At 50.2% G+C, this 128,254-nt stretch overlaps 3 long non-coding RNA genes across 11 annotated transcripts; 1 reads left to right on the forward strand and 2 right to left on the reverse strand.

Moving 5' to 3' along the window:
- Positions 1-5,931: 5,931 nt before the first annotated feature.
- On the forward strand, positions 5,932-103,553 carry LOC309854715. Of its 4 annotated transcripts, none has more exons than XR_014306374.1 (14): positions 5,932-6,042; positions 7,866-7,921; positions 13,589-13,731; positions 14,868-15,127; positions 16,191-16,327; positions 28,457-28,556; positions 40,342-40,513; positions 49,884-50,055; positions 58,250-58,383; positions 82,987-83,165; positions 84,854-85,869; positions 98,888-98,978; positions 101,311-101,409; positions 103,465-103,553. It is a non-coding gene; the product is annotated as an uncharacterized lncRNA (long non-coding RNA). The 4 variants fall into 4 exon arrangements; XR_014306376.1 differs by having other exon boundaries at positions 49,889-50,055; XR_014306375.1 differs by lacking the exon at positions 84,854-85,869.
- LOC309854714 lies at positions 103,060-112,881 on the reverse strand. 5 transcript variants are annotated; one of them, XR_014306369.1, is made up of 5 exons: positions 107,317-112,881; positions 105,351-106,636; positions 105,066-105,259; positions 104,326-104,492; positions 103,060-104,053 (listed from the first exon to the last, which is right to left on the reverse strand). It is a non-coding gene; the product is annotated as an uncharacterized lncRNA (long non-coding RNA). The 5 variants fall into 5 exon arrangements; XR_014306371.1 differs by having other exon boundaries at positions 103,971-104,053; positions 105,351-110,079; positions 112,234-112,881; XR_014306372.1 differs by having other exon boundaries at positions 103,971-104,053; positions 105,351-110,169; positions 112,234-112,881.
- A 422-nt stretch (positions 112,882-113,303) lies between these two features.
- LOC309854185 lies at positions 113,304-117,822 on the reverse strand. Of its 2 annotated transcripts, none has more exons than XR_014306125.1 (5): positions 117,434-117,822; positions 115,296-115,435; positions 114,663-114,752; positions 113,667-113,846; positions 113,304-113,376 (listed from the first exon to the last, which is right to left on the reverse strand). It is a non-coding gene; the product is annotated as an uncharacterized lncRNA (long non-coding RNA). The 2 variants fall into 2 exon arrangements; XR_014306126.1 differs by lacking the exon at positions 117,434-117,822 and adding an exon at positions 116,473-116,497.
- Between the last annotated feature and the right edge of the window lie 10,432 nt (positions 117,823-128,254).

Below are 128,254 nucleotides of genomic sequence, written 5' to 3' on the forward strand. Positions count from 1 at the left end.
CCGAACAAAACAAGGACGCCGGCGAAAAACCCAAAGACCGCAGAAGTGACGGTCAGCAGAAAGTCAGCGTGAGGAGAAAGACGGATGGCTCAAACGTTGGTTGTAAATTTCACACCGAAAATAATTGATCCCATGAAAACAGTTTTATGACAAATACAGATTTTAATGGGAAAAAATGGAAACCGTTTAGTCCAGCTGTAGAGAAAATTAAATCCTGGATTAAAATGACTTAATGGAATGTGCTCCCTGAAACACGTTGTTGCAGAAAGTGTCGCTAGAACCGTCACATCGGTGTGTGCTTTTAACATTGTACGTAAGGTCAAACCAGTGGAGTAAAAACGGAAGGGGGCGGGGCGGGGTGTGATGTTCTTCCTCCGTGTCACATAATTTATCCGTAGACTCAGCCCTTGACCGCTGGGCAAGGTGCAGGAGCTCCTTGGAGCACACACAGCCTCAGACCGGAGCCCGGGGGTGGGGGGGTTGCTGGTGCAGACACTCAGAGCATCTCAGACCTTTTTGTGCATTCAAGTCACCCAGGGGCCTGGTTAAAATGCAGATTCTGATGCAGCGGGTCAGGGGCCCTCGGGAGAGGGTCTGTATTTCTAGCAAGCTCCCAGGTGAGGGAGATGCTGCCAGTGTTTGCATATTCGGCTACTTTGGGACCAGAGCACGCTCCTCCCCGCTCCCAGGGCTTGGATCAGCGGTCTGCATTGCGGGTTCCTTTCCAGAAGGCTCCTCACCCCTCCCGAGGCTCCAATCCATTATCTGCATTGCATCACCCCTTCCTGGAAAGTGCCCGCCGTTGTCTCACAGGCTTTGAAAGATCTGCAATGCAACAGGACCGACGCGCCGGCAAAGGCTAACTGAGCCTGCCCCTGGTGCGATTGCTGAGCCAGCCACTGGCCTCGGTATGGGGATCCTCGTTCCCTAATCGGTGACCTCAAAGGGCTTCACTCGTCAGTTCCTCTTCACAGTCCCCCAGGGAGAGAGCAAGGCTTAATCCAAAGTCGAGGGCAAGTGGAATAGGTCTAGACTCTGAAAGCTGAGGGTTCTAGGTCAGAGGCTGACCCCTGGCTCACTGGTCTCCCCTCTGGGCTTCTGTGTTCTTGTCTGTATAATGGGAACATTGTAGGCAGGAATGAGAAATTTCCTATAAAACCCCCAGTGCCTGGCCAGTTTGATGTCTTCTATACGTTCTGGTATATTCTGCCTCCAGGAAAGGTGGGATTCTAGTCCCCGCAGCGCGTAAGGGAACCACAGGGGAAGCGGGAGGTTTCCTGGTGCCTTTTAAATCACACTCCAAGGCAGATGCCAAGGACTGAATCCCAAGTCTAGCCAGGACGAGATTCGAATCCCAGAGGTCAGCACTGCAGAAGAACAGGACACGAAGAGGCTTTTAAAAGCGAAACTCCCTTGGTCTTTGCAACAGCAAAACAAAGCCGGCCTCCGTGGACGCCAGCAGCCCTGTCTGCAGCCGGGAAGTGGGAAGTGCCGGGCCCGGGGCCCTCGGGCTTGCTACCAGAATAACTTTGGAGTCTCTTTAAGAAAAGAAAAATAAAAGCGCAAGTCAAGCACATTTTCCCCTTTTTCAGCAGCCAATGAATCTCAAATGAGTTTCAAAGTACTTAGAATTCAGGAGGGTGGGAGCCTCACAACCCTTGGCTGTGGTCCTGAATCTGTAATTGTAGAACATCAAGTCCCAGGGAGCAGGTGCAGGCCACAGGTGTAAGACAACGGCAGCAATCACGTACAGCCATGGCAAGAGGGTCCTCAAGAGCCCAGGGAAGGCACATCATAGCACCCACTGGAACCCCCTGGACTCCCACTGGACATGGGAGTCCGAGCAGAACAGACTCAGAGCAATGCTTTCCGGAGTGAGGCTGACCCGGGCCAAAACCCAGTTTTGACACTTGCCGGCCGGGTGACCGTGGCCAGGTCATTTCCGTTCTGAGCCTCTGCTTCCACATCTGTGAAATGGAACACCTACTGCATCGGGGGTCATGGAGACTGAATAGGCTATTGCTAAAAACTAAATATTTGTGTCCTCCCCACCAAATTCGTATCCTGAAACCGAGTCCCCAGTGGGATAATATTTGGAGGTGGGGGGCGACTGGGTGGTGAGGGGACCTCAGGCACAGGATCTTTGCTCTTCTAAGAGACCCCATGGAGCGCCTCTGCCTCTCCCACCATGTGAGGATCCAGCTAGAAGAAGCCATCTCTGACCCATGAAGCGGGGCTCTCAGCAGATGTCATCGCGACTTCCTAGCCTTCCAGAACTGGGAAGACTCCATTTCTGTTATTTATAAATAGCCTGGCCCATGGAATTTTTTGTTACAGCCAACTGAACGGACTGTTGTTATGCGTAAAAGCTTTCTGTAGGACCTTGTGTGCGAAAAGAAGCTGCTTTGGCCAAGGGTTCCCAGGCCACCCCCCAAAGTCAACCCTGCGACACGAGCTTTCCGGTAGGTGGTTCTTTCGGGGAGTGACTGTGGGGGATAGGAATGGGGCGCAGAGAATAATGAGACAGGGTAAGAGAGAAGCCTATAAAGGGGGCGTCTTCGGGCTGGTCATCAGTTTGAGGAGGTGGGCTTCAGCGTCACTTGGCCAGCCCACCGTGCTGCCAGCAGTCAGCTAAACCCCCTGCCTGTGGACACAGAAGCCCAGTAATCCGTTATTACATGAGACCCTAAAGTTTCATTCATACTCTGGACCTCTCTGCTCACTCTGAGAATCTGTCCAACTTCCAACAAAGATGACAAAGAAGAAACAATGTATGTGCTGAGCACATGACAGTGTGCTAAGGGTTTCCTCTGTTTAGCAAAATAATATTCGCATGTAATAACAGGCACGCTACTAACGCCTCCCCCAATTCCTGCCGACCCCTCCGCCGCCCAGGATACTAGGGTTTTCTATGTTCCCTGCTTCTGGAAAAGGAGGTCACAGCCGAAAGCCAGGACGGGGAGAAGAATCAGTTCTCCACTTTCAAGTTCCAAGACAAGCTTTTAAATCTCGTGGCAGAAACGAGAACGGGAGAGAATCATTTTCTGAGTTTCAGATGATTTGAGCATTACAAGTCAGGACCCTGACAGACTCTGGGCATAGAAATGATGTCATTAATAATAGATTGGGGAGAATTCGTAATCAATCAGGGTGAGTTTTCCTGCCTTCAAGGAGTTGGATGGCGAGGAAGAGGGAGGATTAGATGCGGCTCTCTCTGTGAGAGAACCCTGAATCCCTCCCTGGCCCAGGTCCAGTCCCAGGGGTGAGACCCGAAGGAAGATGACGGGTCTGGGGAGCTGAGAGAGAATAAGAGTGCACCTGTACCTTTTTTCCCCAGGTGCAGATTGGGGGAAAGTGAGTCCTGAAACACCCTCCCCCCGCCATCTATTTTTGTGTCCCCGAGTTCGAGCCCTCGTGTAAGCCCCTCCCCCTTGAATCTGGCTAGAATTATTGACCCGCTTCTAATGAATAGGACTTGGCAGAAGCTAAGAGATGACACATCCAAGGTCGGGTCATTAAAAGACTGTGGCTTCTGTCTTCGGTTCTCTCCTCCCCACGCCCATGGAAGCCAGCTGCCATGTTAGAGCTGCCCTCTGCAGAGGTCCACGTGCAAAGAACTGCCTCTGGCCAACAGCCGGCAAGGGCTTGGGGCTGCGGGTGAGGTTGAGGTGTCTGCAGTGCCCCCCCCACCACCACCACCTGCAGCTTCTCTGAGACCCCGAGCCAGCTGCCAGCTCAGCTGCATGCAGATTTCTGACTCTCAGAAACCATGAGAAGATAATAATTCATGTTCAAGTCCTTTTTTTTTTTTTAAGCTGGTAAGTTTGGGGCAACATTTTCTGCAGTGATAGGTTAACTATTATGGCATGAAAGGTACCCAGCCAGAGGCTTGAGGCTGCCTCTGAGCCCCCATCTACCATAGCATGGCCCTGGAAATAGCCAGATGATTTCCTTTGAGATGAGGTTAGTACAGGCATGTCAGTCAGGGCTGGAAAAGCGGAGAAACTCTGCCATGATGAGGCATATGTCACGAAGATGAAACTGAGATCGAGAAAAGGGTACATATCTGCATGGTCAAAGCACAGCTGTGGATTTCCAACTGCCACAAAGTCATCACCGCCGGCAACAGCCACAGCAATCCAAGCACATCGGTTTTATCCTCTGAACACTTGGACGCCTGCAGAAACCGTGCTCAGAGAGTTGAAGCAGCTTCTGTAAAGTCACACAGCTGGGAAACAGGAGCCTGAGATCTGAGCATGAGTCATTTGACCGTGAACTCCAGCTCATACCTGCTACCATGTGCTGCCTTCTCTGCCCTCCCTGGTCCCTCCCTGGAGCATGAGGCTCTAGTCCATTTCCCTACTTCTGATGCTTAAGAGTCTGCAAGGACTCCCATTTGGGGGTACGAGCTTAGACCCAGGCCTAAGACCCCCATTAATTCTGGATCTTGTTTTCTGGAACCCTGATTCACTAACCAGGTGATTTATTCATTTGTTAACAAAATGGTCCGCCCCTCCTTGTTCATAAAGGAGAGATAAGGAATGCCACAGCCACTTAGAGATAAAGCCAATGCTTGGCTAGAATGGCCCTCGTCTATCAGCAGACTCGCAGGGGGCAGATCAAAACTCCCTGTTGGACTAGCACTAGCTCAGAGATCATGCCTGGTCCATCTCTCCCAAGCTATCAGAAGCTCCCCTCTGTCGGTTTGGCAGTTTGCCAACAGAGGGTGGTGGTAAGTCATGAAGGCATCTTCAGAGATGCTCTAGCTGTAGCATGAAGAGTACCCCCGGAGAGGCTCAGGGCTTTCAAGCCCATTAGTCAAGAACCAATAAACAGCTTCATCTATCAGTCAGTGTAGACCAGGTCTTGCTACAGTAACAAACAGCCCCAGATCTCAGTGGTCTGACACAGCAGAATTTGATTTCCCGTTGTGCAACACGTTCTGCTGGGTCGTTGGGGATCTCTGCTCCACACAGTCACTCGGGCCATCAGAGGTCCCACCAACGTGAAGCCGCACCCTCGAGACAGGAGGACTCCTCCCTCACTACAGCTGGGAGAGAGAAGCAGCCTGTATTTCCAAAGCTCTCCAGCCTAGAAGTTCCATACGCCCTTTCCAGCCTCAATGAGCAGCATGGTCCCACATAACTCCAAGGGGTCTAGAAAAGTGGCCTTCGCCGTGTCCAGGAAGGAAAAAAAAAGCCAGCATCGGGGAACACCAGCAGTGTCTCCCCCGGTGCCCCTGGGATCATCACCAAGGTTGGAACCCGTGCACCAGGAGGCATCGCTAAGCCTGAGGTCACCCCGCAGCACCACCTTTTTCTTTGTTTTTCGCCATCACAAACCGAAATGTCTCCTGTCCTCCTGGATTCACGAACGCATCCCCATTGACTCCAGCACACAACAGTGCCCCGTAAGCCGGCACTTTGTAAAGTCAGAGAATGTTGGGCCTTACAAGGGCCTCAGCATTATCACAAGTTTTATTTGGGGCAGTTGAGGACATAAAAATCCAGAAATGGATGGGACGGATCCAAAATTACACTTTTATTCATTCCTTTAACAAACATTTTTGAGTGCCTGCTACATCCCAGGAACCAAGTTTTAAAAATAGGGATACAGAAATAAATAAGAGACTAGCCTTGTCCTCAAAAAGCCCATGGAAGCCTCGTGGCGGAGACTGACATGTAAGCAAACAGATGCCACAGAGTATGAACGGCACCGTGTGTGTGTGAGAGAGAGAGAGACAGAGAGACAGAGACAGGGAGACAGGGAAAGAGAATGGATCCGAGTCTGTGGTGGGACACAGGAAAAGGAAGGAAGAAGAGGAATGTTCCCCGCGTCAGGGGAAATTTGTCAGGGAGGAAGTGATGTCAAGTGAGGTTTTACAAGTAAATAGAAGCTCCCTAGGCTGGACTGGAGCGAGCGCGCCAGCACAAGCAAAGTCCATTTTCAGACTCAGCGCCTGCCTCCCAAGTCTCGCCTGTCAGGCTGGAGAGTCCCTCCCGGGGAACCCTGGGGTTTAGCACAGTGCCTGGCATATCGTAGGTGAGTGTATACTCATAAGTCCGTGTATCTCGCTGTGTCTGCTGCCCCTGGTGGTGTAACCGCGGGATAAAGGAGCCTGGCATCTCCTAGCCTTTGCTCTGCTGAAAGATGCTTTTTCGGTGTTCTGGGCAGGTGGGACCCTGGGAAGAAGACGGGCGCAGAGGGCTGGTGTGGGCATTTCTCCAGGCCTGGAGGCCCCACCTCTGGCCATCTCCTCGTTCCCAGGGGCCCCATTTCTGAAACTCAGCACCAAGCACTAACGCATTTTCCTCCCGAGGTAAGGTGATTCATGTAGTCTCACCCCTGCCCGTGTGTGAAGGCTTTGGGTCTGTGTTTGCTGCCATTAAACACGGAACGTGCTGTTTAAACAGGACTGGGATTGGGGCACAATAAGAAAATCCCAAACTCAGCCACATGTAGTCTGGTTGGCCAGGAAAAAAAAAAAAAAATTGTGTTCGTTGCAGAACTTTAGAGAAAGGGGAACAGTTTTCATTACTGATTTTTAGAATTTCTTAAAATATCCTTATCAGGAATGGAACCCAGTTATATCCCTGGTGCGGGAGTAGACTAGAAAGCCAGCTTCACATTCCTTTGGACAGCAGAGAAAAGGCAACCCCCCGCCCCAACTTGATTCTTTTAAATAAAAATGGTTCCCCACCAGAGCCAAGGGGACCCAGTGGATACGTGTCTCGCTGAGCACCCAGGGAAGGACTAATTTCTGTTAAAGAATTTATCAATTTAGGGGCACCTGAGTGGCTCAGTGGGCTAAAGCCTCTGCCTTTGGCTCAGGTCATGATCCCATGGTCCTGGGATCGAGCCCCACATCGGGCTCTCTGCTCAGCAGGGAGCCTGCTTCCTGCTCTCTCTCTCTCTGCCTGCTTGTGATCTCTGCCTGTCAGATAAATAAAATCTTTAAAAAAAAAACACAAGAATTTATCAATTTATAGCAATAGTGGATGTCTGTGGTGAGGAAAGGGCTCCTTCTTGTTGTGGAGGAAAAGGAAGCCCTTGTCCTCACACCCTAATAAATGGGCAAGTGTCTCCCTCCTGTCCTTCTACTGCCTTTCTCCGTCCACCTCTACCTTTGTCATTTCTGGACTCTGTTTCTTACTCAGAATGTCTAGGACAGCTGAAGAGATGCTTTCGTTGGATGGGTGAATAGGAAGGAAGAGGAAGAGATGGAGGGGTGCAGGGAGGGGCGGGTGGAGGGGTGCAGGGAGGAAGGGGAGAGAGGAAGAAAAGAGAGAAGGAGGGGAACCTGACCATTTTTAAGGGCTTGGTGGAACCCAACACCACGTATCATAGTCCGCGGTAGAGAGGTGCCCCTTGGCCAGTCTCCAGATGGCCTGTCAGTTACTAGTTGGTGTCAAGGGAGTCAGTAGCAACAAGGACATGTTTAATGAGTCTCCATTTTCAGAAAGAGAAGTTTCCGCCTTACATTCTTTTTTTTTTTTTTTAAAGATTTTATTTATTTATTTGACAGGCAGAGATCACAAGTAGGCAGAGAGGCAGGCAGAGAGAGAGGAGGAAGCAGGCTCCCCGCTGAGCAGAGAGCCCGATGCGGGGGTCGATCCCAGGACCCTGGGATCATGACCTGAGCTGAAGGCAGAGGCTTTAACCCACTGAGCCACCCAGGCGCCCCTCCGCCTTACATTCTTGATAACCAATACCACGTTAGGTTGGTGACCATTTATAAAACAAGGTTAGGAGGTGCGGAGGCGCTGAGAGTACACTGAGAAAAAGAAGTGTGGCTGGATGGGGACACCCCAAATTCCACCCTACGTTGTCGTCACAGCAGCCCTCCCCCTACACCTGTTTTGCAGATGGGGAAACAGAGGCTCAGAGAAGTCCAGTCATTTGCCTTGTTGGGAAGCAGCCGGTAGATAGAGCAGTGGCTTTGATGCGTTCAACCCACCAGAGATTCTAGAAGCTTGGGGCTCTCTGTATATGACCTTACTTCACCCGCCCAGCGCTGAGAGGTCACCATCATTACCTTCATTTCATTTTGAAGAAACTGGGGCGCTGAGTGCCGATGTGATTTCCACCAAGTTACATGAGAAATGAGTATCAGACCCGTGGTCGATAGGACCCCAAAGCCTTCCCTTCTCCTTTGGCACGAGAACTCCCCCACCCCCTTGGGGATCGTGGTCTCCTGGAGGATTGAGTTAACACGACAGAGATAAAGCCCAAGCCAGCTCCTAGTATGTGGGGCATTTGTGGACCTTCCGAATCCCCCACTCAACAGAAAACACAGGAGTGTTTTATGAAAGTCCTTTCCTAAGTGCTAAAGATAGGTTTTAAGGGGCTACAAAATCTTTCACACTTTTCTCTTCAAGAGATCGGAGGTGTCTGCCCAGACTTTGAGTGGTTTCTGGGGCCATGTGACCAATACATTATGGCGGTGATAGGGTCCCAGTTTCTGGCCCTTGATTTGAAGAGACTGGCAACTTCCGCTTCCTTGGTGTTGGAATGACTGGTCTGGAGGGAGCCGGCTGCCACGTGACAAGTCCAGGTGTCCTGACCTCACCATGTCGGGAGGCTGTGGGGAGAGGGCAGTGGCGGCCAGGCTCTCTGCTGTTCCATCCAGCCTGGCCCAGGCTCCAGATGAGTGTCTGAAGACATCCTGTGGGCATTCTAGCCCTACTTGTATCCTGTCTCTCACATGTAGCCTCAGGCGTACATCCCTCCAGACAGACAGCTTCAAACAAGGCATCCCAGCCATCTGAGTCACACAACTAAACGAACCCCAGTCCTTCCTCCGTCATAGAAGACATCAAGTAAGTAAACACCATAGGCCCAGCTATGGCTGGGCCATGCCTATCTTGGGGAGCTGAATTTGGACAAAGCACACGTCAGTTTCTGAAAACCACTTCTCGCAGTCCCGGTTCAGTCTGCGCTCCATCGCCATAACAACCAACATCCCATGACAACCAGCAGGGGCATGATCAGAAGAGAGACCCTACCTTGGAAATACGACCTTTGTTTTCATCTCAGGGGTATGGGTACCTGGAAATCTCATCTAATGATTTATTTCTCCTTCTTATGAGCTCTTCGAACCCTCTGAGCTCCCATCATTCCTGGTGGACCCGGACGTTGCTTGAAATGTTGGTTCCAGCAGCGGTAATAGAACGCCCAAATTACATAAATCACACAAGTTGGCCGAAAGAAGACGTGGAGAAGGAGTTATAGAAAACGCAGGAGTACCAGTTGGCCATCTTTAATCGTGGTTATCTGTGTTCATCCTCTAAACTGAGAAAAGAAGAAAAGTTGAACCAGGAGCATGCACTCAGGCTCCCTGTGGCTTTACCAGGTGGTCCAGGCCAGGTCCAGATTTACCACTGGATCCCCTTTAAACCTGCCCCTGTGACTCTGTGCCATGGCCTCCTACAGGCATCATCTTGGAAGTTTCTAGACCCCAGCCCAGATCCATAAAATGAGAGTCTCTGGTGGTGGTGGTGACCAAAATAAATATTTTCAGATTCCCCAATGGGTTTTAATATGCATGGCCAACATGGGAGAACTCTGTACCCCAAGATTGGGGTAGGGATCCCTCTAGAGCAAATTTCAGGTGGATCCCCAGCAGCCCTCTAAGGTGGGCCAGCTAGCCGCACGTGGCCCTGCCCCCTGTCTGCAACTACCTCACCGGGGGTGGACATCCAGCTGTAGCTGGGCCACGTAGATTGTCTCCCCCAGGAGAATGGAATCTGGACTAGGGGACAGCCACTTGGAAGAGGCTGAGGGAGTGGGCACCTTCTGCCAGCCATGAGCCTGGAGAAAAAGAAAAGGCCGGACTGCTGAGAAAGGGAAGAGAGTGGTACCCAGGAAGAAGAAGCAGGACACAACCAGGTAGAGAGACCTGCTGGGTGCTCATGCCTTCAGTTCCTGATTCCAAGCCTTCGAGAAGCCTCACAGTGCTTGGGCCCAGGAAACTTCATGGGACTCTCCAGCATTCATGGCATTCTTTGGGTGGAAAGTGCTAGAACTCAAACCAACTTAAAATAAGGATGTTACTGATTTATATACCATTAAGTACAGAGAAGGAGGTGACCTCCGGCAGAACTGTGCCCGGAGAGGAAACAATGTCGCCTTCTCTATCACTGGCTTATCTCCCATGTCCCCAGGATTTGTGTGGGGGACTTCATTCTCTTTTCCTCCAGAATTTTCCTACATGGTAGGAAATAGGTTGCAAGCCGCAGCTCCCCCTCATTTTAGCTCCAGGACCCCAGAAGCAAACCCCTTTTCCAGCTCCACATCAGAAAGCCCCAAGGAACGTCTTTAGGCCAGAATCAAAGACGTGGTCGCCCACCACCAATCCCTGTGAGCCGAGACATGGTCTACTGTGATTGGCTGGGCTGGGGTCACCCAACTGGTCTCTGAACCAAGGTCTGTGACCGACAGCTGCACCAGAGTCACGTGATGGAAAAAGAAGAGACGGAACAGGAAATCCTGTGCAGACAACAGCAGGTATTAACTACGTCCAAGACATTTTTTTTTTTTAACTGAAACTCTCCCCAGTTGACTTCATTCTTTGCAGTCAAAATCCCTTCACTGGATATGGCCATAAAAGGAAAACAGGAGGAACCTCCGTGGTGATGGAGTTATTCTGTATCTGGACTCAATCAGTGCCAATATCCTGGTCGTGATATTGTCCTACTTTTGCAGGATGTTGCTATTGAGGGAATCTGGGTAGAAGATCCAAGGGATCGCTCTGTATTATTTCTTACAACTGAATGTGAATCTAAAATAACCTCCCCAACAATTTCTAATTTAAAAAAAAAAAAAGAGTAGAAAACAAAATCTTGACTGAAGATGACCCTGTCACCCAAATTCATTGTGGTCACTGGTTGGCGTTTGATGGAATCCAGTGAAAACCCATCATGGGCAACAGAATACCACCAATTAGTCATTGAGCCAACATCTTCAGAAAAGCCAGATCCGTCTTCCCCTAAATTCCTTAAAAAAAAAAAAAAAGACGAAAAATGAAGTCCTGACAGGATCCTTGGACAGTGGCATCATTCACAGTCACACAGTGATAATTGGAGGGAAAAGTTCAAGAATGTCCTGAAGGCTACAGTTCACAAACCATAAAACATGTCAGAATGTGATAATCAGCTCAGAATTAGCACAAATTCTTCATAGATTTCTGAGCACATCAAATATTAAAAATCCAATTAGGCACTGTGTAAGTGCCTAAAAGTTTTGGCATTAACTTTTCTTTTAACTGGGTCAAAGAACCAACAAATAGAAGGAAGTTAAATGTTAGTCATGAAGGATCGATTTGTCCTTCTTAAGTGTTGGGGGGTGCCTAGAGAGAGCAGGGGTAAGTGACAATTTAGTGGCATGGAAAGACTTTGAAACCAGAGCCCTCTGGGGCACCTGAGTGGCTCAATCGGTTAAGCGTCTGCCTTCAGCTCAGGTCATGATCCTGGGGTCCTGGGATCAGGACCCACGTCAGGCTTCCTGCTCAGAGGGGAGACCTCTTCTCCCTCTCCTTCTGCCACTCCTCCTGCTTGTGCGCAATCTTTCTCACTCTCTCTCTCTAGTAAACAAAATCTTTTTAAAAAAAAGAAAGAAAAAGAGAGAGAGAGAGAGAAAGACACCAGATGGATGCAAACCTCAACTCTCCCCTGAGCAAGAAATTCTGTGAATATCACCCCCAAAATAGACATAACAATAGTGACCTCTATTGTAGGCCTACTATGTGCGTATAAAGCAGCTAATACACGTAAAGCACCTGGTGCACAGTAGGTCTTCAGTGAATGTTAGTTTCCTTCCCACTAGAAAACAGTACAAAAAAGGCTTTTGGTGTGATGAATGTGTTTTATGAGAACATTAAAAACTGGATTGCACTCCCTTATTTAATTAGGAAAAGAAAGTAAAATGTTCTTGTGGCAGATATTCAAGTATATGACATAAAATATTATGATGGCGTCTTGGTCTTCTCCTCTTGAAAAGGAATAAAAGGGAATGTGCCAGTTAGAAAAATTAAGAGACTATAAATCCTTCCTTCCAAATCTGTGCACAGCCGTACAGTTGGCCAGTAGAAAGGTTCTTAAATTAACATCCTCTTAAGAAATTAAATGGTTGATGGATGACGCAGATGTCTTTTGTAACTGACGTATTTACAGGGGGGAGATAAGACTTCTGTATACTTTTCTTGTCCCCAAAATTTATTTGAAACAATGCAACTGAAGCCATAATGCTCCCATTTTATATAAACTGAATTACTGCCTCTCTACCCCAACTAGTAAAGGAAAAGAAAAAAAGGGAGGGGAGAGAAAATTTCAACTCCCTGTCACTTTATGCTATAAGAAATGTAATAAAGCAGCAGGAAAGAAATAGCCTGATACAATATCCATTCTCCCCTTCTTCCTTGCTAAGCAGAGCCCTCTGTTTGATCCCGTTGGCCTTCTGTCTGGTTTAAAACTACATTTCCCAGCCTCCCTTGAGGCTGGAATGACCATGTGACACAGGCCAACCAATAAGAAGCAGAAGTTAATGGGTGCATGTGTTAGTTATCTGTTGCTGCCTAACAAAGCACCCTCAAAACCTAGCAACTTGAAATAATAGATAGTTACTATCTCACGGTTTCTGTGGGGCAGGGATCTGGAAGCAACTTAGCAGGGTGGTTGAGGCTCAGAGTGTCTCATAAGGTTTCAGTTCAAGATGTCAGCCGGAGCTGTAACCATTTGAAGGCTCCACTGGGATGCCATGTGCTTCCCAGATGAGTCACGTGGCTGTTGGCAGGACTGGAGATCTTACCGGCTGGCTGGAGAGGTCATTTCCTCACCTCTGCAAGGGGGACTACCTGTTTGCTTTTCACAATATGGCAGCTGGTTTCCCCAGAGCAAGTGATGAGGAAGGTGAGGGGACACATCTGTCCTGGGGCGAGAGGTTATCCTACCCACTTTACAGATGAAGAAACCGAGGTCCAGAGTTATTAAGTGACTCACCTAACTAATAAATGGTAGAGTCTGGATTCTCACTCAGGCCCATCTGACAGCAGTGGTGGTGTCTTTCTACTACACCAAGCAATTGGTTTGAGATTGATAGAAGCATTTATCGGTAATCATAATAATCACCATTTATTGAGCCTCAGCTCTGCGTCCAACAGTTTAATGGCTCGTTGTTTGATTTAATCCTAACCAGGACCCTGTGAAGTAGACACACTGTTTTCCCAGTGGGTGGACAGAGGCTCAGACAGGTTAAGTGAATCACCCAAATTCTCACAGCTTGGCGGCAGCGGGGCTGGGACTGGATCCAGGCCCTCGGGTGCCTGTGCACCGTGGCTCACGTGATCCTTGTGCCAGTGTGTGGGAGGTGGCAGCCAAAGGGGGACCAGGAGAAGAAATGCAAGCTGCACTGGAACGGGCTCTGTCTTTGTGGCGATGACCTGTTTACTCAAGACCAGACATGAGAGGCCAAGGTGCCCAGCTCAGCCCCAGTGAGAAATCACGGAGACCAAATCTTTGGAGTTGATTTATATAAGGTAGGAAAAGAACTCGGCTATAAAGAGCTTTTTATTTTTTTCCTTTTCCTGATCTAGGGTGCTCTGGGACTTGCCCTGCTGTCGACTTCCCATTTTCTAAGCAGAAGACAGAAATAGACCACGGAAGGCACCAAGGAGACCCAGACGTGCCTACAGCCCCTGGGAAAAGCTCTGGGAAGTCAGCACCTTACCAGACACAGGTCTCTATCTTTTTTTCCATGCCCACCCATCTACCTGTGATTTACTGAGGGCGTCTTGGGAAGAAGTCGCCTTGATGTGTGAATTCCAGTCCGCTACACAATACTGGGGCAGGTGCAGATAACATCTGGCACAGCCAGGCTGTGTCCTTGAACCCCAGCCCAGTGATCACATTCTCACCCCTGAAGACAAAGGCCAGGCTTAGTGCCACCACCGGGCGTCTCTGAGTCTTCCCGGACTTAGAGCTTCCCTTTTCACTGTTCCTGTCATGCCTTGGATATTTCTCTGCCCGTTCAAAAAAGCGTGAGACCTGCTATCTCTTGTGTGTGTTTCTGTGTATGTGCTTGTGTGCGAGTTCTGCCAGTGTGTATATATATGTGTGTGTGTGTGCGTATATGTGTGGCTTTGTCTTTGTGCTGCCCAAATGTCCCGGTGACTGAAAGCCACAGTTCCCAGTGCAGAAGCATCAGGGCTGTGATGCACTTGCACTGGGTTACTAACCTTGCCAGATGTGGGGAGGGAATGTGCAGGGCCAAATGAGCCATCTGTCGGGTTGCTGATCTCCACGGTCCAAACCCTCCTCCGGTGGCCTTTTCAAGCCCCCTGACTTGGATATGTCCCCAAGCACCGATCGCATGCCTGGCCCTAAGCCAGAGGCAAAGCAGCACCCAGAAGACAAGAGGATGTGCTGCCCATTCCCCAGGAGCTCGGTCACGCAACCAGGGAAGGATCATTCACATCCTTATGGACGGCAGGGGGTGGGGCATCTAAGGGGGCGGAGCCTGAGCAGCAGCACGTCCAATGGCCAAGGTGTAAAGGCTCCCAGGCAGCGTCAGGAGCTGCCCATCCCCCCATGAGAGCATTGGGAAGACGCTTGTGGGTAGCGTGGTCAGCAGACCAGCAAGCAGGTGAAGAAATCACATTAGATTGAGTCATAACGCCGCGGGTTCTGGGAAGTTGCGAAGCGGGGGAGCTCCGACAGAGAGATAGGGACATCCCGTTTAAGCTCCTAGCTCTGCATAGCGCTCTGCTTTCCAAAGAGGCCATAATGGAATTTTTCCATCCAAATTAAGCCGTGTTATTGATCTCAGAGACTTATTGGTTCTGACACCTCTTTCTTTCGTCCTCATTGCTTTAGGGCCACCTAAAGGGCTGCCGGAGTCGTCCGAAGGATCTTTCCTGAGGAGAGCTGGTCATGTCTTCCCAGGAATTGCCGTCAAGGGCGGTGACATCGGGGCGCCCTCCCGCTTTGCCCCCTCCTCCTTCTCCGGGCTGCTGTCATCTTTCCCGCTGCCATGGGCCTCCCAGTGAGGGGAGATCAGTAGTGTCATTAATGAGGCTGACATTGAGCCCAAGAGGAGCCGAGGAGCTGGTTTTTCTTCCTTCCATGTTGAACAGGTATTCTGAAGCTCTCGGGTCCCAGAGAGATGTCTTCTCTGATTTAATTGTATTTATTCACGAGCATTAGGCAATGTCCCCGTAGGCCTTAGTCTGTTCAGATGAGCCCAAAACAAGACTCAGAGAAACAGTGGAAACATTGGGGTCCCTTTTCTTCCGCTTTGAGGGTCAGCGGTGAAAATGGTTCTTCCCACACATGCTGGCACCAGATGACCCGGGGTTCCATTCCCATCTTTCTCCAGGGAAAATCTTCGTGCCGTGGGGTGCTTTGTGTCTTCTCCCCAAAAATACATGAAAGCCCTAATCCCCTGTACCTAGGAAGGTTCCAGGCCTTGTTCGCTGCAGGAATGTAAATTAGCCTTTCCCATCTGCGTGCCTTCATTTTCCCTATCTGTAAAATGGGGTGAAAGTCACCTCACGGGTATTATCATGGGGATTAGATGAACATAGAGAAGCAGAGTTTTTAAAAGAACACTGGACGGACTTAGCATGATTACTGTCTCCCCCTTCCTGTGTTTGATTTCCTGAATGCCTACTACGTGCCAGGCCTGAGGCTAGGAGTTTTGCCGATACAGTCTCTCTTTCGAGATGTTCTGCGTTAATATTGATCTGTTAAAATACCGCGTTAAAATAGTACTTCCCGTGATTGCTGTGTTTGGGAGCATCCTCTTAAATTCTGCACCCCAGACAAGTGCCTCACGCACCTCACCCTCGACTCAGCCCCAGAGGGGCGCATTGAAGAGCAGGCGCGCTCCTGCCTCTCCCCCCCCTCCCTGCCTGCCGTCTCCTGTGCGGTTGGAACGTTACGAATCGGAATGAGTTCTGGGATGGAAAATAGAATCGATAGTGAAATTAGAGAAGATGGAAAACATTCGTCCTTGAGTCCCTGCTCCCAAATGGCTGCTAGTCACTTTAAGAAAAGGTGGCTTTGAAGAGAGAGCCCCTGCCTACTGGCTGTCCTTTGCACGGACAGCCCTGCCCGGGGCTGGAACAGGGCTGGCACACAGCCCTCCCCACATCTAGGTGTGTGTGCAAGAGATTCATGTCTCTTCCCCCCTCTCAGGTCTGGATGATATGGGACCCATGGTCATGGCCTGTTGGAATGTCAGACTTCTTAGAACCAAAAGACGCAGTGGAAGCCAACAGCGGCAGCTGATTCATTCCTTGGTTCCCCGTCTGCTCCTCCGTAACGAAGGCTCCGTAAGTAGACAGATTTGGTGTGTTCTGTTCACTCTGGTCTGTAGCCTCAGCCCCCATGTAGCTACCTAGCAGGTGGCCTAGAGCAAAACCTCGCCTCGTTCCTGGGCCAACGTTGAATGAGTCAGTTCAGCGATAAATAGAGAGTAACAGAATTAGACAAGGGTTAGATCATACAAGGCCACGTAGCTGGAGGGTTCGGACAAGCCCTCATCTTCCCCGCCACACACACCTCCCACCGGTCTCGTCATAGGATCTTCTTTGGGGAAGGGCACAGAACGGTGGGGGAGAACCCGAGAAATGACCGAATTTGGAAATGTACAGTCTTTGGAAAAGCCCCTATTTCTCTATGGTTTAGTCCAGAACCCAACTTTGAGTTTCCCGATTGGAGAGCTGTCATGTAATTACCAAAATCTCCTAAGACACTGACATTGAATCATCTGCCTTCAATTTTGAGACTCCCAAGATCTCGGGACCAGAGCCCAAGTGGCTGCAAACCCAGGTGGGTGTGACAGAGGATTTTGCCCACCTGTGAGGGGGATGGGGCTGAGCAAGGTTCCCCGTGTACATAAGGGCGCCACACACAGCCCCAGCCTGTAACCCCACACCCGCACCCGCACCTGTGATGGGACCTTGCTGGAAATAGGGTTGCCACAGAGGGGATCAGGTGAAGACACGATCATTAGGGAAAGCCTTGATCCCACAAGAAGAGGGGCATCTGGACACAGATGCAAACACATCAGGATAAATCAAGCCACTTGGGGACAGCAGGCAGAGATTGGAGTGAATGATGTGTCTGCAAGCCAAGGAACCCCCTGGATTTCCAGTAGCACCAGAAATTAAGCAAGAAACACGGAGCACAGTCTTCCCTCGAGGCTTCAAAGAAAGCAGGGCCCTCCCAGCCCCTTCTTTCAGGCTTCCAACCTGCACGGCTGTGACAGAAAAAATTTCTGTTGCTCTCAGCCATTCCTGGTCATTTGTCACGGCAGCCCCTGGAAACTCCTACGTGACGTTGCTGAGATGATCTCATTGTCAGGGCAGCGTGTGCGACACAGCGTAGCTGGTTCAAATGACCAACTCAAATACTAGGACACGAGTATTCACACCTCGGACCAACCCCCAACCGCCCCCGCCCCCCCACACACACTTGAGAAGTAAATCCCTGATGCCAAAGGCTCATTTTACCTTTTAACCCGCACAAAGCTATTTTTATCCCAACCTCCGGCCCCAGTTTTGTTGAGCTTCGATTAACAAGGTAGCTGAGCATCTCTGGAAGGTCTCAACAGCACTGCATAACTCGTCTCCTGTGTTTGCTGGGAGGCAGCGTTGCACAGAGACGGGACCCCCGCTCAGAACTGGCTCCGGTCCGTGGTTTCTCACCGTGGGGTCGGGGGACCACTTAGCTCAGCAGGCTCCGGGGCGCCGGCTCCACGCAGAGACCCCTGCATGAGTCCCCTGGGCCTGTGTCTGAGCGGGGCAGTTGGGGCCACTGCGTTTTTCAATGGATTTCCTGGGAGAGTCTGGTGCTTACACCATGAACCCCTGACGTGCTCTAGAGACTGGATAAACTGGGGACAGACCCTGATTGAAGAGAGTTTGGGCACCAGGGAACACGTGAGAGCCAGTGTGAGGCCCCGAGGAGAGAGAGAGAGAGAGAGCACTGGGTGTGTTTGGAGGCCAGTATGGCTGGCGGGGGGCGGGGGGGAGGAGCAGAAACAGCAGGTGGGCTCAGGAAGTGGACAGAGGCCAGAGAGCGTCCTGGACGAGGCTGGCTTGGCATTTGCCGAAAGGCGGCAGAATGGCCGGGCTCGGGATGGGTCTGGAGTTGACAGGATGACGGGGCTCCCAGATTGCGTGTAGGAGGATGGAGAAGAAAGAGGAAGCAATTATAGCTCCTAGACACTGACAGGATATTGGATGGTCTTAAAGAATTATTAATCCCTTAGCTGTGATCATGGTATTGTGGCTACGTTCTTAATTGTCCTTACCTTTTAGAGGTCCGTCCTGAAAGCTTTATAAATTAAAAGATTGAGTGCTGAGATGAAACTCCAAGATAACGTGGGAGAGGAAGGCTTTGTGGGGGGGAGGCGGAGAAGGAATGGGAGCGAAACAAGATTGGCCCTACAATGATCGCTGTCGGCGCTGGGCCATGTTCGCTCCGTCGTTGTGCGTGTTTGGAAGTTTCCACGATAGACGTTAGAAGAGGCACCATTCCCGGATGGGGAAGGCAGTGTCCCCGGGATGTCGAATCAAGAAGCGATTGTTTTCTTGTTAACCCCCTGATGACGTGTTGGTACCTTCATCTCCTTCCCACTCCCTGGAAAGACACCAGGCTCTCCATGGACAGGCAGGAGTAGGGGACGTACTGTCCACTCTGTGGACAACTTGAGACCCACCTGATTTTATAATGACCCGTGTAAAGTCAGAAACAGTTCCCCGTAGGCCGGTGCTTCTCAAAGGGGCTGGTTTCGGCCGCGTCTGAACACATGGAGATAGACGGACGCATTTCTGGTCGTCCGCGCAGAGCGGGGGAGGTGCTCCTGGCATCGACGGGGTGGCCCAGAGACACTGCTCACCCTCCTGCGGAGCTCAGGGTGGCCCCACCGCCGAGAACGATCCAGCCCCAGATGGCAATGATGCCGCCATTGAGAACCCCTGATTCGGAGGTCTGCTGGATCTTGGAAGGATGAACACAAGTCTTCAGAGTCGGGTAGACCTGACAGCAAGGGGAAACTCTCAAAAATTAGTACACTGGGTTTCCGAGAGTCAGAAACACTGACCTTAGGTCATGCCGGTCTCCCCTCCATGCTTTATTTTTCTCTGTGCGCATACTACATAAGCTCCTTGTTTATTTTATATCACACACACACACACACACACACACACGCATTCCCTCCACTAGAATTTAAGCCCTGTGAGTTCAAGGATTTTATCCATTTTGTTCACCGATAGGTCTCTAACACCTTGCACGATACCTAGCATGTAGAAGGAGCTCATGCATCTTTGTTGAATACTGACACCGCACTGACAGCCCAGATCCCCACGTGGCCCGTCAGCCGTACATGACAGAGCCCCCCACCCTCTCCCCTCACCTCATCCTCCAGCACTGCTCAGCCCTCCTTGTGCTCTACAGTCACAGATCCCTCGCCGCTTCTCAAACATGCCAAGAATACTCTGACCTCAGGACCTTTGCACTAGCTGCCTGAACATTCTCTTCCCCCACCATCGTCATGGCTTATTTGCTCCCTTCACTCAGGCTTCTAGTTAGTCAAAGTCACCTTGTCAGAGCAGCCTTCCCTGACCTCTCTAACTGCATAGTGCCCCCACGCCACCCCTACTCCCTCCTCCTCTCTGGTTTTGTGTTCCATAAATCTTTTTGTACCAGAGATACTGAAGTAATGAGCTTGCAGAAGTTTTCATAATATAGTGCAAGATGGGAAGCCTCCAAAACCTCCCAGATGGGGCCTCCCCCTTTGTTATCACTTCCATAAATGACTTCTGAAAACAGAGCATCTGAACCTTGCTGCACCAGGAGACTGGGTACAGTTTGACCCACGCCATTTGACAGAAGAGGTCAGCGTGGTCACATGCAAGTGTCCGGTGCCGTCTTGGCTGCTTCTGAAGGATCGCCCAAGAGCCTCTGGCAGCCACAGCTCAGCCCTAGTCACGTTAGAATCTGAGCACAAGTTGCCAGATGTTTGGGTGTTTTGTTTTTTTTTTTTTTTCCTTTTAAAGAAGTTGCAAGTCTGGATTTTTATGTGAAAGTTCCTAATTTTTAACACCAAGCCTACACCCTGCATGGCAACAATCAGCTGTAGCTAAGAGCTGCTGCCCATTTTTGAAAGGGGGATGAATTCTTCAGGTCACCACAGGCCTCACGCATAATGTTTTACTCATTTGTTTTACCTGCTTGGCCTCTGACAGTATTTGATTTTTCAGCTCCAGATTTAAGCAGTATAATGTGGCTGCCACATAAAAACGAAACATGAGACATTTGAAAGACTTAAGTGTATTTTGGGTTGCATCAATAGAGGTATGTTGTCCAGGAAAAAGGAGGTTATATTCCATGTCTGGTCCGCACTGTGAGGTCTTACACCTGAAGTCAAGGCCACCATTTCAAAAAAGATAAAGATGATTGGAATTTATTTGTAGAAGACCAGACAGAAAGGTTGAGGCATTGTCCTTATTCTTTTATACCCCTCACCCACAAAAAAAGACTTGTCAGGGATATAAGCACTGTCTTCATATGCCTGAGTGGCACTAAGGGAAGAGAAACAAGATTTATTTTGTGGCTCCACTGGGAAGTACGATTAGAGCCAGTAGGTGGGAGATACAGAGAGATAAATAACCCCTCAGCATCTAAAAGCTGAATGTTCTCGTTGTCAGAGCCAAACTGGAAGGGAATGAGAAGGAGTGACTTCCCTGTCACTGGCAGTAATCAAACTGAGACTGGATGCCATTGCACAGGCCTCAGAAATAAAGTTTGGAGGCGGGGAGAAAGCAAAGAACAGAAGAAGAGAAGGACAGACAGACGGACTTACTGTGTGCCCACTGTGCGCTGGGCCTCTGTCGATGGCCGCATTACCTTTCTGTCCCCTTCCGGATTTAGACACTGAATGAGACCATTTTCCATCTACTTGTAATTAAAGTACAGTCTCAGGTCAAAGTGTGTCCCACACATCCCATGTGGCCACAAATGCAAATTCACCACAAATTCCAAAGGGGTTGCAACGAGGTTCCTTTCTGAAAGGGCAACAGGAACCAGAGCAGGGAAGCAGATCCAAAAGGTCCCCTCTGCGCCCCCTCTACAGCAGGGAAATTGTCCATCACCTGAAAACAGAGACACCGCAGGAGCGGTTCATGACGGCCATGTGGGCTCCCCCTCTTGCTCCGATCCTAAGCCACGTTCACAGGGGGAAAAAATTGTCTTGTTTTGTAAGACAAGCTTGACAGCTGCCCGTTGTCAGTGAGGAGAGATGATGAGAAATACTCAGCAATTGAGTGTTAACTAAGAGAGTCTGCGGCAGAACGAGAGGTCCCTGAGATTCATGGGGAGAAAATTACATCCTGCTGAGAGCCTCCTGAGCATCTCACTCCATCCCCAGTGGGGACCTTGACCTTGGATCTGGAATTAGAAAAAGGAGAAGAGCCAGTGTGATTGGTCTCCTGCCGAGGCTTCACCGCCGCCAAGCCATTGTTGGAATAACCGCCAATGGGCTCCTTGAGGAAGGAGCATCCGACATCCCTCCCTGCTCCCACTCTCCTGAAAACACTCAGGATTAAAGCCAAGCTCATTAATCTGTCTGTGATGTGTCTCCTGCCAACTGCCCGAGCTTCCTCCTGAGCCCCTCTCCACCAGGCCACTGCTGGCTTCCGTGGCCTCACTCTGAGTTTGGGATTCCCTGAAAGCAGACCCTGGGACAAGGATTTGGACAGGAGTCATTTGTTCGGGAAGTGATCTCGGGAGACCCAGTGATGGAGAAGAAAGAGTCAGCATCAGATGCAGTGACGAGCAGGCTCCCCTCTGGGTCCTGCTGGAGACCATGACCGTGACTCCAGCCGGGCCTCAGAGTCCTCCCACCAGGGCACAAGGAGTCTGGGATATCCACCCACCGTTGTCATTTCCCAGGACTGCCCACAAAGTACCACTAACATGGTGGCTTAAAGCAACTTCTCTCTCAGCTCTGGAGGCTAGAAGTTAAGCTGTTGGCAGGGCCTTTCTCCCTCTGGAGGCTCCGGGGGTTGGGGGCAGGGTGGGGCTCGTCCTTGACCTCTTCAAGGGTCTGAAGGTTGCTGAAAATTCTGGGTGCTCCTGGGCATGCAGCCATACCGCACCCGTCTCTGTCTCTGTGACACATGGCATACCCCCCACTACCCCACCCCATGAGTCCCTCTCTGTCTTCCCACTGCCTCCTCCAAACACCAGACATCACAGCGAATGACATCACATCAAACACCAAGTGACTTTCTCTGAACTAATGGTATCTCCAAGACCTATTGCCAAATGACACTCTCTGGCTGCAGAGGACATGAATTTGCAGCGGTGGGTGGGGGGGGGGATACCATTCAACCCTGCATACCTCCACCAACCCCCTGGCCCCTTACCCAGGCAGCCTTGTAGAGTGCGCAAGGCCAACAGCTGTCCTGCTCCACCATCCACTCCCTCTAGCCACACTGGCCTCCTCAACTCCGTGACAGCCCCTCGCACGTGCTGTTCCCTCTGCCTGTGATATGCTTCCTCCTAATATCCACAAGGCTAGTCTCTGCCGCTTCAGATCTGTCGTAGGCTCCTTTCAGATACAAGGAACAGAAACCCAATTCACAGTAGTTTAGTCCCCCCCCCAAAGAGGAAACTCATTGGTTCTCGTAACTAAAAAGGCTCCAGGAAAGGCTGGATTTGGGGATTTGAAGCATGCCCTCGGTGTTCGGTTTTTCTCTGACTCTCAGACATGTGGGTCCAGGATTGTTGTCCGAAGCCCCAGGCCCATGGTTATGGTGGAACCACAGGGGAAAGGCAGCATCCTCCCCCATTGGCTCTGAAGGAAGAGCCTAGAATGGATTCCGACTTCTCTCAGACCATGTGTGTCTGCCTGGAGCATCACCATGGCCAGAGGATTATCGTGCTAGACCAGGTCTGCGTCACATTCCTACAGCTGAGAAGAGACAGCTTCACCTAGTCCACAGGGAAGGAAGGAGTCTCCCTAAAAGAACCTCTGTTATCAAAGAAAGGGAGAAGGTTCGAGCAAAAATTAGGTGTTAACCAAAAAGTCCAGTCCTATGGTATGTCTTCAGAGAGCCCTCCCCTGACCTCCGTTCTTATCACCGTTCAGCCCTGTGTTTGTCCCGCGAATCCACTTCTTTTCCCTCATAAGCACCTGTAACTTGTTTATTGTGCTCATATTTCTTTCTCTACCACCTGCCTTACCTACTGAACTATGAGCTCCCTGAAGACAGAGGGGATGCCTTCACCTCTGGAGCCCACCCGTGTCAGCACATGCTTAGACCACAGTAGCCACTCGATCGTTGCCTGGCTTTTTTTTTTTTTTTTAAGATTTTATTTATCCATTTGACAAACAGAGATCACAAGTAGGCAGAGAGGCAGGCAGAGACAGAGTGAGGAAAGCAGGCTCCCTGGTGAGCAGAGAGCCTGACGCGGGGCTCGATCCCAGGACCCTGAGATCATGACCTGAGCCCCCCTGGTGCCCCCGTTGCCTGGCTTTTATAAAGGAACTCGGGAGGTGCCTGGGTGGCTCAGAGGGTTAGGCCTCTGCCTTTGACTCTGGTCATGTTCTCAGGGTCTTGGGATTGAGCCCCGCATCGGGCTCTCTGCTCAGCAGGGAGCCTGTTTCTCCCTCCCTCTCTCTGCCTGCTTGTGATCTCTCTCTGTATCAAATGAATAAATAAAATCTTTAAAAAAAAAAAAAAAAGGAACTCGGGGATTATTCGTTCCAGGGATGTGCAGAGCTGGGTCTCCTGAGACCCAGCCCAGCCCAGTGCACAGGAGAAATAGCCATCCCGCTCACAGCTGTGGTCAGCAGGGCTAGAGTGATGCCACACCCCAGCGTGTCTCGCATGGCTCATGACCCACCTTCGGACTGTCCCCCATGAGCTTTGACCCCCGACATTTGCCTGTGCCTTCCTGTTACTCAGTCTGAATCAGTCCAGCCTTGCACAAACCCCGGAGTGTTGAGCCGCCACAAGAGCCAGGTTCAAATCACAATCCTCCTACTTAACATTTCCTGTGGTTGCAGGCGAGATTCTTAAATGCAATGAGAATCCATTTCCACACTGATTTTTTTTATAAAACTCTTTTCTCTACCTTTACCTTTCATGACGATGCAGTATTTTATGAATCCTTATAAAGTCTTCTAGAAGCCTTCCTGGAACGTGGTGTGGTATAAATAAAATGTATCTGCAGAACAGAGATAATATTTACCACGCGAGGCTGCTGGGGGAATTAGAGATAATGTAGGCAAAGCACCTGGCAGACGCAATGGCCGTTATTATTATTTTTGGTGAAGCTGAGTCTCAGCAAATACCTTCTCAGACATCGAGCAGGAAACCAATTTCCTTGAAAATAAATGTCACAGATATGAAAGGGCTGATCCAAAAATAAATACAAAATCTCAAATCAGGATGACACCCAGGAGAATGGTTAAGTCCCCAGAATGGGTCCTGGGCTGACCCAGAGGACCCTTCCAGGTGGTCAGGAAGGTGACGTTGAAGGTGAGACGTAGCAGACGGGCCATTTTCATGGCCCGTGACCGAGCCAGAGACACCGCTGGGCTGGAGGTGAATGAAGCGCACAGGAGGCACAGACATTGCCAGATGATTACACGGAGAGGTTGGGAACAAAACAGCTCGGCAGTGAGCACAGAACATGGTGGAGAACACGGCTGCAGAGCCAAAAAGTAGAAAAGCAACCAGAGTTTTTCATGGGAGAGTTTGAGATGTCAGAAGAAATCGGACCTGCACATTGATCCAGCTCTGGGTGTTCAAGTTTACAATCAATAAGAAAATCAAGATCATGACATCTATCCCTCCCCCCAAAAAAGTGGGGGGGTGCACGATGAAAGGAACTTTTTCAAAAATATCAATTTCAAGAAAAATCAACCGAGGAAACAGAAGATGAGTTCTCTGCGATCCCCACAAAATGATGGCGATAAGAGATACCTTAACATTAGAAGTAAGGAAAAGTTCCAAGAAAAGTCTGTGTAACCATGAAAGAGGAAAAACTGAAGGATAGGGAAGGCTCTGGGGGAAAGGAGAAACAAAATGTCACAGTGGTGAAAAGTCACTCTAGAAAAAACAGTGAAAACATAGGACGTAAAGGAGAGCTTTGATGGGACTCAGAGGAAACATGGCAACATTTTAATAACTATACATGGGCGGGTGTGGGGGTGAGGTCAGCAGGACCGGAAGCCAGCCTGCCACTCGCTGGGCATTGTCAAGGTGAAGAGTGAGGTTCCAGCTACTGGAGACCAAACTGTTCTCATGTCAGAAGTATAACCATAAAATGACAGCATTATAGCTAAGAAGCCAACAAAGGAAATAAAATCAAATCATAAAGGGTACCCCAAGTGAGGCAGAAAAATAGAAAATGAAATGAACAGTCCCTAGGTGAGCTGAATAGAAAATAAATAGAAGATAGAACAGACCTGGAATACCAATAATCACATTAATGTAAATAGTCTAAAAACCCTAGTTAAAGGGCAGAGATTATCAGATTGGGTTTAAAAAAAAAAAAAAAACCTTAACTACATGCTGCCTACAAGAATGAAACGATAAATATAAAGGTAAACGAACAGGAAAAGATCTTCCATCAAGAAAGTCAGAATATTGGGGCACCTGGGTGGCTCAGTGGATTAAAGCCTCTGCTTTCAGCTCAGGTCATGATCTCAGGGTCCTGGGATCGAGCCCTGCAGGGAGCCTGCTGCCCCTCTCTCTCTGCCTACTTGTGATCTCTGTCTGTCAAATAAGTAAATAAAATCTTTTTTAAAAAAATTTAAAAAAAAAAAAGGAGAGAGTCAGAATATCACACGATGTAGATTTCAGAGCAAAGCCCATTACCCAGGAGAAAAAAGTTCATTCCAGAAAGATGGAAGGGTCGCTTCGTCAAGAGGACATAACAGTACTAAGCTATCATTCCCAAAAATGGAGCTCAAAACATATGAACCAAAACTGATAGAATTATAAGAAAAACAGACAAATCTATAATTATACTCAGAGGTCTTCTCAGTAATTAATGTAACAAGTAGACAGGAAATTTCAAAGGTATTAGAGGATTTGAAGAATGCCATCAGCCAACTTCACTTTATGGATATTTATGGAAAAATTGGATAGCCCTATGCACGCAGTACCTTTTCTCTGAAGTCAGAATGAGCCATGTTCCAGCTGCAGCTGTACCTCTGAGTCACAGTCCTTAATCTCTTGGTCCCTCCATGTTCTTGTCTGTAAGACGGAGGTAACATAAACAGCTAACCCTTTAGGTAGAGGCAGAGTTAAACGGGATGGTACGTATCAGATACTAAGCATAGCACCCTAGGAGTGAACAGCTCATTGGCCAATGGAATCCTAGCTGGAAATGATCCCAAAATTCCATGAAGCTCACAGCCCACAGTGGGAGACATCATCAAATCCCACGGGAGCTCTAAGGCAGGACCTATGTATGGGCCCCATAGTGAGGGGAGAAAAGTCACAGGAGACCAATTACATCTGCAGAACTGCACGCCATCCTCCAGGGGGTGCCAGCAATGATGCTCCCTGGGTTCCTTGGGCTCTTGGTTCTTGGACCACCAGTAGAATTTCAGTTGTCCCCTGCACGCTTCAAGCCCGGGGTGTTATTGAAGAGGAACCTGACACGCTCCAAACATGGGTGACTGGAGGTATTTTTAGCAGCTGATCTCTGAACATAGCCAGATGTTAACTTGATGTTCGCAACAGGACGTCCCCTTGAGGAGTGCCCTGGTTCCCTCACCAGGTCTCCAGAACAGCTTGGAGAAGAAGTGACAATCAAAAGACACTGCTTCAGACAGTTTCGATAATGTTGACTTTGGAGCAACTGATTTCTATTCATCTCCGTGTAGGCTTGTTGTTGCCTTAGCAAAGAGATGTATTTTCGGAAAGTGATCTGTAAAGTAAATCCAGCTTCTCTGTTGACGTTCTTATGAAATTGTAGATAGGTTTTCCCTGCAGAAACAAAGCCCAAAAACAATTCAACATCAATTAAAAAAAAAAATTACCATGGGCGGCCAGGTTTCCGGCTCTTTTGTTGGTGGTGTTAATAGAACAGGTGATTTGGAGGATTTTTCCAGAGCGTTGCACTATCTTGCATGAATTCCAAAATCCCTTTTCTCTCTTGCCAGGAAAAGAATTATCTTATTCATGCAACAAAATTATCTCGCAGGCCACAAGTCTCCTGGCACTCCCATTTTCAAATTCTGGAGTTCGGCTCTCTCTCTCTCTCTCTGCTTACATAATTTGTTAGCACTGCCAGAAGTGGGCACTAATATCACACTTTGCCGGGAGGGACCACCTTGTAAAAATGTGTTCCAGTCCCCAAATTGCTTCAGTGTGTGTAAAAAAGAGTTCTAAGGCCTAGTTACCAATTCCACAGGCTCATCCTTCACAACGTGGTTTTCTTAAATGTGGTTTTCTTAAAATGAGGAGCGCGCGTGTCTGAAAATACCGGGAAGAAATTCAGCAGAAGCTTAGTCAAGCCGAGTACGGTAGTCAAGGGCACCCTAGGATTGGGCATGCCAAGAGAAGTGTGACAAGAGGCTCTCCAAGAAGATCAAGGAGCTCCATGGATCCCAAGTCCCCTTCCTGGTGCAGACGAGCCAGAAGGAGTCTGCAGGGCCCCTCGTGGTAGGTGCGCGGCGAACAGAAAGGAGAAAATGAACTCGTGGGGAATCACGTGCTGGGGAAGCCGGCGGATTCCCTTCCCAGCCCGCCCTCATCAAACGTCTTCCAGTTCTGCGGACTCCCCATGCCATGCGCACGAGCTAGCCTCGGCCCAGAATGTTCTCCCCACCCCACCCCACCCCCGCCGGGGGCCCCAGTTTGGCACTCCTTCCTTCACTCATCCTTCCTGACCACGCTGTCCCCCAGCAGGGATCAAAGGCGTGGACATGAGCTGAAGTGGTGGGAACAGATTTCATTCCGAAACCACTGCCAGTAGGGGAAGAGCCGGGTCTCCTCCCGGTTGTGCCGAGGTGGCCGGGAGATGGCAGGAGCTTGAGCAGAGACGGGGAAGTGAAGAGGGAAGGGAGGTCGTCGGTCCGTAGGAACCCGTGTGGGTTTGCTTCCTGAAGCTTCTGGAAGTTACTGGGCTACCCTCCCCCAGAGGCTGGGAGTCGGGCCGTGGTGGCCGGCTGTCACAGACAGTAAATCAATCAAGGATAGACACCCCGTAAATAGATGAGCCCCCGCGTTGCGCAGAAACCACCCTCCCCGTGGTCCCACGCCCAGCCAGCGGGACAGTTTCTCCTCCCGTCCCTCGGTCGCTCCCATTCAGGCCCTGCTCTCTGACAGCATTTCTATGTGGGCTGGTCCCTGCCTGGAAGAATCTAGGCCAACTCTCTGTTCAGGGAGATTTACACCTTTTTTTTTTTTTTTTTTTTTCATTTTTAGCTGAGATGTAAACATTACGGTCAAACTGTCGGATCAAATCCAGGAGCCCCACGCTCGAGGAGGAGGAGCGGGACATCGCACGGGCGACGCCGACGGGCAGGTAGGGACCACGTGTGTACGCCGGAAGAAGGGGGACTTGCTCCGGAGGATCGCAGCTCTCAGGAGCCGGGACTGAGAGGCTCCCAGGGCTGTCAGTCTTTGAGGAGTGAGGACGGCACAGGGTCTGTGGTGCCAAGACCAGGGTGCAGAGGCTCTTCTGCTGGTCATCGGAAAGGTGTCCCACCCTTAGCCTCCAAGCCCTCGGCTGCTAGAAGAAAGGGGGCTGTGAGCAGGGGTCAGGAAACTGCAGGGTTGGGACGTCAATGAGGAAAGCATAAAACACCCAGCGAGGGGCTCCGCGCCCCCTGCCCCCCTCCTCCTGCTCCATCTCTCGGCCGGTGTCCAGACCCCGCTCCCAGAGCTTCTGGGGGCTTCTCGTTTCCTATTAGGACAGGGCAAGCAGGAAAAAGAGGGAAGAACCAGGAGCAGGGAGTGGAACGGAAGAAGGCAACAGGGAGAAACGGAAGGGGGGATGGGCTGCTGTGTCTTTCCCAGTTTCAAAACAGGTGCTTATTTAAAAAAAAAAAATAGAATAAATTAAGTCACGTACAATCCTCCTTACACTTTTCTGTAGTTCCTTCTTACCTTCCTAGTCACAGGTAAGGGCTTTTAGGCGGGTGTTTATGTTGGGTGTAGCTCCTCGATTCATCTGAAATTAGATCTGTTTCCGGGTGTATCTGTTCAGCCTTGTGGCCTGGCAGCAAAGAGCAGAATTCTAAAGTCAGACGAGCCGGGGGTGGAAACCCAGCCCACGCTCGAGCTCCGTGGCCCTCGGGTGCGGCCTGTAAAGTCTCTGAGCTTCCGTTGCAACGTCTCTCACACGGCGCTGATAATAATGCTTCATCGGGTCACCCAGGAGTGAGCATGTTACACAATTCCTAGTGCATCTGAGAACTGTAATACTAATTCACTAATGTGATTATCCCTTTGCTCTGTTCTAACCATTCATTCATTCAAGACATGTTTGAATGCCTGCAACGTACCAGGAGAAACCAGGAAAATTGTTTCTTGGTTTTTTTTTTTTTAAGACTTTATTTATTTATTTGACAGAGAGAGATCACAAGTAGGCAGAGAGGCAGGCAGAGAGAGAGGGGGAAGCAGGCTCCCCGCTGAACAGAGAGCCCGATGCAGGGCTCGATCCCAGGACCCTGAAATCATGACCTGAGCTAAAGACAGCACCTTAACCCACTGAGCCACCCAGGCACCCCCAGGAAAGTGTTTCTTGACCACAGCTTGGTGTGTGTTATCTTTTTTTTTTTTTTTAAGATTTTATTTATTTATTTGACAGAGAGAAAGAGATCACAAGTAGGCAGAGAGGAAGGCAGAGAGAGAGGAAGGGAAGCAGGCCCCCTGCCGAGCAGAGCCCAATGTGGGACTCGATCCCAGGACCCTGAGATCATGATCTGAGCTGAAGGCAGCAGCTTAACCCACTGAGCCACCCAGACGCCCCGGGTGTGTGTTATCTTGATTTTATTTTGGAATTGCCACCAACACACACACACACATACATATTTACACACTCTGGTCCTTGGTAACTCTGCTTCCTCCTGGGTCACCATCACCCCACCCCTAACACACACAAAACACCAGCTCTCATGAAGTTCCCACTCCCTGGTACTTCGGCCAAAAGCAACAGGGCAAAACGGGCATAATTCTCAGAACCCTTGTCTCAAAGGAGTGCCAGCCTGGATGAAACCCTTCTCTCTGGGTTTCCCCAGAAAGATGACTGGGTGGCGTTTCACCCCAACAGGTACCCCCACATCCATGCAAAGAACTTGGGTTCTCTTCCTGCTTTGGGAGAAAAGACCCGAGTTCTGTCCCTTCACGTTGCTGCTCACCCACAAAATAGAAGCCCAGGATTAGTCGTCACCCCGTCTCTGTCATGAACTGATGCTTTGAGTCTGCACGTACACACTTCTCTGGAGCTCAGGGCCGGCCCCCATCCCTCCCCAGGAAGCTCTGTTGGTGCATTGAAATGACTGGAAACGCAGTGCGATTTTCCAGAAAGAAACCCCCATTGTTCTGATCTGTGTTCACCAAAAAGCCAAATGGAATGAAGCCGAAACCTGGTGTCAGAGGGGGTTACCCTAGAATGGTCACCCAGGCTGGTGAGCTCAAAGTCATGCGTTGACGCTGCCCCGGTCCAGCTCTGGTCAGGGCCCCCCCTCCGTTGACAGAGCCAAGACTTTGATCCCGTCGCAAATTTCTGCACCACCCTGCGCTTCTAAGAGAAATAAACACTCAGAAAGCACGAACTGGGTGCCTTCTGTTTTCCCGTTAGGGCTTTCCACATACGGCTCAGGTAAAGAATCAGAATCTTCATGCAAAGCCCGGCAGCTCTGCTGGCCAAGAGGATTGGCATCTGAGGCTGAGTGTGGCATGCTGGGGGGCATCCGGCTCGGGACTGAACACATCACAGAGGAACAGAGAGAGCGGGAGAGTGGGCTCCTCAGCCCCGCCTTCACATACCTCCAAGAAAGCATGACTGTCCTGGTTTCTCATTTATTCCTTTTAAGAACCTTACGGGGGCCTGACAAGTAGTAAGGATTGAGTAAACATCGAAGATGATGATGATGGTGATGATGGTGATGATGGTGGGGTGGTGATGGTGATGATGATGGTGGTGATGATGGTCATGATGGTCATGATGATGGTGGTGATGGTGATGGTGGTGATGGTGTTGATGATGATGGTGGTGATGTTCATGATGGTCATGATGATGGTGGTGATGGTGATTGATGGTGATGATGATGGTGGTGATGGTGATGATGGTGATGGTGATGATGGTGGTCTTGATGGTGGTGATGGTGATGATGATGGTGATGATGGAGATGGTGATAATGGTGATGGTGATGGTGGTGTTGATGATGGTGGTGATGTTCATGATGGTCATGATGATTGTGGTGATGGTGGTGGTGATGGTGATGGTGATGATGGTGGTGATGGTGGTGATGGTGGTGATAATGATGGTAGTGGTGATGATGGTGATGATGGTGATGATGGTGATGATGGTGATGAATGGGATCAAGATGGTGCCTGGCAAGGAGAAGGAGGAGGCATCATTAAGCTGCGTTCCCTGAGGACAGGAACAGTGTCTTACAAGCGTAGGACCTCATCAGTCTTGCCCTACCTTCCCAGGCACCTGGAACAGTCCCTCGCAAGAGAAGATGCCATAGAAATATTTGTTGAATCATTGGACAGATGAGTTGAAGAACTTCTCTGTCCCTCTCCATCACCCAGCCTCGAGCAGATGCTCAATCCGTATCCCTATCAATTGACATTCATAAGTGACCCACCTTGTGGGCGTGTTGGGCTCCCAGACACTCTTGAGGCCTCTATTCTCTTGTCTTGGTAGCTTCTGGCCAAGGAGGGTGCGGACCACTGTCGCCCAACAAGACATGGGAAAAGAACAGCCCGGATTGATGGGGGTTTCCAAAGACCCAGCCATGGAGTGCGCCCAGTCATCCTTGGGCCTGGCTGGAGTCCCTCTGGGAGGAGCCAAAGCTAATTTGGTGCCTTTTGGCCTTCCTCCTACACTTCCCATAGGAATAAAAGCAACTTTGGTTTCCCCTCAGACCTATAAATAATTCAGCCCCATTTGTGTGTCACTGAATCTCTTTCAGCAGGAAGCAGGCAAAGGTCGGGGCCAAGTAAGTATCTCTCCAATGTTTATGCATAATGTTAAGGAGTATTTTTAGGGAAAATGGTGTTCAGAGGAGAGATGAAGAGAAACAGTGAGGAAATTGTGTTCAAGCACGGATATTCCCGAATGGATTAGCGGGGGGTTCCCACCCCCACGCCCCAGCCGCCCCCACACACCCGGTCCCCAAAGGCAGTGGGCTCCAGCCTGCAGTGCTGACCTGGAGAGGGGTTCATTAGCATCACCCCCTTAAAATGGAACGGAGCTGCTTAAGCTTTTCCCAGCCCAGAAGGGAGCCCGAAGAGTTTATATCCTCATTCTGAAACCTCCAGATGCTAGAAGGACTTTACAAAATAAGAGAAGGAGAAAGGAAAGGTTCTTCCTGAGTAAGAATTAAATGCAGGAGTTGCCTGCCGGCAGAGGGCAGGAGACAAGATTATGGGGCTTTGAAGCTGCCTGGTTGTGTGATCTCAGGCAAAGGACTTATTACGAGGATTCCAATTCAGAAGCTTTGGTGCGATGGAAATGCTCCCTACTGTTAGATATTCTTTGAAATATATTCTAGGCCGTGATTTCCAATGGCTGGCCTTCCAGAAGTATGTGATGTGGTTTTGATCTGTCAGGAAGGCCTCAAGAATTCTGCTTTGTGGGTGTCGCGCTTGCTTGTTCCCTGGTCTGTTGTTCCGTGTACTCTCACTGCTTCTCCTGTCCCTCCCCGTCTCTTGTCCCTCTATGGGACTTCAGGGAAGAGGAGGAGAGGCTGGGTGTGCTCCTTCCTTATCTTGGTGCTATCCCCTGAAACCGATGAGCCAGGGAATAAGGCCCCCACGAGGGCAGCTCACTGTAGGATAAATAAATTCCACCCCTAAAAAGAACACCAGGAACAGAGAACGCCATCTTGGTCATGAAGACCTTGAGCCTTCAGAGAAAGGATGTGAACCCCTTGAGAAAATGCATCTAGAACAGGGTTCCTTCCCCTGGGATCCACAGAGCCTCTAGGTGTCCTGGCTCTAATTTTGGGAGTCCGTGGACTTGAATGGGAACAAATTAGGAAAAAATTTTCAGTGACCTCTACCTGGATGTTTCCATTTCCTTCAACTGAACAGAGACAACCAGGCATGGTAGGACTTACTTTATCATGACTTTGTTCCCAAGGGAAATCAAACACACCTTCCCGTCACGTTAAAATAGTTGTAGACATTGTAAAACATCATCTGTGCTCAGTACAGCTCTGAAGTCTTGGTATTTATTAGATCTGTCAATGGATCTAGTCGTTTAATGCACTAGCGAGGAAGTATGTATATTAATTCTGTCACAAATTGGTATTTTTAAATACTTCGGCAGCAGTAAAATTGGTTCCCTATGTGATTCTGATTCTTTTATTTTATGCATTTTTTAAAAAATGAACTTTTTTGAGAAGAGATCTGTCTTCACCCATCTTACCTTTGCCCCATGCTGCCAAAAAAAAGTTAACATTAGCAAAAGGCTACGCTGCCTTCTGAATGTGTCTGCCAGGAACTCTGAGCACGGGGCCCCTTCCTGGGGCCCCCTCAGTCTCCAAGCTCGTCCCGCCTTGTTCATGCTCCACTTACCGTCTCCTGCCCTTCCCCCGTGTTATCCAGGCCAAGTAAGAGGAGGAGGAGGAGGAGAAGGGGGGGGGAAGCAACAAGAACCCCAACAGTACGCCTTGCAGCTGACCTAGTTCTTCCCTAGGAGCTCACATCCACCCTGTCTGGCGGGTTTAGAGGACTAAAGAGGCCAAGGGTTTGGGCCCAAGCTACACAGCTAGCGACGAGTAGGTCCAGGGCTCCACGTTGCCCCGTGGCCCCCTGGCCTCTGACAGCCATCCTATCCTCACCAGCCCGCCTGGTCTCTCTGCTTAACAGCCACCCTCCCAAAGCGTCATGACACCCAAATTGGCTTATCTTTATCTTTATCCAAAGTAGTTTATTCTGTGCAGTTTTCATTACTCCAGAAGGAGACCGAAGTTTGATGGGGAAGTCTTAATATCTAGAGGACCATGTCCATGGCACTGGGGCAGGAGCCGTCTTGGCTGGCTAGAGCGTATCAGTTAGGACCCGTGAGGTATGCTGCAAAAACAAATGACCCCAAAAGCTCAAAGACTTGACAGCAAAAATATTTGTCTCTCGCTCATGTTCCGTGTCTCTCAGAGCCCACCGGGGCTGTGTTCTGTGGCTTCTCTCTAGGACCTACAAGCCCCCACAATCTGGGGCACAATCTCGGCCACAGTCTTTTGGCCGAGGAGAAAAAAGAACTTCACTCTTAAACCTTCCGCTCGGACGGGACTCGGGGCACTCCTACTCATGTTTCATTGGCCAAGGCAAGTCCAAAGTGTGGTATCTTTGGGGGAGGGCGAGGAAGCCAAGATGCTAGTAAGTGATGCAGCTAGTTTGGGGGAAAGCACAGAGAAAGGGGCTCCCTTCTGACTACAAGCTAGATGGCTGCAGGTTTGACCTCCGGCGATCAATCCCATATTTACAAGACCGACCCTGCTGCCTCTGATCTGCGTGCATCATAACCTTAACAACTGTGATGACGGCAAATTGCCTTTTAAAATTATTGCCGCTTTCAGGGGCGCCTGGGTGGCTCAGTGGGTTAAAGCCTCTGCCTTCAGCTCGGGTCATGATCTCAGGGTCCTGGGATCGAGCCCCTGCATTGGGCTCTCTGCTCGGCAAGGAGCCTGCTTCCCCCTCTCTTTCTCTCTGTGCCTCTCTGTCTACTTGTGATCTCTCTCTCTGTCAAATAAATAAAATCTTTAAAATTATTGCCACTTTCAGAGAGTGTGTTTAGAGCAGAAAGCTCCTCCCCTGTTCCCTTCCCCCCTCGGCTCCGACAGGCGGCACCTCTGAGACTCTGATATGAGACTCTTAATACTCCTTGTTCGTCGTCTCTGTTGTCCCAACCATGGCCCAGGACACACAGTGGCTGTGCAACACAGACACAGCCACTCGCCCCGAAAAGCTGCCCATTTGCTCACCTCTGAAGGCAGCATCCCCACCTGCCCAGCAGACACTCTTCCTGAACCCTGATCTCTAACGAAGGGACTGCTCTGAACTGAAATGCCCCATGGAGAGAGACTGCCAATGTGGCAAGCTGGGTTAGCAGAAGGCGCTAGGGAGCTGTGGCCAGAATGGTTTTCTTCTTTCCCACTGATGAATGAGAAGGTGGCCGGGCTCGCTTCCGTCTGAGGCAGGTCGTGGTGGAGAAGCGTTCGTGATGTGATCGGGGGATGGATTTTCTCGTTCCTTTGCTCACTGAACCGTGCCGGCTCTGTCAAGCCTTGTGCAAGGTGGATGGAAGGACAAAGAGCTTGGCTTCAGGGAAAGTCCGTGGGTGATGAACTTGCTGCGATGACGTAACGTCATGGGATGGTTGGGGACGTGTGACGGCGAAAAGTCAGAGAGGTTTAGGGGTGCGTACCAGCCCACAGGTAGTTTCATTCGTTTGGCTCATTTTCCCCACCAGGTTATTATGTCAAGTGCACAGCAATGTTGATTCATTAACATTCTCCTAATCGTGATCTGGTACTGATCTTTCCTTCGCTCCATGCATCTGTCCATCCCTGAGTCCCTCTAATTCTTCGTTCATTTCCAAGTAAGTTGCAGACATCAGGATCCTTCCTCCTAAACACGACGGCACGATCGTCGTTCAGTAGAGTTTAATATTTGTCTCTGCATTTTTTTGTGTGTAGAATTTACATCCGTTGAAATAGACACGTGTCAGGCATACATTCCCTCGGCTTTGACAAAACCATCTATCAACATAATCCAAACCCCTCTGAAGATACGGGAGATCTGAAAGGGTCCTCTCTCCCTTCCCGGTCAATCCTTGCCCTTGTCGCTGCTGAGTGTTGCTTGTTCTAGAATTTCAAAGAAGTGGATGTACTCCACATGTCCTTTTATGTGCCTGCCTTCTGCTCAGCACTTTGTTTCCGAGAGTCATTCGTTTTCTAAGTGTACCAGTAATTCGTTCCCTTCCGTTGCTGAGTCATGTTTGGTGGAATAAATGTTTGTTTAATGCACTTTCTACAAGGCAACTTTCAGAATTAAGCATTACATTTTAAAGAACATACATTGATTGTTTTTCTAATTCACTGACATCTAAAAATTGGGAGCTTTCACAAAAAAAATCTAGAGGGGGCCCTGGGTAGCTCAGTCGGTTGAGCGTCTGACTCTTGGTTTGGGCTCAGGTCATGATCTCATGGGTCATGGGATCAAACCCTGTGTCAGGTCCATGCTCGGCACGGAGCCTACTTCTCCCTCCTCATCTTCCTGTGGTCCTCAAAGCTCCCTACTCATCCTGTCTGGGCAACTTCATTCATTTATGTCCCCTGTCTGCCCCAAAGGTAGATGATTTTCTGACTCTTGTCAGTAGGGACCAAGTGCTCCAAAGTGATCATAAGGAGCGCCTGGGTGGCTCAGCCGGTTAAGCATCTGCCTTTGACGCAGGTCATGATCCCAGAGTCCTGGGCTTGAGCCCTACGTTTGGGCTCCCTGCTCAACAGGGTGTCTGTTTCTTCTTCTCCTCCCCATCTGTGCTCCCCCTCACTGTCCTTGTCTCTGTCTCTGTCTCTCTCAAATAAATAAAATCTTTAAAAAGGGGGGGGATAGATTTATGAAGGAGGGGACAAGTAAAGGAATGTGATCTCCTTGGCTGTGTTCCACCCGAGGTCCCACATTCCAGAAAGAGGAAGACCCTCGCTTTGGAATCAGTTACACCTGCATCCAGACCTCATCTCTATGTCGCATTGTCTTGGGCACCCGTCCCTTCACTTCTCTCTTCTTACATTTGGATCCGCATTCGTTTGGCTCATTTTCCCCACCAGGTTATTATGTCAAGTGCACAGCAATGTTGATTCATTAACATTCTCCTAATCGTGATCTGGTACTGATCTTTCCTTCGCTCTATGCGGATACAAAAACGTGAACTTGCGAGTTGCCCGAGGGATCGATGAAATAACATATTTAGCCTGCCGAGCACACCGGGATGGTAGTTTATAATCATTGACGTCATCATTATTATCATTAGCTGGTTCTCTACAAGAGAGGAGGTCAGCCCGTTTTTCATCCTGTCTTTCCAGTCCAGTGCAGCAGTTTGGAACCTCTGAATTCTGAGAGACTGTGGTTGCGCCTAATGGAGGGGATGCATTTCTCGATCCGTATGTCCTCCTTTCTCACCTGAGTTGGGTCCCAGAGAGAAGCCATCGCAAAGGCAGAATCCAGGCAAATAGGCAGGAACTTCCTTTCTCGTGTTTTAGAGGAGTCGGGACGAAAAGACGGGAGGTCTGTAGAGACCAAGGGTGGAGAATGTCAGAGGAGAAACGCCAGCAGCAGACCCCAGTACGTACAGGACATTAGCGTATACGGATCTCACACTCCCATCAGTGGGAGAGAGACTGATTACTCCATAAAGGTAACCACTGGGAAAGCATCTGGAGAGAGAGAAAGGGGGAATCCTCATTCCGCACCGTGCACTGAAATCCCCGATGGAGAGCCGAGACTTAAACATAACATAATGCGAACAGAAAACATAAAGGGTTTTCTTTTTTTCTTTTTTTTTTTTTAATAAAATCTTGTTGAAAAGAAAACATGAAGCACTACTACACGTTAGCATCCATTTATAAAAGAGAGATGCCTTTGAACAAATAGATAAGCAATGTCTGCCTTTAAAAGCCACCGAGTTTAAAAAGATTTACGACATAGTGGGGAAAATATTTATGCAAAGCGGAAGGAAAGGTCATTTGCTAAATGGAAAGAAATCCTGTACATCCGTTCAAAAAAGGCCAGCAGCTCAATGAAAAAATGGACCAGATGTCCTTCATTTAAAAATAAAATATCAGGGGACACCTGGGTGGCTCAGTTGGCTAAGCGACTGCCTTCGGCTCAGGTCATGATTCCAGAGTCCTGAGATCGAGTCCCATATCAAGCTCCCAGCTCCATGGGGAGTCTGCTTCTCCCTCTGACTTCCCCTCTCATACTCTCCCTCTCTGTCTCTCCCTCTCTCTCTCAAATAAATAAATAAAATCTTTTAAAAATAAATAAATAAAATAAAATAAAATATCAGGGTTAAGCCTCTGCCTTCAGCTCAGGTCATGATCTCGGGGTCCTGGGATCAAGCCCAGCATCGGGCGCTCTGCTCAGCAGGGAGCCTGCTTCCTCTTCTCTCTCTGCCTACTTGTGAGCTCTGTCTAATAAATAAACAAAATCTCTAAAAACTAAAATAAAATATTAATAGCTCTTTAACACCTGAAAATATGCTCACTCGCTAAGTTATAAGACACATAGACATCAAAGCTGGAATCTCATCTCGAACTTCTCCGTTGCCACTGTGTTCTGCACTAGATTCCCTGATGCGTTGATCTTAGAACTTGCAGTTTGTACCACCCTCTCCCCACTTCCCTCACCCCTACCCCTGGCAACTGCCATTTTACTCTGTTTCTGTAAGTTTGGCTTTTTTTTTTTTTTTAGATTCCCCGTGTAAGTGAAATCATACAGTATTTGTCTTTGACTTATCTCACTTAGCCTCATACCCTCAAGGTCCAGCCATGTTGTCTTTCTTTTTAAAGATTTTATTTATTTATTTATTTGACAGAGAGATCATAAGTAGGCAGAGAGGCAGGCAGAGAGGAGGAAGCAGGCTCCCCGCTGAGCAGAGAGCCCGACGCGGGGCTCGATCCCAAGACCCTGGGATCATGACCTGAGCAGAAGGCAGAGGCTTTAACCCACTGAGCCACCAGGTGCCCCTAGCAATTTCTTCTTTTATGGCTGAATTATACTCCATTGTCTGTCTCTGTGTGTGTGTCTATCACGTTTTCTTTATCCGCGCATCTGGTGATGGACAACTGACATTGTCTCCGTGTCTTGACTATTGGGAATAATGTAGACATGGGGGCTACCGATCTCTCTCCAATAGAGTGATTTCGTTTCCTTTACATAAATGCCCAGAAGTGGGATTGCTGCATCATAGGGCCGTTTTATTTTTACTTCCTTGAGGAACCTCCATACTGTTTCCCATGGTGGCTGCACTGGTTTGCAGTCCTACCAACAGTGGCCCAAACTCTCAAAATTAAAAATGCACATACTCGGTGACCCAGAAACTCCCCCGGGGAAAGTTATCCTGCAGTCCCACTCGGACTCGTGGGAGATGCTGCAAACACAGAGGTTATGGGCGGTATTGCTGGCAGGCGCGAAACAGCAAGGATAACCTAAAAGCTATAAATAAGTTTTGGGGAAGATAGATTATGGTACATCCTGGAAATGGAATACTGCTTTGGAGCAATATAGAACAATCGCCCAGACATATTGTTAAAATTGACCAGGGTGGGAGGGGGCCAGTACAGAATGGTGACTGTAGTCAGCGTCCGCCGGGCGCGGGGGAGGGAGGGCGGGCAGCGGATAACGCACGCATGTGCAGCTGTTTCTGGAAAGACATAGGAGAGACCAGTATCAGTAGCTGACTCTGGACAGGGAGGCTGCCGTGCGGAGGCTGCAAACTCTTTTAAATTATACGCCATGTGCCTGGATTACCTATTCATTTTTTTCTTAATTTAAAAGAGAGTACAGTTGCTATCTCTGGGCCTTTTAAACAGGGATGACTCTTTCGGCAGACTATCGCAAAGAATGCGCAAGCATTGTTAGAATGGTCCAAATATATTCTCCTATAACCCGGGAATTCTAGGAATTTCCTGAAATACATCCGCACCGGCTAATTCCATCGCACTCAAGATGCGGAGAGAGTGTCTATTAGATGTGTCGAAGCATCGCGGGCTTTTGACCTCCAGGTCTCCAAATCCATTAGCACAGAGCAGAAGGGAGTCGCTCGGGGTCCCCCAGTCTCCCTCCGTGGCCTCCAGAGCACGCAGGACCTCATCCCGGCCACAGTTGATGGTCACCCAAGTCCCAGGGACCATCGCACACACAGGCCTGGAGAACAGAAGGCGATTCTTAACATAAATGGAATTTGGAGCTATTTCCAAAGCTAGAACGCATTCAGACCGTCATGGGAAGGCATTTTTAGCTTCCAAATGGTAACTGACATTTGAGGGTTTACAATCTGCCAAGCTTCGACATGAATTCTCTCTTCTCGTTTTTACCATGATGATGACTCTCGTCTTTTCCATTTCCAGGTGAAGCCGCGGGTGCTCAGAGATGTTCGTCCGAGGTCACCAAGTGAGACTCAGACTCAGGCCGGCTGACTCCAGAAAGCCTTCCCTCTGTCCGCCCTACACCCACTTTTAAAATCACCAAGCCTGGCCTCCCACCTGCCCATGGCCACCCTCTTGCACAGCAAAGCTCCAGGTGAGTACACAGTGGGTGGCCGGTGGGGTAGGGGAGTGGAGGAAGGTCTCCCTCAGGGGGAGCAAATCATCTGTTCCTCTCTCTTTGCGACACCACCCGCGTCTCCAAGCAGCAAGGTCAAGGTGTGCCCTGAAACCCGTGAGGGCAAACGTGGTGGTCAGGGACCGGGTTTCTGTGATGACCGCTTCCCAGCCATGTAACTACAGCTCCCCAGAGAAACAGAACCAAATCGGTAGAGAAAGAGAGAGACAGCGGGGAGAGAGAGGGAGGGAGAGAGGGGTTTATTAAAAGGGATTGGCTCATGCAATTAAGGAGACTGAGGAGTCCCTCGATCTGCTGTCTATAAGCTGGAGACCCACAGAAGCAAGAGATCTTGTTCCAGCCCAAACCCAAAGGCCTGAGAAACCCAGGAACCAAAGGCACCTGTCGAGTCCCAACTGCAAAGGCCAAGAACCAGACTTGCCATGTCTGAGGGCGGGAGAAGACGGCCATCTGAGCTCTGGCACAGAGAGCAAGTCTGCCCTTCCTCTGCCTTTTTGTTCTACTTGGGCCCTCAGCACAGCAGACGATGCCCCCCACATGGGTGAAGGCAATCTTCTTACTCAGCTGATTTGGACGCTACTCTCGTGTGGAAACACCTGCACAGACACACGCGGACGTCAGGTTTTACCAGCCACGTGGGCATCCATGTGGGCTCAGTCCGGTTCACGCACAAAATTAACCTCCACTTGGTACAGGTGACTTAGCCACCTTGGAATGAGAAGGTCCGAGGGGAGGGCCTGGCACGCAGTCATTGACCCAGGTTAACCACCGTTCAGAACATTGTTGTTCTCTCGTACAACGTTTCTGTCCGGCCCAACTCTCGGTGGCTCTCTCCTGTTCATCTCCGCCACCCAGCACACAGTAGGTCCTCACCCAGGCTGGCCTGGCACACAGTAGGTCCTCAGAGTGGGTGTTTGGATGGAACAGAATCCATTTTAGCCTTAACATCTTTAAGTGGTTGGAGTTGCCCGTGTGACCTTACGTGTTAGCTCTGCAGAGGGTCAGGGCACCACTGGGAGGGACACTTTGTTGTGGCGGAAGGTGGCTGGCCGTCCAGGGCCTGGGGCAAGAGAGATGGTTCCAGATGCCCAGAACTCATCTCCTCCGAAACCACCCCCCGTGGCAAAACTTCCCTCTCCTATGAGCCTGTGCCTCTAACGTCTTTACAACAAGAATTGTTCTTCAGGCTTTTACTCCACAATCAGCAAAGAAGATTTAAAATAGCACCAGAACAGAGGTCTGGGGACTCAAATCCATGCTACGCAGGGAGGCGCCGAGACGGCTGGAACCTCCAACACCGTTCGGGGATTCTGAACCTTGTGGCAGGTTAGGATCTCCGGGAGAAGTTTTATAAAAATTTCTAACGGAATCAGACTTTCTGGAATGGGGCCCGCTGTCGGTATCTTTAAAGCTCCCTGGAGACCCGACTGTGCAGCCGCGGAAGGAGCACCAGTGGGTTAACCCCCAACATCCTCCTCCTTTTTAAGGGGAAACATGCCTAACATCACATTGACCATGAGCCGTTATGACGCGAGCCGCTCGATGGCCGTCCGTGTATCCCTCAGTGTCGTGTAACCACTACCTCTGCCTTGTTCCAAGACCTGTCCGGCACCCCCAAAAAGAAACCCCATACCCCCTCAGCAGGCAGCCCCAGTTCCCTTTTGCCCCAACCGCCAGGAATCACTCATCTATGTTCTATCTCCGTGGATTCACCTGCTCCGGAAATCCCACCGGGACGACGTCACACAGCCTGGGACCTTCCCTGTCCGGCGCCTTCAGGGGTCTCGTGTCTTCAAGGTTCACACACGTGGCAGCCTGTGTCAGGACGTCATTCCTTCTTGGGGGGCGGGTCTCCCAGGTACAAAGCTACCGCATTCTGTTTATGCACTCGCCCGTCCGCGGACCTCTGGGGTGCTGGCAGACCTCTGGGTTGCTGTTCGTCACCTCCTATGGAAGCAGGGAAGGGAGGTGCGGTGAGCCCAGGAGGCTCCCAAGAGTCACACGGCTCTGGGAAGCAGACCGGGGAGCGGACCCTTGTCTCTTGATTCCCACGCAAGCTCGCCCCTGACTCCCCTGCCTCCCCATGAGTGTGTCTGCTCCCTGATGAGTGTGTCAGCAGCCCGGTGGGTGTATCAGGCCCCTGCTGAGTTGAAAGGGGCCCCTGAGGGCCAGCTGTGTGTGCACCGGGAGGCATCGCATCTGCTCGGCTGCCGCGTGGGGAGGACGCAGGTGGAGAGTGAGAAACGCACCTGGGCCACATTCTGACCCCTTGTCCATCAGCTCCCTGCCCTGGGCCAGCCCACACAGCCCCCCCCCCCCGAATCTCAAGCCAGAGCCCTCAGGAGCAAGCAAGGCGAGACCTTCAGGAGGGGACCCCAGGAGCCCGAGGGAGGGTGCAGGGAAGAGAGGCAGGGAAGAAGAGGAACCAGGAGGGGGTGCCCAGTCTGGTACCCAGCAGGCCTCTCTGCAAGATGGGGCCCCTGGGTTGCCCCACCTGTAGGGAAAAGACACTGGGGTGTTCACCCTCCAATCCCCCACCCGTTGGGGCTCCTGGGGCTTTAACCCCATGCTGCCTGTGGGTGGGGACGTTTCTCTCACGCAGAGAGCCACGAGGCAAGGGCATGGGCACTGACATAACCTGCTCTCACCTCTGTTTCCTTCTCTGTGAGAGGATCTGCAGGTGAGGTCATGGATAAAGGTCCATTTACACAACAAGCATATATTGAGCACCTGCTGTGTGCTAGGCGTCCTACTGAGGGCTGTGGATGCAGAGAGTGGATGACAGGTGGTCTTAGTCCATTCGGGCTGCAGTGACAAAATACCAAGACGGGTTGGGGGGAGGTGGCACTTAAACCACAAACATTGATTTGTCATGGTTCTGGAGGCTGGAAGTCCAAGGTCAGGGAGGTGGCAGATCTGGTCTCTGGGAAGAAGCTCGTCCTGGTTTGAAGACGGCCGCCTTCTCACTGGGTGCCCCCACCTCACTGGGTGCCCCCACGGAAGAGGAGAAAGGATTAGTTCTCTTCTCCACCACAGGGGGCTTCGCCGGACGACCTGATCACCTCCCAAAGGCCCACCTCCCCATACCTGAGGGGCTTCAACGTAGGAGTTTTGGGGAGACCAGGCTTCAGTCCATAGTGGAAGCGGTCCCCCCCACTTTGGCAAACTTACAGTCTAATGTGGCTGAACGAGACCTCCCCTCCCTTCTGATGCAGAAGGACAGAAACATGCCCAAAGTTCCGGCTCCGTCACTCGGGGGAGACACACTCGTCACGGTGGAGAGCCCAGCCACCCGCTGAATCACAAACTTACGTACCCATCCTGACTCACCTCCCTTCTTCACCTCTTCTCGGAGCCAGGCGCTAAGAGGAACAGGCTGGTCCAGGCCCCAGTTCTGTTGACCAGCTGCACAGATGCCCCCGCCCGCCTCAGCCCTGTGATGGGCACGTCTCTCCCCTCCCTCTCCCTGCAGAGCCTGTGAGAGCTCATGCAGGACAGATGCCAAGTGGTCAGCCTTCAGCCATTTTCAATCTCGGGAACCTCCAAAAATAGCTAAACTCTAATGCATATTTCAGGTTAGACTTGTTTATTTTCCCTCTCTCTGAGCCAGCAAGCTAATTTCCCCAGAGGGAGAAGGCAAGCAAAGGCTGCTGCCAGAAAACAGAAGAATCGGCTTAAGCTTCTCCCTTGATTGCCTGTGGGGAGATACCTCCCGGGCTCCATGTCTCAGGGCTCTGAAAAAGGCCCAGAGACCGGGACCTTTCCATTGCGTGAGCAAGACATTTGCATAAGGCCAACCACACATCCCAGTCGCTGCCTCACTCTGGACGTAGACTTCCAGCCTCTCAGCTTGCAAGAGGAGAATCTGGGGCCAGCCAGGCACCAGCCTTGATCTTCTCTTAGTAGCCAGGCTGGGGGGAAAAACAAAACAGAAACAGAACTACTGTGGTTTAAATTCCAAAGTAAGGAAGGACCCTGGTAGACCAGGTGTCTACACAGCTGGGGCCAAGGATGGAAGGATGATGGTGGGGGGGGGGGGTCTTGGGTGCAGAATTAGCAGACAGATGTACCATTTGGATGTGTTCCTACCGCAGAAGCTTAGCTATATTGAACCAGAATGGAGGGTGGTAAAAACACAAGCTAGAAATGCTTGAATTCCCCATCCATGGGCTGCTAGAGAGTCGTGGCTCACCTTGAGACCGAGAAGGTTGTGGGCCCAGACATCTGCACAGACTTTCCTTCTGCTCGCAGAGATGTTTGGTTAAGGACGGCCTGCCAGTCCCCCCAGGCCCTTCCTGTCTGAGGCCCTCAGTGGCTCCGACGGAAACCTCATTCTCCTTGGGTCTGAAGGGGCTGCGTGATTCCAGACCCTTCAAAAATGAAACGCAGAACTTGAACTTCAGAAAGAACGAGACGGTGGGAAAACATCGGGGCACTGACCCTTTGCCTGGGAGCTTCATAGAGATCTGGGTAGAAGGCAGCCCCAGTCTCCCTCTCCCGACCGCAGAAAATCGAGGACAACCGTGCAGAAGGAGATCTGGTGACCCGAATCCTCGCCGCCGAGATAAGCTTAAACCAACTCACCACTGTGTCCCACAGAGTCTTCCGAATCCGTGGGACGTGGTAAAATGACCAAAGCCGCCAAGATCGGAAGCTCTTTTTCTTTTCTCTAGAGACGTTCTGGAAAGCATGACCTCTGAAAAGAAGAGATCCAGGACCTCAAGGGTAGGAGCAAAAGAGGAGGGTAAAACCAGGGCGGCCTGGCCCTAATTAGCCAGTGTTTTCCCTTTGGGAATCCACGCTGCTGTGTACCTTCCGGGCACCTGACACCTCGCTCGTTGCGTCCACACCTGTTGACTGCACATGGAAGGTATTAATATTCTACTTTGGGGAAAATCTTGTCCCTTAAATGTTTTTTGTTTTTTTGTTTTTTAGTCTCAATTTGCACGAGAAGAAAACTAGACTGAGAACATTCAAGTGACAGGGCGCCCGGGTAGCTCGGTCTCTTGAAACTGACTCTTGATTTCGGCTCTGGTCATGATCTCAGGTCGTGGGATTGAGCCCCAGGTCGGGCTCCGTGCTCAGCCGGGATCCTTTTTCTCTCCCTCTCCCCCAGCCCCTCTCCCTGCCCACACTGGTGTTGTGTGCGCACGCTCACCCTCAAGACAATAAACAGATCTTTAAAAATGAAAGAAAAAAAGAAAAAGTTCAAGTGGCCTGTCCAAGGTTGCTCAGGCCGTAGATGACGGAGTCAGTATTTGAATCTGTATCTGAAGCTGAATGAACTCTTCCCACCGCCCTGCTTTAGAAGAGATGCAAGTGCCAGGGAAAATCACAACCCCATTCTTAAGGTGGTCCCACAAAGCGGTTTCTTTCACGGCTATGCTAGTCAGCACCCGGTGCCAAAAGGCAGCATTTGCTTTTCTCTCTCTTTTCTCTCCTCTGCCTGAAAACCTCATTTGCATGAAGTCTGAAACAATACTTTTGGCTCATCCTCTTAGGAAACAGTGGAGGACGGAGAGACTAGCTCTTTCTGGAGACTGCCAACGTCTAAATCAAAATTTCTCCCTCCAGTAACGGGTGGTCAGGATGGACCTTGTCCAGTTTTTTGGTTTTTTTTTTTTTTTTTTTTTTGCTTCACTTCCAGGACGGTTGGTGTCTGTTCCACATGCCCTGTTTTTCTAGACAACTTCCTCTCGGAGAAGAGATGGTACATATGCATGGCTACCGTTGCTTCCCCAGCATTGCCCATGACAGACATGTGTAATCAATCTCGGCATTGCATCCCCCAGATCCTGGCCTCCGCCTCAGTCTTCAGTTACTCAAGCACCAACCATCTCCTGCCAACCAAGGAAATCCACTTCCCGTCCTTCTTCTGTGGCACTGCTGCATCAAGCCAAGCTTCCAAACCAGCCTTTGCCCCAGAAGAACAATATATATCTCCCCTCTCTCCCGTTAATTGGCTGAATGCAAGACTCAGCTTAGAAAAGCCACTTCCTGACTTGTTGATTTTAGCCATTCTGACTGGTGTGAGGTGATATCTCATTGTGGTTTTGATTTGTATTTCCCTGATGCCGAGTGATATGGAGCACTTTTTCATGTGTCTGTTGGTTATCTGGATGTCTTCTTTGCAGAAATGTCTGTTCATGTCCTCTGCCCATTTCTTGATTGGATTATTTGTTCTTTGGGTGTTGAGTTTGCTAAGTTCTTTATAGATTTTGGACACTAGTCCTTTATCTGATATGTCGGATGCTGGCAAGGATGCGGAGAAAGGGGAACCCTCCTCCACTGTTGGTGGGAATGCAAGCTGGTGCAACCACTCTGGAAAACAGCATGGAGGTTCCTCAAAATGTTGAAAATAGAACTGTCCTATGACCCAGCAATTGCACTACTGGGTATTTACCCTAAAGATACAAACGTGGTGATCCAAAGGGGCATGTGCACCCAAATGTTTATAGCACCAATGTCCACAATAGCCAAACTATGGAAAGAACCTAGATGTCCATCAACAGATGAGTGGATCAAGAAGATGTGGTATATATACACAATGGAATACTATGCAGCCAAGAAATGAAATCTTGCCATTTGCGACAACATGGATGGAACTAGAGCGTATCATGCTTAGCGAAATAAGTCAAGCAGAGAAAGACAACTATCATATGATCTCCCTGATATAAGGAAGTGGTGATGCAACATGGGGGCTTAAGTGGGTAGGAGAAGAATCAATGAAACAAGATGGGATTGGGAGGGAGACAAACCATAAGTGACTCCTAATCTCACAAAACAAACTGAGGGTTGCTGGGGGGAGGGGAGTTGGGAGAAGGGTGGTGGGGTTATGGACATTGGGGAGGGTATGTGCTTTGGTGAGTGCTGTGAAGTGTGTAAACCTGGCGATTCACAGACTTGTACCCCTGGGGATAAAAATATATGTTTATAAAAAATAAAAAATTTAAAAAAAAGAAAGAAAAGAAAAGCCACTTCCTATTAGAGAATCTCCGCTGTGAAACCATGTAACCTGGCCATGATTAATTAAATAGGAACAGAAATCATCCCAAGGTGAATTCCTCACAAGCCCATACCATGGGATTTCACCTAAATATTTGAATTCCCTTTGGAAATTTGTGCCGAATTCTAAAGCATCACACACAGGAGGACCTGAACAGCTCGTGGCCAAGGTCCCTTTGCAGTCAAGGGCACCAGTCCTGGGTCAGATTGGGAGCGTTAAGCCTGAACCTCCCTGCCACGCAGGTCTGTGCTGAGGTTCAGTGATGTGACGCGGCAGACTCTATACGGGAGCTCCAAACTCAAGGGCAGAAGGGGCTGCATTATTTATAGTTCCCCTTCAGCACGCCTCATGGGCGGATTGCACCATTCACCGTGACCTGTTGGGGAGGCACTTTGCCTCCCACCCCCAGCCGCAGCAAGTTGAGAAAACAGGACTCCGGACCTGTCGGTGCTGCTTGAGTGAGACCAAGGATCTGGAGGGTCTGGAGGTGCAGAGCCCAGACTCGGAACAGGCTGTGATAAGACTCCGTATCATCCGAGCCCCCTCCTCCCCCACCAGAGCACAGGGGACACTGTGCGGAGGAATAAAGGCAAGAAGGAAGGAAGGAGAGAGGGAGAGAAAGCAAGTCACCCAGTGCATATGGGTTCCTCTTCCCTGTGCTTCCTACTCAGTAAATCGTGTGCTGATTTCTCTCTGCCTTGCCCCTCAAGAGTTATCATCAAGCTCTAATTTTGCATAGTGCCTGGGTTTCGCCACATATGTTCAAATTAAAGATAAACTCTCTTCAAGGGGAAATCATCCCTTTCAAAAGTGGAAGCCTACTTGAAATGTAAATGTTGCTTCCGTCCCCACCAAAGGAAGACTTCTGACTCACGCTGGAATCAGTCTGTGCCTCCATGCCACGTGCGTACCACCGCTCCCCACGCCTCTACCCTTGGCAGACATCACTAATCGATTGCGACTTGCCTTCGCTCAGAGGTGGGGAAGCAGCCTCAGAGTTGCCCGCTGTGCAGGGCTCCGGGAAGCCACTGTGGCCCACCAAGAGCTGACGTGTGAGATAAAGGCTGGTCGCCAGCCTGCCGTGGAATACCTACTCATACCAGGCGCTCAGCTTTGACTGCCATGGATGACATAAAATCCTGCTTCCTATCTCCACTCTCCTCTGTCACAGGCTTTGGCTTTGCCCCAACACCCAAGCGTCACACCCATTGCAACTCAAGCCCTGGCCAGCTTGTCCTAACCCGCTGGAGGGAAAGATTTTGACAAAGTCCGCCTATTCTAGAAACACGGTAATGAGAGTTCAGCTCCTCCTCGTCACCAAGCATCCTCACATCCGTGATCTCAGGTCATGAATCAGATAGTCTTGGGAAGTGAGTATAGAAAGACCGTGAGGTTTGACTCCAAGCCTAAATAGGTCCAAACCTTGACTCGGCGCATTACCCGCTGGGAGCTTTCGCACATCGCTCTGTCCGCCCGGGCCACGTCATCTTTGTCTGGAGATCCAGCCGTGCCCACCTCCCAGGGCTGTTGCCAAAACTGCAGGAGATCAGGCACACAGGTGCTTGTCACAGTGTCAGACCATCAGAGCCTGCTGGCAGCAGGGGTGTTCATTAGAAGACGCCATCTCAGATGTGGTTTCCGAGAAGATTGTAAGATAAGGGTTTAAATACCGTGCATTTGTGAGGCGATCCTAGGAAGCATCCGAGGGTAGTAAGACAGGGAAGGGAAGAGAACCAAGGGTATTTTTTGAGTTATTTTTTGAGTTGGTCCCCCTTGTGGGCTAGTGGGGCTCCATCCCAAAAGAGACTCTGGGAGGCAAGGTAGAGCACGTGCCCAGAGTTTTCCCACCGACTCCCACTCCTGTTTGTGGAGGGCTGCTCCTGGCAATGTTCTCTCCCCGCACAGTCCCGACTTGCCTTGCTCTCTGGCCACTCTTGCTCCCAGGACCCGGAGAGTGCCCTCAGGCCACGCTGTGCTCTCCCCGAGGGCAGAAGCTGTTGTCAGGAACTGTAAGCGCTGGGGGAGAGACGAGCCCGTGCACCAGAGCAGAAAAGAGAGTCCTGGGCGTTGGGTGGCAAATGCGAGCTTGCGCGTACTCTGAGCGGCAGCGCGGCAGGGGAGAAAGCACATCATTCCAGGTTGTCGTAGCAGCTCCGTCGCTTAGTCAGGTGTGAAAACGGTCGTATCCGAACCCCCCTGCTAATGCTCTGTGTGGAGTTCATGGTCAGACATCGGCAAACCAACTCTCAGAAGTTGGATGTTCAAGAAACAGTGATGGCAGCCAAACTGCTCAGTGACCAGTCCCTTTGCTTCTTCCACCAGGGCAGTTGGCCTCCGTGACTGGCAGTGAAACTTGCCTCATCCATCCGTCTATCCATCCATCATCCACCCATCCCTCCAAGAGCTATGGCATACGCCCTAGAGACCAGCGTTTCCACGGAGAAGGGGATACACTGATGAATAGACATGACCTTGGCTGTTCTCCTGGACACGGGTAAGCAATCCAATGAGTGCAATAGAAGATTGTGGGTTAGAGATGCCTTGACTACAGCATTGCATGCATTTCAAAAGTTCATTGGGCAGATGAGTGACTCAGAGAATATTACATTCTGCTTCGGAGTCTAGGATGGGCTCCAAGAGTCTGCATTTCCAGAAAGTTCTTAATTAACACCGATGCTACCCATTGGAGTGAGGAAACTCTACAGAATTCATTGGGGAAGCAAAGGAGGGACTAACTCCTTCCTGGGGGAAGGCATCTGCTTTTCTTATAGGGTTATCTCAACATTGGGATCCTCCTGGGAGGAGAAGGGAATTATGGAGTCCGTGAACTGGAAAGGTCATTCAAAATGATTTAGTCCAATGGTAGGGGAAGGCAGCCACAGAGGGCTGTCTGGTATCTTCCTAAGGATGTGCCCCCTCACCTGTCTTGGTGGTGTTTGGCTACTTGAAGAGCCAAGAAGCTCTCCATGGTCCCAGCTCTTGCATGAAAGTGAGTGAAGGAGACTTTATAAAGCCAACGTGCCTCCTGGCAGCCCGGAGTAGCCTCCTGCTTGCCCCAGTGGGACCGGAACCAGAAAGCCAGCTCTGCAGAAAGTGACTCACCGTCGGGGCCTGGGCTCCGGAGAATCCGAGGCAGATAAGGACATGAGCAAACGTCGTCTTCCAGATTTCTGCTTCATTCCTCCCTTCACTCCCCGAAAAGGCCTTCTGGCTTTCCGCTCCTCTCCAACGCATCCATCAAACTCAGTCTAAGGGAGCTAGCCGGAAGGGATGCTAATGGGGTTGGGTCTTACATGAAGCCGCCTAAACCCAGAGAGAGTGACAGGAACAGAGTCTCCCCCCGAAAGACCCATGTGAGCCACCCCACAGGCTACAGAGGCCTCGAGGTCAGTCGGTCTCCCACAGTAAATATTTCAGCCTAGAAGGTTGTGTTGTCATTTCGTAGGAGAATAGGGGATGAGATGGAGAATCCTATACTTAGAATAAAGCCCCTCCTTTTTTTTTCCCCTCTCTAACGGGCTTGAATAAATTTCTACTACTTGTAACTGAAAGATGCTTGATTAAAAGACAGGTTTCCAGATGGCCGAGGCCAGCAGCGTTCCCAGCTCCATGGGTAAATTCTGGTGACTGAATGAGCCATGCTATAACCCAGAAGAAGGTAATTCCGTGGGATTTTTGGTCTCCACGAGGCACAAAGGGAGCCTTCCCTCGCCCCTAGTATCTTACTCTGCTGATACTGCCCAGCTCCTGACCAAAAGGAAGATACACATCAGCACCGGCGAAGGACGAGGAGAAATGGGTGTCTGGACAGATCTCTGAATGCAAAGGCTTGAATCTGGCTTCTGGTCTCCGCCCCACGACCAAGTAACCAAACGCCCTTGGAGAAATCCCACCCCCGTCGGTTTTTCCCTGTAGTACAGATGTGACGACCACCTCTCCAGCATCTGTACCCTCTCCCCTCGCCCTGACAGCATCAGTGGGCTTTGGGGGGAAATTGACTCCAAACCCTGGAACGGGCTGGAGGAAGCCCACCAGCGTCTGTCAGTCCCCAACCGCGGTGCCCAGGTCAGGGGTGGGCATGTGACCCACGCAGGTGCTTGGAGCCGAGGCCCCAGCCTCTGCCGTGGCTCGTTGGGAACAACAGTGCTCCCTCTGCCCCAGGGATGAGATGCGGATGAGAAAAGCGGGAAGCACCACTTGGTTGTATCCCCATTATAGTCGTGAAAGAAACCAGCTTGAGAATGAATCTGACTTGCAAAATAACTTTTAAAAAAAAAGAGAGAGAGACAGGGACAGAGAAATTAAGCCATCGTAATGATCACAGCGCACCCAAAACTGGTACTCCCTTTGCCTATTTCAGTTCTCTCTCAGTGGATTCCCTTTATTTTTATGTCCACTGGAGATGAGCTTTCTGTTGCTGGAAAATGAACTGCGCACCCATCCATGGGTTCCCAGGTTTTCAAAGCGCCTGTGGACTTCGCAGGATGGCGAGCTGTCTGGACTGAAATCATACCGTCGGTGTGGACGTGTTGTGTTGATCATACAATTCTGTAGACAGGGAAGGGAGGGCTGCTCTGAAAACAGCCGGGAAGGAAAGAGTTAAGCTTTTTGCCGAGCCCCAAAGACAATTTAGTGAAACGTAATGAAAGAGGATTCATATTGATAGCAGTTGGCTTTGAGAAGCAAAAGCCAATTATTCAAAGCCTCCTGCTTATTTATTTGGATCTGTTTAAGAGGATCCACCAGACTGAGCAGTATTTGTCCTGACCGGATTGGTTCAGAGGGAGCCGGGAAGCAGCAGGTTCACTCTCGGGAAAATTCCATCTCGCTGCTTGACTCGGAAGAGGTGCCGAGAGCCCACTCTCCTGAGAGTCCCCTGTGCAGGGGAAGCTCTGGTCCGTGGAGGGGGCAGAAAAGCCGGTGGGAGTGGGCTCGCTGCTGGTCTTCCGGTTGGTGGAAAGGACACTGGTTCAAGTCCACACTCTGCCACTGAGCCTGCGTGATCTTGACCTCTCTGGTCTCAGTTTCTTCATCTGCAGAATGGGAATGCTAGCCTTTGTCTGTGTAGCCACATCCCAGGATATGCCAGTCACAAGTGGCTGTAGTTCCTTTCTTCTGGCCATTCTATGGGAAAGGAAGGAGAGCAGCAACACCTTTTAGAAATAAATCAACCGCTCCCAGGGAGAAGCAGAGGATACAGATACCCTGTGGATTTTACATCGTACCTTGGACACAAACGTCCACCACGACCTCTTATCTCATCGTATAGACATTCGACAGTCATGCAACAGAACGGCCGCTGAATACCTCCAATGCACCGGGCTCCAGGTACAGACAGGAACTAGACAGATAAGTTTCCTGCCTGTGCAGCTCCTGTGTTCTAGGGAGGAGAGACAAACAGTAAATATATCAACAAATAAAAAAGATTATTTCATATATCGAAGTTGTCCTGACTCACAACGCATCTCTGGAATGATGAAATGATCATTCATCCATCCATGTTTACTGTGTATTTTCTGTCCCTCCTGAGAGCATGGAAGCTTCGTGAAGGTTAGAATCACTGTTATGTTCACCAGTGTAGCCCAGATTCCTAACGAGTGCTGGCACATAGTAGGTGCTCAGTAAAGATTCATGGAACAGACTGATTTAAAGCAGAGTGCTACAGAAAAAGGAAGCAGGGTAACAGGGTGGAGAGCGATGGGGCAGAATGAAGACTGAGACTCTGGTTTCGACAGAAGTCCAAGAAGGCTTCTCGGAGTAGGTGTCCTTTCAGTTGACACCTGCATGGTGAGAAGCGGGCAGCAGATATGAAGAGTTTGGGAAAGCATCCCAGGCAGTGAGAAGAGCATGTGCAAAGGCCCTGAGCTCAGTGGAGAAACTCCATGTGTTGGAGCACTAGAAAGTCAGGGAGGCTGAAGAAGGAGGATGAGGGGAGAGTGCTGGAGGACAGGGCTGCAGAGATATGGAGTGGCCGCTAGTTGAATCCAAATTCTCCCCTGAATGACAAAGTGTGAGAAGCTACCCACATGCTTATCTGTGTTCCTGGAACACAAAGAGAGCCGTCTCTTTGAATATTTGGTGGGTCCAGTCAACTCTCCTTTTTTGCAAAGGGCAGGTGATTGAAGAATCAAGGGATAGTTAGTCTTCCAAAGGACCTGGACGGGTTATGGCAGTCACCATCCACACGTGCAAGCGGTCATGGAGAAAAGGAAACAGGCTGGTTGTGTGTAGTAACCAAGCATAAGCCCCAGGAGGAAAGATTTCAGCCCACCAAAAGATGAACCTCCTCATACACTCCACGAAAATGAAATCAGGGTAGTGAGTTTCCTGTCACTGGAAGAGTTTAAGGCAAGGGCGAACTTCCACCTGGTAGGAACATGGAGAAGGAGCCTGCATGGAGAAGGAGCCTGCATGGAGAAGGCACTGCAATCTGATCATTTGATGATCGTCTCTTAATCTGGCTATCGAAATACACCCACGTTTGATCTCTGCCTTTGTTTACAATCCCCATCAGTAAAATCCTCACAGAACACGGCTACTAATAAGATAGCAAAGACTGGAATGCATAATGAGGGATGAACGCACACATCCTTTGTTCAATAATACAATATTTTTCTTGAATAATGCATGAGCTGCTTTTCATTTCGGAAATGAGAGAGTCTATAATCCCACTGTGCGTCAAGTGAATATTTTTAAACATTTATAAGTGGGAGGCAAAGACAATGGTAAGAAGCTTAGGGACAACAGAAACTTGGAACCAGGATAGGCAGTGGTGCTTCCATTAGAATCCCAGAATGATGGAAAGAACCGAAGAGGCCACCAGCCGTCCCTCCTGTTGAGTGTACACACTCCCCTACCCCCAGGTTCATGCACAGGAAAAGGAAGATTCCAGGCCAAGTCACCAGCTGCAGAGGGCTTCTCTCCCCAGCCAGCCTCCAAAGTCAAGTGCTTTGCTCCCGACCTTCACCACCGTTCTGGCTCTCTGTGTGGTGTCAACTCGTGGTGCCTATTTGATTTCCCCTATGGGCCAGTATCAACACCTAGATTCAGCACTCAGCGAGAAGACTACATTTCCCAGACTCCCTTGCCACGGGTGGCCACATGACCATGTTCTGGCCAGTGAGATGTAAGCAGCTGTGGGGCCGGGGTAGGAAGTGAGAGGGAGTTCCCGGAAGGTTCTTTAGAAGGAGTTGAACGAAAAGATCCCCCTGTGCTCTTTCCCCTCATCCCTTTTCCTGCTGCCATAGGATTGGAATGTTTTGATGGGGCTCACGCCAGCAAGCTAGAGATGGGGAGGTCAGTGGCAGGCTGATTCCCTGGGGGAGGGATGTTTCCAAAAGAAGGACTTCGCAAGGCCAGTGTGACAGATGCCCCCTCTGCGTGGGAAGGCCTGGGAAGACACAGAGACCGTGGAATGGGTCCATTTGGGTTTACGAAAGCTGAGATGAAAAACGACTTTCCAGGGGGTGACCCCAACAAAGAGGGGGGTGGGAAAGTGCGACCCCTTCCACTGCAGTCGCTCTGTGTGCCCGTGAAGGGGAGCGGAGGGCAAGGGGGCCAAACGGCAGGTGAGGGCCAGATCACGAAGGCCTCGCAAAGCAAGCCAAAGACATTGACATCTCTTCTCTGCTGATTTCTCCCACAAATAACACTTGCCATCCTGTCCAAAAGCACCGGCCCACTTGGAATGTTCTTTTTCTCCACGAGGACAATGGCAGAGTGAGGTCCTGCTGGCTCGTTCTTTTAGGGGATCTCTCTGTGTTCAGAAGATTTTACCAAGGTGGACAAAGAAACAGTTGGAAATAGTTTCTCGATTAAAAAAAAAAAAAAAAAAAAAAAAGACCGTCGTAATAACAGGTAGCGTGTAGGCCTTAAGCTAAGCGCTTGTCTGACATGCTTTTCATATACTCCCCAGGACGAAGCTGTGGGGAAGGTCGGACTCCTCTGCCTTATTTTATCACTGAGAGGCTCCATGGTAACAGAGCTCACAGGCGGGGCTGGAAGCTGGGGGCAGGCTCTGCCGGGCCTCGCTATAGCACATGCCTTCCCTGGCTCTCTAACTTCTGTGCCTGAGCAGAATAGCTGTGGGCAGGTTGAGAATCAAGAACATTGCTGGCCGAGCCGGAGGGAGAACCAGGCATCGCCCGTGAGCCGAGAGCTAAGGGACCATGACCTCTCCAAACAGCAGGAGGCTGAGCCCTTTCCCATAACGTGGGGAAAAGCCAGGCGCACAGCCGGGGTGCATCTCCAACCCCCGCCGGACCCCTGTGGCATCGAGTCAGGCCTGGTCACCGACAACTCTGTCTCCCGTCTGGGGCCCTGTGAGGTCGGAAGCCCCGCCACGTTGTTCGGTGCCCTGGCAGGGAACGAGACGTTCCAGAATTCAGGAGCTGAGAGGGAACTTCTGAATATTCGGCGGGGGCATGTCTGTTCTCATCACTATCAAGTTGGGCTAGAGCTGTTAAGATGCACTTCCCCCCCCGCCTTAATATTAATAATGAATGACCACCTGTTGAATCATACAGGCCTTGACATCCAGCATGTGGCGGGGTGGGGGGGCTCATCCTCCTTTAATGAATCGTAAGTTCGAGTGAAGGTGAGAACCATGGTCAAGATCCCGTGGGCGGAGGGCGGTGCGCGAGGGATTCGGAGTGGCTCTTCCGCCAAGTCCTGCCACCTCCCGGAGCCCACATCTCAAAGCAAATGAAAAATGAGAACTTGGATCCAGACAAAAGAATTTTATTTTTTTTTTTTTAAAAAGTGGATAGGCCTTGGAGCAGCTGTTCTCAGCAGAAGCCACCTCCCTTTGAAGCAGGAGGGGCTCAAAGCCAGCGGCGCGCCGCTTCTGGGCTCAACTCGATGGACTCTCCACCCCTTCCCACAGCGAGCTCCCCCTTCGCCGTCCGCGCTGGCCCTTTAATGACCATCCCCTTTATCATCTGTGCAGCTGGCAGCAAGCACAGCCCGGGGACCCCAAAGACAAAGAGGAAGGAAAAAATAGAAGAAAGGATCAATAATGTGATGGATGTTCATTTTTAAAAAAGCCAAACCTCGGTGCTCCTTCCTTCTAAAGCTTTTGATTGCATTAACCTAAGCGAACGCTGCGGGGAGGTCTGGGCTCTGGTGTCTCGGCCCCCTGGCTCTGAGGGCTCCCCTCTCGTGACCGTCCTCTGCAAAGCCCAAGGCAAGAGGTCAAGGGCGCTGGTCTGTGGCCTCCTTCCAACCCAAACATGAAGACGTCCGCAGCACAAACAGAGGCATCGTATCTACTCAGCAAGAATCATACCCTCAAGTGAGGAGTGAAGACAGACTAGTAGGTCCATAAAGCACCTTTGCATTAGGGCCGGGAAACCTGCTTCTAGCTGTCCCAGAGCTCCCAGCTCCTTTCGGTCTTGGCTCATGGCCGGTGATGGAAGGACACACCACTTGATTCCTTTGCCTCAGTTTCTTGAGGAGACCTAAAGACTGGTTTCCCTGAATGTGGCCAGCCCGTGGAGGCAGGGGGGCTCTGGAAGGACACAGCCTTCAGGAGACGACTCAGCCTCCAGCCAGCTTTGTGACTTGGAAATGTTGCTCAGCCTCTCCAGAGCTCAGATGCCTCATCCGGAAAAATACCCAGAGTCCTCTCATTCCCTGAGCTGCCAGGTTAAATGAGATAATGTTTGCTAAACACCTAGCGCTCTGCCTGGAACATAGGGGCTGCCCAGCGAAGAGTAGGTATTTTTATCAGCCAGTTTCTGGCTAGCCTCCTGGTTTTCTCTACCTGTGAGTGGGTTTGGCGTAGCACACGTGTTGTAAAGCTTCACACATAAAAGGATTTCAAAAACTTGGTGCACATCATGTCTTGGTATTCTTCTGTATGAATGGGGAACGTAGGGTTCCCATCAGACCCTTGGGAATGGAACAAGCATGGAAGACAGTCCCCAAATTCTGCATCATTCCTTGGAGTCCCTCACTTCTGGTCTAAGGTCCCCTGGCCACATGGTCCTGCTTGGGTTGAACTGAGTTGGGTCTAGCTGAGTCACTTGGACCTGGGTCAGGTACTGAGCTGAGTTGGGGCAAGCAGCTCCTCAGGCTATAATGGTGTGGACAGCATGGTCTTGTGGGCAGGAGGCAGAAGGGGCAATGCGGAAATAATGGACTCTGCCTCTGGTGCAGCGGCTCAGTGCATGACCCGGCACCTGGACCAGCAGGTTTGTAATCCTGGCTACACCTTTCCGCAGCTGTGTACCCCTCGCCAGCAACCCCACTACCCTGAGACTCCGTCTCCTCATCTCTCAAATGGGGATAATAGTGATCGTATGCTGTGGAATTCGGTGAATTAGCATTTATAAAGTGCAGGAAACAATGCCTGGCACATAGAGCAAGCCCCAGAAGGGTAATTGTTGGGTTGTCAGCAGGGGACAGTGGGTGAGGGGGAGACGTACTTCCTGAGCACAGGAGCTGGGTCCTCCCCGTGCATCCTCTCAGTGAATCGCTCTGATGATGCTAAAGGCATCCGTTCACTTAGGGGCCTTTTTGCTTTTGCATCTCCAGCTCCGACAAGCCACCCGGAAGGACTAAATGAACACTTCCAAGCATTCGCAGTCTGCCGCGTGACAGACCACGCGCTTCGCACGCGTGATTGTGTTTGAATCTGTGCGGTAACTCTACGAGATCTCATACCATTGTCCCCTCCCTTCTCGCAGAACAGCAGATCCGAGGACGGGAGAGATGAGGGAGCTTTCCCAGGAAGGCACAGCTTACGAGTGGCCCAGCCAAGGTCCAAGCCCAGACAAGCACCGCGCTCCTGCCCTCTACCGCCCTGCCTTTCGGAATCAAGGTCTGTGATCCCATTTTGCAGAGGAGAGAGCTGAGGCCACATAGAGTTAAGCCCCTTGGAGTCGGTCTCCAAGTCCGCTGTCCTCTGCCCTGCACCCCGGCTGCTCTACATACTGGCCTAGTGCAACCCCCACACCACCCAAATCCCAGCGGCGTGGTGATGTTTCCTGTTTGCTGCGGGTTCCTGAAGGGGAGTCAGAGGCGAGATGGGGGTGCAGAGGCACACACACAGTGGTCAGCCTGGGGCAGGCGAGGCTTCCGAGAGAGCAGGAGGAAGCCCGTCCCGGACAGCTTTATTAGTCACGATTTGCTGCAATGCACAGGCTCTGGGAAGCACAACCTCCTTAGCATTGGGAAGCCGTAGCCACTGCCTCGTGGCTGCACAGAGAGCTGGTTTCTGCGGCAGCCTTGCCCACCACCTAGCCATCTCAAAGCTTTTTCTCTTCCTTTCCAGAAAAATCGATAGGGCCCCCAGAAACCAGCCCTCTCCCTCCAACCCCTGACAGTACAGGATCCGGTCAGGACTAGAGACACCCAGGGTGCCGGTCTTGCTGCCCAGGTCACTTAACTTGGAATTGCTCCTCGCCGTGCCCCAGACAGCCTCTTAGACACACGGAGGGAACAGAAATGTCATCTGGGGGGACTGGGGTCCAGGGCAGGGGAGAGTAAGGAAGCACTGGTGATACCTTTGTGTCAGTGGCCAGGCACTTGGTGTCCACTGTACTGCTCAGCCCTGTCGGCCGTGTTTCGAGGGTGACGTCATGCCCCCGGGTGGATGGGAAGCCAAAGCCGCGGGAGGTGGGGGAGGCGACTTGCCTGTGACCCCAGGACCCCATCAAGCAGTGGTCCCAGCTCCTCCCTGGCCCAGCCCCGCCCCAGGGTAAATTCTGGAGAAAACTCATGCAGAGGCAGTGGAATGTGGCTGAGATTTCAAACTCCAGGGCTCCTGGCGTTCACGTGGTGACTCTGCCCCTTGCCGGCTGTATGCCCGCACGCGTGTTCCTGAATCTCTCTGGGCCTCAGTTTCCTGACTGGTAGCTGAGTGGCTTCATGAGCCCGGGGCCGTGGGGGTTGGGAGGACTCTGCTTCTTCCAGTGCCGGGAGCCCAGGCTGGCACGTAAGGAGGGAGCGGCCCTGATTGTCATCATTGTTCTCTCTGATCCTCACCTAATTCTGCAAGGGAGGCAGGGGGAACCCATTTTACAGATGAGAAGACTGAGGCGGCTCGGATGAGGATTGAGCCCTGGTGTGTGTGGCTCGGAAAGCCGTGTTGTCCCCTCCCAAAGGCTGTTGCCTTAGGTGTGAGCGTTGCTGGTCTCCATGGGAGCGCCCAGGCTGGGGCCAAGGCCATGAGAGCTTAAAAATGCCTTGGGGATATTACCGCCTTCTCCCCTTTTACCGCTGGCCTGAGGAAGCAGGATCCCAGAGGGTCGGCACTGTCACCCTGGTGTGTGCCCGTGACCCATGCAGAAGGCGTATCTGCCTCGTGCCTGGTGCTGGGCCGGGCGCCACGCCTGCTTGCATCATCTTGCCTCAGCCTCTCTGCTCCCCCTGGGATGGTGATGTCATTCCCATTTAGCAGATGGGGCCACTGAGGCCATGACAGGTGAGCTGACTTGCTTCCGACCACACAACCGTGAAAGAGCAGAGCTGGGATGCAGACCGAGTGAGGTCTGCTGGGACCGACAGCTTTGTGCTGTCTCTCCCCCATCACCGTGCTGGGGGAGGCAGTGTCTTACCCTCAGGCCATTTCTTCTGAATTTGGGGCACCATTAGGTAGCTCCAAGGTGCCGGATAAGCATTGCCTCACGGAACAGCTGACAAAAGTTCCGCATCTCTCTTTCCCACGTAAAGCACCAGACAAGAGCCCAGACGCTCTGTGTGCTGAGCACCTCCCTGCGTCTGCAAACGCAGCTCGTCAGAGTCGCGACAAGGGACCAACAGTATCCTCATTTGTAGGTGAAAATGTACAGAGTGTCGGGTCCCACTCGCTCAGAATCTGCATTCTAACAAGATCCCCCGTGTGATTTATATGCACATCAGAACTCAAGAGACATGACCTTAGGACCCAGAATCCGATTTGCCGAGGTGAAAGGCTCTGGTTCATCTGGTTCATCGTAACCAGAACCGCCAAGCAACCTGTCTAGAGACACACAGCGAAACGGCAAGTATGGGCCAGGTGTGCACGCCGGGCCCCTCGCTGCCTAGGGCTGTGCCTCTGAGCACCGCTTCGACCGAGGCACTGCCTCCTCTGCTCGCCTTCAAGCTCCTGCTCACATCTTCCAAGTGGAAGGAAGCTAAATTGTGGGGACCATCGGGGAGGCTGGTTAGCCATCCAGGAAGCAGACGGTGGCCCTCAGCGGGGCACAGGGACCGGTGTGCGCTCGCCGAACAGACAGGCTTGGTCACCCCAAGCTCAGCTTCCGTGTTTCAGGGTCCAGTCCCTGCGTGTACCCCGCATTTGTATGTATCACACACAGCCACACGGAAACAGCCTGTGTCAGCATTTCTCAGGGAACCTGCTTTGTCCGGGGATTATCTTGAACGCAGCGTGGGACTCTGGCCAGCCCGCACCGTCCTTTACTGAAGACTGTGCCCGCAATTGAACGACTTACGGATCTTTACCCGCAGAGTGTGGGTAGGGAGCATTTTTTTCTCCCCCCACCTCTATTTTATTTTTTCTATTTGCAAAAGGAAACGAATCCCTCGGGGATGTTTTAAGTAGAGCAGAAGCCTCGGGAGCGATTTTGAGTTCTGTCGTGGCTTGGAAATCAGTCCCGGGATTTTCAGAGTTTATGATGCCGATTCGGCCACCGCGCGAGGAGGGCGTTCGCAGCGACGAACAGAGCCGCGGGAGGAAAGGGTCCCACGGCGGCGCGTTTAACGAGCTGGATGCCAAACCCCGAATTTGTCTGCTTTATGCCACGCTGCCGTGTGCCTTTGTGGTGTCTGTCCACTGTGGGGACAACTGATGGGGCCGCCTGGAGTCAGCAGGTGTCCGCGTAAGAACAACAAGAGATGGCTCTCCCCAGTTTCAGCATGTCCCGTCTACCCAGCGCCGGACCCTAGGAGGAATTTGCCGGAAAGTCTCATCGTTCCAGAGATAGTAGGTGCCCGTGTGTACGTGCCATCCCTCCCACACTGCCCCTGGAAGACAGCCGTGAGTGATTCCGTCACTCTTTTCCTCCGGGCCCAGACACAGCCTCAGAAGCTTTCTCAACACCACGCGACAGGGATGGCACCAACTAGCCACGTAGCGTTCTTCGAAGAGGTTTAACCACCGGTGCTGGGGCTGGCCCTCGAGGGCAGATTATGCACCGTTCTCACCAATTCTGTCATAAGGTGTCCTCAGCGGTGCCCAGTGTGTCTCTTTGGGGCTCAGAAGTTTGTTTAAGGTTGGGGTTTGTTCTCACTCCTACAACACGTGGCTCCGTGATATTGCCTCCCTATCCCATTGTTTCCTCCCACAACCACTTACAGGCACTTGCTGACAAATCCAGAAATGCCCTTTGAGACCAGGGTCTATGAGTTGTGATGGTGTGGGTGATGGGGAAAGAGGTCAAAGAAAGCCTCCCATTTATTAGGCAGCTGTTACATGCCACCTATGGTTCTAAGCACATGTACACGTTATCTTTTAATTCTCACAACGGTGCTGTAAGGGAAATAGTAGTATCATCATCTCATTCGTAAGAAGGAAAACCGATGCAAAGAGATATAAAGCAGTCTGCCCAAGAACACACAGCCGGTAAGAGGCCAAGGAGGATGTAAATCTAGACAGCTGGCTTCGGGCCCATGCTCGAAACCACTTGGCAGAGGAGGGTTTGGCTGAACTGGGTTTTGAGGGATGAATAGGAGTTTACTTGCTCAAGAAAGGGAGCATGGAGGACTTTGGAGCTGAAAAGCAGAAAAGTGATTTCTGTTTGGGGGCACTCCTTGTATTTGGAAAAAGGACAAAGCGTGCATAAAATGCTTAGCTTGTGCCTGTCCCATAGAAAACATGTTAGTTCCTATCATTGTATGACATAGAGGGGCCACAGAATATTCCTGAGGGCAGATGAGGCTGGGAAGAGGAACAAAGGACTGGGTGTGGAAGACACCTAGGCCGTGTTACGGATTTAGAATTCATCCGTACGACAGCATCTTTCACAGCATTCCCAGTCGCAGGAGGTGGGGGAATCAGGGAGCAGAGCCCAAAGCAGCCCACTCCCAGAGTGTAATTTTTGGAAATATCAGGTTTTCTGCTTAAAAACCCATGCAAATGGTGCTTCCTCCTCTGTAATATGTTTGCATCTGTCATAAATATGACGTTTGAAACCTTTTACCATCAAGCAAAGGTGACAACACAAGATGTGTCCCTTGTCCCATTGTCCTCAGTATCCACCTCTACACTGTCGACATTGGGGCCATGTGATTGTTGTAGGGACCGTCTCAGGCACTGGCGGGCAGGGGAGTGGTTAGCAGAGTCCCTGGCCTCTGGCCAATACATGCTGGTAACGCCTCTCCTCTCTGAATCATGACAACCCGAGATGTCTCCAGACATTACCAGATGTCCTGGGTGGCAAAGTCACCTGTCTGAGAACCTCTAATCTGGACCAGGCACTGCTGTGTCCTGCTTTACGGACCCCGGTCTGAGCAGCAGCACATTGTGTCCCCCAGAAGGATTCTCATCTGGAGAGGGGAGTCTCGGAGGCAGAAACTAGACGCGACTTCTGGTGATCACACTGGAATTTCGATACTGTGATCGCCCTTGTTCAAAGGGAGTTTCACCATGAGCGGGTTTATAACCCGTCACACCCTCACCCCATCCACTGAACCAAAGAGCCACTCTCAGCTCTCCCCAGGGTGGGACAGTCCTCGTTCTGACCCTCATTGTGGACACCGGAGAACCTTCTCAGGCCACACATCCCAGCGCAGCCAACAGCACGGCCTCATCCTTCCTGCTCCACAAAATCTTCTGCTCAGCCTAGATGGAAAGAGACCCGTGTTCCCTGCCCAGGGTCACCAAACTTTTTTGGTTAAAGGCCAAACATTTTAGGCTTTGCCTGCCTTTGGCCTTCTGGTATGACCTCTGGGCGCTGCCACGGAAACATACAAGCCGCCATGGACCATTTGTAAACGAATGGGTGTGGGCAGGTGCCAATAAGACTTTATTTACAAAAAGGACCAGCCAGCCCACAGGCCATAGTTTCCCAGTGCCGAGTTCAATAAAGATGATGTAGTGTGTATGTGTATGAACATATACGTATACATATACGTACATATACATACATACATACATACAGGAGAATATTATTCAGCCATAAAAAATCAGGAAATCTGCCTTTTGCAACACCAAGGAGGAACCTGGAGGATACTGTGCAAAGCGAGGTGAACCAGCCACAGCGGGACAAATACGGCGTGGTCTTACTCACCTGAACAGTCTTAAAAAGCCGAACTCACAGAAGCAGAGACCAGAATGTGGTTGTCAAATATCAGGGCCAGGCAAAGCCGGGGTGAGGTCGGTCAAAAGGTGCAAACTTCCAGGTATAACGTGAATAAGTTGTAGAGATCCAGTGCATAGCGGATGCTACGGTTAATAATCCTCTATGTGCCCTTGAAATTTGCTGAGAGAAGATCTTACGTGTCCTCAACACACACACACACACACACACGTAACTTTGTAAGTTGATGGATGTGTTAATTAGCTTGGCTGGAGTGACGATTCTCCAGTGTATGCATATATCAAATCACCAGGTTGCACACCTTACGACAGACGCATAGAAAGACAGATGCATGGACAGACAGACACACGCTCACGGACGTGGGTACACGGGCACACGCCCCAGGCTGTGTGCTTAGTGCTGGGACCGCAGTGGACAGCAGAAGCAGGCACGGTTCCTGCCTGTTCAGGGAGGCAGACGGTCAGCAAACACATCTCTGATTAGGCTTGCCCTAAGCACCCCGCCTGGCGGGAGGCAGCAAGGAACTCCGCAGGGCTTGCGGAAATCTTGCCTACAGAGGCGACGTTGGAGCCCAGAGCTGAAGCATGAGGAGGGGGTCCTGGGAAAAGCCAAAGGGAGAATGTTCTGGGCAGAGAGAATACACACTGAAAGACAGAGGGTCAAGAGCATGTCTGGAATATTCTACAGGTGGCATAAGAGGGCTGGGGGGCTTATGGCCACAAATCATGGGGAGGAAGGCAGAGGTGGGATCAGGTGGGCCGTCCGAGGGCCCTGAGCCGGCCCGGCCCCTCTACGTGCCTGGGCTTTTCTGGAGTTCTGGGGACGCAGCCAGCTCCAGCTCCTCCCACACCCTTTGGTAAGTTGGATCCAAGAGTCATGAGGCAGGTCACAGAGCCACTGGGCAGGCAGAGGACATCAGGGGAGCACCGGCCCTCACACCTGCTCCCGGCTAACCAGAGGAATTGTGCTGGAGGCAAGAGCACATCCAGAACCCTCCAGAGATGACCCACAGTGTCTGACCAACATGAGCGTGATCGCTGGCATTTCCAGAAGGAAATGGACCCCCTAGCAGCTGGAGTCAGAGCTGTTCCTCGGAGAGCGAGTCTGCACCAGCACAATGTGGCCTGCGTCTCCCAAGCTGCTGCCACAGACAAGCCTCACAGCGACCCTTCCTTCGTCCCCGTCACGCAGAGGATGAAATCGAGCTTAGGTCATTGCCACAAGGTAGAGGAGTCAGCAAGAGGCTCCACAGCCCCCCAAAGCATGGGACACGAAAGAGGCGGGCACCATCACCGAGAGAGAAGGAAGCACACCGGAGCGCCCAGACCGCAAAAGTCACCTTTCCAGGGGACACTGGCGTAGCACTGGACATGTGCCAAGCACCACTCTGAGTGACAAGCGTGCCAACCCACCGGTCCCCACAAGGACCAAAGACCACCCAGCACCTGCCGCCGAGACGGGCAGGCTTGTTGAGTCCTGGCGACGAGGGCATCGGGGCGGAGCTCAGGAACGGGCTGTTGGGAGCGGGTGTGGTAGGATCTGGGCTCCTGCTGGGTGATTTGGGGAAGAGTATGAGGAAGCCAGGCTTTGTGCTGAGCTGGGTGCTGTCGGGAAGTGGACATATTCTATGATTATTTTCATTAGTCTCACCTAGAAGCTGAGAAGGACAAACCAAGCCCGCGGCTGGGATGGGTAAAAAAGGCAGTCCCTCCTATCGGCCAGGAGAAGGAATCGTTTGGTCATTTCTGTGGTTTGGACAATGCTTATGTTTTGTCCATATTTAGACGGGACCACAAAGTCTGGCTTCTTTTGCCTTGAGCTCTCAGACTTACAGAGCACCCTTTCCTTTTTTAATTTATTTCTCTTCCGGAGATATGCCGGACCTGTAATAATAGGGAAGCGCAAGGGGAGGCATCCGTGCTGGTTCCATACCTTTCTGTCCTGCTTTGGGATGAGCGTGGTGGCGCAGCTCACACCTACCGTGGGATCATGTCATTACCATTTCTTTCTTGCAGAGAGAACAATTAAGCCCTAGTCTCTTAGCAACTCTGAAGTGGACAGTGCGGTGGTGGTGGCCGTAATCAGCAGGCTGTGTGTTATGTCTCCAGAACTCGTTTACATACTAGTCGAACGTTTGTACCTTGAAACGGCATCACCCTAGGCGCCCCCACCCTCCAGCTCCTGGTAACCACCACTCAAGGCTGTTATTACAAGCTACAGGGGGCCCTTTTCTTTCTTTCTTTCTTTCTTTTTTTTTAATTATGTTCAGTTCGCCACTGGATAGTACATCATTAGTTTTGGATGCAGCGTTCAGTGATTCCTTGGTTACGTATGACACCCAGGGCTCATCCCAACACGTGCTCTCCTTCATGCCCACCACCCGGCTACCCCCTCCCCTCTGAAACCCTCAGTTTGCTTCCTGGGGTCCGCAGTCTCTCAGGGTTCCTCTCCCTCTCAGATTTCTCCCCCTTCAGATTTCCCTCCCTTCCCCTGTGGTCCTCCGCGCTGTTCCTTCTGTTCCACACGATAATTGTCTTTCTCTGCTTGACTTATTTCACTTGGCATAATCCCCTCCGGTTCCATCCATGTCGGTGCAAAAACTGGGTATTCATCCTTTCTGATGGCTGAGTAACACTCCATTGTGTATATGGACCACATCTTTATCTGTTCATTTGTTGAAGGGCATCTCAGCTCCTTCCACAGTCTGGCTGTTGTGCCCATGGCTGCTAGAACATTGGGGTGCATGCCCCCCTTCTTCTCACAACATCTGTGTCTTTGGGATCAGTACCTAATAGAGCAATTGCTGGGCCATAGGGTAGCTCTATTTTTAACATCTCAAGAAACCTCCATTCTGTTTTCCAGAGTGTCTACACCCGTCTGCATTCCCACCAACAGTGTAAGACGGCTCCCATTTCTCCACATCCTCGCCAGCATCTGTTGTTTCCTGTTTTGTTCATTTTTGCCATTCTGACAGGTGTAAGGTGGTCTCTCGTTGTGGTTTTGATTTGAATTTCCCTGATGGCTAGTCATGTTGAGCATTTTTATGTGTCTATTAGCCACGTGTATGTCTTGTATAGAAGTGTCTGTTCGTGTCTCCTGCCCATTTTTTGACTGTTATTTGTTTTTTTGAGTGTTGAGTTTGAGACGTTCTCCACCAATTCTGGATCTCAGCCCTTTATCTGTAATGACATTTGCAAATATTTTCTCCCATCCCATGAGCTGCCTTAGTTTTGCTGGCTGTTTCCTTGGCGGTGCAGAAGCTTTTTATCTTGATGAAGTTCCAAAAGTTCATTTTTGCTTTTGTTTCCCTTGCCTTTGGAGACATTCGCAAATCAAGCAGTGTGACAGAACACATTAATAAAAGAAAAGACAAGAACCATATGATCTCTCAATTGATGCAGAAAAAGCATTTGACAAAATACAACATCCGTTCCTGATTAAAACTCTTCAGAGTATAGGGATAGAGGGAACATTCCTCGGTATCCTAAAACCCATCTAGGAAAAGCCCACAGCAAATATCATTCTCACTGGGGAAAAACTGAGAGCCTTTCCCTTAAGGTCAGGAACACAGCAGGGCTGACCTCACAACATAATTGTTCATCACAGTACAAGCAGTCCTGGCCTCCACATTGGGACAACAGAAAGAAAAGGCATCCACATTGGCAGAGAAGAAATCTAACTCTCCCTCTTCGCAGATGACATGATACTTTATGTGGAAAACCCAAAAGACTCCACCCCCAAATTACTAGAACTCATTCAGCAAGTAGTTCAGCGATGTGGCAGGATACAAATTCAGCTGCTTTTCTATACACTAACCATGTTACTGTAGAAATAGAAATTAAAGAAATTGATTCCATGCACAATAGCACCAAAAACCCTAAGATACCTAGGAATAAAGCTAACCAAAGAGGTAAAGTATGTTTCCTCTAGGAACCACGGAACACTTATGAAAGAAATTGAGGAAGACACAAAAAGATGGGAAGACATTCCATGCTCACGGACTGGAAGAATGAATATTGTTAAAATGTCTGTGCTGCCCAGAGAAATCTACACTTTGAACGCCAGGCCTACGATAATACCGTTGGCAATTTTCACAGAGCTGGGACAAACAATCCTAACATTTGTATGGAACCAGAAAAGACCCCGAATGGCCAAGGGAATGTTGAAAAAGAAAAACAAAGCCGGGGCATCAGGTTGCCTGACTTCATGCTATATTACAGAGCTGTGATCACCAAGACAGCACGGTACTGGCACAAAAACAGGGGGCCCTTTCCTGATATTGATGCTCCATGGAGTTCATGCTCAGAACATTCCAGGCTCCGGCTGTGAGCATGGAGCCAGCTCCAAGCAGCTCACACTGGCCAGCTCCCGGGTGTCAGGGGCTGCTCTGCTCTTTCTCAGAACCTGAGACAAGAAGGGCCAAGCCAGATAGAAGCTAAGAGAAGCCATGGGATGTGCCTAGAGTCCTACGGCTTGTAAGTAGTCGAGTTGGGATTTGAACACCGGCAAGGTGGCTTCTTAACACCACACAGTACCCAATGAGAACTCTTCAGGAGGTCAGGGCTTATGGAAGCAGGGGTCGAAGCACACCTTCGTGGCCCTGGGTTGATGCACTGGGCCTCCGCCTGCTGTCATCAACGCTCTGGCCCTTCAGAAAGGCTGCGGATCAAAGTGTTCTCAGGACGAGACTGTCTCTGAAACCTCTAGGAAGGGATCCTTCCCTGCCTCTCCCAGCTTCCGGTGGCCCCAGGCTTTCCTTGGCCTGTGGCTGCAGCCTCCAGGCCCTCCGTATCTATCTTGTCTTCACACGGCCATCTCCCCTCGTGTCCTCTGTGCACCTTCTTCCCTTAAAAGGACACCCCAGTCACCTAAGGGACTAAGGGACCACCTTACCCCAGCATGACCTCATCTGCACGAAATTCCATCTGCAAAGATCTTTTTTCTAAATAAGGTCACATTCACCAGTCCCAGGGGTTAGGACTTCTGCAGACCATTTGGAGGGACGCTCTCTCACTTACCACAACCCCTAATGCTCCTCACTGTACAGAATCGGATAGCGAGTCTCAGAGAGGTTTAGGAACTTGGGCAAGGTCACGCAGCAGGACAAAGCAAAGGCAGTGTCCCAGCCCCCAAGGCTTTGACGCCTCACCCACCACCTCAACATCTCGGAAAACCATAGCTCTGGAAGTCAGATGTGGCTAGAAGGGGAGACACCACCTACCAAGGGCCGGAAAGCCTGTCTTGCTCTCCTTGTTTCCTAAGAGTGTCCCCGCAGGGGGACAGCGCAGCCCGGGAGGCGACGGGCCAGAACAGACACGCCTCAGTGCACAAGACTCTCCACCAGGCACCAGCGCGGCCCCCGAGCCATCCAAGAAGGAGGCAGCGGTGGCAGCGGTGGCAATCTGACATTGACAAACCACCCGCCTGCGTTTCCAAAGATTCCCAGAGCTCCCATTTTCCACACTTAAACAATTCAATTAGGAATCCTGAAATGTGTAAATCTTGGCATTCCTATTTCTTCATAAAAGCAACGAAGGATTCCACGCAGCCGCGTTTTCTTAGATCTTGGCGGTTTCGTTTCTCTGGGCTCCGGATATGACAGCCCATCTTATATAATAATCCCTTGGAGGATGACAGCTACCGTCCCTGCAGACAGCTCCAGAGGGGGCCACTGCGTGGGACCACGGGGGAGTCACAGGTTTCCAGGGAGAGGGCTGGGGAATCAGCGTAATTATCATTATTACTGTAATAATGACTGCCTTTGGTGTTCTTCCCTATCTCACGCTCCTTCTCAGCTCCCACCTCCTTCCTCCTGCCCTGCTCACAGCTCCCACGGCCAAGTTCAACAAAACCCCATTTCCTCTGTTGCTCCCCTGCCTACAGAGATGGACCCCAAAGACCGACCCCACCCTAAGCTAGACCTAGGCTGATAGCGACAGGCAGCCGAGATGAAAAGTTCAGCAAAAAAGAATAAAGCAGGTGAAGACGTAAACTATTACAGAGCCAGATGCCTGCCTTCAGACCCGTACGTTGACCCTGCCACGCGGTGTGACCTTGGGCAAGTCGTGGAGCCTCTTAGAGCATTGGTTGTCTCATCTCTGGGGCACCTGCCGTACAGCATTCCGTGAGATCGTCCGTGGACAAGACCCACGTGGCACCTGGCACACACCCAACATGCACTCGACACCAGGCCCCTTCCCCAGTGGACTGAAAGTCAAAGCATGGGGTATCCCCGCCAAGAAGCACGCTCAGCCCACGCAGTTCATATCCACCCTGGCAGCCAACCCACCGCCCACATCCATCCGCTCTGCTGCACAGAGGGCCCACCCAGGGCGGACAAGGATGGTGGCCTGGCTTCTGCTGGGTCCCTCAGCCCTGTTGAAGGGCCAGAGCACTGGCGACAGCAGGCGGAGGCCCAGTGCATCAATCCAGGGCCACAAAGGCATGTTTTGACCCCTGCTTCCATAAGCCCTGACCTCCTGAAGAGCTCCCACTGGGTACTGTGCAGTGGTAAGAAGCCACCTCGCCGGTGTTCAAATCCCAGCTCCGCCACTTATAGGCCATAGGACTGTAGGCACGTTCCATGGCTTCTCTTAGCCTCCATCTGGCAAATAAGGACAGGAGCGCCCGTCGTCAGAACCATGCTAACACAGCCACCACCAGCCAAATGTGGATACTCCTGAACATCAATCCACGAAAATCGAAAGAAATTTAAAGTTCCATCGCTCGGTTGCAGGAGACACATTTTAAGTGCTCGTGGGCCCCACGTGGCTAACGGCTACCATATTGGACAGGGCAGCCGTGCAGGATGCTTCCGTCAGGGCGGGCCGTTCTGTGGGGCAACAGCATCTCGGAGGATTCTGTGAAGATCAAATGCACGGACGAAGGTCCACACGTAGCCCCGTGCCCAGCAGACGGGGGACGCCTCGGTAGCGTGTGGCTATTCCAGCATTTCCTTTTCTGCAAGATGGTGGTGTGGTTCCCACTGAACCGATGAGAAGGCTGAGTTCTCAGGGAAGAGAATGTGTTCAAGTTCTCACAGCCAGTAAGTAGGAAAATCAGATTTAAACCAAGAGAGCCCACTCGCCTCTTTGACTTTCTGGAAGAATCGTAGGGTTGCACGCTGGGAAGCAGAGACGCTCCCTGCTTCTTGGAGTGGCCCTTTAATGGGTTCATTTTTGCAAATCAGGGCTCCAGACCTCAGCAAGGATGCAGAACCATCCCTGCTCTCTACAGAAACAATCAATTCCTTGATTAAAATCTGACAGCTTAATTAATTAGGGCTTAATAGCTCAACCTTAATTATACTCTACATCATTATTTGATAATATGCACAGATTTCCCACGTGGCTGCACACAAATGTCTTTTATCAACTGATTACACATGCCTGAACTTGACCCCTGATACTCAAAAAATGTCGTGAGCATGAAAAACTTCATTAACGCGGGTGCCGAGTTCACCAGGCCCTGCTCACCATCGAGAGTTCTCTTATTTCAAAGTTCTTTGAGATCCACTAGGAAGAGGTCACCGTGTGGTCATAATTCCTCTCTTGCTTCAATACATGTGCACGTTTTATAAAGTATTAAATAACATCTTTGGAGCTTATTTTCACCTGAAAAAGAGACTCAGAGTTTTTGTTTTTTTTTTCTTAACCCAGAGAGTGGATTGAATTCTAAACTAGGTGATAGTCACTAGAATCCTTTGAGTGTGATGACAGATTTAGGAAGGGGACCATATAGGAGGGGCAAGGAAGCTGTAGGACGTGGGCTTGAATCCTTGGTAGTGTTGGGTGGGGCTTTTTAAAACAGGTTCTTTTGTTTCCAAGAGATATCATTAATATATAACATCATATTAACGTCAGATGTACAACATAATGATCTGAGAAATCTTTGAGCTGTGTGATCTTGGGTGAGGTTCTCTACCTCTCTGATCCTCTGTTCTGTAAGTTTTATACAGTGAGCCTCTTTGTGAAATAGTGTTCACAATTCCTAATCCTAAGGGTACTCAAGAGGATGGAAAACTGTGTTAGGCAGTAAATGCTCGATAAATGTTATAGGCTAATCCATCCGCTGCTGCAGAAGTATGTTTTGTCCAGTTGCCCATGGAGAGCACTCAGAGGCAGGAGGAGGTCATATCTCTGTATTTGGGGGCTTCTGGGGAATGATCTGGTAGAACGGCTTTCAGAGTTGATAACACCGTTATATTCTGCCAGATAAGCCAGCTTCTGCATGGATGTTTGTTTTGGGGCTTCTGTGGGGAGTGGCATAATTTTCCAGAAATTTTTGGAACTACTACATGAGCTGTGGCCTGGCCTACAGGAGAAGGCCTTCACTTTGAGCTGAAGTACAAGCCTGTAGTTATGGCTTTGTGAGGGGGGTATTAAGCAAGTCCCTTTCTCTTGACGACTTAGTTTCCTTATTGGTAAAAGAGACCAGCTCTGTTTTTCCAAAGACCTGCTCGTGCTGTGGAATCACCCGGATTGTTTACTTAAACTGAAATATACCATGCAGTACACACAACCCACACATACACACACAACTCCCCAGGGAGTGACTCTTTTGACATAATAATTTTTTTAAGATTTTATTTATTTACTTGACAGAGATCACAAGTAGGGAGAGAGGCAGACAGAGAGAGGGGGAGAAGCAGACTCCCCACTGAGCAGAGAACCTGATGCGGGGCTCGATCCCAGGACCCTGGGATCACAACCCAAGCCGACAGCAGAGGCCTGAACCCACCGAGCCACCCAGGCGCCCCCATAGCAATTTTTTTTAAAGTATTGATTGCTGGGCCTCAACCCCAAAGACCTTGACTCGGGGCATTGGCGGCGATTTCTGAGAATGCGTTTTTTAAATCATCCAAAGGACTTGTGATGGGCAGCCATGTTGGAGAACAAGCAAGACTGCCAACGTCCAACTTCCCACCCATCTGGAAACCGTGACTCTGGTTCTCAGTGTGGGACAGGAGGCACACACCAAACACGTAAGCTGACTTGCGGCCAAAGGGAGAGGATGTTTGCCAAGAATTCCCTGTTCCCTGGGCTCTGGCGACCAGACGGCTCTTTTCATTCCCATTGGTTGCTATTCCCAATCCCTCTTGAAACCACCCATACTCATAACAGGGCTGACGGAGAAGCCACCAGCACGACGGCCAGCTCCAGAAACATGCTCTCCTCGGCGGGGAATTTTTTTTTTCTTCCTAGTATTTTTTTCTCATGAATTTTTGGAAAGCATTTTTTTTAAGATTTTATTTATTTATTTGACAGAGAGCGATCACAAGTAGGCAGAGAGGCAGGCAGAGAGAGAGAGAGGAGGAAGCAGGCTCCCTGCTGAGCAGAGAGCCCGATGCGGGACTCGATCCCAGGACCCTGAGATCATGACCTGAGCAGAAGGCAGCGGCTTAACCCACTGAGCCACCCAGGCGCCCCTGGAAAGCATTTTTTGTTGTTTTTTTCCCCATTATTTTCCCAGCACGGACCTCATCAGGACCAAAAAGTACTTTGCGGATCCCATTAAGTTTATCTCATGGAAATTCTCATCACATCACGATGGCCAAAGGTCTTCGTTATTCCCGGGTTAACCCTGGGGAGCTGTTCGGGGTTCTTTGGGGCATGCGTGCACACAGGACTAAGGAAATCATTCGTTTTTTTACCTCCTCGGAGAGCTTGGCATGCCTGGCTAAGTATGGAACTGCTCCTTCCTGATTTGTTTCTCCGGGGGAATATTGATTTGACTCTGCTACATATCGCAGGTGCCCACCAGCCTCCAGCAGCGAGAGGCACGGAGGCTCTGGTTCACTGTCCGCCTCCAAGCCATTGTAGTGCCTCCATCTTTTCCTTTTGGTCCCTCCACTTGTTCCCTCCGATGTCTTTGTTACAGACGTCGAGTACGGAAAAGTCATGGCCGTGGCTGACACACAGGGGAGGGCTTCTTCCCCCCACGCTCCGCTGGGTACCTTCGAAATCCCAAGGAGGCCGAGCTTGCAGACGCTGGACAGAGGGAGGCCTCTGATTTGGAACAGGGCACATTCCATGGGCTCTTTGCAGCAGTGCCGTCTGGGTTTGCGTTTCTGAGCGGTCTGTCCTCTTGTGCTTCTGCACTCGCTAAATCCGCATTCGGGGACAGCCGACGTCCCTTTTTCTCTTTCTTGGCATGCTCCGTGTTCACCAGGCCGGTCTGCCCGCGGTCTGTGGGAGAGAGCCGGGGGCCTCAAGCTTTGTAGTCCTCGATTCACCTGGACGTTTGTGAGTGAGGATTGTCAGAAGCGTTTTATTTTAAGAATCTAGGAATGTAGGAGCGCCTGAGTGGTTCAGTGGGTTAAAGCCTCTGCCTTTGGCTCGGGTCATGATCCCAGGGTCCTGGGATCGAGGCCCGCATCGGGCTCTCTGCTCAGTGGGGAGCCTGCTTCCTCCTCTTTCTCTGCCTGCCTCTCTGCCTACTTGTGATCTCTGTCTGTCAAGTAAGTAAATACGGTCTTTAAAAAAAAAAATCTAGGAATGCATAAAAAGAAGGTGAGATCCTTAAGAGCAAACAGGTCTGATTGGGGGAAAGGGGCTCCTTTGGATATTTGTTTTTTCCACTCCTTCCTGTTAATAGCCATGGTTTATCAGGATGGTTGGGTTGGGGGATGCTGGGAGGGATTTACAAAAGATGTCACAGACGTCACACATACACATACACACACACACACATACACACACCAGGGCTACTAGGAGGACATGGAGAATACAGCAAGTTTCTAAAGAATCTGTAAACCAGATGGGATTCCAACTTTGTTTCATCACTAAGGAGCCCAAGGAGGTGGGACAGGGAATCCCAGGGGGGGGCCGCCTGCATGGCCGTGCGCATTTCCACAGTGGAACAGGCTTGATGTTGACCGCCCAGAAGCCTGCCTAGGCAGGAAGCCAGCAGCAAAGTGAGACAGGCACCCGGAATTAGAGGGGAAGCAGGGGACGCAGCAGGACATGGGAACCTCCTCTTCTGATCGGGACTGGGGAAGCAGGCAGGGTCTTCAGTGCGGGGCCAGGCCTTCCCAAGGCAAGAAGGCTCAGGCTGGGGTAGAATTTAAAAAAAAAAAAATCCCGCTTTGCCCAAGACAGAGGGATTTCCTAGAATTCAGGACTTTCTGCTGAAGAACCAGGAAGCCCCACATAAAACTGGAATGAGTTGGTCACCTTCGGTAGGGGACACGGTTTCTCATAGCTCCTCCAGTGTGGACTTTAGAGTCGGGCAGACTGGGGTTTGAAACTCAGCTGGGCTGGCTCCGTGACCTTTGGGCAGGTGACTGACCTGCCTCTGCCAGGGGAGCGCTGAAGACACCTCCTTCACAGACCTAGAAGATAAAGACCAGTAATGCAAAGGGTGTAGCCTGGGGCTTGGAGCGAGCGGGCACCAAGTATGGTTTTTATACTAATCATTCCAAAACAGTGAGTTACCAGGGCACATCTCAGTGCCTACCAAGCAGGAAGGCAAGAAGCCAGCCAAATGCGGGGGTGCAGCGGGACAGCGGGAAACAGAAATCCAAAGGCCACGGACGTCGGAAGCAGACAGGAGAGGTCAGAGAACCCCGTGCAGGGCAGGGAGGGGGTGAGGAGGGGCAGTGCTGGGGAGCGATTCAAGGGTAATCACGCTCCATGCAATGCCTTAATGTCTCAGCGGTTCAACAGCTCTGGGGTTCCCACTAGATGGGGAAGAAAGACCCCTCCTGGAAGGAGGAAATGGACCCCCTTGAGCGGCCTACAACCTTGAGGTGTCACCTCTCCCACCCTCCTCTTGGAGCATTCTGGGAAAGGGGTGCTTCCCCGCCCCCGCCCCCCATGCCCGATGCACCTGACCTTAGCTCCCAGGAAACTGACCTGCCAAGAGACTCTTCTGTAGGCGAAGACAAGCCAAAAGGAGAGAAGGAGCTGGACAAAGAGCTCGGAGCGGGGAGTACGAGCATATTTGCAATAGAACAATCCTTGGGTGGCAGAAATAAAACATAGAATGAAATTATTCAAAGTATTTGCAACCTGCTTTTCTCTTCCCTGCTCCCTCCCTGTGGACCTTGGACGGAGAGGGAGTTCTTCCCTCCGGGGTCGGCTCCCGGATGCCGCTTTCTTTATGTGTCCAAAGGACAGAACGGAAGGAAAGCTTAAAAAGTCAGAAAGGCAGAGCTGATCTACAGGGGAAAGAACAAAGACAGAGACAAGCCTGGGTAGGACCACGCTGTCTGGGGCTGTGGGTCAGGGTTTGGGGAATTAAGAGCAGGGGAGGAGAGAGGAGGTGGTGGTTCCCAGATGCTTATACAGAGTTTTAGACAGAGACTGGAGAAACGTTCTCATGAAGATTGCTTTTTTTTTATTGTGTTCGGTTCGCCACTGGATAATACATCATTAGTTTTGGATGCAGCGTTCAGTGATTCCTTGGTTACGTATGACACCCAGGGCTCATCCCAACACGCGCTCTCCTTCATGCCCACCACCCGGCTACCCCCTCCCCTCTGAAACCCTCAGTTTGCTCCCTGGGGTCCGCAGTCTCTCAGGGTTCCTCTCCCTCTCGGATTTCTCCCCCTTCAGATTTCTCTCCCTTCCCCTGTGGTCCTCCGCGCTGTTCCTTCTGTTCCACAGATGAGGGAAACCACACGATAATTGTCTTTCTCTGCTTGACTGACTTCATGTAGCTTAATCCCCTCCAGTTCTATCCACGTTGATGCAAAAGTTGGGTAATCATCCTTTCTGATGGCTGATAATAGTCCACTGTGTATATGGACCACATCTTCTTTATCCATTGCTCTGTTGAAGGGCATCTTGGCTCCTTCCACAGTTTGGCTGTCGTGGACTTGGATGCTAGGAGCATTGGGGTAACTGTGCCCCTTCTTTTCATGACATCTGTGTCTTTGGGATCGATACCCCGTAGTACAATTGCTAGGTCGTAGAGAAACTCTATTTTTAACATCTTGAGGAACCGCCATACTGGTTTCTAGAGTGACTGCACCAACTTGCATTCCCACCAACAGTGTAAGACGGTTCCCGTTTCTCCACATCCTCACCAGCATCTGTTGTTTCCTGTTTTGTTCATTTTTGCCATTCGAACAGGTGTAAGGTGGTCTCTCGTTGTGGTTTTGATTTGAATTTCCCTGATGGCCAGTCATGTTGAGCATTTTTTTCATGTGTCTGTTAGCCATTTGTATGTCTTATATGGAGAAGTGTCTGTTCATGTCTCCTGCCCACTTTTTTTAAAGATTTATTTATTGGACAGACTGAGATCACAAGTAGGCAGAGAGGCAGGCAGAGACGGGGGAGAAGCAGGCTCCCCACCAAGCAGAGAGCACGATGCAGGGCTCGATCCCAGGACTCTGAGACTGACCTGAGCTGACGGCAGAGGCTTAACCCACTGAGCCACCCAGGCGCTGCTCCTGCCCATTTTTGGACTGGGTTATTTGTTTTTCGAGTGTTGAGTTTGAGGAGTTTTTTACAGATCTTGGATACCAGCCCTGTATCTGTGATGTCATTTGCGAATATCCTCTCCCATTCCATGAGCTGCCTCTTAGTTTTTTGGCTGTTTCCTTTGCTGTGCAGAAGCTTTTTGTCTTGATGAAGTCCCAAAAGGTTATTTTGCTTTTGTTTCTCTTGCCTTTGGAAACAGTTCTTGAAAGAAGTTGCTGTGGCCGAGGTTGAAGAGGTGACTGCCTGTGTTCTCCTCCAGGATTTTGATGGATTCCTGCCTCCAGTTGAGGTCTTTCATCCATTTTGACTTTAATTTTGTGTGTGGTATAAGGGAATGGTCCAGTTTCATTCTCATATATGTAGCTTTTTAAAGATTTGTTTGTTTATTTTAGAGAGAGCAGGGGAAGGGGAGAGGGAGAGAGAGAATCTCAAGCAGGTTCCCCACGGAGCTCAGAGCCCAACTTGGGGCTCGACCCCAGGACCCTGAGATCATGACCTGAGCTGATATCAGGAGTCCAATGCATGGGGCACCTGGGTGGCTCAGTGGGTTAAACCTCTGCCTTCAGCTCAGGTCATGATCTCAGGGTCATGGGATCGGGTCCCGCATTGGGCTCTCTGCTCAGCAGGGAGCCTGCTTCCTCCTCTCTCTCTGCCTGCCCCTCTGCCTACTTGCGATCCCTCTCTCTGTCAAATAAATTTTTTTTAAATCTTTAAAAAAAAGAAAGAAAGAATTAGGAGTCCGCCGCTTAACCAGCTGAGCCCCACCCAGGCACCTCAAAGCTTTTTAAAGACCAAGGAAATAGTTTTATTTCTCTTTTTTTTTTTTTTTTAAGATTTTATTTATTTATTTCACAGAGAGAGATCACAAGTAGGTAGAGAGAGGGGGGAGGAAGCAGGCCAAGCAGAGAGCCTGATGCGGGGCTCAATCCCAGGACCCTGAGATCATGACCTGAGCCGAAGGCAGAGGCTTAACCGTTCACTGAGCCACCCAGGCGCCCCAGTTTTATTTTTCTTGATGAAATTTTCTTCCATAAATTCATTTAATTCAGTTCGTCCGAATACAAATCTGTGCTGAGAGTAGACCACATGCATGTTCAAATTTACACAGCTTACCCTAAGTGCCATTAATTCATGTTTATGAAGTGCCTCCTTGCTTCCAGGCGGTTCCACACTGAGTGCCCGTGGCTGTGGACGGATTGCACTGATTGCCCAATAGCCTCTCTCCTTCCAGAGCTTTCCAGTGTGATTTTGCGGCTTCTCCCATCAAGGGGTAGAGCCTCTTTCCCCTTAGTTCCCTGGCCATATGCCTGATCTGCCAGTAGAGGCCAGGGGATCTGAGCGGAAGTCCAGAGGATTTGCAGGTTTCCACTGCCTGGCTTGGGCCCTTGCCTCACACGCAAGCGAGCCCTCTGGAGGCTGAGACTTTGCCGAAGGGAATCCAGAGACCACGTCAGCCACCAGCAGGCCGGCCCCCAGAAAAAGCCAGCAAACACATGCTCAGCGGATCACAGACATGAGAGGGAGCCCCACTGGGAGGAGGATGACTGCCCGGCAGACAGCCCCCTCACCCCAACTAGCAGCAGCTTTCCAGCACGCAGAATCCGGAGCAAAAGCAAATGTTTGTGGTTTTGGGAGCCACTAAGGTTTGAGATGGTTTGTCGCCTAGCCGTATCTGTCCAGTACCCTTCCTATTAATGGTGTTTCCAATATATTATTTGGAGCCCCGCGACTAAGAATTTATAATCCTCTTCCTTATAAGAAGTTTCACTGCAGGAAGAAAACAAAAAGAACTTGCCCGAAGTCACTCGTGGTAAATTCCAGAGCCGGAACTGGAAATACCTTCGTTTAATGCAAAAACCCGTCTTTGTGCCTCGTATCATGCTGCCTTCTATGATGCCGGGAGCGCCAAAGGCCAAGGCCACACCTCTGTACGTCCAGAGAGGGAATCGGACAGGTCCGGACAGCAGCTGGGGAAGCCAGGCTCCTCCGTGTCCAGGCCAACAAAACGGAACCACAGCCCAGAAGGCAGCGAGCAGCCCAGGAAGGTTAGGGCAGAACGGTAACCCTTGTGAAAGACACTCCAGGGTTGAGAACCACGAGAGAGAAGGGAGTCGGCGGGACTGGAGTTGCCAAAGCGAGATTTATGGAAGATAAACAAACCCCATTTGGTCAAATGGAAAATGAAATTGCAGAGCAGAGGACAGCATTTCCAGGAAGAGGTGAACGGACGCTCTCCGGCACCGGTTAAACAGGTTGGCAGCAAGTCAGAGGTGTCTGCGTACATCTTTCCTCATTGTAAGTTTTTCTGCACGTGCACACACACATGCACGCGCGCACACACACACACGGGCATAAGTGATCCTGAAATGTACACCACCAAGAAACACACGGAAGTATACAAATGGAGACACAGATATTCCCAGAGAGACACGCGTGCCCTCTTGTGCAGGCCCACGTGGGCTTACACACACATGCAAACACACACGCTTGTGCGCATACACACGCTCACTCACCGTCATCAACGCCAGGCAGGCAGAGAGAAATCCTCCCCCTACCAGGAGGGGATTTTTTTCCTGCAGGATTTGTCCTCCGAGTTCAGCCATTTCAGCTGCAAATCCCACCAAGAATTTTCCAGTGGTTCCCTCGACCTAAACAGGAAAGCTCACCCCTCCCAGGATGGCGAGGCCAGTGCTGGCCCTGGATTGGAGGAGCGCAGACCCAACATCTGGGGCTCTTCGAGGAGTCAGCGCGCTGGTCCCCCCTTTGGGCAAGTGCTCCATCCCTTACCTGGCACCTTTGACATGATGAAGACCCGAGTTTGAATCCTGTCTCTGCTGCTTCCTAGCTCCGTGACCTTGGGGCTGACCACCTAACTATGCTGAATTTTGAGTGTCCTCACTTGTAAAATGGGATTTGTCAGGATTAAAGGCGATCATGTGTGTAAGTGCTTGACTTAATGTCCGCTGCATAGTAGACGTCAGTGGCTATTGGGAGAGAGGATTTTTTTTTTTTTAAGATTTTATTTATTTATTCGACAGAGATAACAAGGAGGCAGAGAGGCAGGCAGAGAGAGAGGAGGAAGCAGGCTCCCTGCTGAGCAGAGAGCCCCCTGCAGGACTCCATCCCAGGACCCTGAGATCATGACCTGAGCTGAAGGCAGAGGCTTCAACCCACTGAGTCACCCAGGAGCCCCTAGAGAGGATGTTTTCAAGGCAAGTGCTCTAACCACTTACAGACTTGATCTTGGGTTTTCCTTTTTTTCTCTCTTTTCCTTTTCCCTCCAAGCACAACATAAACGCAGGCTTCTTTGCATTTACAGCCTATCACTTTTTTTGCATCATTATTACATATTGTATCCAAAATGATCCTTTTTCCTTTAAATCCCCTTTAAATTTCCCTTAAGTCTCTGATATGAACAAGGCCTAATTTCTTCTTCTGTCCTCAGGCATTATCTTTTGCAGGGGACGATACATCTAGTTATAATCGTTACAACCATTCAGCAAATCGATTTTGTTAAACCCAACTCCTTATAGACGTTTCAAGACCCAAAGCCTCCTAAAAAAAAAAAAAAACAAAAGATTTAAAAGCTGCTCTCTCAAAGTTAAAACCAGACTTTGCTTTTCAGAGAAGCCCATATGTAAAGGCGGACCTTGAACACAGCCAGGTTTTGAGGTTTCATTTTACCACTCTTTCTTTCGATGCCGCAAGCAATTCTGAGTACCTACTGCATGCTAGGTACGGCATTCAGAACCCAGCTCTCAAAGATAGAGTCACGTGTGAGAGCAAAGTACGTAAAGAAACGTAATTCCATATGGTCAGTGAAATCGTGTGCACAGTATTAACCTTTTATATGTACAAGGTAAAGACCAGAAGAAGGAAAAAATTAATTCCGCAGCAGAGAGGTCAGAAAGGTTTGGGGGGGGGGCACCTGGCTGGCTCAGTCTGTTAAACATCTGCCTTAGGCTCAGGTTACGACCCCAGGGTCCTGGGATCAGGTCCCGCATCGGGCTCCTTGCTCAGCAGGGAACCTGCTTCTCCCTCTGCCTGCTGCTCCCCCTGCTTGTGGGCACTCTCTCTCTCTCTCAAATAAATAAATAAATTTTTTTTTTTTTTTTAATGTCTGGAGGACGGGTTAACCTACCTCAGCCAGCTTCTTCACGTCACTTATCAGAGAATTCCATTTCCTTTGGGGACTTCTCCCTCCACAAGGCTACGCAGCCTTTCTGAGGCTGTCCATCCAGGGTCACTCCTAGGGGGTGGGTCCTTGACTCTGGCCTGTCAATTTCTCAAGCCAAGAACATTGAACAAAGTGATCGGGCAAAGTGATCCCAAGGCAGGAAAACCGAAGGCCGTTGGAAGAGACTCATCTTGACTCTGCAGGGCAGGCCAAGAGGCTGGAAACTCGGGTCTTAAGGCAGAATCTTCTCTTTTCCAAAAAATCTCCTTTCGCTCTCAAGGCGTCCAGCCGATTGGATGAGGCCCCCGCATTATCCGGGATTCCCACCCGCCCATGCCTAGGGGAGGAGGAGACCGAGGGAGACAGCACCTTGCTCTGCTTCTCATCCCCCGACCATCGGGGGACCGTTTCTGCTCCCACTGCTAGTGTGACCCACGGACGTCAGTCTCTAGCTAGTGGAAAAGCCCCTCTTTCTCTCATAGGGGAGAGCACATTAGGGGTGAAGGGAGAGGAGAAAAGCCTGCTCCACGAGCTCCCCGAAAGGGCGAGCCGTTGCAGGATTCTTATTTGAAGCGGTCTGTCTCAGCCCGAGCTGAGCTGCTCTAACTAAACGCCACAGAGCACGTAGCTTAAATAGAGACGTTTACGCCTCCCAGTTCCGGAGGCTGGGAAGGGCAAGATCAAGGTATAGACAAACTCAGTTCCTGGTGCAAGATCTCTTCCCGCCTGGCAGGGCTTTGCTGGGTTCCAGCCGCGGGACCGGGCCGGAGGAACTCCGTGCTGCGTCACGTGTCCTTCCCACCGTCACGAGGGTGAGCGACGGAGGGAACATGCCTGACCTCTCGGTTAGCTCCCCACTTCCACGGGAAGAGCCCTCAGAAGCCGCTCAGTCCGCTGGGGAGGAAAGAAACAAGTCTGACTCCTAATCAGTGGCTCTTCCAATCTTTTTTTTTAATATATATTTTATTTATTTATTAGACAGAGATCACAAGTAGGCAGAGAGGCAGGCAGAGACAGAGGAGAAAGCAGGTTCCCTGCTGAGCAGAGAGCCTGCTTCGGGGCTCGATCCCAGGACCCTGGGATCATGACCTGAGCTGAAGGCAAAGGCTTCAACCCACTGAGCCACCCGGGCGGCCCCCAATCTTTTCATCAAAGCCCGACCTGTCATTTTCTATTGTCTGGAGTTAAGGAGTCAGCTTGAAGTGGGCCTTCTCTGGGTTCCCCTGGATGGAGAGAATTTGCTTCACTCTGGGGACTGCTCTGTCCTTGATGACGTCATTCTGTATGTTTCTCGGCGCACTCGCGACGATGACCGTCGTCACTTCGTAACTTCTGTACCAGGACACACATCGTCGAGGACCCTGCTCGTGTTAGCTCCTCTGATCTTCAGGTCAACCCTAGCAGACAGGTTCTAGTGGTCTCCAGCCCTGCCGCTCACCAGAGGGAAGGCTTGGGTCTCTGAGCCTCTGTCTTCTCATCTGTAAAAGGGGAATAATAATAGTACCGAACTCACGGAGTTGTTGTGAAGATGCAGTAACTCTTTTTTTTTTCTTTTTTAGGATTTTATTTGTTTATTCAAGAGAGAGAAAGAAACCATATGAGCCAGGCCAGAGGGAGAGAGGAAGCAGGCTCCCTGCCAAGCAAGGAGCCTGACGTCGGACTTGATCCCAGGACCCGGAGATCATGGCCTGAGCCAAAGGCAGACGCTTAACCCACTCAGCCACCCAGGCATCCCTCGGTGAGTAACTCTTGTAAAATGATTAGAACAGTGCAACTGCCTGTAAAGTTTGCTGCTTTTGCTGTGGCCCCCGCCTTATAAGCAAGGCGACTAAAGTTTCCGGGGAGCCGGGAGCCAGGCTGAGGCCTCTCCTGGACCTTTCGACCTCAGTGGCTTGTTCCTCAGGCACTCTGCACCCTCCAGAATCACGCACGCACACACATGCAGACACACACGCATGCACGCGTGCACATACACACACACACACACTCTGAACCTGCATTTGTGTCCATCGTCACTAGTCTGTGAGCCACTCGTCTGTTTGCACATACTCTCTGGGCCATCTGAAATGCCTTCCTCTTCCCTCCCCTGGCCTCCCCCTCCGTGGCTTGAAACTCAGCTCAGATGCCCCTTCATCCAGGAAGCCTTCTGTAACCACCGCGACCCGCCCCCGGCTGGCCTCGGAGCCTCTTTGGGATTTTCCACGGGGCTGCCCTCCCTTTCCAGATTGAAACTGCCCCGTTGCTACCGTTCCAGTTTGCCGCTGTCTGTCTCCTCCAGAGGAGGGCCCTGGAGCTTCTCCAAAACTGAGCCCAGGGGCAGGCGCTCAGGAAGGTTTTGTGAGTGAGTGAAGGTGCCTTTCAGGAAAGGGTAGCCTGTCTAAGGTGTCCTCCTGTGTGGAAGGAGGTCTCACTAATCCCGTGGCTCCCTAAGGAGCCTAGAACTCACGAGCTGGTAAATGTCCCAGAGCCCTATGCCAGCACCAAGTGAGTACACTCCGCAGAGCAGGTAAGGAGCTCCCCGAGACTGCAGGAGTCCAAGCAGAAGGTGAGGGAACATTCGTCGGGGAAATCAGCATTAGTGTCTGAATTACCGAAGCGATGGCTGATGTGCTGATGCTTCCCAGCTGTACTCCGCTCACCCTGGATCTTTTCAGAAAAGCAGGATGAGGATGGGGATCCCACCTCATAGGCTCGGGGGCGCACCCCTCCATACCGTGCACTGCTGGGGGGGCCTTGACCTGCAGAGCAGTCTTCAGCGCTCTTACGTAGGCAGTGCCCAGCTGCAAACGTGTACAGACATGAACAGGCAGTTCCTGTCGGGGGAGGGAAGGAAAGCTCATTTCTGCACACACGCTTCAATCCACCTCATTTTTCGGGTGCTGCCTTCGACCATAGAGTTCTGGCATTTCCATCTTTGTTCTTCCGTTTTATCCTTGTCTTTTCAAGTTGAGTGACAGACAGCTGAGCCCAAAGGTCTTCCAGCTAAAGGTGAAGATCTGCTGGGCTGGGGATTTCTGTGACATCTCTCTCTCTCTCTCTCTCTCTCTCTATTTTTTTTCTTTTTTTGGCTCCGTTGCATTTAGTTTATGAGACTTGGGCCCCTTCACCAGTAGGATCAGCACTTCTTTCTGCTTGGTTTTGTACAGTAATTGCAAAAATGCAATAAAATATTAAAGGCCTTGGCACAAGCAGTGCCTGTAGACAAAAGCGGAGACCCTCCTGGAGAGGAGCGGTTTGCCAAGCGCCATCCTCACACAGATGTAAGGGTGGCCTTGCTTCAGCTGATATTAAAAAACAAACAAACAAAAAACCCAAACCCACACAGAAAAAGCAGCGGCGCGGGGTTCATGTAAATGCACCCGTTTGTCCCAAGGAGATGCAAAAACCCAAAACCACGTATCGTCATTCTGTTCGCTTGTCTGATAGGGTGTTGTAGCTCAGAGCGGTCAAGTCATTCTCCCAGGGTCACACAGGCAAGAAGAAGGAGAAGCCGAGCTGAGATGTGAATCGAGGTGAGGTCCGGCGTCTGTGGTCCGTAACAACGGATGGAGCGTACTGAGCATTTACGATGGGCTGGACACTGCTGGGAGCACGGCTTGCCTTGGATTCCTTTGGTCCTAACCCAGGAAGGGTGCCCCCCATTGGGCAGATGCAGAGACTGAGTCACCCAGCGACAAGGAGTGGGACTGGACTTTGTACCTGAAGAGCCTGGCCCCCAAACCTCTTTCTCTCAAGAGGCATCAGGAAGCCAACATCTCAGGACAGACCCTAAGCCTGCGACGCTGCCCCATCTCAGAGTAAGGACTGGCTATGTGGCCAAAAGAGCCCCAGGGCCCCAGGGCCAGGTTAATAGCAGGAGCTGCTGTTCTCTTGCAGGAAAGCAGCTCTACCACCGGAGCTTGTGTTGGAAGAGGCCGACCTTGCTGCACAAGGACATCCGAGCCAGGGCCGGAGCTGCTTCTCAAAGGAGTGTTGCTCTGAGAAGCCCCTTCTGGAAACGCTTGTCCTGCATGCCCCGTTCTCACGAGGGGCCGTCAGGCCTTGAAGAGCTGAATCAGAAACTTCACTTAACACTGCAGAAAGCAGAGCCATGTGGGTCTGTCCGGGTTCAACTTCCACTGCATTTGTGCTCTGGCCGCAAAATCCCAAGGCGGAAACCACTGGCCTCTCCGTGCAGGAAGAGGAAGTACAAGGGCTGGGAAGTCGGCAGAGCTTGGACCGCAGCAGAGGTAAATGGTGGTGACCAAGACCATGTGGCCTGCAAGACCTAAAGTATGTAATGTGTGGCCCGTTGCAGAAAAAGGTTGCTGATCCTTGCACTAGACCATGGGCTCTCTAAGGGCAAACTCTGCTTCTTGTCCAGTGACGTATAGCCGTCAGCATCCAGTGCCAAGCCTGGAAAACAGAAGAGACTTAATGAACATTGACGAGTGGGTGGACAGGTGAGTGTTGAGTGTGCTGAAGAGTCATGTTTGGTGACAATGTGACATGCTAGTATAAAAGGGGGCACCTTTGACAGGATAGTACCAGACCCTACAAAACAGTCTGATGGAAGCATAAACAGCTCAGAAACATGCGTGCACGCACACACAGACACACGTGCACACAGATCTGGCCTCTCAGCGCGATGAATGTCTGGTGGCCGTTACGTTGGCTTCTCACTTGCTGGGGATGCCGCACAGAGAAAGAGGTTTGCTTAGGTGACTTCTTGCTATGGGATTCTATGATTTTTCATTGAATAGGTTTTTTCCCCCCTCCAGTGTTTTGAACAAGAACCATCAGCTGTTGAATTAAACCTGAATTGCAACAGCCTAGAAATTTGAGTTGAATAACCGAGACTTTTTTTGAAGTTTGGAAGGAGGGAAGAAGGGAGCTAGCATTGATACTCTCTGCAAAGAGTGAGCATGACCTCCTCTCCTCAAACTGGCCACGCCCCCCCAACGTTACCCTCTTCTTGGTTGTGCGGCCAGTAAACTGAAGCCCCTCCTTCAGGAACCAGGTTAGAGGTTGTGGCCTCCTTGAAGCCCTCCCTGATTCACTTCCCTGAACCGTTCCTCCCTCTTCCAAACTTAATGGCACTTTGCCCCTCCGTATATTACAGTCACTTCGCAGACTTGCTTGCCTGTGTGTTTATAACACTGAATTATGTGTTGCCCAAAGAGCTCATTCTCCTCTGCCTTCCCAGGTGTACTAGTAGGTGCTCAGCAGGTATTTTTGCAATGGTTGAAATAATAAATGCATAAGGCAGGGAGGGGAACCAAATGAGCAAATGCACAGATGGATGGACCAGTGGATAAGTGAATACATGAGTGGAGAAATGAGAGATGGGTGGTTGGAAGGAAGGTTGGATGGATGGATGGATGGATGGATGGATAAGTAGGTGGATGCATGGACAGATTGGGTTGGGCTGGTTGGGTTAGTGCAGGTTGGGTTAGGTTGGTTGGGTTGGCTTGACATGACCAGATCAAACTCAGGAAGGAAGTGAATGATACCCTCAGAACCTTCCAGAGCTGGTGTCCTGCAGGGGACCGTCCCATATATCTACCCCACCCCCATTTCCCAGGCTTCTCTCCTCCGGGCTTAATGTTTCCAAGGTCTAGGGCACGTCTTCCAAGCCCTCTCACTGTATCTCTCCATTATTTCCTCGTTCCTCTTCTCCAGGAGCTGCCCCAGCTCCCCCCCCCCCCTCGACTCACCAGGTCAGCTTTGCCCACAGTTCCAGGAGAGCAAAGGAGACGTTGCTCATGGGAAGTGAGCAGATGGCTAGCTTCCAACCCCCTAGGAGGACTGGAGAGAGGCCACCTGCTCACCCATGAAGGGTCTAATTAGAGCAGATGCTTTTTTCTGTGACTTACAGAGCTTTGTTCTCCTTCCCCACCTCTTCCTCTGGAGCAAAACACTGGAGCTGTGACAGCAAATGAGCTCTCTCGGGGACAAGGTTGTAGGTGTCTACTTCTGAAGCTCCTTCCTTGTCCTCTAGCGACCTTGAGTTCCAGACTCAGCTGATCCAAAGAGGCCGCCCCCTTCTCAGGAGCAATCCCTGAAACCCCAGGGCTCTGGGGAACACAGACTAGAAAACTCTGTTCTCGCTTGGGAGCGGCACTTGGAAGATGGGAAAACTGAAGACCAGAGAGGGGAAGTGTCTAACCAGGGTCACCCTGTAAATCAGTGGGGACTGGGGTCTGAAGTCCAATATACTTTGACACTACCCTGCCTTACGGTGTCAAATTTTGCATGATTCCCTTGGAGACCCCTGGATGAAATTCAACACCATGTCAAGGGAGGTGTCCCATTTCGGGCTCATTTGGCATTCAGCATCAGTTAAGGCTGATTAGAGTTCTGATTAGGATGCAGAATCATTTTTATTTCCAAGCTTAAGTAATTTCGTATCAGGTGGTATTAGTTAATAGGGACTTAAAAGAAATCATAAGCAAATCATAATGGAAAGAGAAGTTCTCTCCCACACACACACACACACACACACACACTTCTTTCTTTCATTAGCTTTAATTAGGTTGACCCAGATTGATCTGGAAGCATTTCCAGGCCCAGAATGAGTTTCTTTTATGATTGTGAAAATCATGAGATTTTTCAGAGAATGAAACACCCAGAGATCAATCCAGCAAGGTGGTAGCTTTGGGGCTCCTCCAGCAAGAGCAGGCAGACAAGGAGCCTTGATCAAAATCCGAGACAACAGCCAAAGCCAGGATTGTCAAGACAAACAAACGTGCACTTTGGATCTCATTTTTGCCTTCTCTCACTGTGTTACCTTGGACCCCTTACTCACCTGTTCACCTTCCCAGAGCCTCCGCTTCCAGTCTTGCACACAGGTCCCATCTCGAGCTTCATTCTTTGCCAGGGAGCCAGGAGATTTTTTCCAAAATACAAATCTATCCAGGCACCTGACTGATTCAACGTCTTGCCATTTAATGGATAAAGAACGAAACGCACACTCCATAATGCATCCAACAAGGACCTCCATGACCTGACTTTTGCTTGATATGGTTGCATGTTAGGTATTGTGTTTGGTTCCGTGTAATAGAAATTTAAGTATATTTGCATATATTACCAAATACAGTGAGATATTTTTCTTGCATGACAAGAAGTCCTAGAGTGGTCCCAGAAAAGTTCCAAAATGCCCTTGGAGATCGAGGCATTTTCTATCTTCCTGCTCTGCCATCCTCAGAAAATAAGAAGCCTCATGGTCATAAGATGGCTGCTCAACCTCTATGTTTTGTGTCTACATTCCAGGCAGGAAGAAGGGAAAGAAGCAAAGCAAAAAAAAAAAAAAAGAAAGAAAGAAAGAAAAGAAAAAGAAAAAAGAAAGAAACAGAAACAAAACAAAAAAACATGCCAATTGGGTCTTTTTTAAAATCAGGAAATGGGGCGCCTGGGTGGCTCAGTGGGTTAAGCCTCTGCCTTTGGCTCAGGTCATGGTCTCAGGGTCCTGGGATCAAGCCCCGCATCGGCCTCTCTGCTCAGCAGGGAGCCTGCTTCCCTTCCTCTCTCTCTCTGCCTACTTGTGATCTCTGTCAAATAAATAAAAATAAAATCTTAAAAAAATAAAATAAAATAAAATCAGGAAATGGATAACTTTTCCTCACATTGTTACAGGTCATTGGCCAGAACTCAATCACATCACCAGTGGTGGCCCCAAAGGAGCCTGGGAAGATGGGCACTTTGCCTCCTTGAAAAAAGTCAGGCTTTACTGACACAGAAGAAAGGGGATGTAGACACTGGGCAGACCACCACACCAGAAGCCCCTGCCGCATGGCCGCCATTCTGCTTCACAGTGTGCCCCTGGGGGCAGAAATGGAAGACGGGACCTGTGACCTCTGCCCCCTAATGCTCACATCCTGTCTAGTCTCCTCCCTTTGAGGGTGGGCAGGACTTGCCGTGGCCAGTAGAACAGGGTCACGATGAAGAGATTTTGCAGGTGTAATTAAGGTCCCAAACCAGTTGATTCTGAGTTCATCAAAAGCCAGATCTTCTTGGGTGGGCCTAGCTTAATGAGGTGAAAGTCCTTAAAAGAAGGGCTAGGGTCTTCGTGAGCAGAGACCCTCCTTGGCAGCTCGATGAGATAAATAGTCTTATTGAGGAAGACCATAGAGCAAGTGGCTGCGGGGTGGATGTAGACCTTCAGACTCTAAAACCTGAGAGCTGCCCCCAGCCAGCAGCCAGCAAAAATCCAGAGCCTTCGGTCATGCATCCATAAGGAAACAGACTCTGCCAACAACCTAAATGAGGTTGGAAGAGGATCCTTCCCAGTTAAGCCTTGCGATGAAAATGCCATCTGGCTGACGCCCCAGCAGCAGCCCAGTGAGACCCCAAGCAGAGGACCCAGCTGAGCCCTGATCAAATTTCTGACCCGCTGGCCCTCAACGAGGTAATAAGTGTGTGTGGCTTTGAGCTGCCAAGATTGCCGTAATGTGTTAGGAAGAAACAGATAAGGAATACAGTGCCAAACACACAGCTCTTTTTTCTTTTCTTGTTTGGTGGGTAGGGGGGGGATTCCTTTTTTTCATTTAAATTTAATTAATTAACATACAGTGTATTAGAGTTTCAGAGGTAGAGTTCAGTGATTCATCGGTTGCATATCACACCCAGTGTTCATTCCATCAAGTGCCCCCATTCATGCCCATCCCCCTAGTTACCCCATCCCCTCACCCACCCCCCCTCCAGCAACCCTCAGTTTGTTTCCTGTAGTTAGGAGTCTCGTGGTTTGTCACCCTCTCTGTCTTCATCTTATTTTATTTTTCCCAGGTTTGTTTCTTTTACTAACCAGAATCCTGCTGTATGCGTTGTCCTTTGATGTGCGCGTTGGAGATGTTCTCAGCCTAGCACGCTCCTTTTAAACATTATATATTCCACACAATTAGTATCACGGTTTGGGTTGCTGTTATAATTATGCCCACTTTTTTGCACAAACTTGAGCAAAGGAGCTGGGATTTGGGGCAAAGAGTGTCCGTTTGAGCTCTTGGCAATCTGTGGTGAAGGTGTGTTGACTTGGCGTTGAGCAGGTGGCAGGCTGTGCATGGTGACTCGGGCCGAGTGAGGCTGGACTATGAATTTGGGACCCACCGGTCGATGGCCTCATGTGTGACAGGGACATGGCTGGTTTTGATTTTAACTTTTGGTTTTTGTGGAAACTCTATCTCTCCTTCTATTCTAAATGAATACTTTGCTGGATAGAGTATTCATGAGTGTAGATTTTTTTCCTTCTAGCTCTTGGAATTTATCATGCCACTCTCTTCTGGCCCGCCAAGTTTCTGCTGAAAAATCCACTGATAGCTGTATGGGGTTTCCCCTGTATGTCACTCCTTTCCTTTCTCTTACTACTTTTAAAATTCTCTATTACTACTTTTGGCCATCTTATTTACTTTGTGTCTTGGTGCAGATCTTTTGGGTTGTTGGGGGCTTTCTGTGCATCCTGGATCTGGATCTCTCTTTCCTACCCCAGATTGAATAAGTTTTCAGCTATTATTTCTTCAGAAAAATCTTCTGCCCCAATTTCTTGCTTTTCTCTTTCCGAGATCCCTATCATGAGACTGTTATGCTTGACTGAGTCAATGAGTTCCCTGGGTCTTTTCTCATTTTGTGTATTTCCCACCTCCCCCATCACCTTAGCTTGATTACTTTCCAGTACGCTGTCTTCCGGGTGGCTGATCCATTCTTCTACTTCCTATTGTTTGCTATGTATTCCAGGTGGTCTATTTTTCTTTCTATTTGGTGAGGCCAATCACTCTACTTGGCTCTCTTTTTTTTTATTAACATATAATGTATTATTTGTTTCAGGGGTACGGATCTGTGATTCATCAGTCTTACACAATTCACAGCACTCACCATAGCACATACCCTACCCAACGTCCCTCACCCAGCCACCCCATCCCTCCCCTGCTGACCCCCCAGCAACCCTCAGTTTGTTTCCTGAGATTAAGAGTCTCTTATGGTTTGTCTCCCTCTCTGGTTTCATCTTGTTTCATTTTTCCCTCCCTTCCCCCACAGTCTCCTGTCTTGTTTCTCAAATTCCTCATATCAGTGAGATAATATGATAATTGTCTTTCTCTGATGGACTTCTTCTGCTTTGTATAATACCCTCTAGTTCCAACAACATGGTTGCAAATGGCAAGATTTCTTTTTTTTTTTTTTAATATTTTATTTGTTTATTTGACAGCTAGAGAGCACAAGTAAGCAGAGTGGCAGGGAGAGGGGCAGAGAGAGAAGCAGGCTCTCTGCTGAGAGCCCGATGCAGGGCTCGATCCCAGGACCCTGGAATCATGACCCGAGCCGAAGGCAGCCGCTTAACCAACTGAGCCACCCAGGCACCCCAAGATTTCATTTTTGATGGTTGCGTAATATTCGTGTGTGTGTGTGTGTGTGTGTGTACCTGTCTTCTTTATTCATTCATCTGTTGATAGACACCTAGTCTCTTTCTATAGTTTGGCTATTATGGACATTACTGATATAAACATTGGGGTGCAGGTGCCCCTTCAGATCACTACACTTGTATTTTGGGGGTAAATACCCAGTAGTGATTGCTGGGTCATAGGGTAGCTCTATTTGCAACTTCTTGAGGAACCTCCATGCTGTTTTCTCAAGTGGCTGCACCAGCTTGCATTACTACCAACAGTGTAAGAGGATTCCCCTTTCTCCACAACCTCGCCAATGTCTGTCATTCCCTGACTTACTAATTTTAGCCCTTCTGACTGGTGTGAGGTGGTATCTCATTGAGGTTTTTTTATTTGGATTTCCATGATGGCAGATGATGTTGAGCACTTTTTCATGTGTCTGTTGGCCATCTGGATGTCTTCTTGGCAGAAATGTCTCTTCATGTCTTCTGCCCATTTCTTGATCAGATTATTTGTTCTTTGGAAATTGAGTTTGATAAGTTCTTTATAGATTTTGGATACTAGCCCTTTATCTGATATGTCATTTGCAAATACGTTCTTCCATTCCGTCAGTTGTCTTTTGGTTTTGTTGACTGCTTCCTATGCTGTGCAAAAGCTTTTGATCTTAATGAAATCCCAAGAGTTCATTTTTGCCCTTGCTTCCCTTGCCTTTGGCTATGTTTCTAGGAAAAAGTTGGGGCAGCTGAGGTTGAAGAGGTTGCTGCCTGTGTTCTTCTCAAGGATTTTGATGGATTCCTGTCTCACATTGAGGTCTTTCATCCATTTGGAGTCTATTTTTGTGTGTGTATGGTCCAGTTTCATTCTTCTGCATGTGGCTGTCCAATTTTCCCAACACCATTTGTTGAAGAGACTGTCTTTTTTCCATTGGGCATTCTTTCCTGCTTTGTCGAAGATTAGTTGACCATAGAGTTGAGGGTCCATTTCTGGGCTCTTTGTTCTGTTCCATGGATCTATGTGTCTGTTTTTGTGCCAGTACCATACCATCTTGATAATGACAGCTTCGTAATAGAGCTTGAAGTCCAGAATTCTGATGCCACCAGCATTGGTTTTCTTTTTCAGCATTCCTCTGGCTATGTGGGGTCTTCTCAGTTCCATACAAATTTTAGGATTATTTGTACCATTTCTTTGAAAAAAGTTGATTATATTTTGATAGGGATTGCATTGCATGTGTAGATTGCTTTAGGTAGTAGTGTAGACATTTTCACAATATTTGTTCTTCCAATCCATGAGCATGGAGGTTTTTTCATTTCTTTGTGTCTTGCTCAATTTCTTTCATGAGTATTCTCTAGTTTTCTGAGTACAGATTCTTTGCTCGTTGGTTAGATTTATTCCTAGGTGACTTACAGTTTTGGTTGCAATTGTAAATGGGATCGACTCCTTAATTTCTCTTTCTTCTGTTTTGTTGTTGTTGTGTAGAAATGCAACTGATTTCTGTGCATTGATTTTATATCCTGACACTTAACTGAATTCCTGGATGAGTTCTAGCAGTTTTGGAGTGGAGTCTTTTGTGTTTTCCACATAAAGTGTCATATCATCTGCAAAGAGTGAGTGTTTGACTTCTTCTTTGCCGATTCAGATGCCCTTTATTTTTGTTGTCTGATTGCCAAGGCTAGGACTTCTAGTGATATATTGAATAGCAGCGGTCATAGTGGACAGCCCTGCTGTGTTCCTGACCTTAGGGGAAAAGCTCTCCATTTTTCCCCATTGAGAATGATAGTCGCTGTGGGTTTTTCATAGATGGCTTTTATGATATTGAAGTGTGTGCCCTCTATCCCTACACTGTGAAGAGTTTTGATCAAGAAAGTCACCTGGGTGGCTCAGTGGGTTAAAGCCTCTACCTTCAGCTTGGGTCGTGATCCCAGGGTCCTGAGATCGAGCCCCACATCTGGCTCTCTGCTCCGTGGAGAGCCTGCTTCCTCCTCTCTCTCTGCCTGCCTCTCTGCCTACTTGCGATCTCTGTCTGTCAGATAAATAAATAAAATCTTTAAAAAAAAAAAAAAAAAAAGAAAGGATGCTGTACTTTGTCAAATGCTTTTTCTGCATCTATTGAGAGTATCATATGGTTCTTGTTCTTTCTTTTATTAATGTATTGTATCACATTGATTGATTTGCAGATGTTGAACCAACCTGGCAGCCCTGGAATAAATCCCACTTGGTCGTGGTGAATAATCCTTTTGAAATGTACTATTGGATCCTATTGGCTAGGATTTTGGTAAGAATTTTTGCATCCATGTTCATCAGGGATATTAATCTGTAAATCTCCTTTTTGATGGGGTCTTTGTCTGATTTTGGGATCAAGGTAATGCTGGCCTCATAAAATGAGTTTGGAAGTTTTCCTTCCATTTCTATTTTTAGAACAGTTTCAGAAGAATAGGTATTAATTCTTCCCTAAATATTTGGTAGAATTCCCCTGGGAAGCCATCTGGCCCTGGGCTCTTGTTTGTTGGGACATTTTTGATGACTGTTTCAATCTCCTTACTGGCTATGGGTCTTTTCAGGTTTTCTATTTCTTCCTGATTCAGTTTTGGTAGTTTTTATGTCTCTAGGAATGCATCTATTTCTTCCAGATTGTCAAATTTGCTGGCATATAGTTGCTCATAATATGTTCTTATAATCGTTTGTATTTCTTTGGTGTTGATTGTAATCTCTCCACTTTCATTCATGATTTTATTAATTTGGGTCCTTTCTCTTTTCTTTTTGATAAGTCTGGCCAGGGGTGGGGGTGGGTATCGATCTTTTTAATTCTTTCAAAGAACCAGCTCGTAGTTTCGTTGATCTGTTCTACTGTTCTTTTGGTTTCTACTTCATTGATTTTTGCTCTGATCTTTATTATTTCTCTTCTTCTGCCAGGTTTAGGCTTTATTTGCTGTTCTTTCTGCAGCTCCTTTAGGTGTAGAGTTAGGTTGTATATTTGAGACCTTTCTTGTTTCTTGAGAAAGGCTTGTATATATTACTCTATACTTTAGTTTTAGGACCGCCTTTGCTGCGTCCCAAAGATTTTAAACAGTTCTGTTTTCATTTTTAATTTGTTTCCATGAATTTTTAAAATTCTCCTTTAATTTCCTGGTTGACCCATTAATTTTTTAGTAGGATGCTCTTTAGTCTCCATGTATCTGGATTCTTTCCAACTTTCCTCTTGTGCTTGAGTTCTAGCTTCAGAGCATTGTGGTCTGAAAATATGCAGGGAGTGATCCTAATCTTTTAGTACCAGTTGAGACCTGATTTGTGACCCAGGATGTGATCTCTTCTGGAGAATGTTCCATGCACATGTTCCATGCACTCTAAAAGAATGTGTATTCTGTTACTTTGGGATAGAATGTTCTGAAGATATCTGTGAAGTTTATCTGGTCCAGTGTGTCATTTAAAATATTTATTTCCTTGTTGATCTTTTGCTTAGATGATCTGTCCATTTCAGTGAGAGGAGTGTTAAAGTCCCCTACTATTATTGTATTATTTTCAATGTTTCTTTCATTTTGTTATTAATTGGCTTATATGATTGGCTGCTCCCATGTTAGGGGCAGAGATATTTAAAATTGTTAGATCTTCCTGTTGGATAGATCCTCTAAGTATGATACAGTGTCCTTCCTCACCTCTTATTATAGTCTTTGGCTTAAAACCTAATTTCTCTGATATAAGGATTTCCAGCTTTCTTTTGATGTCCATTAGCATGGTAGATTGTTTTCGACCCCCTTATCTTAAATCTGGAGGTGTCTTTGGGTCTAAAATGAGTCTGTTGCAGATAGCATATCAATGTGTTTTGGTTTTTTATCCATTTTGATACCCTGTGTCTTTTGATTGGGGCACTTAACCCATTTACATCCAGGGTAACTATTGAGAAATAGGAATTTAGTGCCATTGAATTGCCTGTAAGGTGACTATTACTGTATATTATCTCTCTTCGTTTCTGGTCTGTTACTTTTAGACTCTCACTTTGCTTAGAGAACCCCTTTCAATATTTCTTATAGGGCTGGTTTGGTATTTGCAAATTCTTTTAGTTTTTGTTTGTCCTGGAAGCTTTTTATCTCTCCTATTTCCAGTGACAGCCTAGCTGTATATATTCTTGGCTGCACATTTTTCTCATTAGTGCTCTGAATATATCATGCCAGTTCTTTCTGGCCTGCCAGGTCTCTGTGGATAGGTCTCCTGTCAATCTAATGTTTCTACTATTAAATGATACAGTCCTCTTGTCCCGAGCTGCTTTCAATATTTTTTGTCTTTGAGACTTGTAAGTTTTACTATTAGATGACAGGGTGTGGACCTATTTTTATTGATTCTGAGGGGGAGTTCTCTGTGCCTCCTGGATTTTGATGCTTGTTTCCTTCCCCAGATTGGAAAAGCTCTCCCCCAGTATACCTTCTGCCCCTCTCCTCTTCTTCTGGGATCCCAAGTATTATAACACTGTTTCATCTTGTGGTATCACTTATCTCTCGAATTCTCCCCTCGTGGTCCAGTAGTTGTTTGTGTCTCTTTTGCTCAGCTTCTTTATTCTCTGTCATTTGGTCTTCTATGTCACTAACTCTCTCTTCTGCCTCATTTATCCTAGCAGTAAGAGCCTCCATTTTTTATTGCACCTCATGAATAGCCTTTCAGATTTCAACTTGGTTATATTTTAGTTCTTTTATTTCTCCAGAAGGGGATTCTCTAGTATCTTCTCTGCTTTCTTCAAGCCCAGCTAGTATCTTTGTAATCGTCCTTCTGACTCCCAGGTCCAACAACTTAAGCTTACTAACGTCTGTACTGATTGTGCCCCTGGTAGTCAGTCCTGCCTCTTGTTCTTTTTTTTTTTTTTTTTAAGATTTTATTCATTTATTTGATAGAGATCACAAGTAGGCAGAGAGGCAGGTGGGGGTGGGGAGTGGGCTTCCTACTGAGAAGAGAGCCCGATTCGGGGCTCGAACCCAGAACCCTGGGATCATAACCTGAGCCAAAAGCAGAGGCTTAACCCACTGAGCCACCCAGGTGCCCCTTGTTCTTTTTATTTTTGAGGTGAGTTTTTCTGTTTTGTCATCTTGTCCAGAGAAGAATAGATGAATGAGCAAACAAAATGCTAACAGGGTAACAAAGACCCCAGAAAAAAATACACTAAACAAATCAGAAGAGACCCAAAACTGGGGGAAAGAAAGGAAAGAAAAAAAAAAAGTATTATTGGGCTGGTGAATAGAACAGAGCCACACACTAGATTTTAGATGTATTTTGGTCTGTTAGAAGGAACTGTATACCGAAATTTTAAAGAAAGAAAAACACATACATACAAAAAATAAGGTTAAATACAATGAAGGGATAGAATATGACTTCTAGAAAGTGATGGCTTTTCTGTTCATGGAGCTGCTGCTCTTCTCCAATCTCCTGTTGAGTTTGTAGGTGCGCGAAATGATTTTATCACTCTCTAGCTGAGTTCCTGGGATCCGACGAAATTTAGGCAGCCTGCTTCTCTCCCATCTTGCTCCTCCCAAAAATGCACTCATTGGTTCTTTTCACATTGCCTGTCTCTTGGTGGCGGGTCTTGTAGAGGCCCTGAACTGTTTTCTGAATGCTAGCAAGTATCTTTATGAGCATTACTTTGAATTCAGTTTCGGACATACTGCATATCTCCATCTTGCTCAGGTCTCTTGCTCTGATTTTGTTCTGCTTTTCATTCGGGATATATTCCTCTGTCTCCCCATTTTGTCTATTGTGGCGTCTGTTTCTGTGTCCAAAAGGTCAGCTGCGTCTCCCGTACTTGAAAGCAGCAGCTTTATGAAGAAGTCCTACAGCTCAGTGTCCCCTTTCCACCAGAAAATGGGGCTTCAAGGGTGTCTCCTGCATGTCACACGGGTGTCCTACCACCGTGGCAGACTGTGTGTGCCCTCAGTCCAGGCTGCAATGGCTCCTTGCCTGTTGCGGGCAGAGTCTGGCGCCTGTGGTGCTAGTGGCCAGTCCAGAGCTGCCCCGGGTTTGAGTTGAGTCAGAGCAGATGTTTACCAGAGATGAAGTAGCAGCAAACCGCAGGCACCGTCCCTCGAGAAGCTTCTGTCCGTGGGCGGGGCCTGCAGTCTGACCAGCTGCCTACCCTCAACCCGCTGCTGGGGTCACAGTCAGACCGGTGCGTGTGGTTCTCGTCCCCTCTCCCCGGAGCACGACTCACTTGGGAGCGATGCTGACCCTTGTCCGGGCTGCTGGCACACGGCCAGTCTTGGGGCCCTGCTTTGATGGGATCTTGCCGAGAGCGACTAGAGGGGGCGGATCTGCTTCGCAGTCTGTTCTGCCAGTTATCAGGTTGCTTTCCGGGTTATTTATGCCAGTGCGGGTGCTCTCGAGGCGGCCCCGCAGTAAGAGGTGAGCGCAGGGTCCTCCTACTCCGCCATCTTCCCGGCAGCCTCGGACATGGGTCTTCCGTCTGTCCCTTGGTTGCAAGTACAGAGGAACCCCTTCCCCCCTCCACAGGGGTGCGTTCTGAGACCCCCAGTGGGTGCCTGAAACCACGCCCAGCACCAAACCCTGTGCATACCAGGTTTTTTCCTAGACATACCTTTGTATAATAAAGTTTAATTTATAAATAAGCCCAGTAAGAGATGACCAGCAATAACAATAACATGGGACCATTATTAACACTGTAGTGCCCTGTCGTGAATGTGCTCTCTCTCTCTCTCTCTCTCTCGCTCTCAAAATATCTGCCTGTCCCCTACTCACCCTGCTTCTTGTGAGCACAGGACATGCCACAATGCCCAGAGGACAGGAGGAAGCGAGGGGGGTGACGTAGGCCTCTGACGCAGCATCAGGCTCCCACGGACCTTCTTATGGGGATCGTGACCAGAATCGTCTGCTTCCAGACCGCGGTCGACTGCAGGCCACTGAAACCACAGGAAGAGAGATCACAGGGGAGGGGGGACCACCGGAGGCCTTCCCATCTCGGGGTCCCCACTTTTATCCTCTTCCCCTGCCTTCACTGTGGTCTTCTTCTCCCTCCCCGCCTCCAGCCTCCAGCCCCCAGCGCCACGACAAACGCCCTTCCCTCCCGCCCCACACGACCGCCATCTAAAATCACCCCGTGACTTATTTCCTTCCTTGACAGTGTCCACCTCCTCTGCGAGAACATCCGTGCCCAGAGAGGAAGAACTTTGTGCTGTTCATCCTTCCCGCACCACACGTGGAACCATGGCCAGGTACGCGGTAAGCTCAGAAAGAAAAAAAAAAAAAAAAAACTAAACTCTCTGTGTCCCCGGATGCCGCATGGAGCTCTGAGGCTGCTTAGAAACAGGATTCCCCAGCCCACTTCAGCATCTCCCACTTGAGAATGTTCCGTGAAAGGAGCAAAGGGTGCCCCTGGCTCCACAGCCTCCCCCCCTGCCCCCTCCCTGCCTGCAACTTCCGCACGTCTAGCTGCAGGGTCCAGGGCCTCAGCCGTATCGTATTTTCCTCCCTGGCGCATTGTTGTAGTCAGTGTTTAAGTCCAAATCATTGTCTCTCAAGAGCTAGCAGGGAGTTTTTCGGCTAATCTCTAGTGTAAATAGAAGAATATCCTAGAAATATAAATACCGCTCTCTTGTTCATGGACGGCCACCTTCTCCTTGTGTCCTCATGTGGCAGAGTGGGTAGGGAGCCCCGTGGGGCAGAGGGGCACGGAGCCCATCATGGGAGTTCCACCCTTGCAACCTAATCACCTCCCAAAGGACCACCTCTAACACCAGCGCATTAGGGATTAGGCTTGGAAATAAGAACTTTTGGGGTGACACACATTCAATGTATGGCGGCACATTTAACAGAATTCTATCTCGAGAACTAAGGTTAAATAAGGGCATTTTCAGAAGAACAAAAACTGAAAACTTTAGGGGCGCCTGGGTGGCTCAGTGGGTTAAAGCCTCTGCCTTCGGCTCAGGTCATGATCCCAGGGTCCTGGGATCGAGCCCCACATCGGGCTCTCTGCTCGGTGGGGAGCCTGCTTCCCCCGCCCCGCCCGCCTCTCTGCCTACTTGTGATGTCTGTCTGCCAAATAAATAAGATCTTTAAAAAAAAAAAAAAAACTGAAACCTTTAGCTGCCAGTAGCCCAAATGAAAGACCTTCTAAAGGAAACAGTTCAGGAGGAATGAGAGTGACCCCCGCATAGGAAGGTCCGAGATGCAGGAAGGCCTGCGAGGTGGGGCAGAAAAGGAGGCGCCGGTGAATCTGGACGGTCACTGGGCACTGAGCGTATCCGCCTCCTACGCAGCCTCCATGGGAACAGAACTAACACCCACACCCAAAGAGCATGTGAATTAGCAAGAAGGTGACCCGGGTTAAAATAGACCATGGTGTCTGCACATTCGGGCAGCTCAGGGAGGTGGTAACGGTTAAGATCATCATGCAAGAGCATCGAGTTGCAAGTGCAGAGTACAATTCCCAAGGTAATCGTGTAAGAGTAAACATAGGGGCTATGAGAGAGAGAGAGAAGTAATAAAAAAATTTTCAAATTTTACAGACCAGGAAAAACAATTATATATAGATTAACCAATTGATAGATAGGTAGATTGGTTGGATGGATGGATGGATGGATGGATGGATGGATGGATGCATGGTTGGATGGATGGTTGGTTGGATGGTTGGTTGGATGGATGGATGCATGGTTAGATGGATGGTTGGTTGGATGGTTGGTTGGTTGGATGGATGGTTGGTTGGATGGTTGGTTGGATGGATGTAGATAGAATAGATCAGATAGGTAGGTAGGTAGGTAGATGGGTGGATGGATGGATGGATAAATGATAAGGCAGGTAGGTAGACAGAATAGATAGATAGATGATAGACGGACAGAGTAGATAGATAGGATGAATAGATGATAGATGAAGAAAAGAAAGAGTTCACAAGGAATGTAAATGGGATAAACATCCCAATTAAAGAGATGGTCAGACTGCAGAAGGAGAAACCCAGCTACATGCTATTTACAAATAACAAAACCAAACACCCCCCCCCCCGCCGCCAAAAAGCTAATCCATTAGAACGTGAGAAGATGAAAGGTAAAGGGATGGAGAAAGTCACATCAGGCAAACACTCACAGAATAAAGATAGAGTAGCCATATTCGTGCCTGATAAAACAGTCTCGAAGTCAAAAAAAGAAATGACTCGGGATAGAGAGGGTCACTTCACCGGGAAGAGACGGTTGGAAGACAGCGGGCGCCCAAGCAAACAACTTGGCACCAAGTGCTGCAGGTGCTTCTCCACTTTCCCCGCGGAGGGTCCTGCCTGTGGACACCCAGCTCAGCCTCTGGCTGCGGCGTCCACGGCCAGAGAAGAGGATCCGTGGACGGGCAGGCTCTCCTCAGCTCTCCGGGCACCTAAGGAACCAGGAGCTGGAGTCAGAGCTGCTTCCCACACTCGGGGGGAGAGGCCCGGCGTGTTGGGATGAGTCCTCCCTTTACAGGCTGGGGGACGGGAACACGGAGAAGAAAGAAGGGGCAGGTCGCCTTCAGAAGGCAGAGGTCCTGACTTTGCTAAATCCAACATTTCTTGCATTTTGTTCTCAGCACCTCAGGATCTGGAGGATTTGGGCAAACGGTGACCTGATGCGGTCCTTCGGTTTCAAAGATGAAGAAAGCGTGCAGGGAGGCGATTGCAGGGATGCGGTAAGTCACACACATGGATGAGGTATCCGTGTACCTATATGATCGGTCATATCCACACAGTGACCCAGGAGAGATTCTGAAAAGAAATGAATCCAAATGGTAAAATGGCAAATATCCCCTGAATAAAGAAAGGGGGGGGGGAACACCTCTATCAAACAACCCCGCTAAATTAAAAAATGGTTTTAAGCAGACCAGTAGGTCTGCTTTCGCTGCGCAAAGGGCCAGCAAACAAGCAGGTTTCACACGGTGTGCTCCGCCTTGAAATGTCAACTTGCTGCCGACTCAGGTAATTCATCACCGAATTGAAAGCATTACATATGGGAAGAGCAAAAATCTAATTCCAGCTCATTTCAATAAGAATTGATCTAAGAGTTCATTACATAAAGTAATTTTTACCAACACAACCTCGAAGGCGTGCTTCGGCGAGGATTAGACTCTCTCCTGATAGCTGAAACTGCAAAGGGGAAATTTGTATGCAGATAGCCTGACGCTAAGTTGCAGATCTCTTGGGTTCACATTAAGTGCTGGTTTTTTTTTTTTTTCCTAATGTTTGCTCCATATTGGAGATGAAGGTTAGAGCGGTCTAGAGAAGTAGAGTTGGGGGTTATTTTTAAAAGGGATCCAAAGTCTAGGTTTATTGGTCTCTAAGAGCTGTGTGACCTAGTCGTGTGACCTTAGTCATGTAACTTTGCTTCTCTGAGCTCCTATTCAGTGAGAATATGTCTATTTCCTGGGGTAATTTAATAAGGAATTGAACATAGAGCACTTAGCACAGGTTGGAGTTGCTGATGAAAGGTAGCTTTCAGAAAGCTCTCCAAACCCTGGTTCACCAGCCTGAGATACCAAGATAGTCTCTACCTGGCCAAGTGTCCTTAAAGATCAAGAGTAAGTATATGTGGGATGCAGTTACTGCTAGATCCAGCCACCGCCCCTGGGGGTGGGCTTGCACAAATGCCTCCAAGATCGGGAGCCCCAGCTTTGTGTTGAATTGGCAACTGCACTGGGGTTCAGGTAGTGGGACCCAGGCCCCTCATTTCTCAGGCACAGCATATCAAATTGGCTTGTTCTATCGCATATCAAATGGGCTTTCTGGACTCAAAGAACAGGTCTCTAGCCAAATTCAGATCTCAACTGGGGCAGTTCATTGGGATCATCAGAAGTAGGGGGTGAGGTTCTTTAAAAAAAAAAAAAAATGCCTGGGCTACCCCCAAAACCAATTAAAACAGACTCTCTGGGTATGGGTGCCAGATGTCAACATTTTTTTATAAGCTCCCTGGGGATTCCAATGGACAGACCAGGTTTCGAACATCTGGAGCTAACGGGTGGTAGAGAAACAAAGCTGGAGGTTGCAGAATTGGGTGGATGGCCTTTCCCTACATGTGTCCCCCAAAACGTCTGCTACCGGCTTGAAGGCTAATGTGAACAAGAAGTAAAGGAACCAGAGATTTCCCCCCAAAAAACACTTGCCGGAAGCAAGGCAATAGGTGTTCTGCCCAAGTGGGCTTTCTAGTTAGCACAGGCAAGGTCAGGCAAACAGCTCTTTTCAGATCGCCAAAAAGGCCTGATTTCAGTCTCTGCCTTGGTCAGCAGATCTGAGCCCCCGTCCCATAAGAAATCCCTTTGTTGACTTTTGTCCTTCAAGAGCAGGCACTTTTTTTTTTTTTTAAGATTTTATTTATTCATTTGACAGAGAGGGAGAGAGATAGAACAAGAAGGAGGAGCAGCAGAGAGAGAGAAGCTAAGCTCTCTGCTGACAAGGGAGCCTGATGTGGGGTTCAATCCCAGAACCCCGAGATCATGACCTGAGCTGAAGGCAGCTGTTTAACCACATGGGCCACCCAGGTGCCCCTGAGACCAGGCACTTTTAACACCAATATGAAAGAGAAAAAGTGTTCTGACTTTGGGGACTATGCATGGTTACGTCTCGCTGGGCTGGGCTGGGCTGGGCTGGGCTGGGCTGGGCAGGGGGTGCATGGAGGGAGGAACAGGGTCCAGGATGCTGTAGGAGGAGAGCTGGGAAGGTTCAGACCTCAACAAGCCTCTCTTCTCCCGCAGGTTTGAGGGCGACAGCGAGCCTAGGAATGTTTTAAGCAGAAGAGGCCTCTAGACAAATCGTCATTTCCGGATCCGTACTATCCAGGCCAAATGAAGAATGAGCTGAATGGGCATGGCCAGAGGCAGGAAGACCAGGTAGGAGCTGATGGGTGGAGCCAAGGTCAGGCACGCCTAGGACCGTGGTTCTCATGGAGCTTGTGGTTTCTTGTGGTTTTCGTGGCTCTCATGGCTTTGGTGGTTCTTGTGGTTCTCGTGCCTTACTCCTAGTGTTTCTGCTTCCGTGGCTCTGGAGAAGAGCCTGAGCACCTGCCTTCCTACTTGCTCTTGGGCTGGTGGCTGTGGCTGTGCACCGAAATCCCCCGGAGACACGGCCTGATTCAGGTGGTCTGGGGTGGGACCCAGACACGGGCATGCGAAAGCCCCCATGGGATCCTCAGGTGAGAACCAATCCCTGTGGCTCCGAGTGCGGGCCTGCGGCTCGGCAGCCTCCGGAGCACGTTAGAAATGCAGAGTCTTGGTTGGGCTCCATCCCAGACCGGGAGAATCCGCATCTGCATCCCGACAAGCTCTCGGGTGATTCTCGTGGCGCCTGTGAGAGTTTGAGGCGTGCTGTCAAGTATCGTCTGGCCGGCAGATGCCAGAAGCATGGGGTAAACTCAGAAACAGGCCCAGGGAGGAGAGATTTCTTTGTTCATCCAAGTGGACTGTAAGGACCCACAGTGTGTGACCCTCACGATGTGACCGTGACCCTCCGTGTGGGACAGACACCTGCTGGGCGGAGTGCTAGGGAATCGGGGCAGGCAGCTGACCTCAGCCCATCCAAACGCTACAATAATAAAACAAGGGGCCTCGAGCTGTCACCTTAAAAGCTCTCGAGGTGCTTCGGATCCCAGGAGGCTGGGTTAGTCGCTCGTGAGCGGCCCGGGAATGAGGACACCATCCCGGCACACGGCAGGTTCTATCAGTGCTGACGAGCAATGCCCAGTGCCGCTGCTTTGGAGCCGGACCTTCCAGGGTGGACAGGGTCACTGCAGGCGGAAATGGGAGAGGACTCAGGGGAGGTCAGAAGCTGGAGCGTGCAGAGGGCCAGAGAGTAAATATTTGAGGCTTTGCAGACCGTGTGGTCGCTCAGCTCTCTCCCGCCATGTGGTTGTTGATCTGTAAACAGGCCTGCCGTGGGCCAGACCAGTTTATCTCCAGCAACAGGCGGTGGGCTGTGTGGGGCCGCGGCGAGCCGGCCGCTGGTCTAGAGCAAGAGGGGCAGGCAGACGGAGGTGGGGCACACAGGGTAAATCGGAGGTCGCTAGCAGGCCGAGGGGGAGCAGACCTTGAAAGAGGAGTGGCAAGCGGGTGCGGGACTTCGGAGCGTGCAGTGAACGGCTCGGCTCGGAAGCCAGCTTGCGGGGAGCGAAGTGGGAAGAAGCAAGTCAGGGGATCTGGGGAACTGGGGAGGGGAGACAGGCAGGGGGCCAGGCAGACGTGGCCAGGCAGATGGTTCCCCAGAGAGCTGTGGAGGACAGGGAGCGCGAGTGAGGAAACGCTCTGGCCAAGGGATCTGCAGGGCTGAGGGTCAGGAGCGGGGTGGGGAGTGGGGGACTCACAGACAGTGTCAGTTCCTGGTCCCAGAGTCACTGGGAGGATGGAGGCTGCTGGGCCAGGCCGGAGGGAGCCAGCAGGATCTGCAGGCACGTGGTGAGCCAGATCTGGGCGCTTGCGGGAGTGCATGGAGCACAGCCAGGCCCACCGCAGCCTGTCACCTCCCGTCACACCAGAGCACCCAGGCAGCTGCAGAAAGCTTTCCAGAAAAGCAGGAGAAAGTGTTCAAACGCAGGGCTTGCCTGACGGTCGCTGTTCTGATGGCTGTGAATCTGGGAGACAGAACTCACCTGGGATGTGGGTGCGGAATCCCAGCCCACCGAGGCTGGAAGATGCCTTGGAGCCGTGTCCCTCCAACCTCAGGGTGTCACGAAGCCCCTGTGGGTGATGTGAAGGGAGGGTCTGGCTCCGTGGGCTTGATGGGGCCAAGACCCCATTTCGAAGGAGGGTACCTATGTCGCCTGCTGCCAGCCTCGAACTAGGCTTTGAGAAGCAAGGCCTTGGAGATGATCTCCACCTCCCCCTCTTGCCTCTGAAACAAGGGCAGACCCACTGAGTTACTCCTTGTGGGGCACTATCATACCAGCCCCTGGGGACTCTGAGGAACCATGACAAGTAGTTCGGACTGGGAGCCCTTGAGAGGCGGCGGGCACCGTCCCACATGGGGACTCATTTACTCCTCACCGTGGCCTCAGAGGTGGGTGCCCCCAGGGCCCTGTTCCCCCACGATTTGGGGACCTAAGAGCAAGGCAGTCACACTCCTGAGCCAAAACTCCACCCCTGAGGCCCACACAGGGAAGCCAGGGGCTCTGCAGGGCAGGACCACAGGCCCCAAATGGGGGCGTTCCCCTCCCCCAGGGCTAGGCCACTTCTTCTGGAAAATTCCAAACTTCTGCTGCGACGTGGGACCCGAGGCAAGATGACCCTGCTAAGTCCGGGGGGCTGGTAGGGGGATCGGCCCGCGTCAGGGACACCCCGGGGCGCGGGGAGCCGACTCGAGCGGTGCTGGGGCGGCACTAGGTCGGCCCGTCGAAGAGACCCTTCCGCGGAGCTCCTGCAAAGCACACAAATGACCCCAAATGAAAGGGAAATAATTTAGTGGAGAATTTTGTGGCTGGTGCGTATTTTATGGGCAGTGTTTTCAGGAGCGGCTCTCGGCCGCCGGCCCGGGGCGCCGTCCCCGCCGCGCGCTGCGATGCTGCCACCTAGTGGCGACGGGCGGCGGCGGCGGCTGCGGAAGTGAGGCGTCCAAACCCCGCAAGAGGCTGGGGAGGCGGCATCCTGCGAACAACCAGTCTGGGCGGTGGCTGTTTTTAGCTGGGTCTCTCCTTCTGTGCCACTTTCATCATGGAAACCGGCTCTCTAGACCCAAAAAAAGCCGCGACGTGCTCTGCAAAAGCTGTTCGAGGGCCAATTTTAGCTGCATTTCTTGGAATTTGGGCTCCCGGGAGGGAGGAGGGATGCGTGGTTCCCAGGAAGTTGGGCAGCTTCTGAGAACCTAGAACCTGGCGGTTGGTTCTGGCCATGAGGGTGTGAGATGATGGATCCCTTGGGTTCCAGCCCCCCGTACCTGGCCCTGCAAAGGAAAATGTATTTGTGCGGCGTTTAGAGGTGGCAGCTACTGTGTCCTTGGGAACTTTCTCCTGTATGATTAAGATCTCTCTTTACATGGACCATTTCACTGAGGCTTCAACCCTAAGAAGAAGTGTACAAGTTACACCCATTTTACAGGTGAGAAAATCAAGGCTTGGGAAAGTCCAATGACTTAGCCAAGGTCACAAAACTGGTTACCAGCAGAGAGCCATGATTTGAACTCTAGAGCCTTTGTGTTAACACAGAACTCAAACAAAGCAATGGATTAAGAGTGGAAAATCGTGAGTTCATCCACACAGTGCTGCCAATTCACTGTGTGATTCCGAGCAGATCGAGGACTCTCTCTGGGTCTGTTTCCTCTATGATAAAACAGGTATGGTATTCATGGCTTCTGCTTCTCAAGGCTGAGTGGGGATCCAAAGGAAATCCTTGAGCTACATCCTTTGAGCTAGCAGTTCATTCCCCGGCTTGGGGGCCACCCAGGCCCTCAGATTCTTCTAAAGATTCCAGGAGCTCAATGGAGATAAACTCAGGACCCCCGCAGGGGAAAGAACCCCTTAAATGGTCACTGCCTTTGTTTAGTCCCTGGTCCAGCTCCAGTTTCTAGGATTCCAGTTCCCACCCTGCCCCTGGTCCCCGTCTCCTTTGGGGCCTGGTTCTCACCTGTCAAACGGGCTTTTAACTCTGACACTACGTTGGCACCTTGTTCCAGGATGTAAACTGTGTGCTAGAGTCAATCTTCCAGGCAGGTGCATGCACTAGAATATCCATCTCATCCTGATTTGTCCAGCACTTTGCCTGTTTCAATGTTGACATTCCCTGTCCCAAGAAACCCCTTAGTTCTGGGTGAACCGGGACGACTGGTCCCTCTATGGGGACACGAGAGGGACACGAAACCTCAACCATGACCAGCAGACTAGATGTCCCCATTTTTTGATGCACCGACACCCCTTGCAACCCTTTCCGGGGCTGGAAATGATTTGTGCTTGGCTGGGGGGCTTAGGCCCTAATGGGCCATCAGCCAACTGCTGGGAATAAAGAGGCCTCTGTGTCAGGTCCTCTTGCTAGGTACTGGGTGCACAAAAGTGGACCAGATAGCAGAGGCTGTGGCTCTTTGGTCAGGCAGAACCTGCTATGCTTAGGGACGGGGATGGGGGAAAACCAGAGAAGGACCCTAAGGCAGCTGGAGAGGACAGGTGTCAGAGAGGCCTTCGGGAGGATCTGAACCAAGTTGGGCCCACAGAGCTGAATTACGCAGGTAAGGAAGGGAAAAAGGGAAGACCCAGGTTTTGTTGGCCACACAAGCCTGTGCCCTAGGTGTCAGCCTGACCCCAGACCAGACTGCACAGTCTCCCAAATCCCAGAAATATCCCAAGTCTCCTCCTCCCCCTCCCAACACGACCCAGTCCCTACTCACCTGGTAACACAAAGAGGACATTACCTTAGTCGAGAGCTCCTAGGCTTTGTCCTTGTCCCCATAGGTCCAAGTTAGTGCCTAAGATTTTGGATAGGGCGTGGGATGCATCTCAGCAACCCCATGCCAAGCCTCGAAAATTCCAGATTATTGGTTTATTCTGCAGGTGGAAGGACAGGCCCACCTTTCCCAGCCTTTGCCTTATTGACGGGGGGCTATCACCCAGCCAAGATCTGGGAGCACAGCTGATCACTGGAGTCATGACCCAGTGGTTCTCAACTGGCCGCGTAGCGTCTTCCGGAGAATATCTGGCAATGCCTGGAGACCTTTCTGGTTACCCTGACTGGCAATGGGGGCTGCTCCTGTCATGTGATGGGCAGAGGCTCAGGGGGCTGCTAAGCATCTGCAGAGCACAGAACAGCCCCACAATAGAGAATCATTCGGTCCAAAACATCAGTACAGCCAATGCTGGAACACCTGCCCTCCATAACTGACCACTGAGGGCCCTACAGGTAGCCACCAGGCAGGTGTTAAGCTGTTCCCTGACCTCCTAGACCAGTATTTTTCCTGGTCCCCGACCCTCAGTGCTGACCCCAGGCCTGCAAGAGAAAGATCCAGTGGCATCTCAGCCCCTTCCCGCTCCCCATTCATCCTGCACACGCTGGCTGAGAGCCTCTGCCCTCAGGAGCACCCAGGCTCCCAGCTCAGGCAAACTTTGGTCCCCTCATGTCTGGAGATACGGGCAGTGTCACCAGTGGCACCTCCCACCTTGTGCAAAGCAGGTAAAGGTGACCCCCACACACACTGAGACTGACTGTATGTCAGTGGCCACATGCAGTGTCAGAACACAGCGAACAGTCATTGCCACTTCCACACACGGAGCTCACTTGGGGCGGACTCTGGGCTGGGGACCTTACCTGGGTCATCTTGTTTTGCTCTTGTCACCCCTGTGAAGTAGTGTTAGGATGAGCCTCTGCGAATTCCAGAAGAGGAAGGTGAGGCTCTGTCGTTGAATGTCCACGTCAGGCTTGGAGCTGCCTGACTCAAGAGATAGCAGAGCAGGAATTAAACCCATGGAGGCTGATTCCAGAAAGCAGATGCTTAACAAGTCCCCTGTCAGCTGGGAAGAAAACTTCAAAAGCTCAGGGAGGAATGGGCATTTTTAGAGCTCAGGGAATTGCTTGAGGCAGAAAGTTTCTGGCAGGGAATAAAGACAGGCTCTGAAAGCATGAGATGTCAGTCTGAGCACCTTGACCTAGACACTGGAGACCTGGAAAAGCACCTCGGTTTCCTCTAGTGGTCAAACCCAGTTCGTGGCTAGCATAGGGAGACGCGCCACACAGGAGTGTGGGGCTTGATGAAATTGATCGGTGACGTCTGCTTGGGTTCTGGGAGGAAGGAGTAACAGCGTGCACACAGGCAGCTGAACACAGACACATACACACACATGAACACGCGCAGAGATGGGAATATGCACACACTTGTCCAAATACACAACCTCACACACTCAGAGACACAGGGATGTACACATACACCCACAGATACATACAAGGAAACAGGCACACAGACACACACGAGGCTTGCTACCTAAGCTGCTGAGGACAAGAGAACCCCAAACTCACACTACCTCGAATGATGACCCTACACATTTTTTGGACTAGTCTCCCTACAAAGAAGTCTCCCAAGTTTAAAAAAAAAAAAAAAAACACAAGTGTTTAATACCCGCCTCCTAGCACCTTCCGTGCTGGCGTGGGCTTCCCACATCACCATGGAAACTGTGCCACCCGGCACTTGCCATTCAAAAACTTTTGTGGCATTCAAAAACATTCACGGATGTCAGAATGACATTGATCCGTTCCAGATAGGTGACCCTAGTTTTGAACACGGTTCCAAGGACTCCTGGAAGGCAGAATGCAAAATGACTTTCCCGACGCGGGGTGAGTCACCAAGAAAAGGCAACATTGTCAGTCCACAGGGCTGGAGATTTCCGGTCTTGAATGCTGCAGGCAGCCCTGCCCATCGAAGAAGAAAAGATGCCCCAGAGGAAACAATCACCTTGTAGCTTTATAATAAGGGCCTGCAGTTTCATTCTCACCAAATGTCTGTTAAAACATATAACGGAGTTCTCTTTTATATTAGGTTCGTTGATAGCATTTCATGTTATCCAATGGGCCTTCAGAATAAAATCTTGATTTGTAACATGAGGCTTTTAGGAACGATGGGTGCTCCGAGGCGCGCAGAAGTGAAGTAAGCAGCCCTAGATCACACAGGGGACTCGGGATGTGAATCCAAGTCTGATCCCCAAGCCTGGACTTTGTCCTGCAAGTTGCTCCCATTCTGTAACTCCCCTTCCTGTGAATGGGGAGCTGATGTTCTAGATCCCATGCCAGACCCGTCTCCTTCTTTATGTCCTTGACCCCACCCCCCACCCAACCCCCAACTCTGCCTTTCCCTCTTCCCCACTACTTGTGTCTCTCCGTGTGTTCATCTCCTAGGACTGCCCCAAACCGGGTGATTTCAACAACAACAACAACTGTATTGTCTTCGAGATCTGGAGACCAGAGTCTAAGATCAAGCCGGAGGCAGAGTCAGGTCCTTCTGAGGGCTGGGAGGATGAACCCTTCCAGACTTCTCTCCTGGCTTCTGGTGTTCCTGGTAAGGGGCTTCACACTGATCTCCGCTTCTGTCCTCACACAGCTAGGACCAGGGTCCCAAGGTACTCACTCCGCCGCTGGCAAGGGACATCTTGGGGCCCCCATCCAAGAGAGTTCTTGGGGAAGACCTCGCAGAAAGGGTCCCGGCAAGCTGCGAAGGGAAGCCCCCCCACCCCCGAGGACACCTAAAGTGGGTTCTTAGAGATTCCACTTCTAATGTTACAGAGCATTTCAGTCCTGTTTATTGAGGCAGTTTGAAATAGCCAGTATCTAAGAAGCAACCTTGTGGTTCTGAGGGAAAAAATCATGCCGGTCTGCTCTCTCTCTCACCCATTCACACGTGCGCGCATGCACGCGCTACACACACACACACACACACACACACACCCCACGCTCTGCCAGCAAGTCTCAACCAAGGTATGGTGTTGCGAGCAGTTGTGAGGTGTGTCACCAAGTAATCTGTTGCTAAGAATAAATTTAGTCCCAAATGTTGCAAATATATGTACAAGTAGATTCAAGGTTATTCCCGTGGAACATCAGCCTCACTCACTGCGTTCTGATTACGTATCTCCAGCAGGAGCGGGAAAACAAGCACGTACGGCCAGAGCAAGGCACTGGAACGAGAAGCCTAGAGACAGCCTCTCTGTGCCCCACGCCCTGGGAGATACGGACGGAAATGTCAAGCTTTCTTGTCTGTACTAGACACAGATGCATGTACTGGGGCTAGACCTGCCCCAGGAGGAAAGGAGGTGCACATGACCAACGGAGGTCAGGAAGGATTCCCAGTTATCGTCCAGCCAGCTGATAAAACATGTTACATCTGATCTCAACAGGTCTTGGCAAGCGTGGGAGGGTGGAGAGAGGACTTCCCTCCAACATGGGAGAATGGAGCACTGTCCATCTGGATGCTGTTATCTTCCTGACCTCAGTTCCTGTGGCTTTCCCACTTGGTCACTCGGCCCTAAAATCTCCTCATAATCACCAGGAATGTCCCTGCCTCAGGGCCTTTGCACTCGCTAGCGCCTCTGCCTGGAATGCTCTTTTCCTAGTTCCCCGCGTGACTCATTCCCTTTAAGTGTTTAGTCCCAGGTCACATATATCCTGAGCCATATTTTCATACACACACACACACACACACACATACACACACACACACACACACACACACACACTTTCCTCCTCTGTCCGCCCTCTTCTCTGCCCTTCGTCCATAGCGTCCACAGACCACCAGAAACACATGCGTTTTACCTATCCCTTTGTTTCTCACCTGCCTCCCCCAACACACACCTCCACAGTATGTCAGCACCAAGAGGGCAGGGACTTTGTGGCTTACTTGTTCCCTGCTGTGCCCCCCAAAGTTTGGAGCAGTTCTGCCCCGGATGGGCAATGCCTCTTTGTTGAAAGAATCAAGATTTCAAATGCAAGAGAACCTTTGATTTCGCTTTTTAAGAAATGCTCTGCACTTGTTTTCTGTGGTTGCCTAACAAATGAACAACTTAAAACAGCACCCACCTATCAGGTCCCGGCTCCCTGGATCGGAGCTTCAGCCTGGTGCGGCCGGAGTCCCTGCTCAGACTGAAGGCGAGGGGGGGTCTCGGGGCCGCTGCGCTCTTTTCCGGAGCTCAGGACCTTCTTCCACGCGCATTCCTGTTACTGGCAGAAAGCGGTCCCTGATGTCCTCGCTGGGTGTCCGCTGCGGGGCGCTCTCAGCTTCTAGAGCCGCTCGTCTCCACGAGGACCCTCCATCTTCATTCAGGTGTGGCATTCTCTACCCCTTCGGGCTTCCTGATTCGCACCTTCCCGCTTCCTCTTCTGCGCCCAGCCGGGGGACAGGCTCGGCTCTTGAAGGGCGCGTGCACTCGGGCCGCCTGGGTCACCCGCACGTCTGAAGTTAGCGGACTTGGGACTCACGCGCACCTGTAATACCCCGTCCCAGCAATACCTAGATCCGTGTCCGAAGAGCCGGACAAAGGGAATCCAGGAACATCTTTATGACTCCGCCCCCTCCACCATCCTAGGCAAACAGCCCACAATGGGCACGAGGAGACAGAGACGAGTGTGCTGGCTGTGGAACTAGTTAGAAAAACATAGGACCCGCTCCTCCCGCCACCGCCGGTCGGTCAGCAGGAAACGGGACATTCCACAAGCGTGGGAAGAAAACAATGAAATTGCATATCACTACCCTAATTGCAGAGGTAGGGCTTACAGCCACCAATAGAAGGGATCTATAAACATAAATGCATAAATGCATACCTGTTTTTTGAGTTGGAGAAAGCTGAGGCCCCACTTACGGGGTGCCTGGGTGGCTCAGTCATTAGGCGTCTGCCTTGGGCTCAGGTCATGATCCCAGGGTCCTGAGATCAAGCCCCCCATGAGGCTCCCTGCCCAGCAGGATGCCTGCTTCTCCTTCTCTGACCCCCATCCCTTGTGTTCCCTCTCTCCCTATGTCTCTGTCAAATAAATAAAATATCTTAAAAAAGAGAAAAAAGGAATCAGAGCCCAAGAGCCCATTTTTACCTGCCGATTCTACGTAGCAGGCCCCGCCCTTCTCCAGGGGCTTGGAGCACCAGCCCGGGAGCAAGTCTCTGCTTCTTAGCTTCCCAGTTATGTGAGCGTGGGGACCGTCAGAAAATTCCTGCACCTCAGTTTCCTCATCTGTAAAACAGACACAGTCGTCCTAGTGGCCCACCACAGGGACTGTATGGATGAATTAAGAGAACACTTACAGGGACGCCTGGGTGGCTCAGTTGGTTAAGCAGCTGCCTTCGGCTCAGGTCATGATCCCAGCATCCTGGAATCGAGTCCCGCATTGGGCTCCTTGCTTAGCAGGGAGCCTGCTTCTGCCTCTGCCTGCCATTCTGTCTGCCTGTGCTCGCTCTCTCCCCCTCTCTCTCTCTGATAAATAAATAAAATCTTTAAAAAAAAAAAAAAAAGAGAACACTTACAAACTGCTCGACTTGCGGTGGGAACAGAGCTAAATAGAGGACAGCTCTCTCCAGCTCTGTCATTAGCAACATCGCTCTCACTTCCGACCTGCCCGTGAGGTGTCTCTCTCCTGCATGGTACATGCCCGCAGGCCCCAGCTTCGTGTTTCCGCACATGCAGATGTGGCACTTCTTCTCCTGCTGTAGATAGAAATATGGGATGTTTCCACTCTCTTATTTATACCAATAAGGCAAGTCTCACAGTAATCGGGTGCTGTACTCTGTTATTTTTAGGCAAGGGCTTCAGGATGTTCTGCATGTGGTTGGATACGTATGGGTACGCCTCGAGACCCGGGCAGACCTGGCGTGTCGGGTCAGTTGCACGTGCTCGGCTCACGGTGCCGGCACTGCAGCGACGCCACCTCCCTAGAGTCTGCAGCAGACTTGAGACGGGAGGAAGAGGCTGAGGAATCTCCTGGACATGGACCTTCGAGGTTTAAAATACAGGGAGTCTCAGGCAAACCACGGAAGCCAGTTACCCCAGCCACAGCCCCGGTGAGCGTTCCCCAGACGTCACTTCATACCCCACATACATAACCACTCAGGAGTGGAACTCTGGAGCCAAGATCTGGGTTCAAATTCCGCTCCATCCCTCCCTCGTCATGCAGCCTTGGCAAGAGGGTCAAGTCGCAGCGCCTCCAGAATGCTCCGTGGCAGAGTGGGACGGATTATCAAACCAAGCTCGATGGGTGTGAAGACTAAGTGAGCCAGTACGTAGAAAGCACTGAGAGTCGTGCCTGGCCCAGAGCAAGCACTCAGTAAACCTCTGCGTATTGTTACTAGCGTATCTGCCACCATGCCTGCTGGCTGTTTAAATATTTTTATATCTATACATTCTTAAAAAGCATAAACACATTTACTGCAAAATGAAATTGCATATCACTACCCTAATTGCAGAGCCAGGGCTTACAGCCACAAATAGAAGGGATCTATAAACATAAATGCATAAATGCATACCTGTTTTTTGAGTTGGAGAAAGCTGAGGCCCCACTTACGGGATGCAGGCACCCTAGGGAAATCCAGCCATTCTGGACAGGTGGAAAGGGTCTAGGAGACAGTGAAGGACAGGATGAGGTAGAATCAGGGCTCAGAACTGATTTATGGCTGGCCTGTGAACTCCAGGCCAGATCTAAGCACACCAAGCGCCCCCGCCCCCCCGCCCCCACATAGGGCATGGCTCTGAAGGTTGAGAATCTGACTCTTGATTTCAGCTCAGGTCATGACCCAGGGTCATGAGATCGAGCCCCATGTCAGTCCCTGTGTGCAGCCAGGAGTCTGCTTGAGAGTCTGTCTTTGCCTCTGCCCCTGCCCCTGCCCCCGACTCTCCCCAGCCTGAGATGAAATGCCTCCGTTCTCACCGTATTTGGGCCTCCTGCAGGCAGCCTAAGGGAATGGTTGGGACACTCCCCGCACCACCCCTTCCCCTTAGACAAGTCACGTCACCTTTCTGAACCTCGGTGAACACCCTTGGAAAAAATGGGCACATGAGCATCTACCTCTTGTGATTTTCGTCACCCGGCAAGGACCAGATGGGACAGAGATAAACATGCCTTGTGGCTTTCAAACCGTTCAGGAAGCGTTCACACTCACCACTTGGCCTTTCCAGGTCTCAAGAATTATTCTGTGGCAGCTTCTGATCACATGGCCATTCCCGAACTCTCCCATACCCCCGAGCCTCGTGGCCTGGATGAACCATGAAGGTACAGAAGTGACAGAGGCAGAACGCTCTTCTGTAGGGCAGGAATGAAGGGAGGCGAATTTTACCACTTTTAGGTAATTGTTCTTTTTTTTTTTTTTTTCCCTCCCTTGTACTTGAAAATCTGGTCTCCCACTTAAAAATACTTCAAACATTGAGCTTGAATCACGGTACGAACTTCAAGTGACCGGATCATAATACAATTCGTGCCCCTGCTCATGGTCTCCCATGATTAAATGATACGTTCATTAACGGCTCTCTGCTCCTTTACCGTAACATTCCCTGCTAAACGTAAACACAAACACCAAGACCCAGGGTGGCTGAGAGCCGAAGCTGACCCTGAGCTGGCCAGCAGCAGCACTGGGTGGAACACGAGAGTCGGCAGACAGTGGGCACGACCAGATCCAACCCAGCCCTAACCCTCTGATCCGCTGATCATCTATGAGGCCGTGCAAAGACAGCAGAAACTAAAAACCCTGCATGTGTTTTATCTGGCATCATCCTCACCACCATTCTGCAAACTAGGTGTTTTTACCATGACTTCCCATTCACAGATAAAGAGACTGAGGGTCAGAGAGTTCCCCTGACTTGCCTGCCCAAGACAGAAGAGTGAGGCGATGTCAGAAGCCAGTGCCAACCCTGCTGTCTCCACTTTACAAGTGTGTGTGACTGCATCCGTGTGTGTCCTTTACCACAAAATAGGTAATCATCTGTGTTTCCCTCCTCGTCCTCCTCCTCCTCCTCCTCCTCCTCCTGCTCTCCCTCCAGCGTGGGCATCCAGGCAAGAAAGGAGGCCTCTCATAGGATTATGACAGATCAGCTGTGCATGTCTACATGCTCAGAGCTGCCGCTATGAAGAGGGCTGTGCTTTCTCCCTTCTGGAGCTGAAACGGTCTTCGTGGAAGATCTGGAAGGTCATATAAATAGCTCGGGTACACGCCAACAGCCACCTTCAAGCTCTGAAGTGACACTGTCCTCCCCTGAAATAACTCAGGGATTTGGGGAACAAAAGGGCTGCACTTTTGATCCCCCCCACCCCGTAACAGTGAAGACAGGCTGTCCAGAAATCACCTCCGTCCTGCTCCCAGGCTCTCCGTAACTCATCCCTCCAAGGCTCTCCCAGTCCGTCAGTCCCACACTGCAGGGAACAAGCTTGAAGATCCAGGAGGGTCTGTTCTCCAGTTAACAGATGGGGAAACGGAGGTCCACAGGAAGTGTACTGGCAAATGTGATGGTTAATTTTGTGTGTCGACTTGACTAAGCTGTGGTGCCTGTTTCTTTTGATCAAACACTAGTCTAGATGTTGCTGGGAAGATATCATGTAGTTGTGATTAATGTTGACATTAGGTAAAGATTACGGTCCAGCCTGTGGGTGGGCCTCATCTAATCAGCCGAAGGTCCTCCAAGCAAAAGCTGAGGTTTCCTAGCAAAGAAATTCTGCCCTGAGTCTGCAACATAAAAATTCGGCCTGAGCTTCCAGCCCGCTGGCCTGTCCTTCAGATCTGAGATTTGCCAGCCTCCACCATCATAGGAACCAAGTCCTTAAAATTAAAAAAAAAAAAAAAAAAGGATTTTAAATATACTGGATTTCATTTATATTTATGAATGCTATATATATATATGATATTACATATATTTCTCTGGAAGATCAATGGAGCAAGTCAAGACAGAGGGTGGAGAGGACAAGAGGAATCATGTGAATGAACCACCACCAGGAGCTCCTGCCTGTGTTACCTTGGTAAAGCCTCACCCACAACCCACAGAGCCAGGTTTTGCCCTTTACTCGGGGTTCAGAGAGCTTGAGTGACCTGCCCAGCGTCACACAGCTGCAAATCAAACCCATGCCACCTGCCACCACCACCCATACCCTCCGAACACCATGCAGCCAGCGGGAAGATGGCACCCAGAAGGTAAGAGGCATCATTCCCTTCCAGGGTTCCACGGGAAACACCCCTCAAATCCTTCTATGGAAGGTCACTGAGGTCAGAAACCAAGAGGCACCGTTTTTAGTGGCACAAAATGGAAAACCCACCTCAAAACTCCCTTCAGCAATAAAGGGAACATCTTGGTGCACGCGTGTGCGAAGCCCAGTGGTAGATCTTCTCTCATGGGCTGAGAACGGGCGGCAACAGCGTCTCCCCCAGAGGGTGCCCGCGTTCCTCCCAACCCAGCACGACCCCCTCAGGCTCTCCGCCGTGACCCCGGACACTTGCAGCTTCCACGTGAAGCCAGGAGTTCCTGAGAAAAAGAGAAATCCTCTGCTGTAGTCCGAAGGCTTGGGGGCGGGGGGAGACCCCAGTTCTCTGCCCTCTCATCTGAACTAATGGAGTGGTCACGAGCCACACTGCCTGGGTTCAAATCCCTGCTCTGTCACTGACCCGCTGTGTCCCTTGGACAACAGTCTTAACCTCTGTTCCTCCATTTTTCCACCTCTAAAATGGGAATAATAATAGTACTTCCTTCAAAGACTTGCGGTGATTAATAATTAACGGGTTGCTTTACATCTGTAATATGCTTAGAACAGTTACCAACACACAGTCCACAGGCTATACAAGTGAGTGTTAATTAAAATACCAGAGCTGGGGGTCAAAATATGCCGCTTCGACAGGCCCAGGCTGCACATCTTTACCTGGAACCCAGGTCTGCCCCCACCTGAGCCACCAGAATTAAGGGGCACAGGATGAATCTCCACAAGGAAATGGATTTGCTCTTAACAAAAGGAAGGAGGCTGGCAGGCAGAAGGGCCAGACTAGCAGCTGCCTACCAGCGCGGCCTCAGTGAAATGCCACAATGCCTGATTATATTCCTCCCCGTTGGGTACAAGCCTGAGGTCGAAAGCAGCCTTCAATTGGAAAGATAAAAAACACCCTAATTACGCGCCAGGATGAAGTAAAGCAGGTCACCCTGTCCTGCTGCCACAGCTTTCTTCCAGCGAAAACGAAACCTGTAAAACTCAGGCATTTACAGATCTACCCTAGGCTCATTTACTCATTCGACAGGCATTGAATGAGCCCCAGAGGTGGGTTTCCCCCGCAAGTCACCTGCTTGAAGCTTCAGGGGCTGTCTCCCCGATGGGTCTCTCCCAAAGCCTTCTGCCTCATTTGTTATTTGTAATTCTGTACTCTTTTGCTTAGAGATGTTGTCCCTCAAACTGTAGAAGCTTGAGGCTGCACGAATTTGGGATCTGCCCTCCGTGAGCTCCTGTTAAGTGCCAGGAGGAAAGGGAGTACGGCTGCAGAGATGAATCCAAGCGGGGAGCCTGACTTCGAGGAGCGCCCTCTCCTGGCGGACAATGGGAATGAACATGCGAAGCAAATCCCAGGCAAGACAGGTGCTGGAATTCATTCATCCACTGAACTGACACCCATCCAGGACCTATCACGTGCGAGGCACCAGGGGTCCTGGGATGTAAAGTCAGAGGAAGGCTCTTCTCTCAAGGAACTTATAATCAATCAGTCAATCAATACCAAAAAATCAGTACCAAAAAAAAAAAAAATAGGGTGAGGAGGGGACATATGGTTAGAGGAATGCCTTCAGTGGTCGGCCAGGCCAGGCCTCGCTGAGGAGCAGTGCTGGTTTACGAACACGGAGAGGCCGCAGCTGTGTCAAGGGGGAAGGGGGTCCCAAGGAGAGCCAAGCGCATGCCAAGGCCCTAAGAAAGGCCTGACCGCAGTGCTGCAGAGGGAAGAGCAGAGACAAGGCCGGGATGGCCAGGACGAGCAGAGCCAGGGGCAGAGAGGGGCAAGATGAGGTCACAGGTGGAGAAAGTCACCCGATCCTGGAGGACTCTACTGCCAGGGTGAGAGGGCTGGAGGCTGAAACTGGAAGCCATCGGGGTTTGATGGCAAGGGAGTGGCATGGTCTCGGGAACATTATAAACAGAGCACCCTGTCAGGTAGAAGCAAGGCCCGCCCAGGGGTTGGCAAACATTTCCCAGAAGCTTTACAACCTCCTGTGGTAGGTGGTGGGGAAACAGGCCTCTTGGATGTTACTGGCGAGTATATAAAAGGGCCCAGCTCCTATGGAGGGGAATTTGGCAACATTTAGCAAAATTCCATAGGCATTTGTCCACTGACTCAAAATCCGAGTCCTAACCATCTATTCCAACATACGCTGGCAGAACGACAAAGGGTACAGGAAGCTACTCACTGGGGCATCACTTATGACGACACAAGACTGGGGATCCCCGGTCCTGGGGCCTCAGAAGGGGGCTGGTTAAAATAACACGGTATGTTGAGCCGGTCCTGTCCACGACACAGCTCTCCAAGCAAGGCGCAGAGCCTTGCCCTCTGCTACGCAGTGATCGCCACGATGCCCTATTAGAAAAGCAAGGTAGAGAAAATTGTGTCTGTTTTGTTACCATTTACCTAAGAAAAGAGCTGGAATATGAACAGATGTTTTTTAATGGGAAGATAAAGCAAAAATAAGAATGAGTTCCTACAGGGGGAGGGAAGAGACAGTTGAAGGGGAAGAGGGAGAAACTAGATGTCACTGAACAAATTGTTTCGATTTGACTTTAAAATATTGTGCTATTTTAAATAACACATTTTTTACTTAAAAGTTAAATTTTTTTTTAAGATTTTATTTTATTTTATTTTATTTTAGAGAGGGAGAGTGAGCGCTCAAGCAGGGGGAGAGGCCGAGGGAGAGGATGACAAGCAAACCCCCTGCGGAGCATCGAGCCCCACCCAGGGCTCAGTCCCAGAATTCTGAGATCATGACCTGAGCCCAGATCCAGAGTCGGACACTTGACCAACTGCGCCACCCAGGTGCCCCTAAAAATTTAAATTTCAAAATTGTTTTAGTTCCTCAAAATTAAAAACAAAATGAAACCAATGAGCCTAACTGTGTATCGACTTGGTGACATCCCCATATGGAAAAAAGGCCAGTCGGGTAGCTTTAAAAATAGTGATTTCGGGGGTGTCCGGGTGGCTCAGTCATTAAGCATCTGCCTTCCACTCAGGTCATGATGATCCCAGGGTCCTGGGATCGAGCCCCGCATCAGGTGCCCTGCTCAGTGGGGGCCTGCTTCCCCCTCTCCTCCCGACTCGTGCTCTCTACCACTATTTCTCTCTCTCTCTCTTTCTCTAATAAATAAAGTCTTTGGAGAAATAAAGCTAATTTTTAAGCATCCCTAGCAAGAAATACATGAAGAACAAAAAAGGGACAGCAAACAAAAGTCTGTTTTCATTCATCAAATCATCGTGGGGAATGTTATTATTTTCCTGAGACCATTCTGTGCGTGATAAAATAAAGCAAATGCGTAATTATGTAGGCTTTCCTGGAACTTGGGTATGGAAGAAAGAAGGCATGGATGTAAAATTGGGGAGGTTAAGAGAAAATCTGCTCGTCCTGAGTTGACACCCAAAGACTCAGTATTAGGGCACCTGGTGGCTCAGTCGGTTAAGTATCGGCCTCTTGGTTTTTGACTCAGCTCATGATCTCACGGCTGTGGGCTTGAGCCCCACGCTGGGCTCTGCACTCAGTGGGGAGTCTGCTAGAGATTCCCTCCCTCTCTCCCCCTCCCCCTCCGCCTACTTGTACTAAATAAATAAATAAATATTTTTAAAAGAAATTTTTAAAAGTCTCCTATAAACTGAAGATGTATTTTTATCTCCAAAAAAGGCACCCCCTAGCACCCAGACTATGGGCTCTAAGTACCACTCTCTGCCAAGAGAAACCAGGGGTCGATGCAGAAATGTCTGAATCTGTGCCTGGGGCAGAGGCGGGAAAGCAGGAAAGGGGAATTATAAAGCAGCTGTCAGTGAACAGGATAAAAAAAAACCAAGAGAGTGAATGGACACTGAAACCCAGAGAAGCAAGTGTTCTAAGAAGGTGGGAGTTGAAAATTATCAAGAGCAGCAGCAAAATTTAAAAAAAAATAAATGTTCTGGAAACTACCAAAGGAAGAAAAAATAACACAGCCAGAGGAAACGGATCCAAATTCTGCCATCTGCATACTCACCTCTAATAGGAACCTGGCATTTGGAAAAGGCAGGTGAAAAAACACATTCTTTTCCTTGTGCTTCTCATCCGCACGTGGTGACATTTAAGCAGGAGCGCATCATTTCAGCTCCCTAGACCCAGGTGAGGCAGTGAGCACCCCATCTCTGGAGGTGATCAAGTTAAGGAAGGAAGATCATCCTTCAGGGATTCTAGAGAGATGATCTGGCCTTAGATAGCGTAAGAAGGCTCCCCAGAGCAACAAAGCAATATGGCCTAGCACACAGCAGGGGCTGTGTTCCAGAATGTTCCAGGCTGATCTGTGGAGCTTCCGCAGTCTGCCCTCCATGTCCTCCAGTTCCAAGATACTGTAATTTCATGGTGTTTGCTTTGGATAAGAAGACCCTGAGTCCCTTCCACGCAGCAGTCCTCTGGGTACTTCTCTGCACTGACAGGTCTTCCTCTCCATCTGCCAGGGTGTCGCCGGCACATTCTGCTCCCAGGATTAGCCACAGAAAAACAAGCAAAAAGGAGGCTTTTCTGAACACCACCAGCTGCCCAGCCCCAGGCCCTTCTGCAGACTCCAGCCATGTAAGGACGGACAAGCAGGCCTGGAGCACATCTGTAGGACGGAGAGGAAATGATCAGTCCTCCAGTGTGACCCCTGGGTGAGTTAGAGTTCCCCAAAAGAACAGTACCAATGGGAAATATGCAAGCATATAGAAGAAAGTTTGTTCCAAGTTAGGGTTCCCCAAAAGAACATATTTCCAATGGGAAATATGCAAGCATATAGAAGAAAGTTTGTTCCATGGGACTGGCTCACATGGTTTTAGAGCTGAGACGCCCCGCTATCTTCCGCCTGCCAGCCGGAGGGCCCAGGAAAGCCGGTGGCAGGGTTCCAGTCCAAATCCAAAAGCCTGAGAACCAGGGGAGCCCCTGGTGTGAGTCCCGGGTCTGAGTCTGAGGGCCTCAATAAATGGGCATGAGGACTGTCATTAGGGCTGGGCAGTAGCTTCATAACTTGGTAAATTCACTTAAAGAAAAAAAAAATCACTGAGTTACACACTTGAAACAGATGAATTATACAGTATGGAAAATGTGCTTCAATTCGCTTTTTTTTTTTTTAAGTGTTGGCACTTTTTAAGGGCCCCCAGGGGATCAGCTAAGAGAAATTCCAACATCAGAAAAATAAGGAGGCACCTGGGTGGTTCAGTCAGTTAGGTGGCTGCCTGTGGCTCAGATCATGATCCCAGGGTCCTGGGATTGAGCCCGCATCAGGCTCCCTGCTCCCTGGCTGCAGGGAGCCTGCGTCTCCCTCTCCCTCCGCTGCTCTACCTACTTGTGCTCTCTATCCCTCTGTCAGATAAATAAAATCTTCTGAAAAATAGGGGGAAAAAAAAAGAAAGAAAAATGGGTAAGAGGTGCCCTAGCAGAGGAAACGCAACATGTATTAGTTCAACGGGAGTCCCCAGATGTTTAAAAGTGATTTTAGGAAAGATAATGTCCTGTTGCATTATGTTGGTAGGAGAAGGCTATGGGGAGGGATGAATGACCACAAGACAGCATTTGTAATAGGTTTGGAGTAACTCGAATTTATACTTGTTTTGCTTGAAAATTTGAGGGGGAGGGTGCTGTCCAGAATGTCAAGTGATTATTTCTCCATGATTGATTAGTGGTGACTGGCTGGAGCATTGTGTTGGGATTGATTAGTGATGTCTTCCAGGGAGCCAGTATTAGCAGCATAAGCAGGTGTGCCATTTATTTGCCAACCCAGCTTAGACCCTCAGAATCACTGCCCCGATTCAAGAGGGAGATGCCATCAGCCTGAAATACATGGGAGGCAGGAAGAGCAGAATCATCTTGCCCTGCATCCAGCAGAGAACAAAGTCCCAAAGCAGAGGCAACTTCTGTGGTCTGTTAGTGCCTCTAGAGCCCAGAAGAGAATCATTTTCCCTAAGGAGCCTTGACTACACGGACAGTGCACTAAAAAAGAAACCATTCGGGACGCCTGGGTGGCTCAATGGGTTAAGCCTCTACCTTTGGCTCAGGTCATGATCTCAGGGTCCTGGGATCAAGCCCCACATCGGGCTCTCTGCTCAGTGGGGAGCCTGCTTCCCTCTTTCTCTCTCTGCCTGCCTCTCTGCCTACTTGTGATCTCTCTGTGTCAAATAAAGAAAATCTTAAAAAAAAAAAAAAAAAAAGAAAGAAAGAAAGAAAGGAAAGAAAAGAGACCATTCACTGAAACCAGAACCTCTAAGGGGTCCCACTGACACACTTAAACTACCAAATGCACATTTCCATAGAAGCAAGGAAAACCACAAAGCAGCCCATTCATGCAGTTGGGACATTTTTCCCGCCTCTGTTTTATGAGAATCTATCATCATCCCATAGAAAAGTTCAAATAATAATAGGATCAGAAACACCAAGACTCATCTAGGTTTATCAGTCATTAACACTGCCACATTTGATTATCTCTGACCATTTTTTTTTTGCTGAGTTATTTGCAAATAACCGGGAGCATAGTGACATTTCATCCCTAGTACCTCAGCTTATATTTGTCAAGAATACGTCCAACACGGGACAACTGGGTGGCTCAGTTGGTTAAGCAGCTGCCTTCGGGTCAGGTCATGAACCCAGTGTCCTGGGATCGAGTCCCACATCGGGCTCCTTGCTCCGCAGGGAGTCTGCTTCTCCCTCTGACTCTGCCTTCCACTCTGTCTGCCTGTGCTCTCTCTTGCTCTCCCTCTGAAAAATAAATAAATAAAATCTTAAAAAAAAAAAAAAAAAGAATACGTCCAACAGCGTCAGCGCTGTGCAACAGTGCCGTTAGCACGCCCACGAGATTTAATCAGACAATCCTAGTACCTTACAGGCAGTCCATGAGAAAATCTCCTCAACACGCCCAGGAATGTTCTTTTCCTTCAATTAATTAATTAACCCAGAATCCAATCAAGGCTCATGTACTTCACTTAGTCATCACGTGTCTCCTTAGTCTGCGTAACCGAGAGAGGTCTGGCAGCCTTGAGTTTATTTCCATGCGTTGATGCTCCTTCTAGGCTAGCTGCCGTGGGTGTTGCAGAAGGTCCCTCTCTTTCTGAAAGGGCACAGCTCTTCAAGAAGGCTTGAACACATCGATTTCCCTACATCTTTCCCACTCGATTTCCCTACATCTTTCCCACTCTTCCGCCTGCAGTCTGAGATTGCAGTAAACATCCTGTGCACAGCCGACTCCATTCGGATTCTCTAGTGAAAAACAGGTTCAAGGCACCTATCTCTTCTCCACACACTGCCCTCGTTAGAGGTGGCCGCCAACGACGAGGCGGGTGTCTCTGGCTTGGCTTAAAGTCAAGGGAAGGTCATCTGGCTGGCCTCTGCCTACCCAAAGAGGAGGGAAAATTCGCTCAGGTTTGGGGCTGTTGGTATAGTTTTGACGTCTTTCTAAAATAACCTTCGTGCTGCTTTATTCGTTCCAGTGGGTGTTTCATAACCGGTGACAGCTTTGCCCTTTAATTGCTGAGGGATTTTAATTTGGCGCTGCTGTTTGCTGTTCGAAGTGATTTACCTCGGTTCATAAACACCTGCATCCCAGGGACTTAGGGCTCGAAAAGCAAACTTGCAGGCTGTGTGACTCCAAGGTGTGCATACACACATGCACGCATGCACACTTTCAACTGGGACCATCTATCTGACGTCGTGAAGCGCATATCACCTTCAGCATTGGCGTGTAATTGCTTACCTAATACTGTCCTCCAAACCAAATTGCTTTTCTTACTGAAATAAATAACTTTTCCAGCAAGATCTCTTATCACTATTAATGGGAAACAGGCATGATTTTCCATAATCGGCAGGAAGAAGCAGCTGAGCCTGAGGCTTGTTCCATCTTATTTAAATGGGAGATCAGCAGGAGTTCGAGACAGAGGACGGTGAGCCAGGACTGTGGGCTACGAGCCATCGGAGAAGGGGAAGGAGCTAAAAAAGGATCTTCGGCCACAAGATTTGCAGTTCTTTAATGTCTGGTCCGACAACCATCTGGAATGATCCTTTGTGCCCCCAGGATGGCACACACTACCCTCTTTGAGAAACACCAGTCTTCCTATTTGGAATGACTTCTTTCATTCTATTTTTCGTAATACTCTCTTGGAAAATCAAACCTTATGTTCAAAGACCTCTTCTAACTCCAGCTTGGAAAAGCTGGTCATCACATCGCTGAAAAACCAAAATGAATAAATAGTGATAACAGAAAAAGTTGATCTCACCTGGGTTTTTTTTTTTTTTCCTTTCACTTTTCTTAATGTGGCCACCAGAAAATTTTAAATTGTGTATGCAGGGGCGCCTGGGTGGCTCAGTGGATTAAGCATCGGACTTCGTTCGGCTCAGGTCATGATCCTGGGAGTCCTGGGATCGAACCCCATGTCGGGCTCCACACTCAGCAGGGAGCTTGCTTGTCCCTCTGCCTCAGCTCATTTTTTTCTCTCTCCTTCTCCAATAAATAAATAAAATCTTTGAAACTATATAAATAAAGACACTGTACATGCAGGTTGCATCCGTGGCTGGGGCTATAATTTCATTGGACAGTGTGACTGCTTCTCTCTGAAGCTGTAGCACAATCCCCAAGTGGGGAGTCCGCAGGGACGGAAAACGGAAGGGAGGATGAAGAACTAAGAAAAGTCTTCAAATGTCCCCTTCCTAGTCCCTACTCCACCCTTCGATCAAAGAATCTCAGATGTGCACGACACCTTAAAGTTTACCAAGCTCACAAGTCAGCCAACCGGCAGCCCAGATCCCTATAAAGGCAGGGCACTTAGTGGACATGCCCCTTGGGTTAATAAAGTAACTCTCTGTGTGACCAAGAGTGACACTGGGAGCCAAACATCCCAGGTCGAGCAAAAAACAGGTTTATTTGAAAGGAAAAATGCACCATCCAACCTGGGTACTGCACTGGCTTCCTGTGAAATGCCAATAGAGTATTACCCCCACCTTAAAAGACCACCAGAGACGTGAGTCAAAGCCAATCAGCAAGGGTCGTTTATTGCAGGTTCGAACCTGGACCTCTGCGCCACTTGTTGCCGATAACGCCGAGAGGTCCAGAGCTGGGTTGGTGCAGGGTTTTTATAGACAGATACAAACAAGTTTTGGGTAGGGCTGTGCTAATTGGTTGACAATTTGAACAGGTATACCTGGCGCCGGTGGATTGGGTCAGGGGGACCCGCGTACACAAGCAGGGGTCTGCACGAAAGCTGACAAAGCATGACAAAGCAATCTTACAGAAGCAGATCTGGCCGGTTAGCCCGCGTAGGCGCGAAAAAGCAAGCGTTGGTACAGAAGTGAAACTAGCTGGTTAGAAACGCACTTCTGGGGGTGGGGGGCATTTTTTTGGTCTCTCACCTGTAGCCACAGCAACAAATGACCAGCAACTGGGCAGCTTAAAACAAAAGAGGAAACTTATTCTCTCACGGTTCTGGAGGTGAGACATCCAAACCCAGGTGTCGGCAGGCCTGGTTCCCTCCGAGGCTTCTCTCCTCGCGCCTGGTGGCCGCCGCGATCTTTGGCCCTTCCTTGGCCTGAGTGTCCATGCCCCTCCCAGTCCTGTCTCTTTCACTGTCATCACACAGTGGTCTCTTCTGTGTCCCCTCCTCTATGTCTGTGTGTTCTCCCTTCTCAAATTCACCATTCATTGAATTTGGGGGCAAGACCAACCAGATAATCTAGAATGATCTCATCGCAAGATACTTAATGACCCCTGCAAAGATCCTTTCTCCAAGCAAGGTCCCATTCACTTGTTCTGGGGAGGGATAGGCCTTTTGGGGGGGCTGCCCGTCAAGGCATCGCGGGTACCCAACACAGTCATCCCAGGCAGGAACCGCTTTCAGTCCAGAGCAGGAATAGTGACCAGGGGGTGTGAAGCATTTGCTGCGGGCCTGGCACGGTGCAAAGTCATGTCCACTTCTTAGCTCATGTATCCCATTCAGTTTGCTCGGGCTCAGCACGTGAAAGCGTGGCTGACACTTCCCCGGGGCCGTGCACAACAGTGACACGTGAATTAGTAAGTGGCACCATCTGGAAGCGGATGGGAGCACGCGCCCTCGCGCCTCCGCCATCCGTTCTCCTGTGACAGTCCATAATCTGATCGCTCTAAAGGATGGGAGGGGTCAGCCCTGCTTCAGCAGAGGCGTCCCTTTTATCTTCTCCAAGGCTCTCCTTCAGGTGGGGGCAAAGTTTCAGAAATGAACTGTGGTTTGTTTCTTTAAATTCCTGTAATGATGTAAAGTGTGGTGTTTGCTCATGGGGGCGGGGGGGGGGTGTCAGGGAGGGGGTTGGAAATAAACCTTTTCCAAAGCTGCAGATTTTCAACAACACTGGCACCAAGTAGAAGCAATAGTAGCAAAATAATAACAACAGTGACAAGAAAGGCAGGTGGCCCCACCGCCACGCCAAATCCTTCTGGGGCTGGCCTTCTGCAGCCTGGGGCTAAGGGAGACAGGGCCGGAGCCCTGGGGGAGCTCACAGCCCCGAGGGGAAGGCGGGGGAGCGGAACGGGGACCAGGAGCCTGCACGAGCAGCCTGACAGCGATCTGAGGCCCCACGACCAGGGAGAGCAAGCTTGCAGGTGAGAGACTCAGATCCTGCCCCCCGACTAAGAATATTCCTTGGGAACGGCTCTAGTACACAGAAGCGCAAATGCACGTGGGGACCCTCCGAGTTGTCAGACGCGGTCTGAGCTCCTCGCACGCGTCACCTTGGTTAAAACCCCTGCAGCCACCCCAGGCGCCCGAAGCGATCACCCACGGCCTCTTCCAGCCCGCTCACAGCCTCCCGTGGTCAGACCGTTTGGGGCAGGCTGCCAAAGCTCCCCCGCCCCCGACGTGTGGTCACCACAAAGGAAAATATTGAAAGTCCCGGTCCTTGAGAT

This window comes from Mustela nivalis, assembly GCF_964662115.1.
Source record: "Mustela nivalis genome assembly, chromosome: 19".
Taxonomy (NCBI): Eukaryota; Metazoa; Chordata; class Mammalia; order Carnivora; family Mustelidae; genus Mustela; species Mustela nivalis.